The sequence below is a fragment of the Callithrix jacchus genome, chromosome 22 (assembly GCF_049354715.1).
Source record: "Callithrix jacchus isolate 240 chromosome 22, calJac240_pri, whole genome shotgun sequence".
NCBI lineage: Eukaryota > Metazoa > Chordata > Mammalia > Primates > Cebidae > Callithrix > Callithrix jacchus.
Genome location: NC_133523.1, coordinates 50,516,872 through 50,653,401, shown reverse-complemented (window position 1 = coordinate 50,653,401; position 136,530 = coordinate 50,516,872). Strand labels below are relative to the sequence as shown.

The following is a 136,530-nucleotide window of genomic DNA, read 5'->3' as shown; positions in this document are numbered from 1 at the left end:
AATGAAAATGTTAGAGGCCGGGCACAGTGGCTCATGCCTGTGATCTCAGCGCTTTAGGAATTGCTTGAACTCAGGAGTTTGAGACCAGCCTGGGCAACATAGCAAAACCCTGTCTCACAAAAAATACAAAACTTATTTGGGCATAGAGGCATGCGCCTGTAGTCTCAGCTGCTTGGGAGGCTGAGGTGACAAAGGATGGCTTGAACCCAGGAGGCAGAGGTTGCAGGGAGCCAAGATTCTGCCACTGCCCTCCAGCCTGGGCAAGAGAGCCAGACTTCGTCTCGAAAAGAAAAAAGGGCCAGATGTGGTGGCTCACACCTGTAATCCCAGCACTTTGGGAGGCCAAGGCAGGTGGATACTGAGGTCAGTTCAAGATCAGCCTGGCCAAGATGATGAAACCCCATTTCTACTAAAAATACAAAAATCAGCTGGGTGTGGTGGTGGGCACCTGTAATCCCAGATACTCGGGAGACTGAGACAGAGAATCGCTTGAATCCAAGAGGCAGAGGATGCAGTGAGCCAAGATCTCGCCACTGCAGCCTGGGTGACAGAGCGAGACTCTGTCTCAAAAAGAAATAAAAAATAAAAATGCCTAAGAATGGCTATTATTTTTTCCACGTTTATTGAGGTTTGACTAATACAAATTGAATATATTTATGATGTACAATTTGATGTTTTGAAATCTGTGTACACTATGCCATGACTACCGCAAACCAGCTCATTCATCTGTCCATCACCTCACATAGATATCTTTTGTGTGTGTGTGGTGAGAACATTTAAGGTCTACTCTCCTAAGGATATAATAATAATTTTTCTTTTTTGGAGATAATGTCTTGTTTTGTTCCCCAGGCTGGAGTGCAGTGGTACAGTCACAGCTCATTGCAGCCTCAAATTTCCAGGCTTAAGCAATATTCCCACCTTAACTTACTGAGTAGTTGGGACTACAGATGCACCTAACTACCTCACCCCACTAATTTCTGGGGGTTTTTTTGTGTGTTTTTTTATTATTATCAATTTTTTTTTTGAGATGGAGTCTTTTCTTTCGCCCAGGCTGGAGTGCAGTGGTATGATCTTGGCTCACAACCTCCACCTGCTGGGTTCAAGCAATTCTCCTGTCTCAGCCTCCCAAGTAGTGGGGACTGCAGGTGCACACCACCAGGCCTGGCTAATTTTTGTGTTTTTAGTAGAGATGGAGTTTCACCGTCTTGGTCAGGCTGGTCTTGAACTCCTGACCTCACATGATCCACCCTCTTGGCCTCCCAAAGTGCTGGAATTACAGGTGTGAGCCACTGTGCCTGGCCATGTGTGTGTTTTTAACTTATTTTTTTGAGATGGACTCTTACTCTGTCTGTCACCCAGGCTGGAGTGCACTGATGCCATTTCAGTCACTGCAACCTCTGCCTCCCAGGTTCTAGCAATTCTTGTGCTTCAGGCTCTTGAGTAGTTGGGATTACAGTTGCCCACCACCACGCCTGGCTAATTTTTATATTTTTAGTAGAATGGGATTTCACCATGTTGGTCAGGCTGGTGTCGAACTGCTGACCCCAAGTGATCTGCCCATCTCAGCCTCCCAAAGTGCTGGGATTACAGGCGTGAGCTACCACACCTTGCTTCCTAATAATATTATTTTAAATAGGGAGTGATATGGTTTGGCTGTGTCCCCACCCAAATCTCATCTTGAACTGTAGTTCCAATAATCCCCATGTGTCATGAGAGGGACCCAGTGTGAGGTCATTGAATCATGGAGGCAGTTACCCCCATGCTGCTCTTCTTTTGAGAGTGAGTGAGTTCTCACAAGATCTGATGGTTTTATAAGGAGCTTTTCCCCCTTTTGCTCAGCACTTCTCCTTCCTGGCACCATGTGAAGGACGTGTTTACTTCCCCTCCTGCCACAACTGTAAGTTTCTTGAGGCCTCCCCAGCCCTGCTGAACTATGAGTCAATTAAACCTCTGTCCTTTATAAATGACCCCAGTCTTGGGTACGTATTAGCAGAGTGAGAATGGATTAATACAGGGGGGTTCTGAAAGGACTCTAGTAAAGTGACATTTAACCAGTGACCTGAAAGGAGTAGGTAGCAAACATTCCATGCAGCTATTTGAGGACAAAGCAGTTGGAGCAGAGAGATCTGAAGTTGCTACTGGAAAGAGGTCCTGATCCTGGTCTCAAGAGAGGGTTCTTGGATCTCATTCAAGAAAAAATTCAGTGGCCGGGCCCGGTGGCTCACGCCTATAATCCCAGCACTTTGGGAGGCCGAGGCAGGTGGATCACGATGTCAAGAGATCGAGACCATCCTGGTCAACAAGGTGAAACCCTGTCTCTAATGAAAATACAAAAAATTAGCTGGGCATGGTGGCGCACGCCCATAGTCCCAGCTACTCAGGAGGCTGAGGCAGGAGAATTGCTTGAACCCAGGAGGTGGAGGTTGCGGTGAGCCGAGATCGCGCCATTGCACTCCAGCCTGGGTAACAAGAGCGAAACTCCGTCTCAAAAAAAAAAAAAAAAAGAAAGAATTCAGAGCAAGTCCCCAGTGTAAAGTGAAAGTAAGTTTATTGAGCAAATAAAGGAATAAAAGAATGGCTACTTCATAAACAGAGCAGGGAATTCCCAAAAGAGGAGGAACATGCCCATCTTAGGTGCAGTGCTCGTTTATATATAAGGCAACAAAGCAAAAAATCATAAGGGAGGTGTGCTCTACTACAAGGGCTCCTGACCTTGATTAAAGGGTCGTTAATCTTGGTTTAACTACTGTCCTCCACAACCATCTCTATTATTATTATTAAAGCAAAACTTATTTTTAAACCAAGAATGCTTTTTCGGTCTTAAGATACTGAGACATCAGGACATTTCCTGGGTCTGTTAAATCCTGAGTCTGTTTGAAAAACATTATTAACCTGTTCCCTTAACTGAAAACATCTGGTGACAAGGAATGCCTAACCTGGGAATGCAGCCCAGCAGGTGTCAGCCTCATTTTACCCAGCCCCTATTCAAGATATAATGGAAACATTATAGTGCCGTTGTCGCCAGAGTGGTAAGATGGGTGTAAAGTTCTAGGAGAACAAAAATTGAGTGTTGGGTCAAACAAAGCCATGTAGGGTCATCGAAGCCACTGTAAGAGCAAAGGCTTTACTCACGGCGCAGAAAGCACTGGAGAGTTTGGAAAGGGAGGTGACCTGGCTGGACTGGGGATTTAAACACGTCCTTCTGGCTTGTGCTTGGACAATAGACAATCGTGAGTGAGGAATGGAAGAGGGAGACCATTTAGAGAAAATTGTAAGAACTCCGGCCGGGCGCGGTGGCTCAAGCCTGTAATCCCAGCACTTTGGGAAGCCGAGGCAGGTGGATCACGAGGTCAAGAGATCGAGACCATCCTGGTCAACATGGTGAAACCCCGTCTCTACTAAAAATACAAAAATTAGCTGGGCACGGTGGCGCGCGCCTGTAATCCCAGCTACTCGGGAGGCTGAGGCAGGAGAATTGCCTGAACCCAGGAGGCGGAGGTTGCGGTGAGCCGAGATTGCGCCATTGCACTCCAGCCTGGGTGACAAGAGCGAAACTGTCTCAAAAAAAAAAAAAAAAAAAAAGAAAGAAAGAAAATTGTAAGAACTCAGGTGCGAGATGATGGTAGTGTGGCCCGTAGCTGTCACATAGGTATTGATGACAACCAATTCGAATCTGGTTGAATTTTGAGTCTAGGACAAGCTTTGCTGAAAAATTGCATATGAGGCCTCTGTAAGTCAAAAAAGACTCTAGCTGTATCAATGTTGTTAACACATGCAGTGGGGGAAAATGTTAGATTCCTGTCCCTGGAAAGCAGAACACAATTTGCTCACAGGCTCCACATGGGCATGCAGGAAAGGAGTGAAGCATGACTACTGGGTTGGCTACTGAGGAGCTAGAAGGTCTGGGCTGCCACAGCTGAGGGGTGACTCTTGAACAGATCCTGGAGCAGGGGGTCTGGGATAATGTTTGGACGAGTCTAGTCTGAAAGGCCGATTACACAAGCAGCTGGACATGCTGACACAGCTAATGGATCCCATCTGGGAAAGTGTGAGCTAGAAATAAGACCAGTGGATATATTTTGTGACTGAATGACTGTAATGATGTGCATTTGGAGCAACGGCCTCTGGGAACTCCCGAAAACAAGTAAATACTCTCAAACAGCAATCGGAAGAAACCTGGGTACGGCTCCTTTAAGAAAGAGCAAACGCCCGCCTCCGCTCGGAACCCGGAGTTGCAATTTTCCAGCGCCCCTAGCAGCGGTTTGGCCTTTACTTCCGGAAGGAGGTGGTGGCGGCCTCACTCTCTCGCCGTGCGCCTGCGGGAACTACAACATTACCCAGAATGACCTGCGTCGGGCGACGGCGACCTCCAGCCAATCAGGCCTCAGAAAGGTGGAGTTTGCGTAAGCGCAAGCGCGGTCGCGCCGGGATTTTCGTCGTCGTCGTCGTGGCGGTTGTTTTGGGGTTTGTCCGAATTGCTACCCCCCGGAGCGCTGGGTCAGCATCATTGGTGACTGATTGGGAAGGCGCGAGAGGAGTGTTTTTCGCTGCACTGAGGCGAGGCGTCGCTCCGGGTGCCCAGGCCCAGCCCAAAATAGAGACCCAATCTCTGGCCCCGCTCGGCCCGTAGAGTCCGATGGCTGCCGCCGAGCTGACGGCCCCGGCCCTGGTGAGTGCTGCGTCCTCAGGGCCTTCCCCGCCCTCCCCATCCGAGTCCTAACACCCCGAGGACACCTGCTCGCGGCTCTGCAGCCCAGGACAGAACAGGGGGACTTGCCGGAGGTGCTCCCGTTTCCGACACCTGGTGTGCTAGGGAAGGGAGAGCGCGACGGGGAAGGAGCCGCTGAGGGAGGCGCCACCGAGCCCCGGGGCACAGAGGTGATGCAGCCAGTACGAGGGCGCTCAACTCCGAGGCCAGGCACGGGGTTACAGGGAGGCCTGAGCCCGTGTAACGCCGCCGTAGATGAGTTTCTCTGAGGCCTGGCTCTTTCCACGGCTCCCTTGTCTGTAGAGGGGGGTTATGAAACCTACGCCAAGAAGGGGAGGGTTTCCCGGTCTCTCTCTGGCCTTAACTTACCCCCACAGGTTCTCTGGGTTGTGGTGGTCCTGGACTCTCAAGTGGCATTCTCCCAGTCCTTAGTTCTGAAGACTGTGGGTGAACCCCAAGCCCGGGGTAGAGTTGTTCCAATTTCTGGCAGCCAGCATGAACAGGTGTGGAAGATTGTTCCAGAAAGGTACAAGATGTGCAAATGCTTCGGTGTAATACGAAGGTAGGAACGATTATGAAGCCGCAAGTCTCCTTGCTTTCTGGTGAGTGCAGAGAACAGGAGGATAGGCGTTATCACCGCAGTGGCTGCTTGAGAAGTTGTGTGTGTTTTCAGGAGATAATAGCAAGTTTGAATCAGAAAAAATAGGTGATTTACCAAGGTCCTCACAGGCTTCATCTGTGTACACAGTGGGGCACAAACTGTGGGACTGACGGAGGAGGAAGGAAAGTCAGGGTGGCCTAGTCCTGATGAGGGTTACTGGCCCAGGATCGTGGTTAGGGAGATGTGGTTAGATTCTGGATGCATGGTTTCAAAAGGGACAACTAAATTATGTAATGTAGGTGGTAAGGGGTGAAACAGAGGATTCAGAGAAGACCCCAGAGTTGTTGGTATCATCAGCTGAAGGGAAAGAAGTTTCATCAACTAAGATGATGAACACACTGGCAATAGGAGTAATATTCACTAGGGATACCAGGTTTATTTGGGCCATGCTAAGTAAGAGTCAGATCTTTCTGACCCTACTAAATGGAGGTGTTAAGTGGGCAGATGAACACACAGGTCTTGAAATCTAGGGAGTGGTTCCAGATGTGGCTGTTGTGTGCCCCAAGTTGAGTGAGCTGTGGGTCACGTTAGGTTGGGCAAGCCCCAGGTTTTGGTTGTAAAACTGTTAGTGGGCCAAGACAGGGAGGATGATGATGGAGTAAGTAGTCATGAAGGCAGGGTATGTAAAAGACAGTGTAGTTTGGCAGGGGCCAGGGCTCCCAAATGAGGAATGGGTATGAGATGGATGCAAATGCATAGGACACTCAGGCTAGAACTTGTGCTTATTTGCTACTTTGTGGGTATCCAGGATTTTGTGATAACTTGATGGGGCCTGGGTGTTTCATTCAGGCCAGAAGATTAAGTTAGTGTCATATGGTCATTTGTGAGAGTCATTGTGTTTGAGATGGGAAACCAGTGAGGCTGGAATTTAAATGAGCTTTACGTGGATATATGACTGCCAAGGGGATGTTAAGTGCAGCACAGAAGTGGAATAGGCCCTGGTTATCCGTGATTCACCTTGGTTCTCTGTGGCTAAATCTGAGACAAGGAACCTGGCAGGGAGGCCTTCAAAGAAGTTTTTGAGGCTGTTTCCATTAGTGCAAGCCATGGGAAGTCTGGGATATTGGATCCTGTTTAAATCCACACTCTGGAAGCTGCCTACCAGGTTGTGGTGTAAAGCCAGAAATTAAGGCCCACTGTGATATGTCATCTTGACGTCTGATGAAAACACTACAGCCGCAGGTGGCCTGAGAGCAAATTCCCCTTCCCACTTTGCTCCCAAGAATAAGCTCTCTTAGCCAAATGAACCCTTCTTATTCAGGGAACCAGAATAGTTCCTGCTTATTACTTTGTAGCAGATTTCAGTACCCTACCAATTTTTTGAGTAATTCAAACAAGCCAGTCCCCTCATCTGGGGACCAGGGTAGCTCCTCCATCTTGATGCTACAAAGCTTACATTCCACAGCACCTGGTTGTTCACTCTTTTCTGGAGTACTACGTCCATATGGCTCTGTGTGGAGTGTGGTATTCTTTCACAAGCTATGAGCATTTGTCTTTAATTAATAAACTGTTGATCTCATTTGTCTAGTGTCAAGTGTCTCATGTTTGGCCACTGGTTATCCACTGTAACCATTAGGTTATCCACTCTTTCACCCAGGTAGCATGTGGGGAGGCTAGGATTTAGCCTGTGGTATGGGACAGTGGTGGTCGTGGTCATGTGGCTGTGGGAGCTGGAGACCTGTGGTATGTGCAGTGTAACGAATGATACGCACTTGGAGAGGGAGCATGGCCCCACTGCCCCGGTTGAGACTTACATAATCTTGGTCATACCAGAGGAATGCTTGTCAGGGAGGCGTAGTTGCCCTTATGCCATGTCCACAGCTTAGATACATGTATTTTTTTCCCTGCCTCTTGTTACTGGTGGCTGCAGCCAGTGACCAAGAGGCCCATAAGGAGACAACAGCACCAGTGGACTGCTTTCTCCACTGAGCTGGGGAGCTTCAAAAGAAGATGAGCATTGGGTAAATGTGTGAGGGGATGGATTATGGATCCTGAGAGAAGGAGCCATTTGTGGTTTTCATCTGTCCCCATCCTGGCAGGGTATTGTGACCTTTGAGGACGTGGCTGTGTACTTCTCCTGGAAGGAATGGAGTCTCCTTGATGAGGCTCAGAAATGCCTGTACCACGATGTGATGCTGGAGAACTTGACACTTACAACCTCCCTGGGTAAGGTCCTCACACCCACCTCTGTACCCGGAGCTAGTCTCTGCTCTTACCCTTTCCTCAGGGACAGATATGTGCTCACAAGAGGACTATGGACACAGCTTCTGTTCCTGGTTGGGTGCTGCAGTTGGTAGGGCTAACGTTTTATGTTTACCTTTTCTCCTTGAGCAGACAACACCTGCTTCCCTTTCATGTGGAAGGATTCAGAGTCAGGCTTCTTAGAGTCGGCCTTATGGATCTCACCTTGTTTGCCTCTCCCTGGCCAGATCTGAGACTCCTGGAGGCCCAGGTTCTACTTCCTTCCTCTAGCTGACACTTCCTCATGCCTACCTCTGCCAGGAATCACTGACATTGTCACTACTTATGTGGACTATGAGTGCCTCTTGCAAAACCCTCCTCTGAATTTCTCTTTGTGTTATTTTTTCCTATGGGCTATCGTGTAGAGTCTTTCTGGGCTGGTCTTGCGTGCTTGCATATTTCAGGTTCCGTGTTCTTGATCATAGGGGTCAGGTGGACAGGCCCTGTGGTTCCAAGGAAGGCTATGATATCCCCCACAGCAGGATGGACTCAGAGGGAGCCTGGCCCTGAGGACTAACACCTAAAGGAGGACATTATATCAGGGTTATGTTCAAATCATACCAGAAACATATTCTGTTTGTCTAATGTTTTGGTGCTAATGACATTTGGGGCCAAACCTCATTACTGCCTTTTCATCCCCTTTCTTGACACTTCGCCTGCTTGTCAGCTCTGCACCTTGTTACTACTCCTCTTACTTCCAGCCTGGGATTAATCCCCACATCTCTGGATTCCATGTCTCACCCATTTTTCTCAGTGCTTTATCTTCAGTGCTCTCCAGTGGTGGCCTCTACATACTGTGTTATGAGGTGTCCACGTATGTCAGCTACTATTGTGTTGGCACATTTTCTTGGGCCTGGATACATACTTGTATACAATGCACATGTTAGCTGGAAAGCAGATTTCACTGAAAATTGTCCTAGAGGAATGAGTTGTACATCCTGCCTCTTCTCCGTGTTTCTCATCCCATAGTTGTGTCTTCTAACTCATGAGGCCTCCCCAGTTCTGTGATCTTTAGAGGCCCAATTCTGCTAGGCAGCCCTGTCTTCAACTTGAACCCAACACCTTGGTCCTGAAAACAACCCCATGGACTCAGTTCCTGGGTTTGTTGAATGCACATTTGTGTATGGGCTACACCCCCTCCATTAAAGTCAGCATGCTCTTCACCAACCTTTCCTTTCTTTCAGGTGGTTGTGGAACAGAGGATGAGGAGGCACCTTATCAGCAGAGCACTTCTCCACAGCGGGGGTCACAGGTTAGGATTCCTAAGGCCCTTCCTTCTCCCCAGAAGACCAACTCCTGTGAGATATGTGGCCCAGTCTTGAGAGAGATTTTGCACTTGGTTGAGTACCAGGGAACACACCATGGTCAGAAACTGTACACAGATGGGGCATGCAGGAAACAATTACAATTTACTGCATACCTTCATCAGCACCAGAAGGAGCATGTTGGACAGAAACACTTCAGAAGCAATGTGGGCAGAGACATGTTTTTGAACAGCTGCACATTTCAAGTATCTGGGAAGCCCTTCACTTGCAAGGAAGTTGGGAAGGATTTCCTGATGAGATCAAGATTTCTCCAGCAACAGGCTACTCACACCAGAAAGAAGTCAAACAGAACCAACAGTGCAGTCGCTTTTCACAGTGTAAAAAATCATAAAAACTGGGGAGAACGTATGAAAGCTTTCAGCTACAAACATGTACTTATTCAGCACCAGGGAGACCTCAGTAGGGAAAGATGTTACATGTGCAGTGAATGTGGGAAATCTTTTAGCACAAGCTGTGGCCTCAGTGATCATTTGAGAGTTCACACAGAAAACCCTTATACATGTGAGGAATGTGGGAAATCCTATAGGCAAAGCTCTAGCCTTATTACACACCGAAGAGTTCACACTGGAGTAAGACCTCATCAATGTGATGAATGTGGAAAATTATTTAGAAGGAAGTATGACCTTATTATACATCAGAGAGTTCATACTGGAGAAAGGCCTTACAAGTGCAGTGAATGTGGGAAATCCTTTAGCCATAGCTCTAGCCTCATTACACATCAGAGAATTCATACTGGAACGAGGCCTTATGAGTGCAGTGAGTGTGGCAAATCCTTTATCCATAGTTCTAGCCTTATTACTCACCAGAGAGTTCACACTGGTAAAAGGCCTTATATGTGCAGTGAATGTGGGAAATCCTTTAGCCAAAGTTGTCATCTCATTAAACACCGGAGACTTCACATTGGAGAAGGGCCTTATGAGTGTAGTGAATGTGGGAAATTGTTTACTTACAGATCTCGTTTCTTCCAACACCAGAGAGTTCATACTGGAGTAAGATCTCATGAATGTCATGAATGTGGAAAATTATTTAGCAGGAAATTTGACCTCATTGTTCATCAGAGAGTTCACACAGGCGAAAGGCCATATGAGTGCAGTGAATGTGGAAAATCCTTTACCTGTAAATCCTATCTCATTGCACATTGGAAAGTTCACACTGGGTCAAGGCCTTATGAATGTGGGGAATGTGGGAAATCATTTACCCATAGCTCTACACTCCTTCAACACCAGAGAGTTCACACTGGAGAAAGGCCTTACGAGTGCAAGGAATGTGGGAAATTTTTTAGCCAGAGCTCCAGCCTCATTAGACATAGGAGAAATCACACCGGAGAAAAGCCTTATGAGTGCAGTGAGTGTCAGAAATCCTTTAGTAACCGCTCTAGCCTTGTTAAACACCAAAGAATTCACACTGGAGAAAGGCCTTATGAATGTGGTGAATGTGGAAAATCCTTTAGCCAGAGCTCTAACCTCAGCAATCACCAGCGAGTTCACAGTGGGGAAAGGCCTTATGAGTGTAGTGACTGTGGAAAATCTTTTACCTTCAACTCCAATCTCCTAAAACACCAGAATGTTCACAAGGGATAAAGGTTAGGTAACACACGGAGGGCCGTCAGGGACGGAGAAGCGTCCCTGCAAAATTCATAGACAAAGATTAAATAAATAAATGTATGAATTTTCAATAACCATGCTTTATATTTAGTATATGTTCTCTGAATTTTGTTTTATACAAATACATTTATATGTGTACTTTGTCTCTCTTATATACACACATAAAAATAAATGGTTTCTTTTTAAAACATTTCTTTTTTTTTTTAACTTGCTCCCCTCCTTTATTTTTTGTTTTAACAGAGTCTCACTCTGTTGCCAGGCTGGAGTGCAGTGGCGCGATCTTGGCTCGCTGCAACCTCCGCCTCCTGGTTTCAGATGATTCTCCTGCTTCAGCCTCCCACATAGCTGGGATTACAGGTACGCGCTGCCATGCCAGGCCAATTTTTTGTGTTTTTAATGGAGACAGAGTTTCACTACATTGGCCAGGCTGGTCTTGAACTCCTCACCTAGTGATCTGCACACCTCAGCCTCCCAAAGTGCTGGGATTACAGATGTTAGCCCTCACGCTGGGCCATTTCTTTGTTTTTAAATGGACAAATTCTAATTGTACATGTCCCTGGAGTAATAGCGATGTTTTGATACCTATAATGTAGAGTGATCAGGGTGATTAGTAGATCTATCATCTCAAACATTCATCATTCCTTTATGTTGGGAACATTCAATCTCAATTTCCATCGTCCTCCTAGCAGCTTGAAATGATGTATTATTAACTTTAGTTCTGTAGTGGCATAGAACACTAAAATTTATTCCTTCTGTCCAGTTGTCATTTTATATCCTTTAACAAATCTTTCTCTATCCCTGCCTACCCACTACCCTTCTCAGCCTCTAGTATTCTCTGTTCTACCTTTTACTTCTAAGAGGTCAACTTTTTTTCTTTTTCTTTGTTTTTTTGAGAAAGAGTCTTGCTCTGTCTCTCAGGTTAACTTTTTTTTTTTTCAGTGCTTCCACATATGAGTGAGAATGTGCATGTTTATGTTCCTGGCTTATTCCACTGAACTCATGTCCTGGATTTCCATCCATGTTGCCTCAGGTGACAGGATTTCATTCTGTTCTTTGAATAGTATTCCTTTGTGTGTATAAATCACATTTTCTTTATCCACTTACCTGTTGTTGGACATCTAGGTTGATTCCCTATTTTCGCTGTTGAAAATAGTGAGTAAAGGGTTGTAGATGTCTCTCCAGTGATGATTTTCTTTCCTTTGGATAAATTCCCAGTAGTGGGATTGCTGGATGATGTGGTAGTTCTATTTGTATCTTTTTGATTCATTTTGTTTTTTGAGATGGAGTCTTGCTCTGTCACCCATGCTGGAGTACAGTGGTGTGATCTCGGCTCACTGCAATCTTTGCCTCCTGGGTTCAAGCGATTCTCCTGCCTCAGCCTCTTGAGTAGCTGGGATTACAGGCACACACCTGTATTTTTGTATTTTTTGTATTTTTGTATTCTTAGTAGAGACAGCGTTTCACAATGTTGGTCAGGCTGGTCTAGGACTCCTGACCTTGTGGTCCACCTACCATGGCCTCCCAAAGTCCTGGGATTACAGGCATGAGGCACTATGTCCAACTCATGACACAGGACCTCAATACTGTTCTCTCTATTAGCTGTGTTAGTTTGCATTTGCACCAACAGTGTATGAGTTCCCTTTTCTCTGCATCCTTGCCAGCATCTATTTTTGTCTTTTTGATGATATCTGTCCTAAACAGGGAGAAGTGATACCTCATTGCAATTTTGATTTGCATTTCCCAGATCATTAGTGATGAGTGTGTTTCATATATATTTTTTATTTTTTTATTTTTAAAAATATTTTTTAGAGACTGGATCTTGCTATGTTGCCCAGGCTGAAATGCAGTGGCTCTTCACAGGTGCAGTCCCACTGCCGATCAGCATGTGAGTTTTGACCTGCTCCATTTCCGACCTGGGCAGGTTCACCCCTCCTTAGGCAACCTGGTGGTTCCCTGCTCCTGGGAGGTCACCGTATTGATGCCGAACTTACTGCAGACACCTGATCAGCATAGCGCACTACAGCTCAACACTCCTGGGCTCAAGCAATCCTCCCACCTCAGCCTCCCAAGTATCTGGGACTACAGGCACGTGCCAGCGTACCCGGCTTTGGCTGTCTTTGTGTTGTCTTTTGAAAAACACCTGTTCAAGTCGTTTGACATTTTTAAATTGGAGTTTTTGAGGGTTTCTTTGTTGTTGAAATATTTCAGTTGCTTGTATATTGTATTCTGGCTTTTTTTTTTTTTTGAGATGGAGTTGCTCTGTTGCCCAGGCTGGAGTGCAATGCATGATCTCGGCTCACTGAAACCTCTGCCTCCCAAGTTCAAGCAGTTCTCCTGCCTCAGCCTCCCAAGTAGCTGGGATTATAGGTGTGTGCCACCACACCCAGCTAAGTTTTGTATTTTTAGTAGTGATGGGTTTTTGCCATGTTGGCTAGCCTGGTCTCAAACTCCTGACCTCAAGTGATCTGCCCACCTTGGCCTCCCAAAGTGCTGGAATTACAGGTGTGACCACCACATCCAGCCTCTTCCTTGATTCTTGACATTTTCCTTACACTGTTACTGAGTAGGTTCTACATCAGAAAAAGATGTATAAACCAGGTATGGTGGCTCAGTCCTATAATGCCAGCACTTTGGGAGGCCAAAGCAGGAGGATTCCTTGAGCTCAGCAGTTTGAGAACAGCCTGGGTAACGTGGGAAAACCCCGCCTCTACAAAAATACAAAAATTAGCTGGGTGTGGTGCATGCCTGTAGTCCCAATTACTCTTGAAGGCTGAGGTGGGAGGATCACTTGAGCCTTAGAGGTCGAGACTGCAGTGAGCCTTGATTGTGCCACAGCACTTCAGCCTCAGCAACAGTGTGAGACCCTTTCTAAAAAAAGGAAAAAAAAAATAGAACGTGGCCCTAAGGAAATATCAAATTGATGTGTAAAAGAAGCTTTTCATTGTTCAAACCATATTGCTAAGTGAGAAAAGCAAAGTACAGATTTGTATAGAATCTATGACTTTTTTTTCTTATAAGATGGAAAAACTTGTATAATAATGTAATTGACCACAGGACACACAGAATAATGAGCAAAGGGAAGACACAATTCTTTTTTTTTGAGACAGAGTTTCGCTCTTGTTACCCAGGCTGGAGTGCAATGGCACGATCTCAGCTCACCGCAACCTCCGCCTCCTGGGTTCAGGCAATTCTCCTGCCTCAGCCTCCTGAGTAGCTGGGATTACAGGCACATGCCACCAGGCCCAGCTAATTTTTTGTATATTTTTTAGTAAAGACAGGGTTTCACCATGTTGACCAGGATGGTCTCGATCTCTTGACCTTGTGATCCACCCGCCTCGGCCTCCCAAAGTGCTGGGATTACAGGCTTGAGCCACCGTGCCCAGCCGGGAAGACACAATTGTATGAGGATAATACTATACTGCAAATTTCACCTTCTGTTTTTACTTATACATTAAATTATTTAGAGACAGGGTCACCGGGCACGGTGGCTCACACCTATAATTCCAGCACTTTGGGAGGCTGAGGTGGGTGGATCACGAGGTCAAGAGATCGAGACCATCCTGGTCAACATGGTGAAACCCCGTCTCTACTAAAAATACAAAAATTAGCTGGGCATGGTAGCGCGTGCCTGTAATCCCAGCTACTCGGGAGACTAAGGCAGGAGAATTGCCTGAACCCAGGAGGCGGAGGTTGCAATGAGCCGAGATCGCGCCATTGCACTCCAGCCTGGGTAACAAGAGCGAAACTCCGTCTCAAAAAAAAAGAAAAAAAGAGACAGCGTCTTATTATGCTGCACAGGCTGGCCTCAAACTCCTATGCTGGAGTGATTGTCCCTCCAAGCCTCCCAGGTAGGTGGGTGGACACAATTTCTCTCTACTTTGGTATTGTTCAGTGTCTTCAATAAAGAAAGATAATCTCATTTTAATGACACAGCCAACAAGGGGATCATTTTAATCACATGTTGTCCTTAATTCCATCTCTCTTAGACATCACTGTTAAAACTTCTGGGCAGGGTGTTATGACTCATACCTGTTATCCTAGCACTTTGGGAGTCCGAGGTGGAGTTCATGTGACATCAGGAGTTCACAACCAGCCTGGCCAAAGTGGTGAAACCCTGTCTCTACTAAAAATTCAAAAATTATCTAGGCGTGGTCGAGGATGCCTACAATCCCAGGTACTTGGGAGGCTGAGGCAGGAGAATGAATTGCTTGAACCTGGGAGGCAAAGGTTGCAGTGAGCTGAGACAATGCCATTGTACTCCAGCCTAGGCAACAAGAGCTGTGAAACTCCATCTCAAAGAAAAAAGAAAAAAAACTTCTGTTGGCTGGGAGCGATGATGACTCACCTTTAATCCCAGTACTTTGGGAGGCTAAAGTGGGCAGATCACCTGAGACCAGTAGTTTGCGGCCAGCCTAGCCAACACGGTGAAATCCTGTCTCTGCTCAAAATACAAAAATCAGCTGGGCATGGTGGCGGGCATCTGTAATCCCAGCTACTCAGGAGGCTGAGGCTGGAGAATCACTTAAACCCGGGAAGTGGAGGTTGCAGTGAGCAGAGATCGCACCACTGCACTCCATCCTGGGCAACAAGAGCAAAACTCTGTCTCAAAAAAAATAATAATTAAAATTTAAAAACTATCTGGGCATGGTGGCGTGTGCCTGTAATCCTAGCTACTTTGGGAGGCTGAGGCAGTAGAATTGCTTGAACCCAGAAGGCGGAGGATGCAGTGAGCATCCAGCATGGGTGACAGAGTGACAGAGTGGGACTTCATCTCAAAAAAAAAAAAACAAAAACTGTGAAGTTTAAAAACTTCATTATCCACTAATGTTTCAATAGAGCTATTTCTGTTACCACGTATCATTTATTAGTCATTGGTATTAAGTTTCTGTAACTTGCATTTCACCACTTTTTCTGGTGTCACATTAGTTCATGTTGAACACTCCCTGCTTTCACAAGAGAAACAAATGATAAGCACTTCCCAGGAAAGATATGAGCTCAGTCATTTAACATAATGCCCAATGTCTCCAGGTGAGAGCATCACCACCATTTCCAATACCAAGCTGAGATTTCTCTCATTGTTCTTTACCTGAGGCTGATTCCTGATTTCAAGTTCCTAAAATGGGTTGAAAATATAATAAGTTACAATGCCAAGTAAGGGATATTACATGAATAAATGTTTTGCTCAATGAGTCGGACACAATTATTGACTTAATAGGCAGGACAGTTGTTTTTCTGTGGGAAGGACAGAGATTCACCTTCGTACTCTTGCTTTAACTAGGCACATCTCTATCTTCCTTGGCATGGTCCTAGCTGGATGAGTTCCCTTTTGTCCCTTGTAGTCTGAGAAACCAACTTTAATGCCTCAGAGTGAGGCAGGAGAATAGGGCATTAGGGTAACCAAGGATGAAGGCATGAGCAAAAGAACAGCAGGCACAGCCCGTTCTAGGCAAGATTAGGTATCACACTGGCCACATCCTCACTCCTGTGATAAGATAGACGTCTCCACTTCAACCTCTGATTCATCGTGCACCAATTCTTAGGATTGGAGGCCTTTAAAGAACTCTTGGTATATTACAAAATTCTAGCTTATTAATGGCAAAAACCGCAATTGCTTTTGCACCAATCTAATAAAATCCTAAAAAAACGTGTAATCGGGCCAGGCTAGTCTCAAACTCCTGACCTCAGGTGATCCTCCTGCCTCGGCCTCCAGAAGTGCTGGAATTACAGGCGCGAGCCACCACGCGCGGCCCAAAAGTGTGATTTAATATTTTTGCAAACACTTGGGTGGTCAGTTACAAACAGGGATTCCCCAGGAATCTCAATATGGCCTCTAAGGAGGGGCGAGACCATCCTCTGCGCTAGAAGGATGCGCGCTCCTTTTTGTTTTTTGTTTTTTTCTTTTTTTTTTTGAGATGGAGTTTCGCTCTTGTTACCCAGGCTGGAGTGCAATGGCGCGATCTCGGCTCACCGCAATCTCTGCCTCCTGGGTTCAGGCAACTCTCCTGCCTCAGCCTCCCGAGTAGCCGGGATTACAGGCACGTGCCACCACGCCCAGCTAATTTTTTGTATTTTTTTTTTTTTTTAGTAGAGACGGGGTTTCACCACGTTGACCGGGATGGTCTCGATCTCTTAACCTCGTGATCCACCCGCCTCGGCCTCCCAGAGTGCTTGGATTACAGGCGTGGGCCACCGCGCCCAGCCAGGATGCGTGGTTTAATGAACCCCGGAGGTGGAATTGGGACTCCCCTGCAGAAGCGCCTGTAGGAAGCGACAGCTTTACTGCTTTGGAACCTGGGGAACTGCATTACCCAGGATGCTCTGCATTGAGTGACAGCGCGGGAGAACCAGTGAGGGCTCAGAATAAGGGTGTTTCTGTGTGCGCACGTAACGTAGAGGCGGGACTTTGGCGTCTTCTAGCAGCGGCCATTGTGGCTAACGTTGGGTGTCTGCGAGGTCTGTGAGGTGAGAGGCCCTGGAGCCGTGGGTCCGAACCGCGGTGTCTGAACCCAGCAGGTGGAGAGGAGCCCTTCTCGCTGCACTGAGGCGGATCTTAAGCCCCGTAACGGCGCCCGCCGCTCCCGGCCGTGCTTTCCCCACGCACTCGGATGGCGGCGGCCGCACTGAGGCTCCCGGCTCAGGTAATTGCGGCGCCTCACCTGCCCTAAGGTCACTTCATTGCTAACCCGAGTCCTAAAGCAGCGAGGGAGCGGCACCTGCTCTCAGGTGTGCAGGCCGGACCCGGCGTCAGGACACTCAGTCGCTCGCGGGAGAGGTCGCCGTCTCTGACCCCGTGGGATGCGCGTGGGGAGAGCGACCGGCGCGGGCAATGGCTGGAGATGGACGGAGCCGGGAGGGTGGAACCTGGGGTCCACAGGCGCCTGTAGGGAACCATCCTCCTGTGGACGGGGCCGGGAGGGTGGAACCTGGGGTCCACAGGGGCCTGTAGGGAACGATCCTCCTGTGGACGGGGCCGGGAGGGTGGAACCTGGGGTCCACAGGCGCCTGTAGGGAACGATCCTCCTGTGGACGGGGCCGGGAGGGTGGAACCTGGGGTCCACAGGGGCCTGTAGGGAACGATCCTCCTGTGGACGGAGCCGGGAGGGTGGAACCTGGGGTCCACAGGCGCCTGTAGGGAACGATCCTCCTGTGGACGGGGCCGGGAGGGTGGAACCTGGGGGTCCACAGGCGCCTGTAGGGAACAGTCCTCCTGTGGACGGGGCCGGGAGGGTGGAACCTGGGGTCCACAGGCGCCTGTAGGGAACGATCCTCCTGTGGACGGGGCCGGGAGGGTGGAACCTGGGGTCCACAGGGGCCTGTAGGGAGCAATCCTCCTGTGGACGGGGCCGGGAGGGTGGATCTGGGGTCCACAGGCGCCTGTAGGGAACGATCCTCCTGTGGACGGGGCCGGGAGGGTGGAACCTGGGGTCCACAGGCGCCTGTAGGGAACGATCCTCCTGTGGACGGGGCCGGGAGGGTGGAACCTGGGGTCCACAGGGGCCTGTAGGGAGCAATCCTCCTGTGGACGGGGCCGGGAGGGTGGATCTGGGGTCCACAGGCGCCTGTAGGGAACGATCCTCCTGTGGACGGGGCCGGGAGGGTGGATCTGGGGTCCACAGGCGCCTGTAGGGAGCAATCCTCCTGTGGACGGGGCCGGGAGGGTGGATCCGGGGTCCACAGGCGCCTGTAGGGAGCAATCCTCCTGTGGACGGGGCCGGGAGGGTGGAACCTGGGGTCCACAGGGGCCTGGAGGGAACGATCCTCCTGTGGACGGGGCCGGGAGGGTGGAACCTGGGGTCCACAGGGGCCTGTAGGGAGCGATCCTCCTGTGGACGGAGCCGGGAGGGTGGATCTGGGGTCCACAGGCGCCTGTAGGGAGCAATCCTCCTGTGGACGGGGCCGGGAGGGTGGAACCTGGGGTCCACAGGGGCCTGTAGGGAGCGATCCTCCTGTGGACGGAGCCGGGAGGGTGGAACCTGGGGTCCACAGGCGCCTGTAGGGAGCGATCCTCCTGTGGACGGGGCCGGGAGGGTGGAACCTGGGGGTCCACAGGCGCCTGTAGGGAGCAATCCTCCTGTGGATGGAGCCGGGAGGGTGGAACCTGGGGTCCACAGGCGCCTGTAGGGAACGATCCTCCTGTGGACGGAGCCGGGAGGGTGGAACCTGGGGTCCACAGGGGCCTGTAGGGAACCATCCTCCTGTGGACGGGGCCGGGAGGGTGGAACCTGGGGTCCACAGGCGCCTGTAGGGAACGATCCTCCTGTGGACGGGGCCGGGAGGGTGGAACCTGGGGTCCACAGGCGCCTGTAGGGAACGATCCTCCTGTGGACGGAGCCGGGAGGGTGGAACCTGGGGTCCACAGGGGCCTGTAGGGAACCATCGTCCTGTGGACGGGGCCGGGAGGGTGGAACCTGGGGTCCACAGGCGCCTGTAGGGAACGATCCTCCTGTGGACAGGGCCGGGAGGGTGGAACCTGGGGTCCACAGGCGCCTGTAGGGAACGATCCTCCTGTGGACGGAGCCGGGAGGGTGGAACCTGGGGTCCACAGGCGCCTGTAGGGAGCAGTCCTCCTGTGGACGGAGCCGGGAGGGTGGAACCTGGGGTCCACAGGTGCCTGTAGGGAGCGATCCTCCTGTGGACGGGGCCGGGAGGGTGGAACCTGGGGTCCACAGGGGCCTGTAGGGAGCAATCCTCCTGTGGACGGGGCCGGGAGGGTGGAACCTGGGGTCCACAGGTGCCTGTAGGGAGCGATCCTCCTGTGGACGGGGCCGGGAGGGTGGAACCTGGGGTCCACAGGGGCCTGTAGGGAGCAGTCCTCCTGAAAGAGCAGGCTGGTGGCCGTGTATTCACCGTGAAGGCCTAGAAGCCAGGGAGAGTTTCGAAAGTAGGAGGGACGTGATCCAAGTTCAGCCTTTTACGGTTTTCCAAAGGCCAAAAGAATATGGTAGGGGTCCAAAGGAGCTCCCGCCGGAGGTCGTGGCGCTTGCGAAGGCGAGGTCATGAGTTCAAGGCTAACCTGAGCAACCTCATAAGCTCAAACTGATTGGCAAAAAAAAAATGAAGAATATGGTAGAGAGGGGATGAGGACCTTGGGGTTCTGGGAGGCTGAATCCTTGTTGGTAGATCGCAAAGGTGGTAGAGATGACATTTTTCACTGAGACACGCAGGTCAGACAGCCAGCATGAGGTCACCTGGTTCCAGGGATCTGAAAACGTTCATGGAGGCCGGGCGCAGTGGCTCACGTCTGTAATCTCAGCACTTTGGGAGGCCGAGGCGGGCGGATCACCAGATCAAGAGATCGAGATCATCCTGGCCAACATGGTGAAAACCCGTCTCTACTAAAAAAATACAAAAGTTGGCTGGGTGTGGTGGCGCCAGCCTATAGTTCCAGCTACTTGGGAGGCTGAGGCAGGAGAACTGCTTGTTGAACCCGGGAGGCGGAGGTTGCAGTGAGCGGAGATTGGGCCACTGCACTCCAGCCTGGCACCTGGGGACAGAGCGAGACTCTATTGAAAAGAAAAGAAAAGAAAAGAAAGGGTTCATGGAGACCAGAGCTTATCAGATCCTCTAATGTCTGCCTTCCCCTCAGGCACTCCTGGCTGCAGAAGCCCTTAAAGAACCCACCCACTGGTGGGTGCAGTGGCTGCCTGTAATCCCAGCACTTTGGGAGGAGGAGATGGTCAACATAATGAACCCCCGTCTCTACTAAAAATACAAAAACAAACAAACAAACAAACAAACAAACAAAAAACACGGACCTGATGACAGGCGCCTGTAATCCCACCTACTCGGGAGGCTGAGGCAGGAGAATGGCTGGAACCCGGGAGGCAGAGGTTGCATGAGCCGTGATAGCGCCATTGCACATTAGCCCAGGTGACAATGTTGGATTCCGTCTCAAAAAAAAAAAAAAAAAAAACCCACAGAGGGAGGTGGAGGGTGTTCCATTTCCTTACTGGCCTTATCCCCATTCACTTGTTCTCTAGCTTGTGATGTCCTGGGACTCTAAGTGCCATTGTTTTTTCAGTCCTTTGATTTGAGAACACTGGAGAAACCCTAAACTCAGAATCCTAAGAACATGACACAGAGTGTATGGAGGTATTTCCATTTCTGTCAACCCATGTAAACATACTTTGAAGGTTAACTACCACGAGTTAGTACCAGGTCTTGAAATGCCTAGAGGTAAAAATGATCGGTTGAAAGGCAGGGGAGGGGGCGGGGAGGTGATGTTACCAAGTCCCGTTTGTTTGCAGGCATCATCTGGCTCCAAAGAAGAGAACACACTGTTTCAGGGAGGAGGAAAGAGGATCAGAGTTTAAGCTCCTGCAACAATGCAGGTGAGAGTTAATGGACCATATTAATGGTTTTTTTTTTTTTTTGAGACGGAGTTTCGCTCTTGTTTACCCAGGCTGGAGTGTAATAGCGCGATCTCGGTTCACCGCAACCTCCGCCTCCTGGGTTCAGGCAATTCTCCTGCCTCAGCCTCCCGAGTAGCTGGGATTACAGGCACGTGCCACCGTGCCCAGCTAACTTTTTGTATTTGTTGTAGAGACAGGGTTTCACCATGTTGACCAGGATGGTCTCGATCTCTTGACCTCGTGATCCACCCGCCTCCCAAAGTGCTGGGATTACAGGCGTGAGCCACCGCACCCGGCCGGACTGTATTAATGTTTAAGGAGCTGTGTCTGGATTCGACATTGACAGTTTGTAAGTGGCAACTAGATTTTCTAATGGACTGTGAGGGTGTGAAAGGGGAATCAGGTATGACTACAAGGTTTTTGGTGTTAGCAGCTGTAGTGATGGAAGCTGCATCAACTTGAGATGTGCACATAGTTGGTAGGTATAATATTCATCGGGGATATGAAAACTGATTTTGGCCTTGTTAAGATTCTGAGGTAGTTTAGCCTCCATTATGACATTGACACACTTCATATTATCATGGTAACTCTTTTGGGGGGCCAGGAAGGGACGGCTGGAGGCCAAGGACTGAGTTTCTCTCTTAGGTTCCTGGCTGATATTGCCACAGGAGAAAAAGGTAGGGTCTCATGAAGGTAGGGTATATCAGACACCATGGTTTGTCAGGGGACATAAGCTTCCAGGGGTAGAATAGATGTGAGATGTAAGCAGAAGCACAGAAATAATTGAAGGAAGATGACACTTGGGCCAAGCCTGGTACTTACTCATCACTCTGTGGACTCACCAAGATTTTGAGATAACTTTGCTGGTGCTTGGGGGTTTTCGTTCAGCCTGGTGGATATGGTCAGGTTAAATTTGTTTATCTGTGACAGACACTAGGCCTGGGATGGATGATTGATGGCCTGGGATTTTATTTTATTTTTTTCTTTTTGTTTTCACTTTTCTTAGACCATTCTTCGTAACAAGGGGCTGGGATTTAAATGACTCTTGGTGGACAGAGGAAAGTCATCATTGTAGAGGGGTCAGCAAGTGCATCACAGAAGTGGAATAGGGCTGTGGATATCCAAAGCCACAACTGGTTCTCTGGTGGTATCTCCATACCATGCAAGGAGGCCTTCATAGAATGACTTGGGACTGCATTGCTATTGGGAACCATGGGAATTCTGTGGTAATACTGGATCCTTCATGAATTTGCCAAGCATACTCTGAATTCTGTCAGCCATGTTGTAAGGCCCAAAATGAAATCCCAATGTGATGTGCCGCCTTGATGTGTGGTGATACTGTACAACCTCAAGTGGTCTGAGCACAAATCCCCTTCCCACTCTGCTCTGTTGGATAATGTGTCCTGGCCTAACAACCCTTTTCATCAAGGGATCAGACACAGTTTTTGGTTATTATACTTTGCGCTGGGTTTCAATTCCATTCCTACTCAGAATTAATAAAACAAGTCAATGGCACCCTCTTGAGAAATCAAGGGCTACCACACTCTCTTCGTCTTACAAAGTGTGAATAACACAGTCTCTGTTTCCCTCTGTTACTTGTACTGCAACCCCCATGTGCCCTCTTTGCCAGGGTATGAGTTACTTGATTTTGAAATTGCTGTCGATGGCATCTGTACAGTCTAAGATGTCAGTTGTTTCCCCAACACTATAACCTTAAGGAGAGAATCCCACTCAGAGCAGTAGAAGGGAAAGAAGGGGATTAATATACTGTAAGTTGTTGGCCAGGCTTGTGCTCATGCTGTAATTCTGGCACTTTGGGAGGCTGAGGTGGGAGTATTGCTTGAGGCCAGGAGTTTACATCAGCCCAGGCAGCATAGCAAGAACCCATCTCTTAAAATAAAGTGGTTGATGTTGCACATACATATAATCTTATCTCCTCAGAAAGCTGAAGCCTGGCAGTCACTTGAACCAAGGGATTTGAAGTTGCTAGAACCTGTCGGGTAACCAAGGGAGAACCTGACTAAAATAAACCAAAACTGGGCTGGGCGCGGTGGCTCATGCCTATAATCCCAGCAGTTTGGGAGGCCGAGGCGGGTGGATTACGAGGTCAAGAGATAGAGACCATCCTGGCCAACATGGTGAAACTCTGTCTCTACTAAAAATACAAAACTTAGCTAGGCGTGGTGGTACACGACTGTAATCCCAGCTACTCGGGTGGCTGAGGCAGGAGAATTGCTTTACAAAAAAACCAGGAGGCGAAGGTGGTAGTGAGCCAAGATTGCACCACTGCACTCTTGCCTGGCAACAGAGCAAGACTCTGTCTTAAAAAAAAAAAAAAAAAAAAAAAAAACTGGCTGGGTGTGGCAGCTCATGCCTGTAATCCCAGCACTTTGGGAGGCTGAGGCGGGCGGATCGTCTGAGGTTAGGCGTTCAAGACCAGCCTGACCAATATGGAGAAACTCTGTCTCTACTAAAATTACAAACTCAGCTGGGCATGGTGGCACATCCTGTAATCCCAGCTAATTAGGAGGCTGAGGCAGGAGAATTGCTTGAACTCAGGAGGCAGAGGTTGTAGTGAGCTGAGACTGCGCCATTGTGCTCTAGCCTGGGCAACAAGAGGGAAACTCCATCTCAAAAAAAAAAAAGCTGGACGTGGTGGCTCACGCCTGTAATCCCAGCACTTTGGCAGGCCGAGGCAGGCAGATCACAAAGTCTGGAGATTGAGACCATCCTGGCTAACATGGTGAAACCCCTTCTCTACTAAAAATATAAAAAATTAGCCAGGTGTGGTGGCATGTGCCTGTAGTCCCAGCTACTTAGGAGGCTGAGGCAGGAGAATCGCTTGAACCCAGGAGGCAGAGGTTGCAGTGAGCCAAGATTGCGCCACTACACTCCAGCCTTGATGACAGAGCGAGACTCTGTCTCAAAAAAAAAAAAAAAAACCAAAACCATAATTTGTGTTAATGTTCAAAAGAGGCTGATGGTTGGGGGATGTCACCTTGGGGTGGCCATGACATGTGCCTGTGTCGTTTAAAGAATGATGTGTAAGGCTGGGCATGGTGGCTCACGCCTATAATCCCAATACTCTGGGAGGCTGAGGCAGGTGGATCACCTGAGATCAGGAGTTTGAGACCAGCCCAGCCAATGTGGTGAAACCGCATTTCTACCAAAAATACAGAAATTAGCCAGGTATGATGGCAGGGGCTTGTAATCCCAGCTACTTGGGAGGCTGAGGCCGGAGGTTGCAGTGAGCCAAGATCACACCACTGCACTCCAGCCTCAGGAAAAAAAAAAAGGAGTATGTGTATTTAGAGAGGGAGTATGTCTGATGGACCCAGGCAACTGCACTGGGCTTTATGTGAACTTGGATATACCAGAGGTGTTGGCTTTTATGGTAAGAGCATAGATCCCTGTTTTTCCCCTGCTTCTTACTTGCTTATGGCTATACTGAGTGACCAGTGGTCCCACAAAGAGACAAAAGCACCAGTGGACCTGTTTTATCCTCTGTGCTGAGGATCTTGGGAGGAGGATGGGCAAGTGGGGGTATGTTGGAGAGGTGGATTGTAGTACCTCAGCATAGGAACTGTTTGTGGTTTCATCTGTCACCATCACAGCAGGGCACTGTGACATTTGAAGATGTGGCTGTGAACTTTTCCCGGGAGGAATGGAGTCTTCTTAGTGAGGTTCAGAGATGCCTTTACCATGATGTGATGCTGGAGAACTGGGTACTTACATCCTCCCTGGGTAAGTCCTTCACACCCTTTCCTATTTCCTGAATAAGTCTCTGCCCTTTCCCTTTCTACCGTTGGCAAGACTGACTGTCTCCTGTCAAGACCATGAGCACAGCTTTCTTCTCCACTTCTCTGGATAGGTTTTGTGGTTGGTAGGTCTGAGGTATGTGTACTGCCCTCCCTCCTTGAGGGGCTCCAATACCTTCTTTGCTGCAGACTCTCAGGGAAGAAGTCAGAGTCAAGAGTCTTGTAGTCAGTCTAATGCATTTCGCCTTGCTTGTCCCCTCGTTGTTTGGCTTTGTCCATATCTGAGACCCCTTTGTGTCCAGGTTCTACCTCCTTCCTTTAGCTGACATTGCTTTATGCCTGCTTGTAGCAGAAGTTGTCATCACTCACATTGTCACTGCCTACATAGACCAAAGGTAAGACCCTTTTTGGAAATTCTGCCTTTAGTAATTAGTTTCCTTTCCTGTGTGTTGTCATGTTTTGAGCCACTGTTGGCTCAAAAACTATCCAGCACATACTGGCAGGAGGAAGAGGATAGGGAGTCCAGTGATATGGCCTTTGTGACCAGCCAGCATTTCAATTTAATCGGGTGGAAATGGCCTTCCTGGCTCATCAATATTTGCTGCCAGAGGCTAGTTGTCCCACTTCTGCCCTGTCTTTCCCTTAGTACTTATGTCATCCGGTTTCCATGTACTTCATCATCTTGGTAGTGGGGTGGAGAGTCGTCAGTGCTACAGAAGATGCAGTTGAATCCAGGCTCAGCCTCATGTTGTCAGAGGGAGCTTGTCACTGAGGAGTGGCACCTGGTGGGAGGGCATGAAGCTGGGATTTTATTCAAATCATACCAGACACCTATTATATTTGATTAGTATTTTTGTGGACAGTAGGCACTCACTATTTCTGTCTTCTCCATTCTCGAGAGCATCAAACTTGTCAGTTGTACACCTTGTCACTTGTACTCTGATATCCATCCCCCAACGAATATTCAAGTCTCTGGACTCCACATCTCACCCATTTATTTTCTCATGTTTCCTTCTGGAGTGTTCTCCAAAAGTGGCATACACATTGTGTATTAATAAGTGTGTACACATTGTTAAACTGTTGTCTTGTAATTATTTTATTAGGCCTGGACATATCCTTCTATATAGCATTAACATGTCATGAGGTAATTTCCTGCAGAGAAGTGGTTTGCAAAGGAAAGAGTTGTATACCAGGCACCTTGGCTTACACTTGTAAACCCAGCACTTTGGGAGGCTGCTGTGGGCAGATTTCTAGAACCCAGGAGTTCAAGACCTGTTTGGGCAACATGACGAAACCCCATCTCTACAAAAAGCTAGGCATGTTGGCGTGCACCTGTGGTTCTAGCTACTGTGGTGGCTGAGGTGGGAGGATCATCTGAGCCCAGGAGGCAGAGACTGTGCCACTGCACTCCATGCTCGGTGACAGAGTGAGACCCTGGCTCTATTCTCTGTGTTGCATGTATGCTTCTGCCCTTCATATTATATAAAGGTCACAGAGGCCTCCTGCATTCTGTGACCTTTGTAGCCTAGTAATGACAGCCTCATCTTCCACATGATGCCAACATTCTGTTTCTGAAAATATTTCCGTGGAGTAAATCCTCAGTTTGTCAGGCACACTTGTGGGTGGGCTGTGCGTTCCCACCAGAGTTTACTTGAATTCTTTTCTTGCTTTCAGGTTGTTGGTGTGAATCAGAATATGAGGAGGCACCTTCTAAGCAGAACATTTCTATACAAAGAGTGTCTCCGGTCAGCACTCCTAGAGCAGGTGTGTCCCTCAAGAAGGCTCACCCCTGTGAAATGTGTGGCGCAGTCTTGGGGGACATTTCGCACTTGGCAGATCATCAGGGAACACATCACAAGCAGAAACTGCACAGGTGTGAGGCATGGGGGAATCAATTCTATGATAGTTCAAACCATCAGCACCAGAATCAGTACCTTGGAGAGAAACCCTATAGAAGCAGTGTTGAGGAAGCGCTGTTTGTGAGGAGGTGTAAGTTCCATGTTTCAGAGGAATCATCTGTCTTCAGTCAGAGTGGGAAGGACTTTTTGCCCAGCTCAGGATTACTTCAGCAGGAGGCCACTCACACTGGGGAGAAGTCAGACAGTAAAACCGAGTGTGTGGCTCCCTTTCAGAGGGAAAAAACTCATTATAGCTGTGGAGAATTCATGAAACTTTCTAGCACCAAACACAGACTTGTTCAACAGCAGAGACTTCTCCCTAGAGAAGGGTGTTACTGCTGTGAATGTGGGAAGTCCTTTAGCAAACCTGATAGCTTCAGTAATCGTCAGAGAGGTCACACTGGGAATAGACCTTACGAATGTGGAGAATGTGGGAAATCTTTTAGTCATAAGGGCAGCCTTGTTCAGCATCAGCGAGTTCACACTGGAGAAAGACCTTATGAGTGTGAAGAATGTGGGAAATGTTTTACTCAAAAGGGCAACCTCATTCAGCATCAGCGAGGTCACACTAGTGAAAGACCTTATGAGTGTGAAGAATGTGGAAAATGTTTTAGTCAAAAGGGCACCCTCACTGAACATCATCGAGTTCACACTAGAGAAAGACCTTATGAGTGTGGAGAATGTGGGAAATCTTTTAGTCGAAAGGGACACCTTAGGAACCATCAGAGAGGTCACACTGGAGAAAGACCTTATGAGTGTGGAGAATGTGGAAAATCTTTTAGTCGGAAGGGACACCTCATTCAGCATCAGCGAAGCCACAGTGGAGAAAGGCCTTACGAGTGTAGGGAGTGTAGGAAATTGTTTAGGGGCAAGTCCCACCTCATTGAACACCAGAGAGTTCACACTGGAGAAAGGCCATACGAATGTAATGAATGTGGGAAATCATTTCAGGACAGCTCTGGGTTTCGTATTCATCAGAGAGTTCACACTGGAGAAAAACCGTTTGAGTGCAGTGAATGTGGGAAGTCATTTCCTCAAAGCTGTTCCCTCCTTCGACATCGGAGAGTTCATACTGGAGAAAGGCCTTATGAGTGTGGAGAATGTGGAAAATCATTTCATCAAAGCTCTTCCCTCCTGAGACATCAGAAAACTCACACTGCCGGAAGACCCTATGAGTGTGGAGAATGCGGGAAATTCTTCTTCAGTCTCCTTGAACACAGGAGAGTTCACACTGGAGAAAGGCCTTATGAATGCAGTGAATGTGGAAAAACGTTTACTCGAAGGTCTGCGCATTTTAAACATCAGAGACTTCATACTAGAGGAAAGCCTTACGAGTGCAGCGAATGTGGGAAATCCTTTGCTGAAACCTTCAGTCTTAATGAACATAGGAGAGTTCACACTGGAGAAAGGCCTTATGAGTGCAGTGAATGTGGAAAATCATTTCATCGAAGCTCTTCTCTCCTTCGGCATCAAAGAGTTCACACTGAAAGAAGTCCTTATAAGTGAAAGAAATTTTGGAAATTCTTTAGCTAAACCTCTGCGTCTCCTTGATCAGAGTTCTTACTGAATCAAGACCTTATGAATGTGACAAATGTGGGATATTCTTTATGCAGAAGTCTTGCTTTATTACATACAGGAGAGCTTCCACTGCAGCAGTGCCTCTTGAGTACGATGAATGTAAGAAAGTGTTCAGCCGGCTGAGTGCAGTGTCTCATACCTGTAATCCCAGCACTTTGGGAGGCCGAGCAGGTGGATCACCTGAGGTCGGGAGTTTGAGACCAGCCTGACCAACATTGAGAAACCCCGTCTCTACTAAAAGTACAAAATTAGCTGGGTGAGGTGGTACATGCCTGCAATCCCAGCTATTGGGAGGCTAAGGCAGGAGAATCGCTTGAACCTGGAAGGCAGAGGTTGCAGTGAGCTGAGATTGTGCCATTGCACTCCAGCCTTGGCAAAAAGAACAAAGAAATATCCATCTCCCAAAAAAAAAAAAGATTATGTTGGAGCTGCATGGCATTTGTCACCCTGTCCTGTTCCCTTGCCAGATGTATGTGACTGCCCCCACTTATGTCTGCCACGTGGTAGGTGTTCACAGTGCGTCATTGACCGATGATGTTCTGGAAGTAAACCTGGATTGCCCTCCTCTGGCCAGAGGAATTGGTGAGTAGTCTCAGCTGTCATTCCTTTCTCATTTCTGAGGAGTGAGACCATGGATCTAAGTACTGGTCCATAGGAGTCGTCTGTCAGCTTGAAAATATGGACTGCTTTTTTCAGGGATCTTAGGGGTTTTATGTGATTCTTCAGGTATAATTTTTTTTAGCCCTTAAGTATCCAGCCAAAGAGCATTCTGCCTCCCATTGCTCTGATTTGGGCAGTGACTAAGGCCTTATTGTTTAAGCCTCCTTCAATCTTGAGAGTTGTATTTACTCTATGGGATGGTTTGGAAACAACTGTATTCTTCTGTCATAAAGGGGCAAACAGCTTTGGTTGGGATCACTAGATTTTGTGTGCCTCAGGGGACAACAGGATGACAAAACATACTGTCTCTTCACTTACGCCGTGGTTTTCATGGCTGCCCAAGGCCTCCAAAGACTCCAGAACTTAATTGTTGACTAGATAACTCCAGTAATTTCTGGGTTTATAGGTCAACCTGAGAAGGGAACAGGGTTTGTGACATCATCTGGTGCTTCTAAATTCAACATGAAATTCTTGTCTCTTTTACGCAAGGTATTGCATTCTGCTCAGTACTGCTGAGGGTGATCTGTCCCCTACGTCCTGCAGTGCAGCCATGTGCCCTGATATGCCAAGTTTCATAGGGTGGTATCCCAGGTTATGAGACCATAGCGGAATATGATAATTTATAGAATTTCTGCATTTATAGGCAGTGGAGGAGACTGCAAGAACAGAGTTGGAATACACATCTTTAAAAAGGAGATCCACAGTGATTCAGTCAGTGTATGCGGTGGACAGTCAGGTGCAGAACCTGCATAATTATGAATCTTGTGTAGCTCAGACCATTGTCAAAGGAAATCATATTAAAGGTTTTGTGGATTCCTGTACCCTTTCTCAGCTGTTCACCTCAAGGTCATTCCCACATTGGAAGGAGGAAGAGGACAGGGAGAAGGGAGATCTCTTAGTCCAGTGATCTGGTCTTTGTGACCAATCAGTGTTCCAATTTAATCAGATGAAAATTGCCTTCCCGGCTCATCAGTATATGCTACTGAAGATACTAGGTGCCCCACTTAGGGCATGAGGAGATTTTGTATAGTTGCCAAGTGTATTCGGCAAAAATAATGGGAAATCCATGTTGTTTTTTTCCTTTTAAGACAAGATGTTGCTCTGTGACCCAGGCTGGAGTACAGTGGCGAGATCAGAGTTACTGCAGCCTCTAACTCCTCAAGCAGTCCTTTTCCCTCAGCCTCCCAAAGTGCTGGGATTAAAGGCCTGAGCCGTCATGTCCAGCCCACATTTTTCTTTCGAAGCAATTCTTTAAAGCTATAATAAGGTATAAATGACATTCAGTAAACTATGCATATTTAAACTGTACCATATGGTAAGTATAGACTTTCATAGAATCCCATGAAAGTATAACTTATCCATCTCCTTCATGTTTACCTGGATCCTGTTTTATTTTTATTTTTAATTTTTAATTTTATTTCTTTATATTTTTGGAGGTGGGGTTTCACCATGTTGATTAGGCTGGTCTTGAACTCATGACCTCGTGATTCACCCACCTTGGCCTCCCAAGTTCTGGGATTACAGGCATGAGCCACCGCACCTGGCCTGTTTTTTATTTTTTCATTTTTATTTATTTATTTATTTTTCAGACGGAGTCTCACTCTGTTACCCAGGCTGGAGTACAATGGCGCGATCTTGGCTCACTGCAACCTCTGCCTCCTGGGTTCAAGCAATTCTGCCTCAGCCTCCTGAGTAGCTGGGATTACAGGTGCATGCCACCACGCCCGGCTAATTTTTATATTTTTAGTAGAGATGGGGTTTCACTATGTTGGTCAGGCTGGTCTCGAACTCCTGACCTCATTATCCACCTGCCTTGACCTCCCAAAGTGCTGGGATGACAGGTGTGAGCCACTGCACCCAGCCCATTTTTTATTTTTTAAGAGTTGGGGTCAGGGCCAGGCGTGGTGGCTCATGCCTGTAATCCAAGCACTTTGGAGGTCAAGGCAGGTGGATCACCTGAGGTTGGGAGCTCAAGACCAGCCTGACCAACATGGTGAAACCCCATCTTAACAAAGAGTTGGGGTCTCAGTTTGTCACTTGACTGGAGTGCAGCATGATCATAGCTCACTGTAACTGACATTCCTGGGCTCAAGCAATCCTCCCACTTCAGTCTCCTGAATATCTGGAACCATAGGCTTGAGCCACCATGCCTAGCTTTTATTTATTTTATTTTATTTTTTGAGACAGACTCTTACTCTGTCGCCCAGGCTGAAGTGCAGTGGCATGATCTCGGCTCACTGCAACCTCCTCCTGGGTTCAAGCGATTCTTCTGCCTCAGTCTACAGAGTGGCTGGGACCACAGGCGTGCACCACCACGTCCGGCTAATGTTTGTATTTTTACTAGAGATAGGGTTTCTTTCTTTTTTTTTTTTTTTTTTTGAGAGGGAGTTTCACTCTTGTTACCCAGGCTGGAGTGCAATGGCACAATCTCGGCTCACCGCAACCTCTGCCTCCTGGGTTCAAGCAATTCTCCCGCCTCAGCCTCCCGAGTAGCTGGGATTACAGGCACGCGCCACCATGCCCAGCTAATTTTTTGTATTTTTAGTAGAGATAGGGTTTCACCATGTTGACCAGTATGGTCTCGATCTCTTGACCTCGTGATCCACCTGCCTCAGCCTCCCAAAGTGCTGAGGTAAACGGGTATTTCTTTTAAGATAAAGTGTCTATTCATGTCTGTTGCTTCACAAAAATGAACTTTTTTTTTTTTTTTTGAGACGGAGTTTCGCTCTTGTTACCGAGGTTGGAGTGCAATGGCGCGATCTCGGCTCACCGCAACCTCCACCTCCTGGGTTCAGGCAATTCTCCTGCCTCAGCCTCCTGAGTAGCTGTGATTACAGGCACGCGCCACCATGCGCAGCTGATTTTTTGTATTTCGAGTAGAGATGGGGTTTCACCTCGTTGACCAGGATGGTCTCAATCTTTTGACCTCGTGATCCACCCACCTCGGCCTCCTGAAGTGCTGGGATTACAGGCTTGAGCCACTGCACGTGGCCCAAAAATGAACTTCTTTGTGAAAAAAAATTTTTACGTTTCATTAAGGAATAAGGAAATAGGCTGGGCATGGCAGCTCACACCTATAATGCCAGCACTTTGGGAGGCCAAGGCAGGTGGATCATGTAAGGTTGGGAATCTGAGATCAGTTTGACTAACATGGAGGAACCCCCTCTCTACTAAAAATACAAAATTAGCTGGGCGTGGTGGTGCATGCCAGTAATCCCAGCTACTGGGGAGGCTGAGACAGGAGAATCACTTGAACCTAGGAGGCAGCAGTTGCGGTGAGCCAAGATCATGTCATTGCATTCCAGCCTGGGCAACAAGAGCTAAACTCTGTCTCAAAAAAAAAAAATCTGCCAGACGTGGTGGCTTATGCCTGTAATCCCAGCACTTTGGGAGGCCAAGACAACAGGCAGATCACTTGAGGTCAGGTGTTTGAGACCAGCCTGGCCAACATGGCAAAACCCCATCTCTACTAAAAATACAAAAATCAACCAGGCGTGGTGCATGCCTGTAATTGCACCCACTTGGGAGGCTGAGGCAGGGAGAATTGCTTGAACCCAGTAGGCAGAGGTTGCACTGAGCTGAGATCACACCACTGTACCCTGGCCTGGGCAACACAGCGAGATTCCATCTCGAAAATAAAAGAAATAAGAAAGTAGTCACCAACAAATCTTAATGTTGGCCCTCATTTATTTTGTAGTAATGTGACTTTGCCGTAAGGAATACTTGTTTTTTGTTTGTTTGTTTGTTTGTTTGAGACGGAGTTTTTGCTGTCGTTACCCAGGCTGGAGTGCAATGGCTCAATCTCGGCTCACTGCAACCTCCGCCTTCTGGGTTCAAGTAATTCTCCTGCCTCAGCCTCCTGAGTAACTGGGACTACAGGCGCGCGCCACCATGCCCGCTAATTTTTGTATTTTTAGTACAGACGGGGTTTCACCTTGTTGACCAGGATGGTCTCGATCTCTTGACCTCGTGATCCACCCGCCTTGGCCTTCCAAAGTGCTGGGATTATAGGTGTGAGCTGGTTATTGATTTTGTATAGACGAATAAGTGTCCCAGGGCGACAGTATTTATAGATTCCAGAGCAGTGAAACAGTATGATATACCATGATTTTCTTTCCATTCTTCAATATCTTCATTTTTTTTTCCAGAGTTTCACTCTTGTTGCCCAGGCTGGAGTAGCAATGGTACAATCTTGGCTCTGCAACGTCTGCCACCCAGGTTCAAGAGATTCTTCTGACTCACTCTCCCAAGTAGCTGGGATTACAGGTGCATGCCAACATGTTTGGCTAAATTTTGTATTTTTAGTAGAGACGGGGTTTCACCACATTGGCCAGGCTGGTCTCAAACTCCTGACCTCGGGTGATCCACCTGCCTCGGCCTTCCAAACTTCTAGGATTACTGGCGTGAGCCACCACGCCCGGCTCTTTAACATCTTTGTACTCTGACTTTACCATTTCTTTTGTTCCAAGTTTGTATTTCCTCTGCCCACTTTGTAGAAACCATTTTATATTATCTAAGTTCTAGGATAGCCATGGGCTCCACTTAATTATTTCAGAACTTAGAGTTCAGCGTCCTCAACTCACTACCCATGGAGCATTTACCTATTTACACGCTTCACAGATACTCTTCTAGCTTCTTATGTTATTTTCAGTGGGTAACTCTATTCACCCACATTAATAGCTAATTTCCTCACTCCAAGCTGTTTTCCTTAGATAACCTTCAGTCCCCTTGCAGACACTTTGACTGCACTTTTCACTGAAATGACAGTTTCTTCCCAACAAGAAGGTGAAGTCATGGAATCTAAAATCTTATCCCAGGGCTCAGATGCCCTCTTTTCCCACCTGCAAGAATGTGGTAAGTGCAGCTGCCATCCTGGCAACAAATGGGAATTTTGTAGCCACTATTCCCAACTGAGTATCACAACCAGAAAAAAAACAATACTGCTCTGGGACGGAAACACAGAAGTTGATTAAAATAAACAGATGGAAGGATATTCTGAGGGGCCCAGAAGCAGAGTGCTACGTTTTTTTGGGGGCGGGGAGGGGGGTTTTTTTGCTTTGTTTTGTTTTAAACAGAGACACGCTCTGTCACACAGGCTGGAGTGCAGTGGTACAATCTTGGCTTACTGCAGCCTCCAATTCCAGGGCTCAAGCAGTCTTCTACCTCAGCCTCCCAACTAGCTAGGACTACAGGCACGTGTTACCACACCGGGCGAATTTTTTGTTTCTGTTTTGTTTTTGTTTTTGAGACGGAGTCTCGCTCTTTCACCCAGGCTGGAGTTGGTGGTGCCATCTTGGCTCACTTCAACCTCCACCTTCTGGGTTCAAGCGATTCTCTTGCCTCAGCCTCCCAAGTCGCTGGGACTACAGGCACGTGCCACCACGCCTGGCTAATTTTAGTATTTTTATAGTACAAATGGGGTTTTACCATATTGCCCTGGCTGGTCTCAAACTCCTGACCTTGTTATCCGCCTGCCTGGGCTTCCCAAAGTGCTGGGATTACAGGCGTAAGCCACTGCACCTGGCCAGTTTTTTGTATTTTATGTAGCGATAGGGTTTTACCACATTGTCCAGGCTAGTCTCAAATTCCTGGGCTCAAGTGATCAGCCCACCTTGGCCTCACAAAGTGCTGGGATTACAGGCATCAACCACCGTGCAGGCCCACAAGTAACTTACTGTTACTAATGTCTACTTTAAGTGAAAACTTCTCTTCGGCTTATATTTCTCTTTAGACTGCTAGGTAGACATGATCTATAAAAAAGGAGTTTTTTTCCTAATCTACCTGTTTACCCTAAATTACAGATTGTACATTAGTAGGACAAAGTGCTTGATAACTTCAGTCCAACAGTTTTCAAAATAACGAGTTGTGGCTGGACGCAGTGGCTCACACGTGTAATCCAAGCACTTTGGAGGCCAAGGCGGGTGGATCACCTGAGGTCTGGAGTTCAAGACCAGCCTGACCAACATGGTGAAACCCCGTCTTTATTAAAAAATGAATAAATAAAAATAACGAGTTGTATCACTAGTCCTTCAAAAATTGCTTTTTAGGCCAGAGGTGGTGGCTCAAGCCTGTAATCCCAGCACTTTGGGAGGCCGAGTGGATGGATCACTTAAGGTCAGGAGTTCGAGACCAGCCTAGCCAACATGGTGAAACTCCATCTGTACTAAAAATACAAAAATTAGCCGGGCACGGTGGCTCAAGCCTGTAATCCCAGCACTTTGGGAGGCCGAGGCGGGTGGATCACGAGGTCAAGAGATCGAGACCATCCTGGTCAACATGGTGAAACCCCATCTCTACTAAAAAAATTAAAAATTAGCTGGGCATGGTGGTGTGTGCCTGTAATCCCAGCTACTAGGGAGGCTGAGGCAGGAGAATTGCCTGAACCCAGGAGGCGGAGGTTGTGGTGAGCCGAGATCGCGCCATTGCACTCCAGCCTGGGTAACAAGAGTGAAACTCCATCTCAATAAATAAATAAAGTAAAAAGATAGCTGTTCTCTCTTTTTTTTTTTTTGAGACTGAGTCTCACTCTGTTGCCAGGCTGAAGTGCAGTTGCTCACTGCAACCTCTGCCTCCCAGGTTCAAGTGATTCTCCTGCCTCAGCTCCCGAGTAGCTGGGATTACAGGCGCGTACCACCATGCCCAGTGAATTTCTGTATTTTTAGTAGAGACGGGGTTTCACCATGTTGACCAGGATGCTCTCAATCTCTTGACCTTGTGATCATCCTGTGTCCTCAGCCTCCCAAAGTGCTGGGATTACAGGCGTGAGCCACCATTTCCGGCCAGTTTTTCTTTATTAAAAACATATGTTTAATTTCTTTTTTCTGTTTTTTTTTTTAAAGACCTGCTGTTTAGTGAGAAAACCAACATGCAGATGTGCATCCAAAGTATGACTATTTTTTTCATGTAGGACAAAAAACTTGATTAGAAACGTACTGGAACACATGACACAGAGTAGCAAACATATAGACAGAATCCTATAAGGATGACACTATACGGCAAGCCTCAACTATTAATTTAAGCTTTCAATTTGTTTATTTTTAATTTAACTTAATTTTTCTTGTTTATTTTTTTGACACAGAATCTGGCTCTGTCACCCAGGCTGGAGTGCAGTGGTGCAATCTCAGCTCACAGCAACCTCCACCTCCCAGGTTCAAGCAATTCTCCTGCCTCAGCCTCCCAGGTAGCTGGGACTACAGGCACGAGCCACCACGCCCGGCTAATGTTTTTTGTCTTTTTAGTAGAGATGGGGTTTCCTTGTGTTAGCCAGGATGGTCTTGGTCTCCTGACCTCATGATCCACCTGTCTCGGCCTTTTTTTTTTTTTTCCTCTATTTTCCGCCTTGGCCTGTCAAAATGCTGGGATTACATGTGTGAGCCACTGCACATGGCCAACATAATAATTCTTTTTTTTTTTTTTTTTGAGACGGAGTTTCGCTTTTGTTACCAAGGCTGGAGTGCAATGGTGCGATCTCGGCTCACCACAACCTCCGCCTCCTGGGTTCAGGCAATTCTGCCTCAGCCTCCTGAGTAGCTGGGATTACAGGCACGTGCCACCATGCCCAGCTACTTTTTTGTATTTTCAGTAGAGACGGGGTTTCACCATGTTGACCAGGATGGTATCGATCTCTTGACCTCGTGAGCCACCGCACCTGGCCTCTTTAAAGACAGAAGTCAAATTCCCAAAAGGAGTTTAATATAAGTTAGAATATCAAGGAAAGGATACTGTTATATTGGGGTTCAGGGGAGACCCCTCAGTTGCCCTGAGAGGATGTTTCTCCAGGTTCTCAGTCTGTCACTCCCCAAGAATGGGTGAGGAGACCATGGCACAGTGCACAGTAAATGCCGGACTCAAAAAAACTATTGTAGAAAGTGATTTATTTAAGTAGAGAAAGAGAAAGGAGTGACAAACAGCTAACTCTCACACTGACTGAAAACGATTCCCAGAGGGGTAAAACCAGAGAAGGAGAGAATCCAGAAAGATGGAATGCAGGAGAGGAAAGCAGCTTCCACCCTGAGTGGAAGGGAATTGAGAGAGAGATGGAGTTCAGGAGAGGGAAAGCAGCTTCCATGAGAGAGTATTTGTGGAAGGGGACCCAAACATGGGGTCCAAAGAGATGTGGAAGAAGGGGCCTTTTTTTTTTTTTTTTTTTGAGACGGAGTTTCGCTCTTGTTACCTGGACTGTAGTGCAATGGCACGATCTCAGCTCACTGCAACCTCCACCTTCTGGGTTCAAGCAATTCTCCCGCCTCAGCCTCCCGAGTAGCTGGGATTACAGGCACTCACCACCATGCCCAGCTAATTTTTGTATTTTTAGTAGAGACGGGGTTTCACCTCGTTGACCAGGATGGTCTCGATCTCTTGACCTCGTGATCCACCCGCCTCGGGCTCCCAAAGTGCTGGGATTACAGGCGTGAGCCACCGCGCCCAGCCAGAAGTGGACTTTTAACCTGGAGGAACCCCCGCGTTCTCTAAGAGGCCAATGATAGTAGTTTCTGGTTTCTTAGAATTTCCACTGGAGTGATTGACTTTTTATTTCTTCCCAAGACTGTGAAATTTAAACATAAACTGTTAAATCTCCTGGATGGAGAGAGATAGGAGCGGGGCATGGCCCTGGGAAGTCCTTGCCCTTAAAACTAGGCCTCTTGTGGACCCGGAAAGAGAACACATTCCCTCGATGCTAAGTGGGTTAAAGCGTTGCTCAATTAACTTAATGCTACAGTTGATTGTGAACACCGCAGATTGGAGACAGGTCTGTTAACTTAGAAAGTTTCTTTTGCCACCGGGCGCGGTGGCTCACGCATATAATCCCAACACTTTGGGAGGCCGAGGCGGGTGGATCACGAGGTCAAGAGATTGAGACCATCCTGGTCAACATGGTGAAACCCCGTCTGTACTAAAAATACAAAAAATTAGCTGGGCATGGTGGCGCGTGCCTGTAATCCCAGCTACTCAGGAGGCTGAGGCAGGAGAATTGCCTGAACCCAGGAGGCGGAGGTTGCGATGAGCCGAGATCACGCCATTGCACTCCAGCCTGGGAAACGAGCGAAACTCCGTCTCAAAAAAAAGAAAAAAAAAGTTTATTTTGCCGCGGTTGAGGATGCCTGCCCGTGACGCGGCCTGAGGAAGTCCCAACGACCTGTTCCTAAGCTGGTTGGGGTACAGCTTGTTGGGTTTTGTTTTTGGTTCAAGACAAGAGTCTCACTCTGTCATCCAGGCTGGAGTGCAGTGGTGTAATCTTCACTGACTGCAACCTCCGCCTCCCTGGGTTCAAGTGATTCTCCTGCCTCAACCTCCTGAGTAGCTGGGATTACAGGTGTGTGCTGGGATGAGTCTTAAAAGAGAGTCAGCAGAGAGGGCAGTGGGATAGGAGCTGGTTTTACAGGTTGGCGCAAGTGGTTAGTTAAAGGTGGTAATCTATTATAGGAAAGGAAAGGGAGTCACGGGATGCATGGTCACAAGGTTAGGGTTCGGGAATCTATCTTGGGGAGGGGAAGGGCATCGTGGGAGGCATGATCACAAAGGTAGGGTCATCTATTACAAATAGGCATGATCATAAGGGTGGGGGTTATCCATTGCAAGCAGAGGGGACGGTCAGGTAAATTACATACTTACAGGGGTGGGGGTCTTGAGAAACCCAGTGTCCAAGGGGGAAATTCCGAAAGACTGAGCAGGAACAATGGTTGGAGGTTGCAGGTTACAGGGGCACAGCAATTAGTTGAAGCGGGAACCAGTTGTTTCACTTCTTTCTGTGGCCACCTGGTTACTTGTGGTTACTTAAGACTTTCTGGCTCCTGGGGTCCAACCAGAGGTGTACGTGCAGGTCACCAAGCCTATAATGGCCAGGCTTGGACTTTGAGGCCTGACACATGCCAACACGCCCAGCTAATTTTTTTTGTATTTTTAGTAGAGATAAGGTTTCACCATGTTGGTCAGGATGGTCTCAAACTCCTGACCTGATCTGCCCGCGTTAGCTCCCCAAAGTGTTGGGATTACAGGCGTGAGCTACTGTGCCCGACTACAGCTTGGTTTTATACATTTTAGGGAGACCTGAGACATCAGTGAATATATGTAAGAAGTACATTGGTGGGCTGGGCATGGTGGCTCATGCCTGTAATCCCAGCTCTTTGGGAGGCTGAGGTGGGTGGATCACCTGAAGTCAGGAGTTTGAGACCAGCCGGACCAACATGGTAAAAGCCCATCTTTAATAAAAAAAATACAAATATTAGCCAGGCATGGTGGCGCATGCCTGTAATCCCAGCTGCTTGGGAGGCTGTAGCTGGAGAATTGGTGGAACCCAGGAGGCAGAGGATCGTGCCATTGCACTTCAGCCTGGGCAACAAGAGGGAAACTACTTCTCAAAAAAAAAAAAAAGAAATACATTGGTTCCATCTAGGAAGGCTGGGAGACAACTTGAAGCAGGGTATTCCAGATCCCTGGTAGGTGAGAGACAAATAGTTGCATTTTTTTTTTAGTTTCTGATAAGCCTTTCCAAAGGAGGCAGTAAGAGTATGCACCTGTCTCAGTGGGGAGAAGGATGACTCTGAATTGAATGGGAGGTTTGGGGAGAAAGTTTTGACATATGTGTGTGTGTGTGATGGAGTATATGTTGTTTGCTGAGGTGATGGCAAGGAACACCTGGAAGGAACACTGAGCCATCCCGACAGGAAACTGCTAGAATAAGCAAACAGTATGTACTGGTCGTGCATTAGTTAAACCAGCTCCCAAAACACAGGATATTTGACCTTGTCCTCATTGCTGACTTGCAAAGTGTTGTTTGTTTTTTTTTTGAGATGGAGTTTAGCTCTTGTTACCCAGGCTGGAGTACAATGGTGCGATCTCGGCCCACCGCAACCTCCGTCTCCTGGGTTCAGGCAATTCTCCTGCCTCAGCCTCCCGAGTAGCTGGGATTACAGGCACGCGCCACCATGCCCAGCTAATTTTTTGTATTTTTAGTAGAGACGGGGTTTCACCATGTTGACCAGGATGGTCTCGATCTCTTGACCTCATGATCCACCCGCCTCGACCTCTTAAAATGCTGGGATTACAGGCTTGAGCCACCGTGCCCGGCCCAAAGAGTGTTTTTTAGCTTATTTCTATCTCAGCAGTGAACAGGCACTATCTGCCTGTTTAGTCTATCTGTATTCTGTGAACACTGAGTATCTGTTTATTAAAAATAATCACTTGGGTCGGTGGGGAGGAGAAAAAAAACCACTTGTTCACAAAGAATAAATACGTCTGCTCTGGGCTGTCAGATGGGAAATTCAGGCAGATCCCTGACATCCCACTTTGATTTCACTTTTGCATTCTCTATTTCTGTTTCTGCATTCCTTCAGCACCACCTCGGTTGGGGTCTCTATGGCAGGGAGGCAAGTTTGTCCTGACCAGTTCCCTGCTTGACTTTCTCTTTAGCTTAGTAATTTTTGGGCCACAATATTTTCCTTTCACAAATTCTGTTAGCAGGAGAGTTATTTTCTGTAGGATTCACAGAGATTCAACTTTGTACTTCTGCTTTAGAGGGGTACCTCTCTAACTTCTGTGTCGTGCCTTAGGGACTCATGCTTCTGAGGGCGTTATAAAAATTCTAACACAATAATGTGTAGCAACCTCTGCTTCCAGTGCAGGTATTCTGCGACTGAACGACTGTTTCAAACGGTATGGTAATTTGGATTTGGAGCCTTTGGGAGAATCCTAAATAATACTTTTAGCTTGAGATCCCTATTATTTAGCTTGAGCTTCCCAAAATTTGAAATAATATTTTTCCAAATTCTTGAGTGATTAGTGACAGACACTAGTCTCCAGAAATCTCATTATGGCTTCCAAGGCGAGGTGAGACCCATCCTCTGCCCTAGAAGGACGCGCTTTTTTTTTTTTTCCTCCAGACAGAATCTTACTCTGCCACCCAGGCTGAAGTGCAGTGCTGCGATCTCGGCTCTCTGGGACGATGGACGCGCGCCACCACGCTCAGCTAAATTTTGTATTTTTACTGTACACGTTGCTTCACCATATTGGCCGTCCCGGTCTCCAACTCCTGACCTCGTGATCCACCCGCTTCCGCCTCTCAAAGTGCTGGGATTAGAAGCCTGAGCCACCGCGCCCGGCCAACGACTCGCTTTTTAAGGAGAGCCCCTGACCTGACTGGGCTTTTCCCGCACACTCGCCTCTGTGGAGCGCCCCATTTACCACCGTGAAACGTGGGGAACTACGTTACCCTGAAAGCTCTGGTTGACCCTCCGCGCGGCAGAGCCAATGAGGGCTCGGAAAGACGTATTTCCGTGTGTGACGCAACGAAAGGCCGAGACTTCCGGCGTCCTCTAGTAGCGGCCATGTTGGCTGGTGATCGGCGCCTGTTTTCCCAGGGAGGGTGCTCTGAGCGCTGGGTGGGGTCGCGGTGACTGAACTCAGAAGGTGGAGGGGAACCGTCCCCGCGGCACAGAGGCGGCTCTGCAGCCCCGGGACGGCGCCCGCTGCTCCCGGGCCGTGCCTTCCCCCGCGTGTCCGATGGCAGCGGCGGCGCCGAGGCTTCCGGCTCAGGTAATTGTGGCGCCTTCTGCACCGTCAGGTCACCTCGTCGTCACCGAGGTCCTAACGCGGCGAGGGAGCAGCGCCTGCTCAGGGGTCTGTAGCCGGCACCCGGCGCAGCCACAGTGAGGCGTTCGCAGGAGAGGTCCCCGTGTAACCGTCCAGTGCGCTCGCCTTGCCCTCTGCCTAGACGGCGGATTCATGAAGACGGGCTGATTGCAGCGGAGAAACCGTAATTCACGCAGAGCCGGCCGTGCGGGAGGCCGGAGTTTTACTATTATTTCAATCCGTCTCCCGGAGCATGCCGGGATCAGAGATTTCAAAGTTAATTTGGCGGACAGTGGCTTGGGAAGTGGGGGCGTGTCGACTGGTCAGGTTGGAGGTGGATTCACAGGGGGTCGAAGTGAGTTTTTCTTCCTGTTTTCTGTTCTGGGTGGGAGGGCAGAACTGACTGACCCAGATTACCGGTCTGGGTGGTGTCGGCTGATCCGCCCAGCGCAAGGTCTGCAGAATACCTCCAGCACCGATGTGAAGTTGTACAGTAGCGATGTCATCTTCAGGAGCAACTTGGGGCGCTTCAGACTGTTGGAGCCAGAAGCTGCACGACCCCTAAACCGTGATTTCTAATCCTGTAGCTGATTTGTTAGTCCTGCAAAAGCAGGCTGGTCCCCAGGCAGGAAGGGGGTCTTTTGAGGAAAAGGCTCTTATGATCAATTTTGTTTCAGAGTCAAACCATGAACTGAATTCCTTCCCAAAGTATATTCAGGAATGAACAAGGGCAGCTTAAATGTTAGAAGCGAGATGGAGTCTGTTAGGTCTGAGTTCTTTCACTGTCATCATTTCCTCAGTTATTTATAACTTTGCTAAGGCGGTTTCACTTGCATCTGACACCCGCGGGATGCGGTGGGGAGAGAGACAGGCACAGGGAGGGTCGCAGGCAATGGCTTGGAGACGGACAGAACTGGGAGTATGGAACCTGGGATCCACAGGCGCCTGTTGAAAACAATGTGTGAGGCGGAGCTCCTCCTGGAAGAGCAAGCAGGCTGAGGGCTGTGCATTCATTGTGAGGACGCTAGACGCCATGGAGAGTTTTGAAGAGAGGAGGGACATGATCCAAATCCAGGCTTTAAGGTTTCCCAAAGGGCATGAGGACTTTGGGGTCTTGGGAGGTTGAATCTTTTTTGTAGATGACATAGGTGGTAGAGATGACATTTTACACTGAGACAAGCAGGTCAGACAACCAGCCTGAGGGTCACCTGGCCCCGGGGACAAGAAAGGGTTCCAGGAGGCCTGAGCTTATCAAATCCTGTAACATTTTTGTAACGTCTGTCCTTCCCCTTAGGCATTCCTGGGTTCAGAAGCACTCAGGGAACCTACATTGGGAAGTGGAGGGTGTTCCATTCCCTCATTGGTCCTGACCCCTTCCACAGGTTTTCTAGCTTGTGGTGTCCTGGGACTCCTAAGTGTAATGTTTTCAGTGCTTTGATCTGAGGACCGTGTAGAACTTGTAAACCACCCGTACTAATTCCATGGCAGGTTTTATGGAGGTAGTCCGATTTCTGTCAACCAATATAAACACACTTGGAAGATGAACTCCAGAGTTGCTACCAGGTTGTGCAATGCTTAGAGATAAAGCTGATCAAAGTTAGGAGGCCATATTACCACAGTTCTATCTGGCTACAGGCTTCATTGGTTGGACCCTGGAGCACATTGTGGGTTGAGGGACGAGGAAGAAAGGTCAGAGATAAGGCTCCTGCCATAATCCATGTGAGGGTGAATGGGTCGTGGCAAATCACATGGGTCTGGATTCAAGATTCACTTTTTGTAAAGACACAGCTAGGTTTTCTTTTTTTTCCCAATCAATGGATATCTGCAAAATCTTTTTTTTTTTTTTTGAGATGGAGTTTCGCTCTTGTTACCCAGACTGGAGTGCAATTTTTTTTTTTTTTTTGAGATGGAGTTTTGCTCTTGTTACCCAGACTGGCGTGATCTTGGCTCGTCCCAACCTCCGCCTCCTGGGTTCAAGCAATTTTTCTGCCCCAGCCTCCCTAGTAGCTGGAACTTCAGGCACGTGCCACCATGCCCAGCTAATTTTTCTATTTTTAGTAGAGATGGGGTTTCACCATGTTCACCAGGATGGTCTCGATCTCTTGACCTTATGATCCACCTGCCTTGACTTCCAAAGTGCTGGGATTATAGGCGTGAGCCACCACGCCCAGCCAAATCTTTTTTTTTTTTTTTTTTTTTCCAGACAGAGTTTTGCTCTTATTACCCAGGCTGGGGTGCAGTGGCATGATCTCGACTCACTGCAACCTTCACCTTCCAGGTTCAAGCAATTATCCTGACTCAGTGGTGTTAAGGCATGAGCCACTACGGCCAGCTGCTTTTGTATTTTAAGTAGGGATAGGGTTTCTCTATGTTGGTCATGCTGGTCTCAAACTCCCGACCTCAGGTGATCCGCTCGCCTCAGCCTCCGCCTCCCTAAGCGCTGGAATTACAGACATAAGCCATCACGCCCAGCTTATGGTGGTAAATCTTTTCAGGAGCCGGGAAGGTGTGATTACATGCTGAGGAGTGGGTCTCTTACTTGCACCCCTGAGTAATGTTACTGGGCTTCCTGAACACCTAAGAGGATGTAAGGAACCATCATCGTAGGAGCTATCAGACACTAGAGGTTGGCAGGGGACACAGACATCCAAGAAGAGGATAGACAAGAGATAGATGCATGCAGAAGCACAGAGTAATTCAGGGAAGATGGTACTTGGGCCTGAATTGGTGCCAAAGTTGTAAATTTTTTTTTTTTTTTTTTTAATTAAGACGGAGGTTTCACCATTTTGGTCAGGCTGGTCTTCAACTCCCGACCTCAGGTGATCCGCCCACCTTGGCCCCCAGAGTGCTTGGATTACAGGTGTGAGCCACCACGCCCGGCCAGTTGTAACTTTACCACTGTTTGGACTCACAATCGTTTTGGGAGTGCCTGGAGAATTTCATTAAGCCTAGTGCGTATGGGCAGGGAAAAATATGCTCCTGTGTGATAGTAGGTTTGTTTTTTTCCACAAATGGAGGGGCTTTGCTTTAAATGGCATTGGGTGGACAGAGGAGGGCTGCTACAGCTGAGGTGTCAGCTGGTGCAGCACGGAAGTGGAATAGGGTCATGGATATCTGAAGCCACTCATGGTTCTGTGTGGGTATGGAGTCATTCAGGTAGACATTCACAGGATGATTTGGGCCTTCCATGCTATGGAAACCATGGAAATTCTGTATTAATATTGAATTCTGTTTGTATTTGTCAGCATACTCTGGATGCTTATTTATTCACATTTTGGTGTAAGACCAGAACTGAAGGCCCAATATGATGTGTTATTTTGACATCTTGTGATAGTGGGAAAACCTTAAAAGGTGTTAGTACAAATCTCATTTCCACTCTTCTCTCTCAGATAATTTATCCCAGCCTAGCAACCCTTTTGATCAAGGTGGTGAGGCAGGGTTCCCTGTTGTTATACTTTGTAGTGGGATTAAATTCCATCCTTACCACCAGAGTTATGGAAACAAACCATTTGCATACTCCCAAGAGAATCATGGACCATTATACCCTCTTCATCTTACAAAATAATTTTATTTGTGGGGGCTCGGTGTGGTGACCCATGCTTATAATCTCAGCATTTTGTGAGGCCAAGGCACGTGGATCACTTGAGGTGAGGAGTTCGAGAGTAGCCTGGCCAACATGGTGAAACCTCATCTCTACTAAAAAAAAAATATAAAAATTATTGCAGCTGTAGTCCTGGCAGCTACTTGGGAGGCTGAGGCAAAAGAATCACTTCAACCTGGGAGGCAGAGGCTGCAGTGAGCCAAGGTCATGCCGCTGCACTCCAGCCTGGGTGACAGAGCTAAACTATGTTTCATTTAAAAAAAAAAAAAAAAACAGGCCGGGTGCGTTGGCTCACGCCTATAATCCCAGCACTTTGGGAGGACGAGGCGGGTGGATCACGAGATCTTGCGGTGAGCCAAGATTGCGCCATTGCACTCCAGCCTGGGTAACAACAGCGAAACTCCATCTCAAAAGAAAAACAAAAACAAAAACAGAAAACAATCTTTTATTTGTGGGGATTCCAGAGATGGCTGATTGTGGGGGAAACTCAGGTGGGGGTGGCCATGAGCATGTGTCTGCAGTATAAAGAATGACGTATATGGGCCGGGCGCGGTGGCTCACGCCTATAATCCCAGGACTTTGGGAGGCTGAGGCAGGTGGATCACAAGGTCAAGAGATCGAGACCATCCTGGTCAACAAGGTGAAACACCGTCTCTACTAAAAATACAAAAAAAATTAGCTGGGCATGGTGGCGCGTGCCTGTAATCCCAGCTACTCGGGAGGCTGATGCAGGAGAATTGCTTGAACTCAGGAGGCGGAGGTTGTGATGAGCCGAGATCGCACCATGCCTCCTGAGTAACTGGGACTGCAGGCATGCACCACCACACCCAGCTAATTTTTTTGGTTTTTTTGGTAGAGACAGGGTTTCACCAGGTTGGCCAGGATAGTGTGGATCTCTTGACCTTGTGATCGGCCCGCCTTGGCCTCCCAAAGTGCTGGGATAACAGACATGAGCCACTGACCCCAGCCTCGTCTACCTACTTAATATTGCTGGTGGCTCTACCAGTTGACCATTGCACCCATGAAGAGAAAAAGGCACCAGTAGACATGGTTTCATGTCCATTATATTGCGGACCCTGGGAGGAAGATGGGCAAGGGTGGGTGTGTGGGAGAGGTGGATTGTGGTACCTCAGTATAGGGGCTGTTTGTTGTTTCATTTGTCACTATCATAGCAGGGCACTGTGACCTTTGAAGATGTGGCTGTGAACTTTTCCAAGGAGGAATGGTGTCTCCTTAGTGAGGCTCAGAGATGCTTGTACCGTGATGTGATGCTAGAGAACCTGGCACTTATATCCTCCCTGGGTAAGTTGCTCACAGTCACTTTTGTGACCTGAGCTAGTGTTTCCATTCGCTGTTTTTCATTGACAAGACTGTCTTTCTCACTTAAGGGGCCTGGGCACAGGTTCCTTCTACACTTCTCTGTGTAAGTTATGTGGCGAGTAGGACTCAGGTGTGTGTATTGCCTTTTCCTTTCCTTAAGCAGCTCCAACCCGTGCTTTGCTGTAGGCTCCCAGAGAAAGAGTCAGAGTCCGGAGTCTTACAGGCACCTTAATGTATCCACTTTGCTTGCTTTGTAGCTTTTAGGTGACTGTCCAAATCTGTGGCTCTTGTGTGCCTAGGTTCTAGTATACTTCCTTCCTATAGGTGATAATTCTTCATGCCTCCCTGTGCCAACAATTGCCTTCATTGACATTGTCACTACCAAAATAGACCATAGACCTGCTTAGGAATTCTCTTGTAATACTTAGTTTTACTGTCCTGTGGGCTGTCGGGTGCTTAGTTACCAGGAGCTAGTGTTTCCTGTTCATCTCTGCTGCCCTTCCCTTTGTGCTGACATCTTCCAGTCCCATGTATTTGGTCATCTTGGGGGTGGGATGGAGAGTCCTCAGTGTTTCACAAGATGTGTTTCAATTCAGGCTCATCACGATAGGCTCAAAGGGAGCCTGTCCCTCAAAAGTGCCATGCTGGGGGAGGGCATGACTTCGGGGGTCTATTGAAATCATACCAGAAACCATTTCTATATGCTGAGTATTTTCGTTGCGATATGAGTAGGCACACACTATCTATCTTTCTGTCCCCATTGTTGAGAGTTTCACACTTGTTAGTTCTGTACCTTTTTTTTTTTTTTTTTTTGAGATGGAGTTTCGCTCTTGTTACCCAGGCTGGAGTGCAATGGCATGATCTCGGCTCACCGCAACCTCCGCCTCCTGGGTTCAGGCAATTCTCCCGCCTCAGCCTCCCGAGTAGCTGGGATTACAGGCATGCGCCACCATGCTCAGCTAATTTTTGTATTTTTAGTAGAGACGGGGTTTCACCATGTTGACCAGGATGGTCTCGATCTCTTGACCTCGTGATCCACCTGCCTTGGCCTCCCAAAGTGCTGGGATTACAGGCTTGAGCCACTGCGCTTGGCCTAGTTCTGTACCTTTTTACTTCCACTGTGATAATCATCCCAGGACTGATACTCACATCTCTGGACTCCACGTGGCACCCATTGTTCTTGTGCTTTTATCTGCAGTTGTCTCTGATATTGGTGTATCGATTCTTATTATTGTTACTATTTTTGAAATGGAGTCTCGCTCTGTAGCCCAGGCTGGAGTGCAGTTAGCGCAATCTCAGTTTACTACAACCTCCACCTCCTCGGTCTCGGTTCAAGGAGTTCTCCTACCAGCCTCCCAGGTAGCTGGGATTACAGGCACGAGCCACCATCCCCAGCTAATTTTTATATTTGTTTTAGTAGGGACGGGGTTTCCCGACGTTGGCTAGTCTGGTCTTGAACTCCTGACCTCGTGATCTGCCTGCCTCAGCCTCCCAACGTGCTGGGATTATAGGCGTGAGCCACTGTGCCCGGCCTGGTGTATTGATTGTTATTAGGAAGTGTATGCTTATTGTTAAACCATCCATGGCCTCCCTTGCTGTGTTTACTCATGTTTTCCAGGGCTTAGACATGCACTGCTATGTAGCACTCACATGGCATCAGGAGATGAGGTCCCGTACACAACTTCTTTTTAGAGGAAAGAGCTCTAGACCCTGCCTCTACTCCCTGTGTTGCGTGTATGCTTGTGCTCTCTACCTCATGAGGCCTCCTGCATTCTCTGATCTTTATAGCCCAGTATTGCTAAGCAGCAGACCCATCTTTTTTTTTTTTTTTTTGAAATGGAGTCTCGCTCTGTTGCCCAGGCTGGAGTACAGTGTCCTGATCTCCACTCACTGCAAACTCCTTCTCCTGGGTTCAAGCGATATTTCTGCCTCAGCCTCCCGAATAGCTTTGATTCTTGGTGCCCACCACCAAGCCCAGCTAATTTTTGTATTTTTAGTAGAGATGGGGTTTTGCCATGTTGACCAGGCTGGTTTTGAACTCGTGATCCACCCACCTAGGCCTCCCAAAGTGCTAGGATTACAGGCATGAGCCACCATGTCTGGCCTTTTTTTTAAAGACGGATTTTCACTCTTGTGCCCAGACTAGAGTGCAATGGTGTGATCTTGGCTCACAGCAACCTCCGCTTCCTGGGTTCAAGTGATTCTCCTGCCTCAGCCTTCCAAGTAGCTGGGATTACAGGTTCCTGCCACCATGCCCTGCTAATTTTTGTATTTTTAGTAAAGACGGGAATTCACCATGTTGTTGGTCAGGCTGGTTTCAAACTTCTGACTTCAGGTGGTCCGCCCGCCTCAGTCTCCCAAAGTGCCGTGATTACAGGAATGAGCTACTGTGCCCAGTCAGTAGCCTAATCTTTAACCTGAAGCCAGCGTTGTATTTCTGCAAATATTTCTTTTCCTTTTTTTTTTTTTTTTTTTGAGACGGAGTTTCACTGTTGTTCCCAGACTGGAGTGCAATGATGCGATCTCGGCTCACCTCAACCTCCACCTTCTGGGTTCAAGCAATTCCCCTGCCTCAGCCTCCCGAGTAGCTGGGACTACAGGCTCTGCAAATATTTCTATAGAGTAATTCCTCAATTTGTGATTCATATTTGTGGGTGGGCAGTGCCTCCCCATCACAGGTACTTAACCTTGACCAGCATTTTCTTGCTTTCAGGTTGTTGGTGTGGATTAAAAGATGAGGCAGCACCGTCGAAACAGAGCATGATTGTACAAACAGAGTCTCAGGACAGGACTCCTAGGACTGTTTCTCCCAAGAAGGCTCACTCCTGTGACACGGGTGGCCTCATCTTGGGGGATGTTTTTCACTGTGCTGACCACCAGGAAACTCATCGCAAGCAGAAACCGAACAGGAGTAGGGCGTGTGGAAAAAACTTGGATGACACTGCAAACCTTCGTCGGCAGCAGAAGCAGCATATTAGAGAGAAATTCTGCAGGAGGAGTGTCAGAGAAGCATCGATTGTGAAGAAGTCTAAGTTGATGGTGTCACAGGAGTCATCTGTCTTCTGTGACTTTGGGAAGGACGTTCTGCCCAGTTCAGGATCATGCCAGGAAGAAGCCACTCACCCTGTAAAGAAGACAAAGAGTGAATCTAAGCATGGCTCACCCTTTCAGGAGGGAAAAACTAACTACAGGCGTGGAGAACGCACAAAAGTCTTCAGCACCAAACACTCACTCACTCCACACCAGAAACTTTTCACTAGAGATGGATGTTATGTGTGCAGTGATTGTGGGAAGTCCTTTAGCAAATATGACAGCTTCAGGAATCATCAGCGAATTCACACAGGAATAGGGCCTTATGAGTGTGGAGAATGTGGGAAATCTTTTCGTCAAAAGGGCCACCTCACTCAACATCAGCGATTTCACACTGGAGACACAGCTTATCACTGTGGGGAGTGTGGGAAATCTTTTAGTCGGAAGCGCAACCTTAGTCAACATCAGCGTGTTCACGCTGGAAAAAGGCCTTATGAGTGTGAAGAATGTGGGAAATCTTTTGTTCAAAAGGGCAACCTCATTCAGCATCAGCGAGGTCACACAGGAGAAAGGCCTTATGAGTGCAGGGAATGTGGGAAGTCATTTAGGTACAGATCCCACCTCACTGAACACCAGAGACTTCACACTGGGGAAAGACCTTACAGTTGCAGGGAGTGTGGGAAATTGTTTAACAGGAGGTGTCATCTTCTTGTTCACGAGAGAGTTCACACAGGAGAAAAGCCATATGAGTGTGACATATGTGGGAAATTATTTGGCAATAAGAACTGCCTGACTATACATCGGAGAGTTCACACTGGAGAAAGGCCATATGAATGCAGCGAATGTGGGAAATCATTTTCTTACAGTTCTGTGCTTCTTGTTCATAAAAGGGCTCACACTGGGGAAAAGCCTTTTAAGTGCAGGGAATGTGGAAAATCCTTTACTGAATGTTCCAGTCTCACTAAACACAGGAGAGTTCACACTGGAGAAAGGCCTTATGAATGCACCAAATGTGGAAAGAGATTTCATCGCAGCTCTGCTCTCCTTCAACATCAGAGAGTTCACACAGGAGAAACACCTTATGAGTGAGTGAATGTGGGAAATCCTTTGCTGAAACCTCCAGTCTCATTAAACACAGGAGAGTTCATACTGGACAAAGGCCTTAAGAGTGCTGTCAACGGGGGAGACATCAGAATGTCAGCTCTCCTTAAGAGACGTCAGGTTGAGGCGGTCTTGCTCTGTCACCAAGGCTAGAATGCAGTGGTGTGATCTCGGCTCTTTGCAACCTCTACTTCCTTGGTTCAAGGGATTCTCCTGCACCAGCCTCCTGAGTAGCTGGGATTACGGGTGCACACCACCATGCCTGGCTAATTGTTGTATTTTTAGTAGAGACAGCGTTTTACCATGTTGGCCAGGCTGATCTCTAACTCCTGACCTCAAGTGATCCACCTGCCTTGGCCTCCCAAAGTGCTGAGATTACAGGCATGAGCCTCTGCACCCAGCCTCAATTTTTCTTATATTGCTTAGAATATGACATGCTCAACCAGGCATGGCGGCCCTTGCTTGTAATTCTGATGCTTTGGGAGGACAAGGTGGATCACTCGAGGCCAGGAGTTAGAGACCAGCCTGGGCAACATAGCCAGACCTCTTCGCTACAAAAAAGAAAAAAGAGTAACATGCTGTGAAAAATTACCTGTGTATTGTTTATCTGATGCAGTGTATTTCAGTTGCTGCTTGTTTTTGTCTGTTGTAAATAAAACTACATTTGAATGTGGTTGTTCGTATAGATATGTTTCACTATGTTAACATGGTGGTGTGCAGTGCCTGAGTCACATGATAGGTCAATGTACAACTTTTTTTTTTTGGGAAACAGTGTCGCTCTGTCACCACGCTGGAGTGCAGTGCACGGTCACAGCTCACTGCAACCGACATCAGGTGATCCACTCATCCCGGCCTCCCAAAGTGCTGGGATTGCAGGCATGAGCCACTGCGCCTGGCCAGGTTTGTTTTTTAAAATGAATTTTACCTATTTTTTTAAAATGAATTTTATCTATGTCTTATTTAATTAAGAAATTGGAAAATAATGAAATAAGAGCCGGGTGCGGTCGCTCACACTTGTAATCCCAGCAATTTCGAAGGCTGAGGTGGGTGGATCACAAAGTCAAGAGATTGAGACCATCCTGGCCAACATAGTGAAACCCCGTCTCTACTAAAAAATACAAAAATTAGCTGGGCATGGTGGTGCACACCTGTAGTCCCAGCTACTCGGGAGTCTGAGGCAGGAGAATTGCTTGAACCCTGGAAGCAGAGATTGCAGTGAGCCGAGATCGTGCCACTCACTCCAGCCTGATGCCTGGAGACAGAGCGAGACTCTGCCTCAAAAAAAAAAAAGAAAGACTTATGTTGGACCTCATTCATTCTTCAGTGATACCAGTTTGCTGCAAGGAATACTTTAAAAAAAAAATTTTTTTTTTACGATGGAGTCTTACTTTCTCCCCCATACTACAGTGAAGTGGCATGATCTCAGCTTACTGCAACCTTCACCTCCCGGGTTCAAGCTTTTCTGCCTCAGCCTTTCGAGTAGCTGGGACTACAGGGGTGTACACCACTACACCTGGGTAATTTTATTTATTTATTTATTTATTTATTTATTTTAGTCGTGATGGTGTTTAACCATGTTGTCCAGGCTGGTCTCTAGCTCCTGAGCTCAAGTGATCCACCTGCTTTGGCCTCCCAAAGTGCTGGGAGTACAGGTATGAGCCACTGTGCCTGGGTGAATCCTTGTTTTTTCAGTACCGCAAGAGCTATGAGCTGGTTATCCACTTCGTGTGGAATAAGTGTCCCAAAGTGACAATATGTATACATTCCTGGCAAATAATTATTATGCCACTACAGCTTTGTTTCTATTTCATCTTTCTTTTTTTTTTTTGAGATGGAGTTTCGCCCTCGTTACTAGTCTGAAGTGCAATGGCATGATCTTGGCTCTCTGCAACCTCCACTTCCTGGGTTCAAGCAGCTCTCCTGCCTCAGCCTCCTGAGTAGCTGGGATTATAGGCATGCGCCACCCCACCTGGCTAATTCTGTATTTTTAGTAGAGATGGGTTTCTCCATGTTGGTCAGGGTGGCCTCAAACTCCCAACCTCAGGTGATCTGCCCATCTTGGCTTCCCAAAGTGCTGGTATAACAGCATGAGCCACCACGCCTGGCTTGTATTTGACATCTTTCTAAGATTACCTATTTCTTTTCTTCTAAGCTTGTATGTCTCGGAGTTCTCCGGTATGGAAAGGATACACAGTTTGTATAAAGAATTTTGTTATCCAAGTTCTAGAATAGCCATGGGCTCCAATTAATTATCTCAGAGCTCCCGTTCCTCTACTCACTACCCATTGAGATTTATGTGTACTGAAGCTTTTGTCTTCTAGCCACTATGGTATTCTCAGTGGGTAACATCATTCATCCATATTATTAACTAATTTCCTCACTCCAAGCTATTTTCCAGTGATAATCTCCAGGCCCTGTGCAGACACTCTCATTGCACTTTCTGCTGAAACAAGTGGTCCTACCCAGCAAGAAGGTGAGATTATGGAATCTAGAATCTTCTCTCAGGGTCCCATGTCCCTTTCTCCACTTGCATGAATGCTGACACTGCAGGCACGGTTTTGGCAGTAAATAATACTGTAAGTAACCACTGTTCCCAGGTTAGTGTCCCAATCAGAAGAAAATTATCTGGGACACTGACTCTGAGGGAGCTGGAGGCAGGGCGCCACCTCAGTTTCTCTGAGGGCTTCCTAGAATCTGTTGGTCTTACTCTGAATTATTCTTCCTCTCATGGCTGACCAAAGACAGGGCACCTCACAAAGTCCATGGTAAGAGCTTTATCTGTTTTTTTTTTGGTTGTTTCTGTTTTTGTTTTGAGACGGAGTTTCACTCTCTTTGTCCAGGCTCTAGTGCAATGGCGCGATCTTGGCTCACTTCAACCTCCGACTCCTGGGTTCAAGCAGTTCTGCCTCAGCCTCCCGAGTAGCTGGGATTACAGATGTCTACCACCACACCTCGAGATATATATATATATTTTTGGGGATGGAGTTTTTCTGTTGTTACCCAGGCTGGAGTGCAATGGCACGATCCCAGCTCACCGCAACCTCCGACTCCTGTGTTCAAGCAATTCTGCCTCAGCTTCCCAAGTAGCTGGGACTACAGGCGCGCACCACCATGCCCAGCTAATTTTTGTATTTTTAGTAGAGATGGGGTTTCACCTTGTTGACCAGGATGGTCTCGATCTCTTGACCTCGTGATCCACCTGCCTCGGCCTCCCAAATTGCTGGGATCATAGGCATGAGCCACCGCGCCTGGCCTATTTTTAATTTTTAGTAGAGATGGGATTTCACCATGTTGGCCAGGCTGGTCGCCCACTCCTGACTTCAGGTCATCAGCCTACCTCAGCTTCCCAAAGTGCTGGGATTACAGGCATCAGCCACCATGCCAAGCCTTTTTTTTTTTTTTCAGACAGAGTCTCACTCTGTCACCCAGGGCAGAGTGCAGCAGTGTGATCTCGGCTCACTGCACTCCACCTCTCAGGTTCAAGTGTTCTCCTGCCTCAGCCTCCCAAGTAGCTGGGATTACAGGTGGCTGCCATCACGCCCGACTAATTTTTGTGTCTTTAGAAAAGACGGGGTTCCACTACCTTGGCCAGCTTGGTCATGAACTCCTGACCTCAAGTGATCCATCCCCCTCAGCCTCCCAGAGTGATGGGATTACAGACGTGAGCCACCACACCTGGTCTTTTAAAATTTTTTGTTTGTTTGTTTGTTTTGAGTCGGAGTTTTGCTCTTGTTACCCAGACTGGAGTGCAATGGCGCGATCTCGGCTCACTGCAACCTCCACCTCCTGGGTTCAAGCAATTCTGCCTCAGCCTCCCGAGTAGCTGGGACTACAGGCGCGCACCACCATGCCCAGCTAATTTTTGCATTTTTAGTAGAGACGGGGTTTCACCACGTTTACCAGGATTGTTTTGATCTCTTGACCTCGTGATCCACCCACCTCGGCCTCCCAAAGTGCGGGGATTACAGGCATGAGGCACTGCGCCTGGCCCTACAAACCTACTTTTGCTTTGCACTGTCGACTTGCCCTGACCTCTCTTGGGGTGTGAACTGGAACTCCTTTCCGGTAACATCTTTCTGGTGAACCCTGAAGGGATGATACTGAGGAAAGCGCCCCCCTCCCCCGGGCCCAAAGATAATAGGCTGCAGCACTAATTGGCTGACTTTGGGTAAGTGGCGATGTACCTGGGTAAAGGATGGGATTGATTTAGAGGCCCAATTTAGAGGGGTTAGCATCTCAGGCTGGTCACAGTGGCTCACGCCTGTAATCCCAGGATTTTAGGAGGCTGAGATGGATGGGTCACGAGGTCAGGCGGTCAAGACCAGCCTGGCCAATATGGTGAAACCGTGTCTCTACTACTGAAAATACAAAAATTATCTGGGCATGGTGGTGGGCACCTGTAATCCTAGCTACTCGGGAGGCTGAGGCAGAGAAGTCCTTGAACCTGGGAGGCGGAGGTTGCAGTGAACCAAGATCACACCACTGCACTCCAGCCTAGGCAACAGAGGGAGACTCTGTCTCAAAAACAAACGAACAAAAGACAAACACACAAAAACCAAAAAAAATCTCTCCTAAAACAGAGAGGGTTAAAGTCTCCTCTCAATAAAAGGCAAGGTGCAGTGGCTCACACCTGTATTCCAGCACTTGGTGAGGCTGATGTGAGCAGATCCCCTGAGGTCAGGAGTTCAAGACCAGCCTGGCCAACATGATGAAACCCTGTCTCTACTAGAAATACAAAATTGCCGGGTGCGGTGGCTCATGCCTGTGATCCCAGCACTTTGGGAGGTTGAGGCAGGTGGATCACTTGAGGTCAGGAGTTCGAGACCAGCCTGACCAATATGGTGAAACTCCGTCTTTAAAAAAAAATAAAATACAAAAATTAGCCAGGTGAGGTGGTCCATGCCTGTAGTCCCAGCTACTAGGGAGACTGAGGCAAGAGAATCACTTGAACTTTAGTGGCAGAGGTTGCAGTGGGCTGAGATTATGCCACTGGACTCTAGCGTGGGCGACAGAGTGAGACTCTGTCTTAACAAAAAACAAAAGGCAAGGGTGTTTGACTGGGTTTTGTAAGGTTGGCTGAGAGAAGGAAGAATAGACCCAAAGTCAGGCAAGCAAGTTTTATTAACCTTCCAGGCTGCTCCGTAACAATCACAGGAAGCAGCCCCAAGCCTATGAAATGAGGGGTTTATATGGGGTGAGAGGGGCATCACGGAGTTTCAGGACTGAGGTAATCTATCCGCTGGTAACAGCACAGAGGTAGTTTGTCAACTTGTAACAGACTTATAATACATCATCCTGTGACTTTTGTGGGAGCAGTTTTTAAAAAAGAAACCACGATTTTTTACAAATATGTGTCAAACCGGGCTTTACAAGTATGGATAACAAACATGTTTTCCCTGTCCTCCCTCCAGCTGCCCGGATGGCAGTAATCAGGCTTTGCTTAATTATAGCACGTCTGGCAGCCTTGCTGTGGCACCTACGTAGGGTTCAGGAGTGCAGCTGCAGAGCCATCAGATTGTGGGGGAAGGCGTTGCTTGCACGGAGGGGGTTTGCTGAAGCAGCTTGTCCCTAACAGGTTTGAGGCCCAATTTAGGAAAGTTAGAATTATTCTTAAGATTTAGTACTTCGCCGGGCGCAGTGGCTCAAGCCTGTAATCCCAGCACTTTGGGACGCCGAGGTGGGTGGATCACGAGGTCAAGAGATCGAGACCATCCTGGTCAATATGGTGCAACCCCATCTCTGCTAAAAATACAAAAAATTAGCTGGGCACGGTGGCTCGTGCCTGTAATCCCAGGTACTCCATAGGCTGAGGCAGGAGAATTGCCTGAACCCAGGAGGCTGAGGTTGCGGTGAGCCGAGATCGCGCCATTGCTGCTCCAGCCTGGGTAACAAGAGCGAAACTCCGTCTCAAAAAAAAGAGCTATGAGCAATAAGATTATTTAGATATGGCCCTTGCTTTTTGCAGCTCTGCCCATTAGGCGTGATCCAGAGGCAGTAGGATAGGAACCAGGGGACTTTTCTCCTTGCTGTTTACTTTCATTTATATGCTGAAAGCAAAACAGAAAAACCCACTGTTTTTCTTTCTTGGATTTGGACAAATTGGCTCTTTTTAAAAAGTTTTCCTTTTTGAGACAGTCTTGCTCTGTCTCCCAGGCTGGAGTGCAGTGGCCCATCTTGGCTCACTGCAATCTCCACCTCCTGGGATCAAGCAATTGTCCTGCCTCAGCCTCCCGAGTAGCGGAAATTACAGGTGCATGACTAACTTTTTTCTTTTAAAGACAGAGTCTTGCTCTGTCGCCCAGACTGGAGTGCAGTCGTGCGATCTCAGCGCCCTGCAAGCTCCATCTCCCAGGTCAAATTGATTCTCCTGCCTTAGCTGGGATTACAGGCACGTGCCATCATGCCTGACTAATTTCTTCAATTTTCAGTAGAGATAGGGTTTTACTGTGTTGGCCAGGCTGGTCCTCAAACTCCCGGCCTCAAGTGATCTGCCCACCTCAGCCTCCCCAAAGTGCTGAAATTACAGGCCTGAGCCACTATGCCCAGCCATGACTAATTTTTATTTTAGTAGAGATCAGGTTTCATGGTATTGGTCAGGCTGTTGTAGAACTCCCGACCTCAGGTGATCCGCCTGCCTCAGCCTCACTCCCGACCTCAGGTGATCCGCCTGCCTCAGCCTCACTCCCGACCTCAGGTGATCCGCCTGCCTCAGCCTCACTCCCGACCTCAGGTGATCCGCCTGCCTCAGCCTCACTCCCGACCTCAGGTGATCCGCCTGCCTCAGCCTCACTCCCGACCTCAGGTGATCCGCCTGCCTCAGCCTCACTCCCGACCTCAGGTGATCCGCCTGCCTCAGCCTCACTCCCGACCTCAGGTGATCCGCCTGCCTCAGCCTCACTCCCGACCTCAGGTGATCCGCCTGCCTCAGCCTCACTCCCGACCTCAGGTGATCCGCCTGCCTCAGCCTCACTCCCGACCTCAGGTGATCTGCCTGCCTCAGCCTCACTCCCGACCTCAGGTGATCTGCCTGCCTCAGCCTCCCAAAATGCTGGGGTTACAGGCATGAGCCATCTAACTGGTAAAACATTCTTGCCAGTGCGGTGGCTCATGCCTGTAATCCCAGCACTTCGGGAGGCCGAGGAGCGTAGATTGCCTGAGCTCAGGAGTTTGAGACCAACCTGGGAAACGTGGTGAAACCCCGTCTTTCCTAAAATAAAAAGAAATTAGGGGGCCGGGTGCGGTGGCTCAAGCCTGTAATCCCAGCACTTTCGGAGGCTGAGGCGGGTGAATCACGAGGTCAAGAGATCAAGACCATCCAGGTCAACATGGTGAAACCCCGTCTCTACTAAAGATACAAAAAATTAGCTGGGCATGGTGGTGCGTGCCTGTAATCCCAGCTACTCAGGAGGCTGAGGCAGGAGAATTGCCTGAACCCAGGAGGTGGAGATAGCAGTGAGCTGAGATTGCACCATTGCACTCCAGCCTGAGTAACAAGAGTGAAACTCCGTCTCAAAGAAAAAAGGAAAAAATTTGTTACCCTTTTGCTGGCATTCCACGCTTCTGGTTTCCCTATCCCTGAGAGACCCTAGGGACCCAGCTGGCTGCGCCACAGCCCTGGGGGGCCAAGCCACAACACAAAGCTAAATTATCTTTTCCATTCTTTGCCAGAGCAAAATACGTGTGACAAAACATACACATTAGCCACACTGCTTAGTCCCCAATATCAAACTGGCAAGACTCAAACTTGCCCCCCGCCCCCCACTGGGCTCCATTGTCTTTAATCCAACCTCCAACCAGGAGTTTCAACTTGGGTCCCTGGGCGAGATGGTCACCCTGAGTAACAGAAAAGATAAAAGGAAACGAGACAGAAAAGCAGTGCCTGTGGCAGGTTGGGGAAGGTGAGGAGCTTCGAGAGGCCCGAGAAGATCCCCCCTTCCCATTGCAGCGACATGGAAGAGTTCAGGTGGCTGCTTGTGAGTAGCAAAGGGATCTTTTCCAGCCGTCCCATCAGCTCTCAACGTTCCCATTTTGGGGAGAAAAAAGCTGCCCGTGTCCCGTGCTTCTGTACAGGCGTAATCCTGTAACCCACAGCCATCAGCATGGCGGGGACTATTCCAAGGAGAATAGCAGTTCACATCCCATAGTGCCAAACCCATTCTTAGTAAAGAGGGACTTTACTGAGAGAGACCTCTAACCCCCTAAATCTTAGGAACCCTTTCTAAGTTGAGCACCTAAGGAAAGGTTGGTCAAGCATCCTTGCCTGTTATTGAAAGGAGCCTTTAGCCTTCTCTGTCTTAGGAGAGACTCTACCTCCTCTAAGTTGGATGTCTAAACCAATCACATTCTTACCTGGGTATCTGCGCCCCATTTACTCAAAGCCAGATTTTCCTCTGGGTTGGAGGTCTCTTCACTGTTGATGAAAAGAGCTGGCCGTGTGCGGTGGCTCACACCTATAATCCCAGCACTTTGGGAGGCCGAGACGGGTGGATCACAAAGTCAAGAGATCAAGACCATCCTGGTCAACATGTTGAAATCCCGTCTCTACTAAAAATACAAAAAATTAGCTGGGCATGGTGGCGCATGCCTGTAGTCCCAGCTACTCGGGAGGCTGAGGCAGGAGAATTGCTTGAACCCGGGAGGCGGAGGTTGCGGTGAGCTGAGATTGCGCCATTGCACTCCAGCCTGGGTAACAAGAGCGAAACTCCGTCTCAAAAAAAAAAAAAAAAAAAAGAAAAAAGGAAGAGAGCCTAACTCTATAGTCTATTTGAGAGGACTTATTCTGAGCCAAATATGAGTGACCATGGACTGTAACACAGCCCTGAGGAGGTCCTGAGAACATGTGCCCAAGGGGGTTGGGGCGCAGCTTGGTCTTATACATTTTACGGAGGCATGAGACACCAATCAAATACATTGAAGATGAGCTGGGCACGGTGGCTCACCGCTGTAATCCCAGCACTTTGAGTGGCTGAGGCAGACAGATCACAAGGTCAGGAGATCGAGACCATCCTGGCCAACATGATAAAACCCTGTCTCTAGTAAAGTACAAAAAATTAGGCAGGTGTGGTGGTGCGCATCTGTAGTCCCAGCTACTCGGGAGGCTGAGGCAGAGGAATCCCTTGAACCCGGGAGGTAGAGGTTGCAGTGAGCCGAGATCATGCCACTGCACTCCAGTCTCGGTGACAAAGTGAGACTCTGTCTGAAAAATACACAAAAAACAGCCGTAAAAAAGCCACAAATTAAAACAAAACCCGTCTCCAAATTTTCACGGAGACTGATTTAAGTAATTATTAATAAGACTCCAGCCTGCTGTTCATCCAATTCTGTGAATAAAACGGTTTTTCTTTTGCAGTTCCCCTGTCCTGATAAATTGGCTCTATCTGGGTAGTGGGCAAAATAAACCCGCTGGGTATACACGTTCATTTTAACAATACAATAATGGCTATTAACTTTTGCATTAATCTCTGCTTCCAGTAGAGGAATTTTGCATCTGAAGGACCGTTTGAAATGATAGGTAAATTTGGATCTGTAGAGTTTGGGAGCATCTACAGTAAATCTGAAAGATTTTCCGTGCACTGGGGTAATCAGTTATATCCAAGAATCCCAAGAAATCTCAATATGAGTTCCAAGGAAAGGCAGGATGATCCTCTGCTCAGTAGAAAGACGTGCCATCTGTTATTTATTTTTATTTAATTAATTTTTTTTGAGGGGGGAAATTCAGTTTATTTAATGTGTTTCTTCCTTTTTTTTTTTTTTTTTTTTTGGAGACCGAGTTTTGCTCTCGTTACCCAGGCTGGAGTGCAATGGCGCGATCTCGGCTCACCGCAACCTCCGCCTCCTGGGTTCAGGCAATTCTCCTGCCTCAGCCTCCTGAGTACCTGGGATTACAGGCACGCTCCACCATGCCCAGCTAATTTTTGTATTTTTAGTAGAGACGGGGTTTCACCATGTTGACCAGGGTGGTCTCGATCTGTTGACCTCGTGATCCACCCGCCTCGGCCTCCCAAAGTGCTGGGATTATAGGCGTGAGCCACCGCCCCCGGCCAGGATGTGGCTCTTAAGGATACTCCTGAGATGGAGCTGGTGTTTTCCTCCAAAGGCGCTTCTAGGAAGCGCCGTCTGTACCCTGATTGTTACCTAGAGAACTACATTACCCAGAAAACTCCGCGTCGAATGACGTGAGTGGAAGAGCCAGGAGGGCGCAGAAGAAAGGCGTTTCCTGTGTGCGCAGGACAATGGGTCCGGACTTCCGGCGCCCTCTAGTGGCGGCCATTTTGATTTGTGTTGGTTTGGTAAGTCAGTGAGAGGCTCCTGAGCGCTGGGTTGGGTCTGCGGTGACTGAACTCAGAAGGCGGAGAGCAGTTGTCTTCCGCTACACAGAGGGAAATCTGGAGCTCTGTGACGGCGCCCAGCGTGACCCGCTCCTGGGCCAGGATAGGGACCGCCGTGTCCGTGTCTCTTGGCTGGTTGCTGTCTCTTCCCGACCCTACTTCAAACCACGTGGTTCGATGGCGGCGGCCACGCTGAGGCTCTCGGCTCAGGTAATAGTGGCGCCTTCCGTGCCCTCAGAACACCTCACCCTCACCCAAAAGCAGCGAGGGAGCGGCGCCTGCTCACGTCTCTGCAGCCGGGTCGCCGGCGCCGGGACACAGGCGCTCGCGGGAGGGGCCCCATTTCTAACACCCGTGGGATAAGGTGGGGAGAGCGACAGGCACGGGGACTGGCGCGGGCAGTGGCTTGGAGGTGGACTGACCCGGAAGGATGGAATCTGGGGTAGTGAGGTCCCTGTTGGGAGCAAATTGTGAGGCAGAGCTCCTGCAAGAGCAAGCAGGCTGGGGACTGTGCACTCATCGTGAGGACACTGGAAGCCATGGGGAGTTTGGAAGAAAAGGTTATTATGAGCATTGCAAGGGTAGATAGAGATAATCAGGCCCACACATGTTTGCGTCTTTCCACAGTGTCAAGTGTTTACTGTTGTTATGTGAGTCAGCGAAAGCCATGAGCTAAATGGAGTTCCAAGGAGGCAGTTCCCTTGGTAGTCAGGGCCATGGGCACAGAGGCTCTAGACACTCCACAAGTCAGTCATTATAGCAAACCGTACACAATAATATACTCAACATATAAATCTTTCCACAACAAATAATGTTTAGCATCAAGAGGGAAAAGAGATAGGAGTAGAGGTTAAGGAACCAGTTCAGAGGAAGCCAAGAAAGCATTCTGGTCTAGGCCAGGTGGTGGGTGATGGGACGGTAGTCTTGTAAGGAAGAGTCTGAGGTGGCAGAACCTCAGGCAGCAGATGCTGATTTTTCATTATGAGTGACTGTTAGGACGGCCCTTTTGAGCTGCTGAAGGCCTAGTCTTCTTTTTTCTTTTTTTTTTTTTTGAGACAGTCTCACTCTGTCACCCGGGCTAGAGTGTAGTGGCATGATCCCTGCTCACTGCAATCTCCACCTCCCAGGTTTAAGCTATTCTTGTGCCTCAGTCTCCCGAGTAGCTGGGGTTCCAGGTGCCTCCCACGATGCTCGACTAATTTTCATATTTTTAGTAGAGACGGGCTTTCACCATGTTGACCAGGCTGGTCTCAAACTCCTGACCTCAGGCGATCCACCTGTATTGGCCTCCCAAAGTGCTGGGATTACAGGCGTGAGCCACTGTATCCGGCCAGCCTAATCTTTTTTTTTTTTTTTTTTGAGATGGAGTTTCGCTCTTGTTAACCAGGCTGGACTGCAATGGCGCGATCTCGGCTCACCGCAACCCAGCCTAATCTTTTATAGTCACAGAATGCTTTGGTTAGAACTGATAGTGGAAGAGTGTGCTTGTTTGTGACCTTACCTGGTTAGATTCAGTCTTTATTATTTTTTTTTATTTTGAGACAGAGTCTCGCTCTGTCGCCTGGGCTGGAGTGCAGTGACGTGATCTCAACTCACTGCAACCTCTGCCTCCCAGGTTCAAGTGATTCATCTGCCTCAGCCTCCCGAGTAAGTGGGACTACAGGTATGTGCCACTACGTTCAGCTAATTTTTTTGTATTTTTGGTAGAGACGGCGTTTCACCATGTTTCCCAGGCTGAACTCCCAAGATCAGGCAGTCCACCCGCCTTGGCCTCCCAAAATGCTGGGATTACAGGCGTGAGCCACTGCACCCAGCGATCTTTGTTTTCTTTACTTTTTGTTTTGTTTGTTTTTTGAGACAGAATCTTGTTTTGTTGCCCAGCTGGAGTACAATGGGACAATCTCAGCTCACTGCAACCTCCGCCTCCCGGGTTCAAGCGATTCTCCTGCCTCAGCCTCCTGAGAGCTGGGATTACAGGCGTGCGCCACTGTGCCAACATAGCCAGCTAATTTTTGTCTTTTTAGTAGAGATTGGGTTTCACCATGTTGGCCAGGCTGGTCTCCAACTCCTGACCTCAGGTGATCGTCCACGTAGGCCTCCGAAATTGCTGGAGTTAACAGGCGTGAGCCACCGTGCCCTGAGTTCTTGTTGTTGTTTGTTAAAGAAAACATCTTATCCTTGACGGCAGAAGGTCCTGTGAAATACAAACAGTCTTTTTCTAAGGTGGAGTTAGTTGTGTCAGGTGTACTCTATACAAGGGACAGGATCAAAGTCCGGATTTTAAAGGTTTTCCAAATGCAAATCAAAGGAAGAACAGCGAGGAGAGAGGTGATGAGCTTTGGGGCCCTGGGAGGTTGAATCTTTGTTGTAGATCGCATAGGTGGTAGAGATGACCTTTTACATTACTGCGGGCAGGTCGGACAACCAGTCAGGTCCCGGGACTCCAGGGCCAAGAAAGGGTGCCTGGAGGCCTGAGCTTATCAGATCCCATCAGGGACACGTGCCTGTAATGTCTGCCTCTCCTCCAGGCACTTGTATATAGAAGCATTTAAGGATCCTAGAAAAAGAAGTAAAGAATGTTCCATTCCCTCAGTGGTCCTGACCCAGACCCATATGTTCTTTAGCATGTGGTGTCGTGGGACTCTTTTTCAATATTTTCTTTCCTTTTTTTTTTTTTTTTGAGATGAGTTTCATTCTTGTTACCCAGGCTGGAGTGCAATGGAGAGATCTAGGCTCACCGCAACCTCCGCCTCCTGGGTTCATGCAATTCTCCTGCCTCAGCCTCCCAAGTAGCTGGGATTACAGGCACGCACCACCGTGCCCAGCTAATTTTTTGTATTTTTAGTAGAGACGGGGTTTCACCAAATTGACCAGGATGGTCTCGATCTCTTGACCTCGTGATCCACCCGCCTCGGCCTCCCAAAGTGCTGGGATTACAGGCTTGAGCCACCGCGCCCGGCCCTTGGATTTCTCTATGGTTTAATTCTGATAGGGTTGTATGTGTCTAGGAATTTTTCCATTTCTTTTAGCTGTTCCAAATTATTGGCATATAGTTGCTCAAAGTAGTCACTCATGATCTTTTGAGTTTCTGTGGTATCACTTGTTATGTGGCCTTTTCTCATCACTGATTTTAATTATTTGGGTCTTCTTTTTTATCACAGTTTGGCTAATAAGGTTTGTCAATTTTGTTTTTATTTTCAAAAAGCCAACTGTTTGCTTTATTGATATTTTGTATTGTTTTTTTTATTTCAATTTTATTTCTGCTCTGATTTTTACTATTTCTCCTACTACTTTTGGGTTTGTTTTGTTCTTGCTTTTCTTTTGAGACGGAGTTTCGCTCTTGTTACCCAGGCTGGAGTGCAATGGTGCAATCTCGGCTCACCGCAACCTCCGCCTCCTTGGTTCAGGCAATTCTCCTGCCTCAGCTTCCCGAGTGGCTGGGATTACAGGCACGCGCCACCATGCCTGGCTAATTTTTTGTATCTTTAGTAAAGACGGGGTTTCACCATTTCGACCAGGATGGCCTCGATCTCTTGACCTCGTGATCTACCCGCCTCGGCCTTCCAAAGTGCTGGGATTACAGGCTTGAGCCACCGCGCCCGGCCACTCTTTTTTTTTTTTTTGAGATGTAGTCTCCTTCTGTCGCTCAGGCTGGAGTACAATGGTGCAGTCTTGGCTCACTGCAACCTCCACCTCCTGGGTTCAAAGGATTCTTCTGCCTCAGCCTCCTGAGTAATCGGGACTACAGGCAAGCGCCACCATGCCCAGCTAATTTTTGTATTTTTAGTAGAGACGGGGTTTCACCATATTGGCCTTGAACTCTTGACCTCCTGATTTGCCTGTCTCGGCCTCCCAAAGTGCTGGAATTACAGGCATGAGCCACTGCACCTGGCTACTCTGGCTTTTCTAGTTCTTTAAGATGCATCATTAGGTTGTTTATTTGAAGGTTTTCTTCTTTTTGGGGGGAGATAGAGTTTCGCCCATGTTGCCCAGGGTAGAGTGCAGTGGCGTGATCTTGCTTCACTGTAACCTCTATCTCCCGGGTTCAGGCAATTCTCCTGCTTCAGCCTCCCAAGTAGCTGGGATAACAGGTGCCTTTCACCATGCCCAGCTAATTGTTGTATTTTTAGTAGAAATGGGGTTTCACTGTGTTGGCCAGGCTGGTCTTGAACTTCTGACCTTGCAATCCACCCGCCTCGGCCTCCCAAAGTGCTGGGATTACAAGTGTGAGCCACTGAGCCCGGCCTAATTTTGTATTTTTAGTAGAGACAAGGTTTCTCCATTTTGGTCAGTCTGGTCTTCAACTCCTGACTTCAGGTGAACCGCCCGCCTCAGCCTCCCAAAGTGCTGGGACTGCAGGCGTGAGCCACCTTGCCCAGCCTTAGTTTTTCTTCTTTTTTGATGTAGGCACTTACGAGTATAAACTTCTTTTTTAGTACTGCTTTAGCTGTATCCCGTAGATGTTTTCCATTGTTGTTGTTCTGAAAGACCTTTACTGGATAGTCCCTTCTAGGGTGGGGGTTGAGACACACTACCACATGCTGCAGTAAGGCATTGCACCAGCTCCCTGCTGCCTCAGCTTAGTGAACCCATGGCAAGAAACTGACTGCCCATGGGCGGCACGGTGGGGTGTTGGGTTCCAGTTAGGTCACTTCTCCAGAGGTACATAATTGAGTAGATTCTCAAGCAGATCCACATGGGCCAGCAGCCTGCAGTGGCAGCAGTAATGCTTCAGGCCCAGGGCCTCCAGGACATCTCCCTCAGTGTATCAGCCCAGGTAGGCCTCCCACTGGCTTGCTACATCTTTCCACTGGTGACCATCTACACTGGTGAAGCAGTGCACACGGGGATGATCATGGAGGTAGCACGTCCCAGACTCACCTGTATGTTTCGATTCTTTGTTTCCTTTATCATTTGTTTCAAGAAAATTTTCAGTTTCTTTCTTAATTCTTCACTGAGTCACTGGTCATTCAGGAGCATATTGTTTAATTTCCATGTTTTTTTTTTTTCTTTTGAGATGGAGTTTCGCGCTTATTACCCAGGTTGGAGTGCCATGGTGTGATCTCGGCTCACTGCAACCTCCGCCTCCTGGGTTCAGGCAATTCTCCTGCCTCAGCCTCCTGAGTAGCTGGGACCACAGGCGCGCGCCACCATGCCCAGCTAATTTTTGTATTTTTAGTAGAGACGGGGTTTCACCATGTTGACCAGGATGGTCTCGATCTCTCGCCCTCGTGATCCACCCACCTCGGCCTCCCAAAGTGCTGGGATTACAGGCTTGAGCCACCGCGCCTGGCTAATTTCCATGTATTTGTGTAGCTTCCAAAATTCCTCGTTACTGATTTCCAGTTTTGTTCCTTTGTGGTCAGAGAAGATGCTTGGTATTTTATTTTTTAAAAATGTTTTAAGACTTGTTTTGTGACCTAAGATATGGTCTGTCCTTGCGAATCATTTATGTGTTGAGGAATAGCATGTGTATGCTGTAGACCTTGGATGAAATGTTCTGTTAATGTGCATTAGGTCTGTCGGTCTATAGTGTAGATTAAGTCTGATGTTTCTTTGCTGAATTTTTTTGTCTGGAAGGTCTGTCCAGTGCTGAACACGCGGTGTCGATTTTTTTCTGTCTGGAAGGTCTGTCCAGTGCTGAACACGCGGTGTCGATTTTTTCTGTCTGGAAGGTCTGTCCAGTGCTGAACACGCGGTGTCGATTTTTTCTGTCTGCAAGGTCTGTCCAGTGCTGAACACGCGGTGTCGATTTTTTCTGTCTGGAAGGTCTGTCCAGTGCTGAACACGCGGTGTCGATTTTTTCTGTCTGCAAGGTCTGTCCAGTGCTGAACACGCGGTGTCGATTTTTTCTGTCTGCAAGGTCTGTCCAGTGCTGAACACGCGGTGTCGATTTTTTCTGTCTGCAAGGTCTGTCCAGTGCTGAACACGCGGTGTCGATTTTTTCTGTCTGGAAGGTCTGTCCAGTGCTGAACACGCGGTGTCGATTTTTTCTGTCTGGAAGGTCTGTCCAGTGCTGAACACGCGGTGTTGATTTTTTCTGTCTGGAAGGTCTGTCCAGTGCTGAACACGCGGTGTCGATTTTTTCTGTCTGGAAGGTCTGTCCAGTGCTGAACACGCGGTGTTGATTTTTTCTGTCTGGAAGGTCTGTCCAGTGCTGAACACGCGGTGTTGATTTTTTGTGTCTGGAAGGTCTGTCCAGTGCTGAACACGCGGTGTTGATTTTTTGTGTCTGGAAGGTCTGTCCAGTGCTGAACACGCGGTGTTGATTTTTTGTGTCTGGAAGGTCTGTCCAGTGCTGAACACGCGGTGTTGATTTTTTGTGTCTGGAAGGTCTGTCCAGTGCTGAACACGCGGTGTTGATTTTTTCTGTCTGGAAGGTCTGTCCAGTGCTGAACACGCGGTGTTGATTTTTTGTGTCTGGAAGGTCTGTCCAGTGCTGAACACGCGGTGTTGAGTGTCCAGCTATCACTGTATTGGGATCTGTCTCTCTCTTTAGGTCTTACAATATTTGCTTTATATGTATGGGTGCCTCATTGTTGGGTGTAGATATACAATTGTTATATTCTCTTGCTGAATTGACCCTTTTATCGTTTTATGGTGACCTTCTTTGTCTCTTTTTATAGTTTTTGTCTTGAAGTATGTTTTTTTCTGATATAAGTACAGCTACTCCTGCTGTCTTGGTTTCCAATAGCATGGTGTATTTTTTTCTATTTTTTTATTTTCATTTTGAAAAATTTTGGAACAGAGTCTGACTCTGTTGCCCAGGCTGGAGTGCAGTGGCATGCTCTTGGTTCACTGTAACGTCTGCTTCCCAGGCAAGCCATTTTTCTTCTTCTTCTTTTTTTTTTTTGGAGATGGAGCCTTGGACCATCACCCAGGCTGGAGTGCAGTGGCACCATCTTGGCATCTTGGCTCACTGCAATCTCTGCCTCCTGGGTTCAAGCAATTCTCTTGACTCATCCTCCCAAGTAGCTGGGATTACAAATGTGTGTATTAAAAATTTTTTGTATTTTTTAAAAAGATTAAAAAAAATTTTTTTTTAAATTTATTTATAAAGACGGGGATTCACCATGTTGGTCAGGCTGGTCCACCTCAGGTGATCCACCCACCTTGGCCTCTAAAGTGTTTGGATTACAGGCGTGAGCCACCACTCCCGGTCTAAAAATTTTTTTTAACTTTTATTTATTTTTACTTCTGATTATTGTATTAAAATAATTTTTTAATTGACTATTTTTATTTATGTATTTATTTTTTTAAAAGATGGGGTTTCACTGTATTGGGATCTGTCTCTCTCTTTAGGTCTTACAATATTTGCTTTATATGTATGGGTGCCTCATTGTTGGGTGTAGATATACAATTGTTATATTCTCTTGCTGAATTGACCCTTTTATATAGTTCAAGGCCAGGCTGGTCTTGAACTCCTGATGACCTCAGGTGATCCACCCACTTCAGCCTCCCAGTGTGCTAGGATTACAGGCGTGAGCCACCGCGTCCGGCCAATATTATTTTAAGTATTTTAATTTCTTTGCTAAATTTATCTGATAGAATTCTGAGTTATTTCTCTGTGTTAATCTTGAATGTCCTCAAAACAACCATCTTGAATTCTCTCTCTGAAAGGTCACATATCTCTCTCTCTGCAGGATCGGCACTGGGTGCTTTGTTTAGTTTGCTTGCTGAGGTCACCTTTTCCTGGGTGGTGTTCGTGCTTGTAGATGTTTGTCAGTGTTGGGGCATTGAAAAGTTGGGTACTTGTTGTAGTCTTCACAGTCTGCGCTCATTTGTACTTGTCCTTTTCAAAAGGCTTCCCAGGTATTTGAAGGGGCTTGGGTGTTGTGATTTGAGCTTTGTCTACTTTAGGGTGACCTAAAATAGATAAAGCTGTGGTAATACTGTGGCTCTTGCAGACTTAGAGAGCTGTACCACCTTTGTGGTCTTGGATGAGATCTGGAAGAATTCTCTGTATTAACAGGTAGAAACTTGGCTGGGCGCGGTGGCTCACACCTGTAATCCCAGCATTTTGGTGGCTGAGGTGGATGGATTACCTGTCAAGAGCTCGAGACCAATTTGGCCTACATGGTGAAACCCTGTCTCTACTTAAAATACACAAATTAGCTGGGTGTGGTGGTGGATGCCTGTAATCCCAGCTACTCAGGAGGCTGAGGCAGGAGAATTGCTTGAACCTCAGAGGTGGAGGTTGCAGTGAACCGAGATCGCACCATTGCACCCCAGCCTGGTGACAGAGCGAGACTCCATCTCAAAACAAACAAACAAAAAAAGCAGGTAGAGACTCTTGTTGGGTCTTCCCTCACTTTCTCCCAGTCTCTCTGTCAGTGCTGAACTTCCTGAAACGGGATTGAGACAGAAGTACCCCTTCAGCCACTACCACTGGGACTATGCTGGGTGAGAGCTGAAGCCAGCACAGCACTGGGTTTCACCCAAGGCTCTTGTAAGCAGCACATGGCTATTACCTGGGTTCACTGAAGGCCCTAGCCCTGTACAGTCAGCAGGTAGCAAAGCCAGACAGGCTTATATCCTTCTCCTTAGGACGGTAAGTTCCCGCAGACCTCAGGCTGGTGTAGAGATGCCATCCGTCAGTCGGGGATTGGAGTAAAAAACCTTAGAAATCTACATGGTATTCTTTTGCACTGTAGCTGAGCTGGCACCCAAACTACAAGACACAGTCCTTTTCACTCATCCCTCCCTTCCCATAGGCAGACAAGCCTCACTCTGGCCCATCACCACCATGGGCCCACAGGGAGTGCTGTCAGACTGCCACTGATGTTCCACCAAGGCCTAAGAGCTCTTTAGTCAGCTTGTGGTGAATGTTGCCTGGTCTGTGACTCACTCTTCAAGACTCCGGGCAGGTCCAGCAATGTCATCCACTAGCCAAGGCCTGGATTCTGGGACCCCAAGAGCCTTCTTGGTGCTCTGACTCTCTGTGGTTGAACTGGTACCTAAGGTACAAGACGAAGGCCGCTTTCCTTTCTTCCTCTATTATTCTCAAGCAGATAGAGTCTCTGACCATAACCACCACAGCTGACAGTGTGCTGTATTATACCTGAAGCTGGCAGGTCTCAGAATCTCGCCCAGTATCTTCGCATACTACCTGGGTACTGCTGGTATTCAGGGTCCAAGGGTTGTTTAGTCAGAAGGTGATGGGTTCTCCCATGACTGAGTTCTTTCCTTCAAGGCAGTGGGTTTCATTTTGGTCCAGGGTGTATCTAGAAATATTGTCTGTGTGGGCTTGGGATGGGGCCTCACAACCCTGTCCAATGCCCTATCCTGTGTTTGATGTGGTATTCAAAATGCAAGACAAAGTACTTTTTGTTCTTCCCTCTCTTCTCTCCAGTGGAAGGAAGGGGCTGTGTAGCTTGGGTTTGGGGGGAGGTGTGGCACAAGCACACCCTTAGCTGTTCCAGCTGGCATCTCAGTAGGTTGTGCTCCCCCAGCCCAACTGGGTCCACTGGCTCTGAGCACAGCTCAGCACGGCATGCCTAGGGGTTGCAGTTCTTGTGGCCTAGACTTGCTTTCAAGTTCACGTAGGGCTTCAGAGCCCTCCAGCCAACAGTGACAAGGCTTGCTAGACCTCAAGTTCTGACCATTGGGTGGGCGATTCCCCTCTGGTTGGGCTGGTCTGTATGCTCATTCCTTGGGTAGGTGTCAGTTGAGTTCAGCCCAGTTTTGCTTTCCGCTGTGACTGAGAAGCACTGAGTTCTGTGCAAAGTCAGACAATCACTGTGCTTTCCCTTCTCAGTAACACAGATTCTCCACACCAGGAAGCTGTTGATGGGTTATGGGGACAGGTGGCATTGGCAACTCAAGACTCTCCAGCCCTTTTTAGTGCCATTTCCAGTAATAAGAAGTTAAGCGAAGGCCCAGTGTGACTTGCCACCTGAATGCTGGTCATATTGATAGAACCACAAATGGCCTAAGTGCAAGTTTCTTTCCCATTCTACTCTCTTTCTGTATATTGTTTTTTTCTCTCGTGTGTGTGTGTGTGTGTGTGTGTGTGTTAGAAATGGGGTCTTGCCATGTTGTCCAGGCTGGTCTTGACCGCCTGGACTCAAGCAGTCCTTCCACTTCAGCCTCTGAGAGTGCTGGGATTACACGTGTGAGCCTCCATGACTGGCCACTTCGCTCTCTTAAGTAAGGTATCCTAGCCTCTGACACCTTTCCCTCAGTGGGACCAGGCAGCTTTCTGTTAGACTTTGTAGTGAATTTCAATTCCATGTCTACATCCAGAGTTACTCAAAGAAGTCAGTGGCATCCTCCCAAGGGAATCAGGCCATTATATTCTCTTCATCTTAAAAAGCTTGCATGCCGTGGCCATGGTTACTCTCTCTTATCCACAGTGCAACAACAGTGTGGCCCTTTGTGGTGAGTAGTGTCCCTTTTTATCGGGCTATTATTTGAATTTTTTTTTTTGACACAAAGTTTCACTCTTGTTGCCCAGGCTGGAGTGCAATGGCACAATCTCGGCTCACTGCAACCTCTCCCTCCTGATTTCAAGCAATTTTCCTGCCTCAGTCTCCCTAGTAGCTGGGATTACAGGCGCCTGCCAACCGCGCCCAGCTGATCTTTTGTATTTTTAGAAGAGACGGTGTTTCACTATGTTGGCCAGGCGGGTTCTCAAACTCCTGACCTCAGGCATTTCACCTGCTTCAGCCTCCCAAAGTACTGGGATTGCGGATGTGAGCCACCGCGCCCAGTTCAATATATTTGATTTGTAAATAGCTCTTGATGACATCTGTAGAGTATCAGATGTCTTGTTTTACCAGCATTATAAAGCCCTAGAGGGAGATTTCCACCCACACTAGTAGAAGAAAAAGACAGTTTTCAGTTGTTTAAAGGGCAGAGAGAGGCCAGTGGTGTGTGGAAGTCAGCGGGGTATTGACATGGATATGTGCCTGGGAAGTGTGAAGAATGACGTGCATTTACAGAGTATGTCTGATGTGTTGAAGGTGCTACACTGGGCTTTCCATGACCTCAGCCATATCAGTGGAAGTGCCTGTCAGGAGCGGGTGGATTCTTACGTCACAATCACAGCATAGATACCTATTTGTTCAACTAATTATTGTTGGTGGTACTAGTTTCTCCTATGAGTTGAGGACCTGGCGAGGAGAATGTGCAAGCGTAGATATGGGAGAGATGGACTGTGATACCTCAGTGCAGGTGCGGTTTGTAGTTTCATCTGTCAACATCATAACAGGGCACAGTGACTTTTGAAGACGTGGCTGTAAACTTTACCTGGGAGGAATGGAATCTCCTTAGTGAGGCTCAGAGATGTCTGTACCGTGATGTGATGCTGGAGAACCTGGCACTTACATCCTCCCTGGGTAAGTTGCTCACACTCACCCCTGTGACCTGAGCTAGGCTCTGTCCTTCCCCCTTTCCCCATTGGCAAGACTTTCTCATGTCCAGAGCATGGGCACAGCTTCCTACTCAGTTCTGTGGATATGTTCCCGGTTGGTAGGACTGAGGTGTGCATACTGACATGCTCCTTTCTTGGAGCAGCCCCAACACCCACTTCACTGCAAGCTCTCAGGGAGCGCATCATAGTTAGAAGCCCACCTTGTTAGTCCTGTAGCTGTTTGCATCCTTGTCTAGATTTCAGGTTACTGTGCACCCAGAGTCTACTTCCTTTCTCTAGCTGCTGTTTTCTTATGCCTGCCTGTGGCGGGAGCTGCCTTCACAGACTGCATTACTGCCTACATACACCAGAGGCTGTTCTTGCAAGGCCCTCTTTAGAAATTCTCCTTGAAATACTCAGTTTTTTTCTCCAGTGGGCTTTCATGTGCAGAGTTGTTCTGAGACAATGTTGGCTACTCCCTTGTTCTGTCTTTCCCTTAGTCTGCACATTATCCATTTCTCATGTATTTGATCATCTTTGTGGCGGGATGCACAATCCTCTATGCTCTTGAAGATGCAGCTAAATTCAGCCTCAGCATGATGGGCTCAAAAGGAATGAGTCCCTTACGAGTGGACCCCTAGGCCAGGCGCAGTGGCTCATGCCTGTAAACGCAGCACTTTGGGAGGCTGAGGTGGGTGGATCACGATGTCAGGAGTTCAAGACCAGCCTGACCAAGATGGTAAAACCCCTGTCTCTACTAAAAATAAAAAAAATTAGCCAGGCATGGTGGTGGGCACCTGTAATCCCAGCTACTTTGGAGGCTGAGGCAGGAGAATCACTTGAACTCGGGAGACACAGGTTACAGTGAGCTGAGATCTCACCACTGCACTGCAGCCTGGTTGACAGAGCAAGACTCGGTCATACACACACAAAAAGGAAGAGTGGCACTTTGAGGAGGTCATAGAGTCGGAGCTTTATTGACAGCATGCGAGAAACCTATTGTATTTTAGTAGTATTTTTGTGGCAAGGGAAGTAGGCACACATATATTCTGTCTTTTCTTCCCCATTCCCGAGAGCGTCACACTTGTCACTTGTATACCTTATCACTTCTACTCTTTCTTTTAACCTTTTGACCTTTTCGTATGTGAACTTGTACCCTAATATCCATTATCCTATTTAGTCTTCACATCCCAGTATCCCATATCCCATTTATTTTACATACGTTGCCATCTGCAGTGGTCTCCAGTATTGGCATAGAGGTTTTGTGTTAGCAAATATATAGTTTGTTAAGCTGTCCTTGACCAATAGCTGCTATGTTATGCTCATGTTTTTTTTGGCCTGCACAAATCCCTCTATATGGTACTCACATGTCATCAGGAGATCAAGTCCTGTAGATGAGTGGTTTGCAGATGCAGGAATTGTAGACCCTACCTGTACTTCCTGTGTTACATATGGTGCCCTTTACATGATGACGCCTCCTACATTCTGTGACCTTTATAGTCCAGTAATAATAAATAGCACTGTCTTTCATCTGAAGCCAACATTCTGTTCCTCCAAATATTTCCTTGGAGTAATTCCTCAGTTTGTCAGATACACTTGTGGGTGGTCTGTGCCTTCCCACTAGAGTTAACATGTACTTCACCAGCACTTTCTTGCTTCCAGGTTGTTGGTGTGGAGTGGAAGATGAGGAGGCACCTTCTAAGCAGAGTATTTATGTGCAAAAAGAGACTCAGGTCAGGACTCCTACAGCAGGTGTGTCCCCCAAGAAGGCTCACCCCTGCGAGATGTATGGTTCGATCTTGGGGGACATTTTGCACATGGCAGATGATGAGGGAACACATCCCAAGCAGAAAGAGCACAGGTGTGAGGCGTGGGGGAGTGAATCCTATGACAGTACAAACTTTCATCGGCACCAGAATCAGTACCTTGGAGGGAAACCCTATAGAAGCAGTGTTGAGGAAGCGCTGTTTGTGAGGAGGTGTAAGTTCCACGTGTCAGAGGAGTCGTCTGTCTTCAGTCAGAGTGTTAAGGACTTTTTGCCCAGCTCAGGATTACTTCAGCAAGAGGCCGTTCACACTGGGGAGAAGTTAGACAGTAAAACCGACTGTGAATCACCCTTTCACGGGGGGAAAACTTGTTACAGCCGTGGAGGATGCATGAAACATCTTAGCACCAAAAATGTTCTCGGTCAGCGTCAGACACGTCTCCCTAGAAAAGAATGTTACGTGCGCTGTGAATGTGGGAAATCCTTTAGCAAACCTGATAGCTTCAGTAATCATCAGAGAGCTCACAGTGAAAAAAACCTTCCTGAATGTAGAGAATGCGGGAAATCTTTTAGTCAAAAGAGCTGCCTCACTCAACATCAGCAATTTCACACTGGAGAAAGACCTTACGGGTGTGGAGAATGTGGGAAACATTTTAGTTCAGAAGGCCATCTTAGGAGCCATCAACGCGTTCACGCTGGAGAACGACCTTACGAATGTGGAGAATGTGGGAAATGTTTCAGTCATAAGCGCAGCCTTGTTCACCATCAGCGAGTTCACAGTGGAGAAAGAGCTTATAAGTGTGGAGAATGTGGGAAATCTTTTAGTCAGAAGGGCAACCTCGTTCTACACCAGCGAGTTCACAGTGGAGAAAGACCTTATGAGTGTGGAGAATGTGGGAAATGTTTCAGTTCGAAAGGACACCTTAGGAACCATCACCGCATTCACACTGGAGAAAGACTTTATGAGTGTGGAAAGTGTGGGAAATCTTTTAGTCATAAGGGCACCTTCATTTTACATCAGCGAGTTCACCCTAGAGAAAGACCTTATGAGTGTGGAGAATGTGGGAAATCTTTCAGTTCAAATGGGCACCTTAGGAGCCATCAGCGGGTTCACACTGGAGAAAGACCTTATGAGTGTGGAGAATGTGGGAAATCTTTTAGCCATAAGCGCAGCCTTGTTCATCATCAGCGAGTTCACACTGGAGAGAGACTTTATAAGTGTGGACAATGTGGGAAGTCTTTTAATGAAAAAGGACACCTTAGGAATCATCAGCGAGTTCACACTACAGAAAGACCTTATAAGTGTGGGGAATGTGGGAAATGTTTTAGTCACAAGGGCAACCTCATTCAACACCAGCATAGTCATACTGGAGAAAGGCCTTATGTGTGTTGGGAATGTGGAAAATTATTTAAGAAGAAGTCTCACCTCCTTGCACACCAGAGCGTTCACACTGGAGAAAAGCCATATGCATGTGAGGCTTGTCAAAAATTTTTTAGACATAAATACCAACTCATTGCACACCAGAGAGTTCACACTGGAGAAAGGCCATATGAATGCAATGAGTGTGGAAAGTCATTAACTCACAGCCCTACATTCCATGTTCATAAGCGAGTTCACACTGGTGAAAAGCCTTTTGAGTGCAGTGAATGTGGGAAATCTTTTGCTGAGAGCTCCAGTCTCAATAAACACAAGAGAGTTCACACTGGAGAAAAGCCTTATAAATGTGGGGAATTATTTAACAAGAAGTCTCACCTTGTACACCAGAGAGTTTACACTGGAGAAAAGCCATATGAGTGTGAGGATGGTCAGAAGGTTTTTAGCGATAAGGACCACCTCGTTGCACACCAAAGAGTTCACAGTGGAGAATGGCTATATAAAATGCAGTGATTGTGGGAAATCATTTATTCAGAGTTCTAAATTCTGTGTTCATAAGAGAGTTCACACTGGTCAGAAGACTTAAGAGTTCAGTGAATGTGGGAAATCTTTTGCTGAAAGCTCCACTAGTCTCACCAAACACAGAAGAGTTCATACTGAAGAAAAGCCTTATGGGTGTGAATGTGGAAAGAAATTTAGCTGAAGCTTTTCACTTTTTCACCATCAGAGTTCACAAGAGAAAGGCCTTAGTGTAGTGAATGTGGGAAATCTTTCACTGAAACTTTCAGTCTCATTAAACACAGGAGAGTTCACACTGGAGTAAGGTCTCTTGCGATTGCAGCAAATGTGGAAAAAAAGTTACTCGAAGGAAGGTCTGCTCTTCTTGGACATCCGAGAGTTCACACTAGACAAATGAAATAAATGTGGGCAATTTTGTAGCCACACCTCTCTGCTCCTTCAAGATCAGAGCATTAACACTGGATCAGGGCCTTACTAGTGTGACAAATGTGAGATATTTATGTAGAAATCTAGCTTCATAACACACAGGAGAGTTCCCACTGTAGAAATGCCTTTTGAGTGTAATGAATGCAAGAAAGCCTGCAGCCTTCTAATTGGAACCTCGAACATTGACATGAGAGAAACACCGTAGATGTATATGGAATGTTACTTCTTTTTCATTATAACATTGGGGGAGCTCCTTTGAGGGTGCCACCAGCCTAGATTGAATGTCATCTATTGAGCATCTGTAAAAGTTGCAGGCATGTGGCAGTTGCAGTGCAGTGTTCACTCTACCCAGTTACCTTACTAGATTTTGTTAGAGACAGGGTGTCACTCTTGCTCAGGATGGAGTACAGTGGTGCATTCACATTTCACTGCATCCTCCATCTCTTGGCTTAAGTGACTCTCTTGCTTCAGTCACCTGAGTAGCTGAAACCACAGGGCTGCACCACCATGCTTCACTGATTTTTTAAGTTTTGAAGAGACAGGGTCCTGCCATATTGCCCAGGCTGGTCTTAAACTCATAAGGTCAAGTGATCCTTCCACTTTGGCCTCCCAAAGTGTTGGGATTACAGGTGTGAGTTACTATGACTGACTTTTTTTTTTTTGAGATGGCATTTCGCTCTTGTTACCCAGGCTGGAGTGCAGTGGCGCAATCTCGGCTCACCGCAACCTCCGCCTCCTGGGTTCAGGCAATTCTCCTGCCTCAGCCTCCTGAGTAGCTGGGATTACAGGCGCGCACCACCATGCCCAGCTAATTTCTTTTGTATTTTTAGTGGAGACGGGGTTTCACCTTGTTGACCAGGATGGTCTCGATCTCTTGACCTCATGATCCACCCGCCTCGGCCTCCGAAAGTGCTGGGATTACAGGCTTGAGCCACCGTGCCCGGCCTCCTCCTTTTTTTTTTTTTTTTTTTTTTAAACGTGTAATTCCTGATCTAGTTACAGAAGGATTTTCTGAGTAGCTTCGGCACTTCTTTGTCATTTCTTTCTGTCTGGTAAGTTGTGCCGTGGACCTTACCCATTTTTATCCCAGAGGACTCTTACGTTGACTTGAAAAGATGGACTATGTCTTTCAGGGATCTTGTGGGTGTCACATCAATCTTGACAGATTTTCTACCCTCCAAGTCATGATCCTAAAAACAGCCTCCCTCCCATTTCTGTGGTTTATGCTATTATGAAGCCCTTATTGTTTAACCCTTCAATCTTGGGAGTTGCTATCACCGTGGGTGGTTCAGAATCAAGTAGGTCCTGTTCCCATGAAGGGATCACAGCTTTTGTTGGCATCGCTGAACTCTGTGGCTCAGAGGACAGTGTGAATGCAGAGAGGCCTCCAAAGAGGGCTTTGTGGTCTTTCTCTGTAGCATGGATACTACAGTTAGGGGGTTCATGGGTCAGCTGGGTACAGGGAACTTTTTGTGACAATTTGTGGTGTTCCTTGAACAAGACAAAACTCACTTTTATGAGGAATTTTGCATCGTACTTGTACTGCTGGGGGAAATCTGTTCCCCAGCTCTTGCAATGCAGATACATGCCCTGATACCTAGAATTCTGTAGGATAGCATCACAGGTTGTAATGCTCTAAGGGGAAATTATAATTTTATAGAATGACTGCATTTGTAGGCAATTGAGGAGACAATAATGTGATTGCAACACTTTGAGGTAGAGTCTTCCCTATCGCCCAGGCAGGTGTGCAAGGGCACAATTTCAGCTCACTGCAACTTCTGCCTTTCAGGTTCAAACAGTTATCCTGCCTCAACCTTCTGAGGAGCTGGGACTACAGGCACCCACCACCATGCCTGGCTAATTTTTGTATTTTTAGTAGAGATGGGGTTTCACCATGTTTCCCAGGCTGATCGCGAACTCCTGAGCTGAAGTGATCTGCCCACCTCAACCTCCCAAAGTGCTAGGATAACAGGCATAATGTGTGTCTTCTTTTTTTTGAGATGGACTCTCACTCTGTTGCCAGATTGGAGTGCAGTGGTGCAATCTTGGCTCACTGCAACCTCCGCCTCCTGGGTTCAAGCTATTCTGCTTCAGCCTCCTGAGTAGCTAGGATTACAGGTGCCTGCCACCACAACCGGCTAATTTTTGTATTTTTTGTAGAGATGCGGTTTCACCATGTTGGCCAGGATGGTCTCTATCTCCTGACCTCATGATTCACCCGCCCAGGCCTCCCAAAGTGCTGGGTTTATAGGTATAAGCCACCACACCTGGCCCAATGCATGTCTTTTAAAAGGGCATCCACAATGATCCAGTCACTGTGTACGTGATGAATATGTAGATATAGGAATTATCAGCACTTCCGTAATGATGAATGTTGTTTAGCTGAGGCCATTGTCAGAAGAAATAATCTAAATGTTTTGTGAATTCCTTCCTGTACCCTTTCTGGGCTGTTCACCTCAAGGTCATTCCTGCATTAGGAGGAAGACACTGGGGAAAGGGAGATCTCAGTTCAGTGATGTGGCCTTTGTGATCAGCCAGCCAGGTTAACAGGTAGAAATGGCCTTCCTGCCACATCAATATTTGTACCATGGAGGCTAGTTGTCCCACTTAGGGCATGAGAAGAGTTGGTGTAGTCAGTATAGAGTTGCCAAACCTCTTTGCCAAAAATGATGGTAAATCTATATTTTTCTTTTGAACTGCATTTTATTTTATTTTATTATTATTTTTGAGACAGAGTCTCAGTGTCGACCAGGCTGTAGTGCAGTGGCATGATCTCAGCTCACTGCAACCTCTACCTCCTAGGTTCAAGTGATTCTGCTGCCTCAGCCCTCCTGAGTAGCTGGGATTGTAGGCGTGGCACTATGTCTGCCCAATTTTTGTGTTTTTTGTAGAGACGGAGTTTTGCCACATTGGCCAGGCTAATCTTGAACTCCTGACACCAGGTGACTTGCCTAACTCAGCTTCCCAAAGTGGTGGGATTACTGGCGTGAGCCACTGTACCCAGTCTGAAGTATAGTTTAAAGCTGTGATAAGTTATAAATGACATTCAATGAGCTATGCATATTTAAGCTCTAGTATGTGATAAATCTTGAGTTTCATATAATCCTATGAAACCATTAACGTAATCACAATTATGAACTTACCACCTTTATATTCACCTGGAACCTTTTTAATAGGGTGTGTCTGCCTTCCAGACAACCAGTGGTTCCCTTTGCTGTACAACAGAGTACTTTCCACTTTCTGGAATTTTGTGTGACTGATGTAATAAAGGGTTTCCTCTTACAATTCCTGGGTGCTCTCTTGCATTTTTTTTTTTTTTTAATGACCATTGTGTGTGTATTTAATATACATCACAAGCGTTCAACCAAGGCTTATTTTAAAAGGCAAAAACAACAAAAATACGACCACAGCTCAAGACACAGAGTTCTATACAGAAATCACCGAAAGCACAGGTGATCTAAGGAAGAATTCAGAAGACAACACAAGGATAGGACAGGCAGCCTGGGTCGTGGTTCCTGGCTGGTGACCTTGTACCCGAGCGAGTTGAGGAATGTGTTACACTCTGAGATTGAATTATGAGTTCTTTATTTTAGCCAGGGACCGAGAGGTGGCTAACGCCCGAAGTTCTCTTGGCCCTGAAGAAAGAGTCTGGGGGTTTCTTATACCCCAGTTTGAAAAGGGAGGGAGGAACCTAGCTGAAAAAAGGTTTTCACAGAAGCAGAGTAAGCAAGAAGTTAAAAGATAAGCTAGCACATGAGAAATAAAACAGTACAAGGTGCAAGGGCTAGAGCCGTCATAAAAACACATACAACTTATGGGGGCTCGGGGTGCTCCACCGCACCTGCATTTCCAGGCTCTGCTGGTACCGCTTGACTCAGCCTCTTATCAGCAAATGCACTCCTGGATGTGCCTGGTGTCGTCCTGACACAGCTACATACTACAGTTAACGTACTTTTTTTTTTTTTTTTTTTTTTTTTTTGAGACAGAGTTTCTCTCTTGTTACCCAGACTGGAGTGCAATGGCGCGATCTCGGCTCACCGCAACCTCAGCCTCCTGGGTTCAGGCAATTCTCCTGCCTCAGCCTCCCGAGTAGCTGGGATTACAGGCTGCGCCACCATGCCCAGCTAATTTTTGTATTTTTAGTAGAGACGGGGTTTCACCATGTTGAACAGGATGGTCTGGATCTCTTGACCTCGTGATCCACCTGTCTCGGCCCCCCAAAGTGCTGGGATTATAGGCACGAGCCACTGTGCCCAGCCTTGCTGGTACTTTTTAAAGGTTTAGCGTTTTTCCAGAGCTTGGTAGCATGTGTGTTCAAAGGGCTATCAATGTTGGCTTCTTCCAGCAGGCGCTGGATACAGAGCATGATGGTTCTGGCACACAGAGCAGACCACTTGTCCTTCAGGATGTCCAGGTGTGTGTTACCCTGGATGTTCATATTAGGATGGTAGCAGGTTGTGAGGAACTTAACCAAGGGTGCATTGTAAGGGTGGGTAGCCACTCGGGAATTCCAGCAAGAGCTTATACCTTGGGTCTTCATATACGGTGCCAGCTGCTCCACGGCTGGTCTCTACCCATTTGATAAGGCTTTCGGGGAAGGCAGAGATTATTTTGTCACCAGATACCATGAGGGTCATCAGCTCCTGCTGCAGCCTTTTGCCTACAGGGCCCTGGGCAGTGCCCCTGCTGGGCTGAGCTCCTTTATGGGCACTGGAGATACTGGCAGAGGCTGGGTCACAGTTTTGGGAGACTATCTGGGTGGCACTGGCAGACAAGAACTAAGAAAAGGTGACTGCATCTGCGATCATCGTGTATAATTTTTATTATATATATGTATATATATATAATAAAAAATAGAGAAAGAGACGGAGTGTCTTGCTCTTGTCACCCATGCTGGAGTGCAGTGGTGTGATCTCGGCTTACTCCGACTCCTGAGTTTAAGCGATTCTCCTGAGTAGCTGGGATTACAGGCATGCACCACCACACCCAACTAATGTTTTGTATTTTTAATAGAGACGGGGTTTCTCTGTGTTGGTCAGGCTGGTCTCAAACTCCCACCCTCAGATGATTTGCCCACCTCAGCCGTCCAAAGTGCTGGGATTACAGGCGTGAGCCACCATACCTGGTTTAAAAGGAATCACTTGAACTGGGATGTTGAGGTTACGGTGAGCTGAGATCACACCACTGCACTGCAGCCTGGCTGACAGAGTGAGACTCCGTCTCAAAAAAAAAAAAACCAAAAAAACCTATATATATATATATATATGTATACATTTAAGTTCTCAATCAACTTTAAATGGCTAGTGGTCAGTTTTGAAATCACAGTGACATTCTGGCAGACAAATACATTGTGTGGCATCTCTCTTTGATATATTGGATCTTTAAAAAATTGTTTTAAAGTTTTGCCTAATATTTTGTGATTTATCTCAGTGTAATCTGTATGATTAGGAAAATTATAGGTGACTCCTTTCCTTCTTTTTTTTTTATTTAACAGACAAAGGTCTAGCTCTGTTACCCAGGCGAGAGTGCAGTGTCATGATCTCAGTTACTGCGGTCTCAGCCTCGTGTAATTTTTGTCATGATTTCCATCTTGGGTTGTCTTTTTTTTTTTGTTCTTTTTCTTTTTTTGACAGAGTCTCCTTCTGTTGCCATGCTGGAGTGCAGTGTCTTGATCTTGGCTCATTGCAACCTCAGCCTCCTGGGTTCAAGCAGTTCTCCTGCCTCAGCCTCCTGAGTAGCTGGGACTACAGGTGCGCGCCACCATACCTAGCTAATTTTTTTGTATTTTTAGTAGAGATGGGGTTTCACGATGTTGGCCAGGAAGGTCTTGATCTCCTGACCTCGTGATCTGCCTGCCTTAGCCTCCCGAAGTGCTGGGATTACAGGGTTGAGCTACCGTACCCGGCCAGGTTGTTACTTTTAATGTGTTTTATTTTTAATTTTATGTAGAAAAGTAAAACAAATTTTTGCCTTTAAATTTAATCCTTGCTTTTAATGATTTGTGCACCCCAATTTTCTTTTCTTTTCTTTCTTTTTTTCCTAGGCGGAGTTTCGCTCTTGTTACCCAGGCTGGAGTGCAATGGCGCGATCGGCTCACTGCAACCTCTTCCTCCTGGGTTCGGGCAATTCTCCTGCCTCAGCCTCCCGAGTAGCTGGGATTACAGGCACGTGCCACCATGCCCAGCTAATTTTTTGTATTTTCAGTAGAGACGGGGTTTCACCATGTTGACCGGGATGGTCTCGATCTCTTGACCTCGTGATCCACCCGCCTTGGCCTCCCAAAGTGCTGGGATTACAGGTGTGAGCCACCGCGCCCGGCCAAGTCTAGGTTTTACAAAAGTCTTCCTAGGATTGTTATTGCATGCCAGATGGGGTGGGTAATGGTGGTATCTCTTGTATAAGGTCTGACTGCGCCTTGGATGGATGGCATGGCGACCCCCATGAACAGCACATTCACCTCCAGAGGGCCTTTTGGAAATGGAAAACCTGAAGGAGCTGGAAGGAAGAACGATCAACTCCTGGGGCGCCTAAGTAACCTGAGACGTCTTTATTGTTTCTTATTCCGGCCTCAATTGACAAGGCCATTGGACTTCGCAACTGACCTTGGCCCAACCTCTTGATTCCACACCCTACGACCCCATCGCAGCTTGCAAAAAAACGCCATCTGTAGCTAGTAATTTTCCACTGTTCATCCCAAAGCTATAAAACGCAACTCTTATCCCACCCACCTTCGCTGACGCCCTTTTCGGCCTCATCCCGCCTGCATCCAGGTGAATAATGAGCTATGTTGCTCACACAAAACCTATTTGCGGGGGGCGGGGGGGTGTCTCTTTATTCAGAGCGCACGTTCTTTTTTTTTTTTATTTTGAGCACTATTTTCCGCTGTTTGTTTGTATTGATTTTTTTTTTGAGACGGAGTTTCGCTCTTGTTACCCAGGCTGGAGTGCAATGGCGCGATCTCGGCTCACCGCAACCTCCGCCTCCTGGGTTCAGGCAATTCTCCTGCCTCAGCCTCCGGAGTAGCTGGGATTACAAGCGCGCGCCACCATGCCCAGCTAATTTTTCTATTTTTAGTAGAGACGGGGTTTCACCATGTTGACCAGGATGGTCTCGATTTCCTGACCTCGTGATCCACCCGAAGGGCTGGGATTATAGGCGTGAGCCACCGCGCCGGGGCCTTGAGTGCGCGTTTTAACGTCTGTAATCCCAGTATTTTAGAAGGTTGACGTAGGAGTAGGGGCGCGTCACCATGACTGGCTCATTCTTTGTACTTTTAGTAGAGACGGGTGTTAAGATGCGCGCTTTGAATCAAGAACCCCCCCCCTCAAAACAGGCTTTGTGTGAGCAACATAGCTGTTTATTTACCTGGGTGCAGTTGGGCCGAGGCCCAAAAGAGCGTCAGGGAAGGGGGGGGGGATAGGAGTTGCTTTTATGGGTTGGGGCAGATCTTTTGGGGCGGGGGCAAGGGTGTTGCGGAGTCAGTTCAGTTACAGTGGTGGGCGGGGGCAAGGCGTAAGAGTAGTTAAGATGATAGGGTGGGGCGAAGGGCTATGCAGAGAGCGAGAACAGTTAAGATGGCAGGGTGGGGTGTGGAGTATTCACATGATCATAGTAACAGTTAAGATGGCAATGTGGGTTTAGAAGCTTAATGTCCGGGGAAAGCTCTGCTGGGCGATCAGGGATAATGGCGAACGCAGGCAGGGCTTGCGGGGGGTGATCAGCCGAGGCAGGCAGGACTTCAGACTTCCTGGGTCCAGGCTTGCACATGGAGGCCTGACAACGGGGTTTACCTGTGTTGGCCAGGGTGGTCTCGAACTCCGGCCTCAAGTGAATCGCCTCGGCCTCTCAGTGTTGGGGTTACCGGCGTGAGTCACTGCGCCTGGACGAGACAGCTTTTTAATGCGTAGAGAAGGGTTTTCAGGAGACACCATTAGCAAATACTGATTTGTTTTTATTATTTTCTTGAATCTTCTTTCACAGCACAAATGCTTAATTTTTTTTTCTTTTAAGACAGGGTCTGTAGCCCAGGCCGGAGTGCAGCGGCGCAATCATAGCTCAGTGCATCCTTGACTTCCTGGGCTCAAGCGGTCTTGCCACCTCAGCCTCCCAAAATTCGGGATTATAGACGGGTGCTCTTGAGAGCCTGGAAAGTGGAGCTGGGCTTTTCAGTGGGCGGAAGCGCCCCTGGAGTCGCTGTTTTTACCGCCTCGGAACCTGGGAAACTACATTACCCAGAAAGCTCTGCGCCAAATGACAGCCTGGCAGAGCCAGTTAGGGCTCAGATTGAAGGCGTTCAGTGTGCGCCGTCATGAAAAGGTGGGACTTCCGGCGCCCTCTAGTAGCGGCCATTTCGATTGGCGTTAGTTTTGTCTGTCGGATGAGAGGCCTGTGAAGTCGAGAGTCCTTCTTCTCTCTGCACAGACGTAACTCTGCAGCTCCTTGACGGTGCTCGCCGCTCCCAACGCAGCTTACCCCACGTGGATCCATGGCGGAGACTGCGTCGAGGTTCCCGGTTCAGGTAATTGTGGCGACTTCCGTGCGCTCGGGCACCTGCAGTCACGCAAGGCCTAGAGCAGTTAGGACGCGGCACCTGTTCGTGGCTCTCCAGCCCGGACCCGCAGTCGGAATACTGGGGCGCTCACTGAAGGGTTCCTGGTGTCAGACACCGTGGGGTGCGGTGGGGAGAGCGACAGGCACAGGGACGGGCGCGGGCAGTGCCTGGAGACGGACGGAGCCGGGAGGATGGAACCTGGGGTCCGCAGGCGCTTGTAGGGGACGGGTGTGAGGCGGAGCTCCTGGACAAACAAGCCGACTGGGGGCTGTGAGATCATTGCGAGGACCCCAGAAATTCGGAGAATTTCGAAGAGAAGGGCTGGATCAAAGTCTAGGCTTTTAAAGGTTTCCCAAAGGTCCAAGAAAGAACAGAGTAGAGAGGGAGGACGTTGGCGCCCTGGGAGACTGAATCCTTGTAGGTCACTAGGTGGTAGAGCTGACATACTGCGTTGAGACACGCAGGTCAAACTGTAGGGTCAGTCAAGAGAACGGGGAAGAGACCTAAAGTTTTATTAACCTGCCGGGCTGCCTCGTAACAGGCAGAGGAGGCAGCCCCAAGCTTACAAAACGAGGGGTTTGAATGGGGCGAGTGGGGCATAAGGGAGTTTGAGGACTGAGATAACCTGTCAGCTTGTAACAGGCACAGAGATAATTGGTTAGCTTGTGACAGACTTACAGTACATCATCCTGTGACTTTTGTGGTGGCATTTTTTAAAAAAGAGTATTTTACAGGTCTGTGTCAAACAGGAATTTGCAAGTATGTATAACAAACATTGGTTTTCCCTGCCCTCCCCCAGCCTGCCCAGATGGCTGTAATCAGGCTTTGCTTAATTGCAGCACCCAGATAGGAGTTCAGAAATGCAGCTGGAGAGCAATCAGAGTTGGGGGGCGGTCAGTTTGCCTGGAGGGGTTTTCTGAGGCACCTTGTCCCTACCACAGACAACAGTACAAGGTCACCTGGCTCCATGGACACTAGCGTTCAGGGAGGCCTGAGCTTACTAGATTATATCAGGGAACCCAGAAAAGAAAGTGGAAGGTGTTGCTGGGCACGGTGGCACACTCCTGGTAATCCCAGCAGTTTGAGGGGCAGAGGCGGGTGGGTCACCTGAGGTCAGAAGTTCGAGACCAGCCTGACCAAGGTGGAGAAACCCTGTCTCTAAAATACAAAATTAGCTGGGCATGGTGCTGCATGCCTGTAATCCCGGCTACTCAGGAGGCTGAGGCAGGAGAATTGCTTGAACCCGGGAGACGGAGGTTGCAGTGAGCTGCGATCAGGCCATTGCACTCCAGTCCAGGCAAGAAAAGCGAAACTGTCTGAAAAAAGCACAGAAAACAAAGAAAGTAGACTGTTTCATTTCCTCACTGGTCCTGACTCCTGTCCACATGTTCTTTAGCTTGTGGTTTACTAGGACTCTTTTAAATTTACTTTAATTTTTAAAACCTTTTTTGAGACAAGTTCTCTGTTGCCCAGGCTGGAGTGCAGTTGCGCGATCTCTGCCCACTGCAGCCTCAACTTCCCTGGTTTAGCCTCCGGAGTAGCTGCAACCAGAGACGTGCAGTATCATGCCCGGTTAAATTTTGTGGTGTTTTTTGTTTGTTTCTGTAGAGGCAGTGTTTCTTCATCATGTTTTCCAGGCTGGTCTCAAACTTCTGGGCTCACGCGGCCCTCCTGCCTTGGCCTGCCAAAGTGCTGAGCTTATAGGCGTGAGCCACCACACCTGGCCCTGGGGCTCTTTAAGTGGTGTTTTTTCAGACATTTGATCTGGGAATCTTGAAGAAACCTTAAAGCCAAAGTCCTGAATCCATGACACGTTGTATGGAGGTGTTCCCATTTCAGTGAACACACGTAAATACACTTGGAAGGTTAACCCTGGATTTTGTGCCCGGAGGCAAAATCCTTAGAGGTAAAACATCATGGCCGGGTGCGGTGGCTCACACCTGTAATCCCAGCACTTTGGGAGGCTGAGGAGGGTGGATCGCCTGAGGTCGGGAGTTTGAGAGCAGCCTGGCCAACATGGGGAAACCCCGTCTCTACCAAAAACACAAAAATTAGCTGGGCACGTGGTGGCAGGTGCCTGTAATCCCAGCTACTCGGGAGGCTGAGGCGGGAGAATTGATTGAACCTGGGAGGCGGAGGTTGCGGTGAGCCAGGATCGTGCCATTGCACTCCAGTCTGGGTAACAACAGCAAAACTGTCTCAAAAAAAAAAAAAAAGAAAATGTCTTTTGAGTGTAATATTTGCCACAAAGCCTTCTGCCTTCTCTCATTGGATCCTAGAACACTGACATGAGAAAAACACTATCGATTTATAGGGATTGTTACTGTTTTTTCTTTTTTTGGGGGGTACAGGGTCTTTGTCACCCAGGCTAGAGGACAGTGGTGTGATCATAGCTCACTTCAGCCTCCATGTAGCTGGATCCACAGGCACAAGCCATTGCACCTGGCTATTTTCTTGTATGAGTAGAGGCGGGTTTCACCGTGTTTCCTAGGGTGTTGTTGAACTCCTGAGCTCAAGCAATCCATACTCCTCAGCATCTGCAAGTGCTGGGATTAGAGGCTTGAGCCACTGTGTCCAGCCAGTTATGTGTTTTTCAGTGTAATATTGTAGGAGATCTTTGAGGGTGTGTGTGCCCAGATTGTCATACATTGGACATCAGCAGAAATTCCATGTATGTAGCAGCTGCACTGCATTTTTTACTCTGCCCTAGTATCTTGCTAGACTTAAGTGACTACCACTTCTCTGGCAAAAGCCATTATGCCTCAGCTACATGGTGGGTGCTCACATTGCATCATGCACCTACCTCATTGTTAAGTTTTTACATTTCTCTTTTTTCTGTAGAGTTAGAATCTTGCTGTGCTGCACAGGCTGGTCTCAAACTGCTGGACTCAAGTGATCCTCCTGCTTGGTGTCCCAAAGTGTTGGGATTATAGGATGGCCTGAGTCACTATGCTGGGGCTTTTTAATTTCTTTTTTCTTTTTTGAGACGGAGTTTCGCTCTTGTTACCCAGGCTGGAGTGCAATGGCGCGATCTCGGCTCACTGCAACCTCCGCCTCCTGGGTTCAGGCAATTCTCCTGCCTCAGCCTCCCGGGTAGCTGGGACTACAGGCTGAGCTACCATGCCCAGCTAATTTTTGTATTTTTAGTAGAGACGGGGTTTCACCATGTTGACCAGGATGGTCTCGATCTCTTGACCTCGTGATCCACCCGCCTCGGCCTCCCAAAGTGCTGGGATTACAGGCGTGAGCCACCGCGCCCAGATGATTTCTTTAATTTTTAATTCCTGATCTAGTCACAGAAATATTTGTTGAGTATCCTCAGCACTTCCTCCTTTTTCATTTTTTTCTGATAGTTACACTGTGGACCGTCCCCATTTTTGTCCCATAGGACTCTTGTGCTGACTTGAAAAGATGGACTATTTCGGCCGGCACGGTGGCTCAAGCCTGTAATCCCAGCACTTTGGGAGGTGGGGGGATCACGAGGTCAGGAGTTTGCAACGAGCCTGGCCAATGTGGTGAAATCCCATCTCTACTAAAAATACAAAAATGAGCCAGGTGTGGTGGTGTGTGCCTGTGGTCCCACCTACTTGGAGGCTGAGGCAGACACATCACTTGAACCCAGGAGGTGGAGGATGCAGTGAATTGAGATTGTGCCACTGCTCTCTAGCCTGGGTCCTGCTGCCTTCGAGGACAGCACAGGTGAACTGTGGCTGAGGAGACAATATGAATGCAGAGTACGGCTTTCTCCACTTGTGGCCTAGTTTGTGTAGCTGCCCGAGGCCTCCAAAGGAGGACTTCACGGCTTTGTGGTCTTGATCTGTAGCCTGGCTGCTACAGATAGTGGGTTCATAGGTCAGGTGGGTACTGGGCAGTTTTTTATTTTTTATTTTTTTCTTTGATAGTAGTTCTCAAGGAGAGTTTTTTTTATTTTTATCTTCTCTTTTGAGATGGAGTTTTACTCTGGTTTTCCAGGTGGGAGTGCAATGGCGTGATCTTGGCTCACCACAACCTCCTCCTGCCGGGCTCAAGTGATTCTCATAGCCACCCAACTAGCTAGGATTACAGGCACGCATGACCACGCCCAGCTAATTTTGTATTTGTAGAGAGGGTTTCTCCGTGTTGGTCAGGCTGGTCTTGAGCTCCTGATCTCAGGTGACTCAACAGGGCAGTTTTTATAACTTCTGGTGGCTTTTTCTTATTTTGGCGTCAATATTACGCTGAAACTTTGGTGGGTTTTCTTGAGCAAGACAAAATTCTCTCTCGTGAGGTCTGTTTCATTGTGCTCAGTACTGTTGAGGGAAATCTGTTCAGATCTTACCAGGCACACAGGTGCCCTGATACCCAGAATTCCATAAGGCAGCATCACATGTTGTAAGGCTATAGGGTGAAATTACAATTTTATAATTTACATAATTACTCTATTGCAATTATAGGCAGCAGAGGGGACAGCAATGAAGTTTTTGAAATGTGTATATATATATATAGAGAGAGAGACACAGTCTTGCCCTGTTGCCCAGGTTGGAGCGCAGTGGCGCCATCTCGGCTCACTGCAACCTCTATCTTCCAGGTTCAAGCAATTCTCCCACCGTAGCCACCCAGGTCGGTAGAATTACAGCCATGTGCCACCATACCCAGCCAATGTTTTGTATTTTGTAGGGATCAGTTTCACCACGTCCAGGCTGGTCTTGAATTGAGCTCGAGCTCAGGTGATCCACTCATCTCTGCCTCTCAAAGTTCTGGGATTACAGGTGTGAGCCACTGTCCTTGGCTGAAATGTTTATTTTATAATTTGTATTTATTCTTCTATTTATTTATTTATTTTTTGAGACAGACGGAGTTTTGCTCTTGTTACCCAGGCTGCAGTGCAATGGCACGATCTCGGCTCACCACAACCTCCGCCTCCCGGGTTCAAGCAATTCTCCTGCCTCAGCCTTCTGAGTAGCTGGGACTACAGGCACACGCCACCATGCCCAGCTAATTTTTGTGTTTTTAGTGGAGACGGGGTTTCACCTTGTTGACCAGGATGATCTCGATCTCTTGACCTCGTGAGCCACCGCGCCTGGCCTTTATTTTTTTGAGACGTAATTTTGCTCTTGGTGCCCAGGCTGGAATGTAATGGCCACAAGCCCCACCTCCCTGGTTTGAGTGATTCTCCTGCCTCAGCCTCCCAGTTAGCAGGGATTACAGGCATGTGCCAACACACCAGCTAATTTTTTGTATTTTTAGTAGAGACTGGGTTTCTCCACATTGGTCAAGCTGGTCTGAACTCCCGACCTGGGTGATTTACTTGCCTGGGCCTTCCAAAGTGCTGGGATTATAGGCATGAACTACCTTGGCTGGCCGAAATTTGTGTATTTTAAAGGACTGTCTGTAGTTTCCCAGTAACTATGTCTATGATGGATAAGCAGATACAGAAATTCTCAGGAATTCCATAATGGTGAATGCTGTGTAGCTAAGGTATTGTCAGAGGAAATGATCTAAAGGTTTTGTGGATTCATGTAACCTTTTGGGCTTGTCACTTTAAGGTAATTCCTGCATTAGGAGGAACAGCATAGGGGAAAAAGATCTCAGTTGAGTCATGTAGCTTTGTGACCAGCCAGCAATCTAGTTTAAGCAGGTAGAAGTGAAGTTTCTGCTTCATCAATCTTTGCTTCTATGGCGGCTAGTCTTCCCACTTAGGTCATGAGAAGAATTGGTACTCATTATAGAGTTGCCAAACTTGTTAACAAAAATAATGGCAAATCTGCATTTTTCTCTTCAGCCATTCTATAAAGTTGTAGTAAGGTATAGGCTGAGCGTCATGGCTCGTTCCTGTGATCCCAGCACTTCAGAGGCCAAGGCAGGCAGATTCCTTGAGTCCAGGGGTTGGAGACCAGCGTGGGGAATATGGCAAAAGCTTGTCCCTATGAAAAGTAGCCAGGTATGGTGACATGTGTCTCAGTCCTAGCTGCTTGGAGGGCGGAGGTGGGAGGATTGCTTGAACTTGGGAGGCATAAGCTGTAGTGAGCCAAGATGGCAATGCTGCCACCTAGCCTGGGTGACAGAGTGAGACCCTGTCTCAAAACATAACGGTGTAAATGGCATCCAATAAAGGATGCATATTTAAGTTGTAATACATATATAAGTCTTTTTGAGACAGAGTCTTGCTGTGTTACCTAGGCTGGAGTACAGTGGTGTGATCACAGCTCACTGCAACCTCCACCTGCCAAGGTCAGGCAGTTCTCCTGTCTCAGCCTCCTGAGTAGCTGGGACTACAGGTGCATGCCACCACATCTGGCTGATTTTTGTATTTTTGGTAGAGATGGTGTTTCACAATATTGGTTAGGCTGATCTCGAACTCCTGACCTCAGATAATCCACCCACCTTGGCCTCCCAAAGTGCTGGGATTACAGGTGTGAGCCACCGTGCCCGGCCTTGAATTTTCTCATAATCCCATGAAACCATCAGAGTCACAATAATGAACTTCTCTGTCACTTTTGTGTTTACCTGGAGCCTTTATAAAGATTTTTCTGTCTGCTCTCCAGACAACCATTGATTTACTTTTCTGTATAATAGAGTACTTTGCATTTTCTGGAGTTTTCTGACTGCTGTAATAAAGTGTTTCCTCTTATAATCCATGGGTGCTCTCCTGCTTCCTGCTTATTTTGATATCAGTAGAGATATACGCGTCTGTAATTGATTCTGAGGCCAGCAGGGTGGTGGCTCACCCCTGTAATCCCAGCGCTTTTGGAGGCCAAGATGGGCGGATCTCTTGTGGTCAGGAGTTTTAAGACCAGCCTGTCCAACATGGCGAAACCCTGTCTCTACTAAAAATGTAAAAATTAGCCAGTCCTGGTGGCATGTGCCTGTAATCCTAGCTACTCCGGAGGCTGAGGCAGGAGAATCACTTTAACCCGGGGGGTGGATGTTGAAGTAAGCTGAGATTGCACCATTGTACTCCAGCCTGGGCAACAGAGTGAGACTCTGTCTCAACAAAATAAACGAATAAAAACGTTTATTGTGAAGATAATCCTAGTTCCCAGTCTGAGGATATTCCTGCAGTCACTGGAAAATAATAATCACTTTCTTGTCAGTAGATGAACCTTTGCAGCCCAGATGCCTTGTTTATGTTATTCAGATGGCCTTTTTCACCTGGGCTGTAACTATGAAAGTTGTAGCCACTGATGTTTACCATAGTGACATCGGTTAAGTTGCTCTTCCTCTGAGATCGATGTCAGTGTGATAAAAGAAATCGAGTGGGCCGGGCGCGGTGGCTCAAGCCTGTAATCCCAGCACTTTGGGAGGCCGAGGCGGGTGGATCACGAGGTCAAGAGATCGAGACCATCTTGGTCAACGTGGTGAAACCCCATCTCTACTAAAAATACAAAAAATTAGCTGGGCATGGTGGCGCGTGCCTGTAATCCCAGCTACTCAGGAGGCTGAGGCAGGAGAATTGCCTGAACCCAGGAGGCGGAGGTTGCGGTGAGCCGAGATCGCGCCATTGCACTCCAGCCTGGGTAATAAGAGCGAAACTCCGTCTCAAAAAAAAAAAAAAAAAAAAAGAAATCGAGTAAACCTTAGCATGTGCATTAAGAAACATTGACGGCCGGGCGCGGTGGCTCATGCCCGGAATCCCAGCACTTTGGGAGGCTGAGGCGGGTGGATCATGAGGTCAAGAGATCGATACCATCCTGGTCAACATGGTGAAACCCTGTCTCTACTAAAAATACAAAAAAAATTAGCTGGGCATGGTGGTGCACACCTGTAATCCCAGCTACTCAGGAGGCTGAGGCAGGAGAATTGGCGGAACCCAGGAGGCGGAGGTTGTGGTGAGCCGAGATCGCGCCATTGCACTCCCGCCTGGGTAACAAGAGCGAAACCCTGTCTCAAAAAAGAAAAAAAAAGAAGGAAACGTTGACATAGTGATCCTCGTAGTGACCTAGATCAGCAATTGTTTTTTGAGCGCTGGTCTTGACCTTGCTCCTGGTGCAACAGGATCTGGATAAAACAGGGTGCTTTAAAGAAACCTGCTGAAAGCAGTAAAACCAAGATGGCAGTGAACATGGCCTCTCGCTGTCCTCATTGCTCTTTACATGCTCATTATGATGCATGAGCATGCTAAAAGACACCTCCGCCATCACCATGGCAGTTTACAAACGCTGTGGCGATGCCCAGAAGCGTCAGGTAGTTTAAAAGAGAAGGAGCCACTGGTTCTGGGAACTCCCTAGCCTTTTTCTGTAGAATTCGTGAATAACCCACCTCTTATTTAGCACAGAAATAGGGAGTTGCTGTGACTACAGCTTGCCACGGGTGCTGCTTTGCCTGTGGAGTAGCCATCTTCCCGCCCGCTGTTGCTCTGGTGCTGCTTTGCCTTCAGTTTACTCTGTTGGCTGGCTCTTGAATTACTTCTTTCATGAAGCCAAGAACCCTCCTGGATTGAACCCCAGTTTTCGGGTTTTCTAGCATCAGTTGAGCAGTTTTCTGTGGGAACCAGGGGCCAACAGCCAGCTTCACTACCTGCTTCAGGGTGTACCAGCGTCTGTCTTTTTCCCTGTCATTCCATCTTTGTTATTATTATTTATTTATTTGATACGGAGTTTTGCTCTTGTTACCCAGGCTGGAGTGCAATGGTGCGATCTTGGCTCACCGCAACCTCCGCCTCCTGGGTTCAAGTGCTTCTCCTTTCTCGGCCTCCTGAGTAGCTGGGATTATAGGCATGAGCCACTGCACCCAGCCTTCATTTTTATTTTTTGTGGGTATATAGTAGTGTATATATTTGTAGGTTACATGAGATATTTTGATGGAGGCTAGTGATTCGTAATAATTGTAAGGTTAGCCGAGAGAAAGGAGAATAGACCCAAAGTCAGGCAAGCAAGTTTAATTAACCTGCCGGGCTGCCCTGTAACGATCAGAGGAGGCAGCACCGACCTTAAAAAATGAGGGGTTTATATGGCATGAGAGGGCATAAGCGAGTGTCAGGCCTGAGGTAATCTATCAGCTTGTAATAGACGTAGAGATAGTTTGTCAGCTTGTGACAGACTTAAGTTATCCTGTGACTTACGTGGCAGCAGTTTAAAAAAAAAAAAGATAGGATTTTACAAGTATAAGTCAAACAGGAATTTATTTACAAGTATGGATAACAAACGTTAGTTTTGCCTATCCCACCCCCCAACCACTGAGCTTCCCGGATGGCTGTGATCAGGCTTGGCTTAATTGTAGCACATCTGGCGGCCTTGATGTGGCATCTGTATAGGGGTTCTGACATCCAGCTGCAGAGCAAGCAGAGTGGGGGTAAGGGGTCAGCTTGCTCGGAGGAGGTTTTCTGAGGCAGCTTGTTTCTAACATTCCAGCCTGTTAATAGGCATTAGAGGAGGGACACCGTTGTCATCTGGCTGCTTCCTGCTGGTTAGAGGCGACTTTGGGGAGAGGAGACTGTAGGGATTCTTGGAGCAGCATCATATCTTGTATTGTTCCGTGGGTGAAAGCTTTAATACGGCTCGTAAAAACTGGGGCAGGAGTCCTAAGAGGCAGCGGCCAAATGCTAGAAGGATAGAAACGAGGTCCAGCTAGTGGGAGGAGCCATGGTGCCCAACTCCAAAGATTGGCCCAGGAATCTGAGAGGCGCGCCTGATTTCGGAAGCTTTTTCATTTCACCATCGAGCGGCATCTTGTATTAGTCCCAACTGGTTAGTATAGAAACAGCATTCTTCCCCTAAAAGTACACCGTCTTCCTTTCTTGTTTTTTTTTTGAGACGGAGTTTCGCTCTTGTGACCCAGGCTGGAGTGCAATGGCGCGATCTCGGCTCACCGCAACCTCCGCCTCCTGGGTTCAGGCAATTCTCCTGCCTCAGCCTCCTGAGTAGCTGGGATTACAGGCATGGGCCACCGTGCCCAGCTAATTTTTTGTATTTTTAGTACAGACGGGGTTTTACCTTGTTGACCAGGATGGTCTCGATCTCTTGACCTCGTGAGCCACCGCGCCCGGCCCCACAGTCCTCCTTTCTCGGCAGTGAGCAGGTCAAAAACCTCGGCGGTTTTGGAGTGTAACTGCTGCTAGAGAGTGTATCTGGGATTGAAGAGTCAGAATGGATTCTGCTGTGCCTTGCAGTTTGAGAGGTGTTTGGAGAAGGCGTGGTTAGCACGGGAGGCAGACGCCCTGCTTTCCTGTTCCCGTGGTTACAGTAAATCAAAGGCTGCCGGGCTTAGCGCTGGTGGACTTGAGCTTTGATGGGAACTGGTTAGCTTCGGTTCCCTGGGGCAGTGTCTGTTTTGGGGCTTAGAAAGACTAGGATGCGGGTGCCAGTCCAATTAGTGGGGAGGCATAGGTAAGTTAAGGTCCCACACATGAAAAACACGCCATGGCTGGGCAGACAGAACTGGTTGTGTGTGTTGAAAAGGTGTGTGAGTTTAGCGCTTTCCTTTTCCCGGCGCCGAGTGTGATTATAGCTGGCCTAGAATTAGAACCAGTACAATGCCATTTTAAAATGGGAAAACTGTTTCCATTCTCCTCACAATGACTGCTAGCCACGGCTTCTGTAAACTACTAAGATTACCTTGCAAAATGCAAAGAGAGGAAAAGCTGCACACTTTCTCTTATCTGTAACTGCCAGAATTGCTGGCCTTTGTTTACCAAAGTAAGCACCCCCAGATAATTCCATCCTGGCGCCAAGTAACCTAAAATTATGTGGACCCCACACCTGTCCAAGTAATGTATAAACTAATGTTTATCTTGACCTCTGTAAACCACTTAGGTGGCAATCGGAATGACAAAAGTCCCCTGGCCCTTGGAATGCCTGGAGCCCCCTCATCCTCGTCTCAGCCTAGGAGGTGATTGACAGCTTTCATTCCCATCTCCGCTCCTCACCCCCACTCCCAAGGTGGTTTTGTGGGTATAAAAAGGTCTTGTCATTCTTCTTTCTCTGCCATGGGTTGGAAAGACGTGAGTTCTCCGTGGTCGCCGGCAATAAACCCTGCAATTTGGCATCCTTTTGTTCTGGTGTTGACTTTCTGTGCTCAGTTCAATGCAACACTAGGGTGCTAGCTGGGGCAGCCCCGGTGAGCGGCTGAAAAGGGATTAATGGGGAAAGGTGAGTGGCTCCATGTGTTCTGTTTTCCCATTGGAGAGATTCGGTTTTGTATCTACTGAGCTCCATTCAGAGTGGTTAAATGTGGGTATACGGAGGCATTCTTCAGGGGTGGGGCCTGCACTGCAAGGGGTCCTTGGGTGTATAGTCACGCAAAGGGTGTGCCTCCCGTTGCAAATCCTGATTGTTCGTTAAGTAGAGAGTTACTAATGGCTCCAGGGGTTCCTGAAAAGCGAACAGGCAGCTTGGAAGACTGGACTTTTTTTTTTTTTTTTGAGATGGACTCTTGCTCTGTCGCCAGGCTGGAGTGCAGCGGTGCAATCTCTGCTCACTGCAACGTCCGCCTTCTGGGTTCAAACGATTCTTCCACCTCAGTCTCCCGAGTAGCTGGGACCACAGGCGCACACCACCACGCCCGGCTAATTTTTGTATTTTTAGTAGAGACTGGGTTTCACCATGTTGGCCAGGGTGGTCTCGATCTCTTGACCTCGTGATCTGCGCACCTCGGCCTCCCACGGTGCTGTGATTATAGGCATGAGCCACTGAGCCACTGTGCCTGCTGACTTGAAAGTTTTGATGATTGGGGCCTGAAGCTGTAAGTTGCACTGATGGGGCAGTAGGTGCCCCCGAGGTAGGCCTGAAGACAGATTGTATTGAAAGCAAATTGGGGCTTGGAGAGTGAATCCGTGTTCATGGTCCTGTGGCCTTGTCTGGGTTTGTCGTTATTGTCTGTATATTGCGTGAGATTGGGAACACAGGAATGCAGAAGTTGTGCTGCCCATCCTGTCAAGGTGTTGTGGTTGTTTCAGGGGTGGGAGGCCTGGCTAATGACTGCAGGTGTAAGGGCTTGGAGAGGCTTTCACTTTCATATTGGGGATGATAGGTTAAATTGGTAGAAAGCCAGGTTTTTGCAGGGGCAGGAGTGGCAGTATCCGTCGTCGCTGACAGAGGCATAGCCAGCAGTCTTTTGCTAGGGTCAGCTTGGATTGGTTCTGCAGAGCCTCGGTGAAGCTGAGGTTTTGTAGAGGTAGTTATGGATGACAGGAAGCGGCGGTGTGGTGGTGCAGGCAGCCAAGGGAGTAAAAAGGTAAGCCGCGTTTCGTCTGCGGAGAAGTCACAGAGTGCGCTGGAAAAGTAGGTCATTTATCCACACTAACAGAGAGTCAAGTGTGGGAGCTTGGGTAGAACCAAGAGACGTCTTGGCAGACACAGTAGAGGAAGAGGGTGAAGTGGCAGTATAGGCAGGGAAAGGGCTTTTAAGTTTCTTTAGGGGTTTGGGGAGTATTTATGGCTTTTAAGAGGAGGGAGACAGTGGTGGGCTGTGAGGTGGAGTTTGGTGGGGCTGAGAAGAGTACTGGAGGGTGGCAGTTGGTGGGTCAGTCAGTGGGTGCTTCAGGAGCTTGTTTTAATCTAGAAAGGTGGTACCAGGAGATATGTCCTGAGAGTTCAGCTGCGGTGGGAGTTGTAAGAAGAACTTGAAAAGGACCTTCCCACTTGGGTTTAAGGCTTGCTGGGATAAGAGTGTTTAGGAAGACATGTTCTGGTAAGAGGGTTCAGTTGGTGGGGCTTTCATGGGAGGGCCTGGTCTGCTTGTTGGTGGAGGAGATGGTGGATGAGAGAAAGTGTTGGGAGGTATTCTCCTAGTTCAGAGTTAGAAAGGGTCTTATTTTGTAAGAGGAAGGGCGTCCATACATTAAGTAAAATGGGCTGAGGAAGGAGGGTGCTTTTGGGCTGGCTGTGTTATGGGCTAGGGCTATGGGCAGGACGGAGGTCCAGGGTTTCTGGATTTCAAGAGTGAGTTTGGTTAACTAAATTTTAAGGATCCCGTTACCCCTTTCAACTTTTCCTGATGACTGGGATTGGTATGGGATATGGAGGTGCCACTGGACACTGAGGGACTGAGAGACTTGATGGGTGATCTAGCATGTCTGGGAGCTTTGATTTGGCGCCTGGATAGGAGATCAAAAATGCAGCTATGGAGCAGTCAGAGTAGGGGCGGGGTCAGCTGGGGCACAGGGGGTTTTCTGAGGGGGTTTTCTTGTCCCTAATAATGCTTGACGTCTTCATCACCAGAAGCGTTTATCCTTTGTGTTATAAACAATCCAATTATACTGTATTAGTTATTTTTAAATGTATGACTAAATTATTTTGACTATAGCTACCTTGTTATGCTAGCAAATGCTAGGTCTTATTCATTTGTTCTAACTATATTTTTTACCCATCCTGTCATTATGTCTTATGGAGAATTTTCTTTCAGTTCCAGCAAAACAATGAAACTCACAAAACTAACTAATGATTCAGGCTACAGTCATTTATTTATTATTATTATTTTTTGAGACAGAGTTTCGCTCTTGTTACCCAGGCTGGAGTGCAATTGCACAATCTCGGCTCACCGCAGTCTCCACCTCCTGGGTTCAAGCAATTCTCCTGCCTCAGCCTCCCGAGTAGCTGGGATTACAGGCTGCGTCACCATGCCCAGCTAATTTTTTGTATTTTTAGTAGAGACGGGGTTTCACCATGTTGACCAGGATGGTCTCAATCTCTTGACCTCGTGATCCACCCGCCTCGGCCTCCCAAAGTGCTGGGATGATAGGCGTGAGCCACCGCGCCCGGCCCAGGCTACAGGAATTTAAACAGCAATTCATACGTAAAATTCTCAGCTCTGGGTGCACACATTGTAATTCTGAATGATTGCCGCCTAATAAGTAAACTTTCGGAGCATCTCAAATAGTATTTTTATTCTTGGGTGCAAGATGGGCTTCCTAGCATCTGATGTGATACCTATTTGATACTTTTATAAAGAATCAATAGCCTTCTTCCCTTGAGGTATGAGCAGGGCTTTCCAGCAGCCCTCAGTGTGTCACATGGTCTGCATTCTGCTTGCTCTTGGGGGATACCACCATTGTTGGGTGACAGCTCTGGGAAGTACTTTACCCAGAAGGTGCTGGTTGCAAGGCCGAGGATGAGGGCTTTCTGGGCATGCTTGTCGGGTACGGGACTACTGGGTTGGGACGAAGAAGGCAGGTTTGAGGCTCATAGGCACTGCCTCGGGTGATGCCTGCTCTACCCACAGTTGATGGCAGCAGAAACCTGGCTCAGGTAAATGCTGTGTATTACAGGCTTTGGTAGAGTGATGCAGGTAGAGGAACCAGCAGGTTCAGAGGCTTGGAGGTGCATCTGAGCCATGAACGTTTCAGAATCTGGTGACCATCATGATCACATAAGTACAGAAGTTTTAGACGAGCCTGGGCAACATGGTGAGACCCTGTCTCTCAAAAAAAAAAAGCCCTAGCAAAAGCTGAACATGAGCCAGAGTTCACCTGTATTCGTTGTCTTAGGGGTTCTGCCTTCAATCTGAGTGTCCTGGGACATATGGAGGGTTGTGAACAGAAGAGGTTCATGTCCTTGGTAGGACTTTAGAGGTTTCCAAAAGTCTCTCAGAGAACGGACTGGAATGAGGGCTGAGGCGCTGAGAAGTGGAGTCTCCATTCATGGTCACAGGTGGTGAGAAGGAATACTGAGAATTGAAATCCATGGATCAGTTAGCCAGCCCCAGGGCACCTGGGTGTATGGTTGTATAGGGATCAATGGAGGTTTTATCAGCTGGAGGTCGTCACAGTTGGCTTCTTATTCTCATGGGTTCTGAAGACTGAAAATACTCGTGGTGCCAACATGGGGAAAGAGAAAGTGTCCCAGTCTCTCACTGAACCTGACACTAACTGTATGGTGTCTGAGATTGGGGTGTCTTGCGTGTTCACTTGATGTTTTCCGAGTTCTTCGGAGTGGGGAACCTGTGGATACGCCAAGCTCAGAGTCCTGAGTGCCAACTAAGGACTGATGGAAGTGTTCTTATTTCTGGCAACCGATGGAAAGAGGTTTCCAGTTTCAGAATTCATATCAATTTGTGCAAATGCTTTGAGGTGTGACTGAGCTTGGAACTATGTACCGCAGGCATCCAATCTTTCTGATAGGAACGAAAAGCCAGGGGTGAAGATTTAGGCTTGTAATGTGGTTGCCTGCAAAGCTAGGCATCTGTGGATGGGAAAGAGGTGGTCTAACTGAGGTCTTCATAGGATCTATCTGGTTGCACAGTGGAGAACAGACTCCTGGGTTAATTAGGAGGCAGGGAGCTTGGGGGGAGTTTGCTGGCATAATTCAGATGAGTTGATGGACCGAGTGAGTGCTGTGCAGATGGGAGAAAAGGCAGCATTCTAGGTATATTTTATGTTTGGTTTGTTTGTTTTGTTTTTTGAGACAGAGTTTCACTGTTGTTACCCAGGCTGGAGTGCAATGGCTCGATCTCGGCTCACCGCAGCCTTTGCCTCCTGGGTTCAAGCAATTCTCCTGCCTCAGCCTCCCCAGTAGCTGGGACTATGGGCATGTGTCACCATGCCCAGCTAATTTTTGTATTTTTTTTTTTTTTCCCAGCCTGGGCAACAGAGCAAGACTCTGTCTCAAAAAAAATTATAATTAATGTTCATTAAAGACACAGTATTAAGAAAATGAATAGGCAAGCTACAGATTGAAAAAAAATTTCCCCATACATCTACTGACAAAGGACTCACATCTTTTTTTTTTTTGCTTTTTAAATGCCTTTAGATTTTCTTTTTTTCTTTTTTTTTTTTTTTGAAGAAAGAGAAAGAAAAAGAGGGAAAAAGAAATATTACTTCATTCCTAAAATGGGTATCAATAATGGCCAATCAATATTTTGTGTGTTTAAAGTGGATTATGTATATTTTATGTGTTTAAAATGGAGAGCTCTATTGAGTTTATTTGTTCTGGATCTGAGTTCAAGTCCTGGATAACGTTATCAATTTTCTGTCTTGTTGAATCTAAATCTCATTATGGGTCTTATGTGTCTGGGTGTTAAGATCTCTTATTATTACATTAATCCTTTTACCCTTGTATCCTTGTAGCTTTGAAATCTATTTTCTTAATTGTGAGAATTGCAACTCCTGCTTTTTATTTATTTATTTTTGCTCTCCGTTTAATTGGTAAGTTTTTTTCCAACACTTTGAGTCTTTGTATATCTTTAGATATACCGTTAGATTTTGTCTGTATCTTTTGATTGGGGGATTTAGTCGATTTAAATTTAGGATTACTGCCATTTTATATTAACTGGCTATTTTATCCTTTCGTTGATGTAAATTCTTCTTTATGTTAATGCTCTTTACTTTGTGGTGTGTTTTTAGAAAGGCTCATACTGGTTGTTCCTTTCTAGGTATAATGCTTCTTTTAGAAGTTCTTGTAAAGCAGGCCTGGTGGTAATAAAATCTCTGAGTACTTGCTTGTTCCTAAAAGATTTTATTTTTCCTTCAAATGTAAAGCTTAAATTGGCAGGATATGAAATTCTGGGCTGAAAGTTCTGTTTTTTAAGTATATTGAATATTGGCCCCCACTCTCTTCTAGCTTGTAGGGTTTCTGTTGAGAGATCTACTGTAAGCCTAATAGGCTTCCCTTTATGGGTAACCTGATCTTTCCCTCTGGCTGACCTTAATATTTTCTCCTTCGTTTCGATCCTGGTGAATCTAACGATTATGTGCCTTGGGGTTGGTCTTCTTGAGGAATATCTTTGTGGTGTTCTCTGTATTGCCTGGGGTTGAATAGTGTCCTGCTTTGTTAAATTAGGAAAATTTTCCTGGATAATATCCTGAAGAATATTTTCCAGCTTGAATTCCTTCTCTCCATCACATTCAGGTACACCAATCAAACATATATTAAGTCTTTTCACATAGTCCCATATTTCTTGGAGACTTTGCTCATTCCTTTTTATCCTTTTTTCTCTATTCTTGTCTTGTCGTTTTATTTCATTGAGTTGGTCTTCAACCTCTGATATCCTGTCTTCTGCTTGATCCATTCGGCTATTTAAGCTTGTACATATTTCACTGAGTTCTTGTGTTGTATTTTTCAACTCCATAAGTTCATTTGTATTCCTCTCTATATTGTCTATTCTTTTCATCATTTCATCGAACCTTTTTTCAAAGTTCTTAGTTTCTTTACATTGGGTTAGAACAAGTTCCTTTAACTCCCAGAAGTTTCTCCTCATCCATCTTTTAAAGCCTATTTCAGATAATGGAACACAGTCCTTTTCCATCAGGGCTTGTTCCGTTGCTGATGAGTCCTTTTCCATCAGGGCTTGTTCCATTGCTGATGGGTTCTGATTTTGGGTATACTCGGCCTTCTTAGGCTGCTTTTTTCCCTTCATTGTAGATGAACCGCCTTTCTAATTAGGTTTCTGAGTCAACGTCCGACTTATTGATTCCCAGTGCTGGGATCTGAGCAACCCACTGTGGTGGCCTAAATAGCAGCGATAAGACTGATGGTGCTCTTCTCCCCGGGAATCTCTGGTCTGGCTTCCCTCTTGAGTCCGCAACAAGCGGCTCTGACTTCCCGGAGCTCCAAACTCCGGTCAGTAGGGGAAGCAGTCCCATTTGCTCTGCATGGAGAGCTCTGCGCCGAGGCGCCAGCAAAACCGCTGCGGCGGCCACAAGAGTCGCGCTGGCGACCCGTGGGGCTCCTCCACTAGGAATCGGCTGATCCGTGAGTGACGAAAATTCGTCTAAAAATGTGGCGTCGTCTCGTTCTCTGAGCTTTCACTGGGAGCTACAATCCTGAGCTGTTAGTGATCGGCCATCTTGAATCTGTCCTAATTTTTGTATTTTTAGTAGAGACGGTGTTTCACCTTGTTGACCAGGATGGTCTTGATCTCTTGACATCGTGATCCACCCGCCTCGGCCTCCCAAAGTGCTGGGATTATAGGTGTGAGCCACCGCACCCGGCCTCTAGGTATATTTTAAACAAAGGAACAAGTAGATCTTTGCTGTTGTAGGTAAGGGAGTGACAGAGGGAAGAGTCAGTAATGATGTTGTTGTTGTTGGTTGTTTATTTTGAGACAGAGTTATGCTCTTGTTGTCCAGACTGGAGTGCGGTGGTGTGATCTCAGCTCACTGCAAACTCTGCCTCCCAGGTTCAAGCAATTCTCCTGCCTGAGCCTCCTGAGTAGCTGGGACTACAGGCACACGCCACCATGCCTGGCTAATTTTTGTATTTTTAGTAGAGACGGGGTTTCAGCATGTTGACCAGGCGGGTCTTGAACTTCTGGCTTTGTGTTCTGCCTACCTCAGCCTCCCAAAGTGCTGGGATTACAGGCGTGCGCCCCTGCACCCGGCTGACCCCAGGTTTTCATGGTCCTAGTAGCTGCAGGAATTGAAGCTCCAGTAACTGGGATGGGGAAATTGGTGGTAAGTTCCATAGGGACATCAGAAGTTTAGTTTGGGCCCTGTGAATGCTCATGTTTGAGTGAACAGTCAAGGCATTATGTGCGCAGCTGGACACATAGGAGGGAGTCATCCAAAAATGATGGTTACTGTGTGAACCAGGGTGGAACTGTGGGTCATACTGAGCAGGGAAAATGCAGACCATGGTGGTAATGCTATTAGAACATCGGAAAGAACTGGGTACAAGATGAGGAGCTTTTTTGGTTGACACTTGTTGGGGTTACAGGGCATGACAGTCACAGCTGTGGAAGGGGGCAAAGAGAAAGGTGTTGGTAGAGGGACTGACCTTCCCGGCCCTCCTAGTAACCACTGGATTTTTTTTCAGTACTATTGCATTTTCAAGACTTCTGTCTATTTAAATCTCTAATTTTATTTTCTGCTTTCCTTAGTGTTGTATAATTTCATGATTTAATCAAGATCAGATTTGAAGTTACACTGTGTTTGTTTACATTTTAATTTTTATTTTAAAAACATTTTATTGGCCAGCTGTGGTGGCTCATGCCTGTAATTTCAGCACTTTGGGAGACTGAGGCAGGTGAGTCACCTGAGGTCAGGAGTTTGAGACCAGCCCTGGCCAACATGGAGAAACCCTGTCTCTACTAAAAATACAAAATTAATGGGGCATGGGGGTACATGCCTGCAGTCCCAGCTACTCTGGAGGCAGTAAATACAGCAACTCTCTGCAGTACCCAAGATTGCAGGTGTCTTAAGCAGCAGAGCCTTTATTGTAACACAAACCAGGGTAATGGGCTGCAGGATATTTGTGACTGGTGGGCTAGAAAATTCCATCTTAAGAATGCTGTGAGATACAAAAGATCCCTGGAAAAGGTAGTCCATCTTTTCAAGTCACCAGAAGGAGTCATCAGTGCCAAAAATGGGTTCGGTCCATGGCCTAACTCATCAGAGAGAAAAAAATGAGAATGGAATGAGTGCTGAGGATACTAAAAAACCCGTCTGGTGAATGAAAGAAAAAGTTACTTCTGTATCATGATGAGGTAGGTGAATGATGAAACTGTGGACACCTGCCAAGTGGTAAAGGTGAAATGCTTTTTGCAAGAGAACTGCCAGTCACATAAATCTGGCAGGGGACAGGGGCAGGTTGAAAATGCAGTGCAGTTCCCACATACCTGGGATGTATGCAGCTATTTTATGTATGACATTCAATTTAGGTACATTGCATCCTTATAAGTGGTGTCCTCCAGTGTTATACCGAGCAAGAAAAAATATTGCCTGTACATCTGTGGTATATTCCTCATGTAAATATTCTGGTAACCAATCAGAGAGGGCTGAAGGCTTTCTCACATTCACTGCAGTAAAAGACACTTTTTCAGTGGGAGCACTCCTTATATAAAGAAGCTAGAGTTCTACCTAAAGAATATTCCCGAGACAAAGGATAATTTCCCTAATACTTAAGAGCACTTTGAAATTAATAAAAATTCAATTAAAAAAAAAAGAATATTCCCCATTTATCAGACTCAAAGGCTTTGATCCAGAATGAACTCTCTGGCCTTGAAGAAGCAAAAAGACTGTGCAAGAGAATTTCCCACATTTGCTTCACTTATGAGGCTTTATTCCAGTATGAACTGTCTGATGTTGAAGGAGCGAAGAACTGGCGAAAGGATTTTCCACAATCACTGCATTCGTCTCCCCTTTTTCCAGCATGAACTCTCCTGTGTTTAGCACGGCTACAGGTTTGAGCATAGAATTTCCCATATATACCACACCTATAAAGCTTTTCTCTAGTATGAGCTCTGATTTTGCAAGAGTGAAAAGGTTTGGTGAAATGATTTTCCACACCCTCTGCACTCATAAGGCTTTTGTCCAGTATGATATCTCTGATGAACACAATGTGCAGATTTTTTATGAAATAATTTCTTACATTCACGGCACTCATCAGGCGTTTCTCCAGTGTGAACTCTCAAGTGTTTTTTTTTTTTTTGAGATGGAATTTTGCTCTTGTTACCCAGGCTGGAGTGCAATGGCGCGATCTCGGCTCACCGCAACCTCCGTGTCCTGGGTTCAGGCAATTCTCCTGCCTCAGCCTCCTGAGTAGCTGGGACCACAGGCACGTGCCACCATGCCCAGCTGATTTTTTGTATTTTTAGTAGACACAGGGTTTTTCACCATGTTGACCAGGATGGTCTTGATCTCTTGACCTCGTGATCCACCTGCCTCGGCCTCCCAAAGTGCTGGGATTACAGGCTTGAGCCACCACGCCCGGCTACTCTCAAGTGTTTAATAAGGCTGGAGTTTTCAGCAAAGGATTTTTTACATTCACTGCACTCGTCAGGCCTTTCTCCATTGTGAACTCTCAGATATCTAATGAGGCCAGATCTTCAGCCAAAGGATTTTTCACACTGCCTACACTCATGCTTTTTTTGGTATGAACTCGCTGATGGTGAATGAGGTTGGCCCTTAAGCTAAAGGACTTTTCACATTCGCTACATTTATACGGCCTTTCTCTAGTGTGAACTCTGTGATGCTGCAGGGGTAAAGAGCTTCGGCGAAATGATTTTCCACACTCACTGCATTCATAAATAAGGCCTTTCTCCAGTGTGAACTCTCAAGTGTTTAACAAGACTGGAGTTTTCAGCAAAGGATGTTCCACATTCACTGCACGCATAAGGCCTTTGGTGTGAACTCTCCTGTGTTTAGTGAGATTAGATATATAAGGAAAGGACTTCCCACATTCGTTGCATTTATAAGGCTTTGCTCCAGAGTGAACTCTCCTGTGGTTAGTGAGACTGGACTTTTCAGCAAAGGCTCTCCCACATTCAGTACACTCATAAAGCCTTTCTCTAGTGTCAAGTGTCTGATGCTGCAGGGGTGAAGAGCTTTGGTGAAACGATTTTCCACACTCACTGCATGCATGGAGCTTTTGTTCAGTATGAAATCTCTCATGAACGTGGAGTACAGTGTTTTGGTGAAATCATTTTCCATATTTGCTGCACTCATCAGGCCTTTCTCCTGTGAACTCTCTGGTCTCTGTAAACATGTACACAAGTGCTCTGCTTAGAAGGTGCTGCCTCCTCTTTTCCTCCATGCCAATAATCTAAAAGCAAGGAAATGCTGGTGAGGTACGTGTTGACTTTGTTGAGTACTGGTGTTTCTATGAGCCTACCCACAAGAGTGTCGGACAAATTGAAAAACTAGTCTATAAAATTATTTGCTTGCATCGGGAGTTGGGTTCAGGGTGAGGTTGGGACTGCTTAGCATTATCGCAGATGTAAGATAATTTCTCCTGCACACCTGTTTGTGGAACCTCACTTGCTGATGACATGCGAGTGCTACATAGAAGAATATGTCCAGGCCCCCCCAGGATGACTAGAGCACAACATCCTTTGGTCATGTTGCAGAATATTGAGGAGACTGCAGAGACCAGTGGGTGAAACAAGGAGGATTTTATTAAGGTGGCCACCGGCTTAGCGGATCAGCATCCCAAGGCTGAGTGCCTAGCAAAGACAGGGCTTGACTTTATACATCCAGGATGACGTAGCAGCTAACAGGGTTACAGAAGCCAGAACGAAGAACAGTTATTAATTTGTGACATGTCTTGTGATGTACGTTACATTTGAAAATAGCATTTTTAGAAACACACTGCATATTCGTTGGGTGTTATCTTACCCTGTGGCCTTGTAACTGGTCTGCAAGTAAAACAGGAGTCTTGAGGTGTCTTGGAACTTTGCTGAGTAAGTGGGGAGAATAGATAAGGTGAGTTTTACAGGGAGTTAGTTAATTTCAGGCAGAGCTGGGGGTTAGGTTTTATACTGAACACAACACAGTAAACTTTATTATGCAAAAATTAAATAATAACAACTGTTGTTATTTATTATTTAACTTCCCTCTTCAATTAGGGACTGTTAAGAATGGGTAGATATGGCTGGGTGTGCTGGCTCACACCTGTAATCCCAAAATTTATGAGGCCGAGGTGGGCAGATCACAGGGTTAGGAGTTCGAGACCAACCTGGTCAACATGGTGAAACCTCGTTTCTACTAAAAATACAAAAAATTTAGCCGGGCATGTGGTGGTGGGCACATGTAGTACCAGATAGGAGGCTGAGGCAGAAGAATTGCTTCAAGTCTGGAAGCAGAGGTTGCAGTGAGCCAAGATCATGCCACTGTACTCCAGCCTGGGTTGCAGAGCGAGACTCCATTTAAAAAAAAAAAAAATGGGTAGACACTTCATAATTCAAAATATATGAGCCAGTATTGAAGACCACTGCAGACAGAGCAGGGAGAAAAATAGGTGGTGAGATGTGGAGTCCAGAGTTATTAGTTCAGGGCTGGATTTAACAGCACAAGTGACAAGGTATAGGACTGATAAACTGGCAAACGCTTAAGAATTGGGAAGACAGAAATAATGTGCTGCTTCTGTTGGCACCAAAATAATAGTCCTGTCCTCACTCATACTATTCCTAAGGACCAGACTGCCCCAAGTCCACGTTGCATTGAAGCAGGAGCGGCCGCAAAAAACAGACCTCTTGAACACCGAACCAGCAAGGAAGGGGTGTTTATTATTACAGCCCGGGAGTGAGGCTTTCTGTATTGTATAAATGGCCCAGCTCCCCTAACACAGAGAAGCTCTGCCTTTATATAGGCTTACACTCTAGATATTCCCAGAGACGTAATCTTAGGTTTCCAGCCTTAGAAATTACAGGTGAAAGGGTCTTGGGTTTACAGTTTTAGGGATTACATGTGAAAGCGTTCTGGTCTCTGGATGGAGGAGTAGGGTGGGGGTTTGATCTTGTTTCAGAACAGTGTCTTCCGGAGAGATTCCCCCATACCAAGCCTGCCATCTTGTAGGAAGGTGATTTAGGAGGCGCCAGTCGACCAATCTTTTCTTCTATTGAAATGCAGTGCGGAGGTCAAGCGGGGAGGTGATCCTAGACGACTCGGTTTCCTTCCTCAGCATCTTTGGGACAACCAAGGGATCTTCATATCACCACCAAGATGAACAACGACATGCAACCCGATACTGTAAATACTAAGGCAAGGCCGGGCGCGGTGGCTCACGCCTGTAATCCCAGCACTTTGGGAGGCCGAGGTGGGTGGATCAAGAGGTCACGAGATTGAGGCCATCCTGGCTAGCATGGTGAAACCCTGTCTCTACTAAAAATACAAAAAATTAGCTGGGCCCGGTGGCGCATGCCTGTAGTCCCAGTTACTAGGGAGGCTGAGGCAGGAGAATCACTTGAACCCGGGAGGCAGAGGTTGCAGTGAGCTGAGATCACACCACTGCACTCCAGCCTAGGCGACAGAGTGAGACACCGTCTCAAAGAAAAAAGAAGTACTAAGGCAAAAACAGGACAGATGAACAGTCAGTACTGGCTCAGAACAAGTCTGCATTTGTGCTGTAGGAAGGAGGTGGAATGCAGAATTGAAGGCAAAGATAAAAGGTTCTGTTTGAGAGAAGGGATCAGGGGGCTCTTTGCTTCTAGTAAACAAAAGGCCCTGAGCTCTTACAGCCTTTCTTATTTAGTAAGCAAAGTGAATAGGGAGGAGGGGTGATGTTGGTCAGCTACTTGATTTATCACAGGGACTGCTTCCCTTGTTCAGTAGTTTCCAGATCTTCAGGTAGATGACCTCCAGGAGCACTGGACCTGCCCTCAACACTCCTGGCAGCAGATACAGTTTGTCAATTTGCTGACATTCTGCTTTCATGAGGACAGTTTGCTCAATACTCATAAAGCCTCCTTAGGTATTTTGAGTTGGTCACACCCCACATTCTTGGGGTCACCAGCATCTCCCCCTAATGGTTATTGCTGAGTTTAAAATGAGGAAACTGAGGCCAGTATAAGAACAATCAGATGCCAATTTATTTATCTCCCGGGTGAGGTTCTGTGGTCGAGGTTCTGTGGTCCTGGGGAAAGGGGGCCAGATAAGTTGTGCTTGACTTCTCAGGGCAGGGGGTTTTATGGGGGTTAGAGGGGGGCTGGCCTAGGATGCATGGGGTGGGTTGCCATTGGGTAAGGCTCGGCGGGATTTTTCAATTTTCCTGGGTTCAGATGTGTACTTTAGTGCTGAGGTTCAAATACATAGCTTGGTGCTGAGAGTGCATAGTTTAGTGCTGAATATAGACCTGGGGGCAGAATGCAGAAGTGGGCGAGGGGAGCCCGCATGGAGGAGCCAGATGCTGAGTAATGTGTTCTGCCTGATAAACTGTTATCAGCATAGAGGGGGTGGGTGTTGTTCATCGGCTCTTAGCAAGGCTATCGGCCTTACACCCCCTTTTAGTTTTTACATTAATTAAATGAAGGCAGTTCCCGGCTGGACAGCTTTCAATTGCCAGGTGTTGGTCCACAGCATCATACAGACTACAGACAGAAAACGGAGACATAATAGCATTATTCCTATGATGATAAGAGGGACATTGAGATTACGTTTAAGATAGGTCCAAGGATTAAGGCTCTCCAAGCCCTGCTGGAATTCTGTCCAAGAGTTTTTGTTTTTGTTTTTTTTTAATTAATTAATTAATTTTTTTAATGGGGTCAGGCAGATCGTGGCTCCCAGGCATCCTGCAAAGTAGGCGGGTCACCTCGGGGGCGTCCTTTACCCGTCGTCTTACATTAGCAGTGAGGATTCCGGCGTCACCCCGAATCGTTTTCCTTACTCATAAGTTTAAGGCGTGTCCAAGCTTTTAAAGAAGTTTGATAGTCTCCAGTCTGTTTATTCAAGTCAAGAACTTTTTTGTAAATCGCTGATATCAAAAGTAACATTGGATGTAAAAGCTTCTGAGGTTCCGTGGACATTCACTTTGATTGTATTCCACATTGGGAGTGTGGTTAAAATGGCCGTGCGATTGCTGCTGCACTTGCAGGCTTGGTGCTTGTTCTTGCAGCCACAAGACAGTAGTCTTAGCACTGCCTCTTCTGTTTGTAATTCCACTTCAGTTTTATTTTGGAGCATCCATGTCTGATCAACTATACGTGTCCAATTTTCTACATATTGGGCTGTTCGAAATAGTGCTACTGAAGACACTACAACAGAAGTTACCAGTGTGATCAAGGAGACCGTAGCAAAAATTATCATGCCTAAGGCTCTACGAGCACCACAAGTTAGCCAGTAAGAATGTTCACGGAATGTAAAGCCAGCGTAGCAGCCCATGGTTCAGACAAATTATCAGGAATCCATAATCCAGGAATACGACTATGAATTATTGGGGTGGATATGTTCTGTCTTCATATAGTGCTATGATTAAGGCAATAATAAAATTGACAAGAGACTGAAGTCAGTTGGGTGATATTTACCTGGAATTGACCTTTTTTAGCTGCTAGAAAAACATAAGGATTGAGGCCGGGTGCGGTGGCTCACACCTGTAATCCCAGCACATTGGGAGGCTAAGGCGGGTGGATCACGAGGTCAAGAGATAGAGACCATCCTGGTCAACATGGTGAAACCCCATCTCTACTAAAAATACAAAAATCAGCTGGGCATGGTGGCATTCTCCTGTAGTCCCAGCTACTCGGGAGGCTGAGGCAGGAGAATTGCCTGAACCCAGGAGGCGGAGGTTGTGGTGAGCCGAGATCGCGCCATTGCACTCCAGCCTGGGTAACAAGAGTGAAACTCCGTCTCAAAAAAAAAAAAAAACATAAGGATTGAAAACACAGACCATAAACTGAGTGGTAATGTTTGTAACGAAGGTGATATTAAAGTACGTTGAACAGAATTACTATTATTGAATAGTGTTCTGACCCAAATGCTGCGTTTCATAAATGAGAGTTTAGTTGTTCTGTGTCCGGGGCAGTCACGTGTCCTGGAGCCCACGCTTCCTGATCATGATACATTTCAGGAGGAGTGTCAGTCCAGAGTACCAGCTGCACTGCTGGATGGTTGGGAACAGAACATATGTCCAGTATGTTTTTGCCTCTACATAGGGGAAACATACGGCATAGGATACCACGGCGAACATGGAGTCACGGTTTTTGCCTGACCCTGGCTCTCCAGCAGTTTCTTAGCCTCCTACGTGATTTTCTTGATCTGTCCCCGTGTTATGGGTTTGATTGTGATTGTGACTCTGGTTGGCCCTTGTTCCATCTTCGCCTTCAGATCCAGTTGGCTCATGGCTCATACTGGAGGGACTGGGCCCACAGTTGGCCACCATGGATCCTCCAGTGTCCTGTTCCATGGTCATACATACTGGGAGGGCACCCACACGGTTTGTCCACCTCCAAAAACTGCGAGCATAGCCCCTTCCCCATGTCAGCAAATCCGCTGGGCCTTTGCATTGTCCTTTTTCGGGGATTTCTGTAACGTTTTTGTATAAACTTGCCTCTTTTCCTCCAACACTTGCCAGTGTCTTTCTCCTGGAGTCTTACCACCTGTGAAGTAAACAAGGCTAAATGTAGTTTTGTTTGAGGTGGTAGTTGGTCTCCTGTTCCCCCTTTTTGTTGTCTGAGTATTCATCTTAGTGTTCGATGTGCCTGCTCAGTAATCCTTGTCTTCAGGATTGTATCGAATTCCTGTTTAGTGTTTGATTGCCCACAACTGTAAAAAGTTTTGAAAAGCATGACCTGACATAAGCGGGTCCAGTGTCAGTTTTGAATTGTTTAGGGACCCCCATATGGGCAATCGATGACAGTGTCATCAGACGTGACCAGCTGTTTCTCCTGTTGGACATACAGCATGTAACATGAGACCGATATCTACAGTTAGGTGACCATCGCTGAGCTTGCCGAAGAAGCGTGCTATATGTGTGGCATCCATCTGTGAAATTGCACTTGGAGCTAAGCCTCGCGGGTTACATCCTTCCACAGGTGGAACACCAGGGATATGTTGGCAGGTGGGGCAGGCGTGCACAGTGGCTCGGGCCTGGTTGTGAGATAGATAAAACATACAGTGAGGGCAGAGGTGTTTTCATGTAATAATGCATGGGAACCTTGGACCGTTGAAATAAAGAACCAGTTAGCTTATCTGCTTCCTCATTGCCTAGAGGTAATGGCCCAGGATATGAGGAATAGGAAAAGGAGTAGCATGAGAATGAGTAACTTGCCGATGTCTTGAGAAGTAAGTTAAGCAGCTCTGGTTCTACGGCGCTTTTCAGAGTGGCAGCCTCCATGCGACTGGCTCCATTTACAACATAGGCCGAATCAGAGACAATGTTAACAGGGGAGAAAGCTGTGAGCTGCAGAATTCTGAACGTAGAGCTGAAACTCCAGGGCTCTTGATTGATTGAGCATGTTTAGTTCCATAAATAGCTGCACGGCCTTTAGAAGAGCCATCAGTAAAATAAGTCTGTCCATCTGGAACACGCTTGTGATGAGTAATCACAGGGAGGATTGAAGGGTGAACCTTGTAAAATGGCAAAATCTTACCTGAAAGGTAATGGTTATCTGTAACTCCTACAAAATCTGTGAGGGCCATTTGCCATGCAGTCCACATTTCCCAGACCACAGCCTGCTGTTGGGGATCCCAGAGAACACCTTCATCAGGGTCATATCCTGTAAGCATTTTTGATCTACGTTTGGCTGTTGTTGTAAGTTGTGTGATTAAAGAAAGGTAAACTTGCAAGGATTTTACTGTCTGATCGGATAGAAAAAGTGACTCCATCACCATTATAATTTTGTGTGTGAACTGTCCTGAAAGTGCTATTGGAGGCCAGGCGTGGTGGCTCACGCCTGTAATCCCAGCACTTTGGGAGGCTGAGGCGGGCAGATCACGAGGTCAGGAGTTCGAGACCAGCCTCGCCAACACGGTGAAACCCCATCTCTACTAAATATACGGAAATTAGCCAGGTGTGATGGTGGGCACCTGTTATCCCAGCTACTTGGGAGGCTGAGGCAGGAGAATGGCTTGAAACCAGAAGGTGGAGATCGCAGTGGGGCTAAGATTGAGCTATTGCATTCCAGCCTGGGCAAAAGAGCGAAACTCTGCCAAGAAAAAAAAAAAAGTCCTCTTGGAGAATGGAGAGTGGGAAGCATAAACACAGGCAGAGGCTTCTGTGGGTGGAGTTGGTACGCATGTCATTCCGGAAGCATTTGTTCTATCTCCAAGCTGCAACTCAGCTTCTGCCTCCTTAGTAAGTTTCCAGGGAGAATCTAATGAAGAATCTCCTTGGAGTGTTTGATAGAGGTGTTTGAGTTGTTAAACAATACCTAGCACTGGGCTCAGCCAGTTAACATCCCCCAGTAATTGCTGAAAACCATTGAAGTTGGTCATCTGTCTCTACGAGGAGCTGCTTTTTGAGTTCCTATGTACTCATATGGGAAGGTTGTTTGCACCTTTTCCGGAGCTATTTTGAGATTCCATTTAGTCAGGGCTCGTTTTATTTCTCTGCATAGCTGGTGTAATATTTGATTTGTGGGAATGGCCAAAAGAATATCATCAATCTGACGAATGATGTAAGGGGTGGGAAACATGCTTCCCGGATCCTTTAATGCTTTTCCTACAAAATGCTGGCAAAATGTAGGACTATTGAGTATGCTTTGGGGTAAAACTTTCCACCGATACTGAGAGACAGGCTCTCTTTGACTAATAGAAGGCACAGAGAATGCAAATTGAGGCTTGCCCTTCGCATGCAATAGTATAGTATAAAAAAATCTGAGATCTATATCTATGAGAGGCCAATCTCTTGGAATGGCTGTTGGGGACAGTAAACCTTGTTGCAATGCACCCATTGGTTTAATCTGTGAATTCATAGCTCTCAAGTCATGTAGCAGTTGCCATTTTCCTGATTTTTTTTTTTTAAATCACAAATACTGAATTCCAAGGGCTGACTCTTCTATATGCCCTTCATTAAATTGTTCTTTTATTAGGCCAGACGCGGTGGCTCAGGCCTGTAATCCCAGCACTTTGGGAGGCCGAGTCGGGTGGATCACGAGGTCAAGAGATCGAGACCATCCTGGTCAACATGGTGAAACCCCGTCTCTACTAAAAATACAAAAAATTAGCTGGGCACGGTGGCGCGTGCTTGTAATCCCAGCTACTCTGGAGGCTGAGGCAGGAGAATTGCCTGAACCCAGGAGACGGAGGTTGCCATGAGCCGAGATCGCGCCATTGTACTCCAGCCTGGGTAACAAGAGTGAAACTCCGTCTCAAAGAACAAAAAAATTGTTCTCTTATTAACTGATGAAGCAGAGTCAGTTTCTCCTGTGATACGGGCCATTGATCTGATCCACCACCCATACAGGTTTATCAGTCAGGCCCTCTTAATGGCAAAGCAGTGGATGGATAAGTATCAATGACCCCTATTAGAAATTCTGAAAGCCTAGCTGTTTTCTATTTGTTAGCCCAGTTATCGATAATCGATCAGGGCTTCCCTGCAGGGACTTCCTAAGCCTTTTCCGCTCTGATAACCCATCTTTTTCCACATTTTAAATCCTAGACTATCAATTCTCTCATTCCTAAGTCTCATATCCCATGGTGTAAGTATGTCTTGGCCTCATAGATTCACAGCTATATTTCCAGCCTATGTTTGAAAAGTACACGATTGCCTATCTGGACTGAGGCAGGTAAAATCTCAGTATTCCACTGAACATGCTGAGCTGTTCCTATTCCCACTAAGGCCAGTTGTTTTTAGATATCACTGATAACATCCGCTCCCATGTCCATAAGCCCACAAAACTTCTTTCCTTTGATTTATACAGGCCGATTAGAATCTGTGGATTGGGAAGAGGTAAATTTCCCAAATCCTTGATTTCCTCCCGTCTCCCCTTTTTTGGAGAATAAGCAATAGCTGAGCAATGTATTCTTCTGGTTCAAAAACCCAGTGACCCTGTGACAATTACTTGCATTTCTCCTTGGCAGCCAGCCAGCAACTCCAGGGACAGTGGTGACGCCTTGTAAGTTAGGACGGCTTTTACCCAGGATCAGTCCCATATGTCCTCTTGGCAAAGGTCCCCAAAAGCGGGTGGGAATTCTGGTGGGTCTGTCTACACCAGCTAACTGGGAGATGTAATCCTGCACTTCCGGATGTTCCTGGGGAGAGGGAATATGTTCCTCTGAGGACCCACCCCTGCAGTGGGGTTGTGGTCTGGACGGGAAGTGCCCTCAGTGTTTGAGGGAGCTGGGTCCACCCCCTACCGCCCACTCGTGTTTCCTGACGTGGGAGTGCCGTTCTGATTAGCCCACTGGTTTCCTTCCCTACACCGAGCGCAAATTCTTGGCATTTTTTCTGTTGGCAGGGACACCGCGTTATAAGATCCCTTTTGCCATTAGTCTGAGGACACTCCTTCTTAAAATGCCCGATTTTTCCACAGTTTCAAAGACCATGAATTACTTAATTCGTGACAATTCAGAGAGAACTTACAATTTTGTTACTTGACTGACAACCTTTCTGCTAGACAGGAATTACAGAGGTAAGCAGGAGCCTGGAGACAGTTGAGCTTCCACATTCCCCCCTTTAAAAGCTTTCTTTTAAAAATAACTATTATTAGAAGGCTTTCACCTTGTTTACGGTAGACATGCTGCTAGGATAGCAGGATCGAGCCTGAGGCCTGTCACAAGGCAGTCCACTTGTTTGCCTCGGAGTCGCTTTGCCAGCGCATCTGCTCTCAGCGTCACTTGTCTTTGTGGCAGCAGACCGGCTCTTTGACTTCACGTTTCTCAGCCTTTGTTGGCCTCCCATTCCCATCTTTCAGGGACTCTTCCCCATCATTGACTAACCAGCCATCCACCTGGGGGGCACAATCTTTGGCCTTTAGAGAAGCACGAGTCAGAAGTCAGACTTAGAATCTCTCATGTTCACAAGTGATGTTTAAGGCCTGGGCCTCTCTTCTCTACACTCATACATCTGCATTTTACAAGCCACGTAGAGGGTAAAGAGGGGAGGCCTGGGAAAGAAAAATACCTTATAGAAGACCTATGTTAGTTTCATAATTTTCTACCTTTTCATGAGATGAGCTTTCTTGTGTGGGTAATGGCTGATACTTAGTGCCATTACTTGGGAGGGTGTGTCTTGGCAACACCGCCTCTACAGTGGACTGTATGCTGCTATACAGGAGCGGCAATAAGCAAGGCGGTAATAGACAGACGCCTAATACAAGGACTACACTCTGCATGAGAGTCGTGAATCTGCCAAAAGACGAAAGCCATCCACTAAAAAGAGAGCCTGGGGTCCAGCCTTTCCAGGTTTGGACTAGAACAGGGGCTAACATTCTCATGTTGGCAGTGATTTCTATAACTGCCTGTCTGTTGTCATCAATTGCTAAACAACAGTCAGTTAAATTTTCCACACTCTTCCCTCTGAATCCCGCAGATAATCTAATGCCAGTCTGTTTTGATAAGTTTCATTTCTCATCTGTGTAGATTGTACAGCTAACAAATCTAAAGCTTTAAACGTTTCATTAGTTATAATTTCTAATACTGCTTGTACTCCAATGAAATGATTAATCATGTAGATGGGAATACGATATAACCATGATTCATCTTGTGCCCAGGTGGCTGCCATAATAATTATTCTCTCTGGAGACCAATCTGTATCTTTCCAATCTGCCGTGTATCTTTCTTTTTTTTTGAAGTTTGCTCATTTGTTCCTATCTTTTGTGTTTTTTTTTAGAGACAGGGTTTCACCATGTTGGCCAGGCTGGTCTCGAACTCCTGACCTCAAGCAATCCACCCGCCTTGGCCTCCCGAAGTGCTGGGATTACAGGTGTGAGGCACCGCGCCCGGCCATTTGTTCCTATCTTTAGACTTATCGTAAATAGGATGGATATCCTAATGTTTCTCCCTGTTTTAAGGGTAACAGGAAGAATGAGGGTTTAATGATACCTAATACACACGCTCTTATCCATTTTTCTGGCAACTGCCTGTAGGCTGGCTGACCACAGATCCGGTAGAGTCCTGCAGGCGCTTGCCGTGTGTCTGGTGCATCTATTGATGCTAAGAGTGGTTTAAAGAAGGGAACCTAGAAAATGCGTTAAAAACGAGATGGCCGGCCGCGGTGGATCACGAGATCAAGAGATCAAGACCATCCTGGTCAACATGGTGAAACCCCGTCTCTACTAAAAATACAACAATTAGCTGGGCACGGTGGCGAGTGCCTGTAATCCCAGCTACTCAGGAGGCTGAGACAGGAGAATTGCCTGAACCCAGGAGGCGGAGGTTGCGGTGAGCCGAGATTGTGCCATTGCACTCCAGCCTGGGTAACGAGCGAAACTCCGTCTCAAAAAAAAAAAAAAAAGAGACGGCCTTGAGCTATTTTTACCTTTTCTGTTTTCTCTCCGCCATAAAGTTTTTCCTATAGCTTCATGATAGTACTGTTGCCCTTACTTAACAGGCTAATTTACCTACAGGGTGTGTATAGGGGGTACCCTGGCCAGCTACGCAGTATCTTCCTTTGATCGGGGTTGTTAAGAGCCAAGTATCGGAGCCAGTAGGCATTAATTATGGAGCATCTGTGGTGGAGAGAATTAATGTGTAGTTGTCATGGGGAAGCAATTATTTTACCTCGCATGGCCACCGATTCTCCATGTCAGTTCCTCTGCATATATAACATGAGGAAACTCCTCTATTTCCTGCTGCATTCTCAGCTAACTGTTCAAACAGATTTTAGTGGCAGGGATTACCTGGTTAATATCTTCACTCAAAGATTTGAAAATCCTAAATCGTTGCTGAAGTTTGTGAGCTCAAGTCCTTTTGATAATACTAAAAATACGATTCTATCAGTAGCTTGCACCCTGGAATATTTAATGCCTAATTTCTGTGGCTGTATCGCTGTATCCAGTTAGGACCTCAAATTTGTTATTTCAAATCAGAGTTCACCTGATTGAGCAAGAGGCACTGAGGTCCTAACTGGATAATCAGGTGAACTCTGATTTGAAATAACAGATTCAGTGAGGCGACAGGAACTTCCTGGTACCATCTGTTGAGGCTTCTGGAGAAGTTTCTGTCCTGAGGATGTGGAGTATCACTCATCCAGTAAGGGCTGTGACTGGATACAGTCAGCTTTCTTCTGGGATCAGGAATGTAACAACCGCAAGAGGCACATGCTGACGTGACTGCATGCCAAGGGTTGTGTTATTATTTTTACAGAGTGTTCTTGTTAGCTGGCAGGCATCTGAATACAGATATTACAGATACAGGCGGCCTTTGTCAGAGGAAGGTACTCTGGTTGAATTGTAAAGAGATCCTTTTCCAGACCTATCACGGAGCTTGAACCAAGTCCCAGGTAGAAGTTTGGGGTCACAGCAAATGTAGGGCTGATCATCACCAAGATCACAGATTGAGTAGTTTGGTTACATATACAGGTTCCTAGGGGGGTTATATAAAAAGGTGGTAACTTGTGTGTCTCCTACCCGTGTAGTACGGGTGCATATAGGACATCCGTCCTAAGCTTCCTCCCTTTCTAAGATTGCCGCAAGCTAACACGATGAAAATGAAAGGCGACGTCTTACACCAAGACCTGGGCAGGAGTGCTTTCTCCTGGAAGCAAGCTTTGCAGCAGTCACAACATAGTCACAAGATGGTTAATACTGCTACAGTAACAGTACATTTATTTATCTGGCGGAGATTCCTCAAGCTTCAGCTAGTGCGTTGACTAGTCAGCTTCCGGTTGTGTGACTAGAGCAGGGCTTGATGATTCTTCATTATCAGTTGTGTCTGAGGTCAGGCTGGTGTGGGTTTGGTCTCTGTTTGCCTCTCGTCTTAAGCTTCGTCTGGCGGGTTGACCCGGGTCTGGCTGGCTGGTCCACGTGTCCTGGGCAGCAGCTCTCTTGAACCAGCTGTGATGGATCCAGGGAACTTCAGCAACCTTAACTGCAGTGGGGGTAGATGAGATGGCAACAGAGGGCCCGTCTCATATGGGTCCTAATGTGGTTGGGGTGGGTGGACTGGGCTGGATGTACTGGCAAGCTTTCTTGGATGCAACTCTGCTGCTTAAGGCCTGCATTTGTCTTCTCCATGTTAGTGCTCCTGTTTCCTAGTTCTCCTTTAATTGTGGTAATGAGCGGGGAGGCCTTCCAAACAGAACTTTGTAGGGTGAGTGTCCTGTTTTTTTTCTGGGTGCATCTGATTTGAAGGAGAACCATGGGTAGATCCTGATCTCACTTTAGGTGGGTAATTGCTTTATTGCTTGGTTCATCCTTTCAGCTTTTCCTGAACTCTTGGGACAGTATGCAGCTTCCATCTTGTTTTTAATAACTGGGATAGGTGTCGACAACTTCAGCTACACATACCGGGCCATTATCTGACCCGATAGTCAAAGGCACCTCAAACTTGTGAATAATGTGTGCTAGTAACACCCAGTTACTCCTCAGGCCTTTTCAGGTGGGGACAACCGTCACCCAGTCGGAATAGGTGCAGACAAAGACCAATAAATATTTAAGACCTCTTACACAGGTAACTCAGTAAAATCGACCATCAGGTTCTCACGGGGGGTGAATTCCTGGGGGCCGGACTGGTCCTTATCTAGGGTTGTCTTGTGCACAGTTAAGCACTTTTCATGGACAGTACTGTTAATAGCTGTAAGCTGTTGTGAGGTTGACTAAAAGGGTGGGGAGGCCGACCCGGGGTCAGGTTTAGCAAGTTTATTTCAACCTGCCAGGCTGGCTGCCTCATCACAGGCAGTGAAGGCAGCAGCCTGGCTTACAGACTGTAGGGGTTATATAGGGGCTTTGCAGGTAGCCAGGTGCTGTTCTAAGAAAAACCGTATCTTGGTTCTTAGGGGCTAACATTCTGCTTAATTGGGTCAACGTCCTGGGTTTGAGAGCCGGGTACGACCACATCCTGGAACCTAGGTGCCCTGTTTACAGGGCGTGAGCTCAGCTTAGGAGAATGGCAAGGGGGGGTCTATGGGCTTGCTTTGCTGTGACCCTAGCATTCCAGCCTCTTGAGATAGATATATATATATATCTATATGGGGCACCATTTTAGCTGCTTCATGCTGAGTAGGGACGCTGGTTGGGGTGAGACTGGCTTGCAAGTTGGTAGTCCTGGAACACCATCATGTCCTGTAATGTGGATTCTGCAAAAAACTGGTTGAAAAGGCGTAAGAGGCAAGGGCCAAAGATGAAGAGGAGGAGGAGAGTTATAGCAGGGCTGAGGAGGGGAGGCAGCCAGGGGGCCCAGGAGCTGAGAGACCAACTGGGCCAGCCGGGCCACACAGTAGAATGTTTTTTAAATTTTTTGGGTTTGGTCTTTGAGCCTTTTGATAGTATTTTATACTAATCTAGATTACTGAGGTTAAAAACAGCATTATTTATTTAAAAAGAGGCACAGACTTTTTTTTTCCCCCAGCAGTGAGCTGGTCTAGGCCTCTGAGGTTTTTGTAAAGAGTCTAGTTGGTTTTGAAGGTTAGTGATAGACTTTGCTATGGTTTGTTTTTACTGACTGGAAATTTTGGGAAAGCAACTAGAAATATGGTAACAAGGTTTTGAGACTTCGTGCTTCTAAACTGACATTAGTGGTGACTTTAAGGGGCTGAACTATATATTTTTGGGGGGCGAGGGGGGGCATGTAGTATAGTAGGACAGGGAGTTTTCCGGTTTGGAGGACAAGGTGAATGTGGGAGGTAGATTAGGGTGCAAGCACCTGTCTAGTTGGTAGGGAGACAGAAATGGGTTATGGATCTCAGAGGAAGGAGACGCCTGTGGTGTTAATGTAAACGGACAAGTGATTGAGAATAGGTGTTGGTGTGTGTAGATTCCTTATTTGGAGGGAATTGGTCCAGCTTTAGCAACCCAGTGCGAGAAGGAGAGAGAGAGACCCCCTTGAGAACTGTCTCACGAAGGGGTTTCCATGTTTGAGAGGCAGGAGAGGAGGTAATGTGGAGGGGCTGCGGAAAAGGGCCGTTAGCTTAGGGGAGAGTGAGGGGTGGGAGATGTTTGAGCAGCACCACAGACGGAGGGAGGGATGGTGCGTGCGTGTGTGTGTGTGTGTGTTGGAGGAGGCAGCATATATGGGGTCTTGGCCAAGTTTTGGGTGTAAAGTTATGGAACTTTCGGAGTTTTGCGTGGTTGTAATTAGCAGTATATGTGAAGAGAAGTTACCAAGAAGAGGGTGAAGGTTCTGTGTACAAAGGCAGGGCCGCTCTGGATGGTGTGTGAAAAGGAACAGGAAGATGGTCCTAGGGCTGAGAAACTGCCACAGCTGCGTGGGCAGCAGAGGAGCAGGAAAAACAGGAATGCATACACTTTCCTTGAGACGTGTGTGTGCGCGCGTGCGTGCTCGGGGGAGAGGAGAGGACTTTGAATATTTGATATGTTATGAGGAGAGAGACTTCTTAGCTGATGTGTAGGGAGAGGAGGAGAGTGGAGGGCTCCTTGAGAGGAAGTGACAGCAGACAAGACAGTTGGGTTTTTTTACTGTGTAAACAGGTGTGGGGTGGGGCTAGAAGGGTGAAGGAGAAAGGTACAGGGGTGTGCATTGATAAGAGATGTTAGAAATTCCAGTTCCCTTGGAAGGAGGCTCCTTGTTTTAACAGTGAAGGTTTTCTGGTGGCAGAATACTGGGTTTGAATTGTGGGGGTGATGAGGGGGAGAGGGACAGGGGCAGAGGAAACAGACTTCTTGCCTTGTCGGCCTTTCTGGTCCTGTTTGGTGTCCTTGGCAGTGTGTAACTCCTGCTGGGAGGTGTGCAGCTTGGAGGAGTTGGTAAGTAATTAGCGATGGGGTTCCTGCCTGGAATGGGAGTAGAACAGCGAGGCATGTAAGGAAAGACTGTGAGAAAACAGTATTAAATAGGGAATACATAAGGGGTCTGGGGGCGCGTGGGCGTGAGATGAGTTCGTCAGCCTCCTCCACAACTGAGAGCTGAGAGGGATCAGTTGGTCCTGGGAATTCAGGCAAAGCAGAGTAGGTAGCCTGGGTCTTATTAAAGGTGAGATTTACAGCGTCCAAACATCCAATTTTGCTTGTTAAAAAAAAAAGATTGGCTTACCTGCTCCTGACAGTTAGTCTGGGCTCCAATACGGTGATGGTGGGTGGGGCCAGAGGTCCCGGGCCGGCGATCTTCCAACAGTGGGTGTGCAAGCGATTCCTCACCTTTTGTCTTGGTGAAGGGGCTGCCGGTTGGAGGTTCAGGCTTTTCTGTCTGCCTGTTGAGAGGACAGTCAGCTTCCAGTGGCCTGTGTGCTAGCGGATGGGGCAAGGGCTTTTTGGCACCCATGGATTGGGACATGCCTGTGCCTAATGAAACAAGCCCTTGGATCTTTTGTGCCCCTGGGTGCCACAGCCAGGCTGTTTAGGTTTAGCCTTGTCTATTTATTGAAGACCACGTTAAGGAGGTCTTGTGGGGTTTGAGGGCCAAAGTGTGTGCTGGATGTCTGGAGCAGACTGGGAAACAAAATGGGTGTCCAGGTTCATCTGTTGCCCGTTATTATCAAAAACCCAGCCGGTGTTCGCCGATCAAGGGCGCCCTCTGGCGGCCAACCTATGCCAAAACCAGGCCATTCTATTTCGGAGAGGTCAGCTTTACCGTAGCCTTTCTTTAGCATGCACTCTGAGGGAGTGGGCTTTAATTCCCTGGATTCTCTTCCTCCCATTTCCTTCCTCATGGCGCACACTTTCACTTTGGACCGATTAGACTGTCTCCCTTGTGGGAGTGTTTCAGACACCACAGGACATTGGACAGTTCATTACTTCCCCCACAATACCTAGACTGTGGGGGTACCTCCTTCAGTCATACGCAGTAGCCCCTAAGGATGTTCACCCCAGTCCCAGTTAGCCCCACACTTCACTGGTAATGTAAAGTCCACTCTTAACTGACCTGCAGCACCCGCACACCTCTGCCACCCCAGGACTCCTCATTGGACAAAACCGAGCCTCCCTTGCGTCCCAGGTATGTTCTCATCCACGGACACACTCCCAGTTGGGGTAGCTGCTCTTGCTGCCCCACCAGCAAGTCCTACCCTGCTGCACTCACCGCTGTATTGGCTCAGACTCACTCACACTGGTGGCTGCTGCTTTATGCCAGCGCCAGGGTTGAATCTCAACCTGGATTGGTGAAGTCCTTTCCTCACGGCCCCAGCCACCTTTTGGGTCAGGCTAATAGACAACCTTTGAGGAGTGACTGGTCCCCCACCTGCCTGGTACGGCAGGATTTCTGTCTGTCCTCTACCATAGCCTCTCCATTCTGTAGGGCCCTCTTTTCTTACCGTGATTCTTGGCGTGCACCGTGTGGAAAGCTGGCTTACGGTACCTGTCGGGCCGGTAGAAGTGGTGCCTTGGGCTGTGGGAGAGCCGAGCCCTTGTCTCAGGAAAGCTCTCTGGTCTGCACTTCTAGGAACTGGGTCTCCCCCCACCCTGGGGTCCAAGCCCCACAGGAATTACAGAGGCATGGGGAGGGTGTCGTGATTAAGCTTTCAGCTGCAACGTGTTAGCTATGCCTGGTGAGGTTAAGTTCCTCAGCCCATGTATAACCTCTAAATGACCTTTAGTTAATGGTAACTGTTACCTGTGTAATGCATGTTATTTTGAACTTTATTATTACTTATTTTCTTTCCACATATTAACCACACTAGCTTTTAATAGCTTAAATTCTACTGGAGTGCGTTTATAAACAAGTTGTTGTGGATTGTTTGGCCCTTAGGGTAATGGGAAAAGCACAAGGTCTAAGGGTTCCCCGACTACAGCTGCAGCGGGCAGAATTTTTTGTACTGGCGTCTCTGTCTGCAGTGCAGACCAGCTCTCCTCCCCCTCCCCTGTTTCTCACCTTCAGTGGGCGCTGTTGGTGAACCAGAAGGCTCTTTCAATTTTGGGGAGTCAGAGCATGGCTCCTGCTGTTCACTTGAATAAGAAAGGGATAACGGCAGGATGACAGTATGCACCAAATTCTAAGGAAAAGAAAACAGAGGGATCTACTTTAAGACCTTTTGATGAGCCCATTTCAAACCTTTCCTACCTGGTCCCAGTTTTCCACATCGAGGTGCCTGTTTGTGGAAACCATGAGTTATGTGTCATGACTTCCTACAGAAGCTTAGTGTTAGGTCGGGCGTGGTGGCTCACGCCTGTAATCCAAGCACTTTGGAGGCCAAGGCGGGTGGATCACCTGAGGTTGGGAGTTCAAGACCAGCCTGACCAACATGGTGAAACCCCGTCTTAAAAAAAAAAAAAAAAAAAAAGAAGCAGCTTAGTGCTTCAGAACTGACCTGAGCGCCAGATTCTGTAAGTAAAACGTTAAGCAACTGCACATCATTTTGCTCCTCAGTAGAGAAATCTGCCCCATGCTACCCTGATTCAGAAACTTCCCCCTCCAGTACCTCTTTAGCACTGCCGGCACATCGGGGTTCCACAACCTCTGCTCCAGCAGACCTTCATTCGGGTCCCTGTGCAGGGGCCACTTGTGGTAATCTCGAGAATGAAGGAAGACCAACGAGGAATTGAAGCTAAAAAAAAAAAAAGATTGTTTGAAAGAATGGGTCAGGGGGTTCTTTGCTTCTAGTGAACAAAGTCCCTGAGCTTTTACAGCCCTTCGTGTTTATTAAGTGAATAGGGAGGAGGGCGTGATTGTCGGTCAGCTGCTTGATTTTCCACAGGGACTGCTTCCCTTGTTCAGCTGCTTCCAGATATTCAGGTAGATGACCTCGAGGAGCACAGGACCTGGGGCGTCACTGCCCTCATCGCTCCTGCTGCTTCCATGAGAACAGTTTGCTGTTACTCATCCAGCCTCCAGAGGTTTTTGGTCACACCCCACATTCTCGGGGTCACCAGCACAGATGATATCACAGGAAACTAAGTATTACAATTTATTTTTAGAGCTGAGGCTCTGTTACGTTCTCCAGGTTGACCTCAACTCCTGGGCTCCAAGTAGCCTCTGAATATCTGGGATGACAGGTGAGTGTCATTGCGCCTGGTGAAATACTACAAAACAAAATCTGAAGTAGTTTGGCAGGAATAGGCTGTGGTTCATGTATGCCATCACGGCTTGTAAAAAATGTGAGCTAAAGGAAATAGAACCAGACAGACAGGCAGAGGACACCAAGGTGGGATGCGTGAGGGTGACTTTAGGACCCCTGACCCTGACTCTTTCCTGAGAGTCTGCAGCAAAGCAGGTTGGGGCTCCTCAAGGAAAGGAGCACTGGAGAACGAATCTGTACCCATCCTGATGTGAGAAAGACCTTTTTTTTTTTTTTGAGACTGACTCTCGCTCTGTCACCTAGGCTGGAGTGCAGTGGTGTGATCTCGGCTTTCTCCGCCTCCTGGGTTCAAGCGATTCTCCTGCCTCAGCCTCCTGAGTAGCTGGGATTACAGGCACATTCCACCATGTCCAGCTAATTTTTGTACTTTTAGTAGGGACGGGATTTCACCATGTTGGTCAGGCTGGTCTTAAACTCCTGATCTCGTGATCCACTCACCTCAGCGTCCCAAAGTACTGGGATTATAAGCATGAACCACTGCACCTGGCCACGAGAAAGACATTCTTACCAAGAGGGATAAAGATGAGGGGGAGAGACTTAACTCGCATCACACGTAAGTATGAGTACCTCACTCAGGCAGGATGTTAGTGTCAGGGTCTCCAGCATCACATCACCGTACAGGCATCTCTGAGCCTCATTAAGAAGATTCCATTCCTCCAGGGAAAACTTTACAGCCACATCTTCAGGGGTCACACTGCTCTGTTATGATGGGGATACAGGAAACCACAAATGGCCCCCATGCTGAAGACCCACAACTCACTTCCCCAACATATCTACCTTTGCCCATCTTCTACCTCTCAGGTTCTCTAACTCAGAGGAGAAACTTTGTCACTAGTGCCACTGTGTCCTCATGGGACCATTGATCATATCACATAGCCATCAGCAACAAGAGGCAGGTGAAGGATCAGGTATCTATGCTGTGGTCCTGAAATAAGGGGTTCTATCCCCTCCTTTCTAGCAATTCCCCTGGTACAGCAAAGGTCACACGAATCCCAACGCAGTGCCTTAGGCGCTTCCGACATAACGTACACACCCTTCACGTCTTTGAACACCACAAACGTGCCAGTTGCCGCTGGAGCCGCTGCCACCACCACCAGAGGCCTCTCTCTGGCCTTGCCAGAAGTTAGTGTTTTAATTCCCCTTCCTAATTCTGGTGAGGATAGCAGTTTAACCCTGGGGTTACGGTGACGGCCACACACACGACACCTGACGCTGAAAGTCAGCATCATCCACAGTAGTCTTGGTTAATTAAAAAGGAATCCGAAACTATCACAAAATCCCAGTGGTTCCTAACAGCAGTGCTAGGCCCAAATCCACAGGCAAAAGGAACCGTTAGTATTTTGGGATATTCATGGCCTCATTTTACTTCTATGCTGCATTTGCTACCCTCAGAAATTATGAGTTACTTCTGTCCACCTAACCACATCCAAAGCCCAGACCCACTGTTCCTCAATCTTGGGCCTACTGACTCACAAGATGACCTTATTTGCCTCCATGAAACACCCCAGAACACACCAAAGTCATCTCAATATTTTGGTGTGGCCACAGAGTGGCAACTTAGGATAAGCTGCAGCCTGAGTGTCATCTTCTCTCAGCTATTCCTATGCCTCTGGAGGCATCTCATGTCTACTCATGTCTGGGAAGCCTATGTTACCTGCCAGACTAGGCCGTCAGAAATACCCTCCCCTTCGTCACCATTTACCTCCCTCACTAATTAAGTCCAATACCATCACCAGATACCCGAGCAGGAAACCCAAGCTCCATTTCCTATCTCTCTAGTAATGTCACCACCATAATCTGAAGGTTGCCCCTTGCAAATGTGACCCATGACTCACTCATCTTGGTCCACACAGTAGCTACCACATATTGGACACCTCCAATATCACCCGCTCCCCAGATATTTGCATCTATGTGTCCTGCTGCCCACTTGATAACTCCACTAACTACTATCTAATACATTTCAGAATCTTAACATGATTGTGATACTGTGAAATACATATATGGTCATCTCCTTTCCTGGCACAGAATTCCTAAAATTCAAATTCATGACACTTTCAAATGTATAAGTGACTTTGCATCGTCATGGGTAACCCCCAGATAACTTCAGGATGGGTACTTGTCAGGGAAAAAGACTCCATTGGGATTCGAGGTCTGGAAACTTCAGCCCCGCACCCCAATCTCCAGAAGGGGAGAGGGGCCCAAGGTTACGCTGACCAGCACTGGCAAATAATTTAACCAACCAAGACTATGTAATAAAGCCTCCATAAAAGCCCAAAAAGAGGGGGTTTGGGGAGCTCCACACACGGAAGTTCCTGTGTTCCTGGAGGAGATCACAGAAGCTTCCCCCGTGTATCTTTTCATCTGTAACCTTCGTAATAAATTAATCTTCTTTAAAATAAACTGAAAAATTAAAGTGTCTCAGTTTGGTGACTGGCTCTGGCAAGTTAATGGAAGCTGATTTATAGCGAGTCAGTCAAAAGCACAGGTAAGAAACATCCTGGGGTTTGGAACTGGCATCAAAAGGAGGTGGGCGGCAGTCCCATGGGACCGAGACTTACCCTCTGGGATGTGATGTCCACCGTAGAAAATACTCGGTATTTGAGGAAAAGCGTCCACACATCTGGGCACGAAGTACTCTGTGCTGACTGCTGTTGGGGGGAAGAGCAGAGCAAAAGCAATTTGTCTTTTCCCCCTCAGAATGGCCAAAATGAACCTCCTGATACCTCAGTGAATATTACACCTGATATCAACTGGCTCGTCTCAGGACCAAAAACCACTCAAGCTGTCTAAAAATCCGAGTTGCTCCTTTAAAAACCACACAACCAGAACCTAGCCACATTGCCTAAGCCACAGCTCCAGTTCCCTCATCCTCTCCTGCCGTTTATCTTCCTCCTCCCTCCCCTCAGCCCCACAGTCTGTTGTCCACGCTATAACCAGACAGAGCCTGTTGAGACACTGGTGACATCACCTCACCCCCTTCAGTTTGTTTTTTTTTGACACGGATTCTCACTCTGTTGCTCAGGCTGGAGTGCAGAGTGGCACAATCTCGGCTCATTGCAGCCCCCGTCTCCCAGGTTCAAGCGAGTGTTCCACCTCAGCCTGTGAGTAGCTGAGACTCCAGGCACCTGCCACCACGCCCAGCTGATTTTTGTATTTTTAGCCACCTTCTCCATTCCCTCATCCCTCCAGATAAAACCCATTACATTGTAATAGACCTGAAACATGCCTTTTTTGCCATTCCTCTTCACCTGACTCCCAAGATCGCTTTGCTTCCACTTGGACTCACCCTGAAACCGTCCAGTCACAACAGCTTACTAGGACAGCCCTCCCCAAGGCTTTAGAGGCAGCACGCATTTCTTTGGGCAAGCTGCAGCTCAAGGCCTCACCTTCCTGGACCTCTCCCCTAGCTGCTGCTCCAGTACATGGATGACCTCTTCTGGAGCCCCTCCCTGGAGGACTCAGACTCACACTATTACCCTTCTAAACCTCCTTCTGGTAGAGGATATAGGGTTTCCCCTCCAAAGCACTGCTCTCCACTCCAACAGTGACGTACTTAGGAGCCCAGCTCTCCCCCGGGACCCAAGCCATGACCCCAGCACAGGCAGCACTGACAGAAGGCTGCCCCCACCTACCTCTAAGGGTGAAATCCTCTTTCCTAGGACTAGCAGGCTTCTTCAGAATATGGATTCCCAATTTTGCCCTCCTAGCCCTCCCCCTCTATGAAGCGGCTAAAGCCCTTTCAGTCAGCCCCTAAATCCTTCACACAACATAATCCCCAGCTTCCACAAACCTAAAGCTCCTCCTCTTTCTTTGCCCGACATGTGTCCGCCCTTCGTTCTCTACACAGCCAAAGACCGTGGAATAGCCCTTGGTGTCCTTGGCCAGCAATAAAGGAAATCCTCCTTCCTTCGCTCCCATAGTTCACCTCGCTACATAACTAGAGAGCACCGCCCGAGGGTGGCCCGCCTGCCCCAGAGCGCTAGCAGGAGCTGCCACCCTTCCCTTAGAAAACAAAAAACAAGATGGGCGCGGTGACTCAAGCCTGTCATCCCAGCACTTTGGGAGGCCGAGGCGGGTGGATCACGAGGTCAAGAGATCGAGACCATCCTGGTCAACATGGTGAAACCCCGTCTCTACTAAAAATACAAAAAATTAGCTGGGCATGGTGGCGCGTGCCTGTAATCCCAGCTACTCAGGAGGCTGAGGCAGGAGAATTGCCTGAACCCAGGAGGCGGAGGTTGCGGTGAGCCAAGATCGCACCATTGCACTCCAGCCTGGGTAACAAGAGCGAAACTCCGTCTCAAAAAAAAAAGAAAAGAAAAGAAAAAACATTCAGTCAAGACAGCACAGTCCACAGCCCACGAAATTACAAGATCTCTCCGCCCGAGCACAGAGCACACTTTCTCCTTGTATCCGACTACTCCATGCCCTCTTTCTTGAAAACCGAGTTGCACCTCTCCAGGTGTGCTCCCCTCAATCCTGCACCTCTCCTTCCATTATATCCCTCCTCTGCCACACACACCTGCACTGAAATCCTCCATCTCCCACAGCCTCATTTCCCTGAACCTGTCCCCGATCCTGACGTCCAGTTATTTACAGATGGCTCCTCTTCCAAATGATTTGACGCCCATAAAATCGCTGGGTACGCAGTCGTCTCCCTTGACCCAGTAACTGAAGCTAAACTCCTACCCCCAGGGACCTCCTCCCAAAAGACAGAACTTAGAGCTCTCACCAGGGCCCTAACCCTCTTTAAAGGCAAATGAGTCAACGTTTTTACTGACTCCAAATATGCCCATCACATTCTCCATTCTTATGCCACCATCTGGCAAGAGAGGATTGGGCTGGGTCTGATGTGGGTTAGGGCTGTGGGCAGAAGGGAGGTCCAGGGCTTCTGGACTTCAGGAGTGAGTGACCTTGTGATTCACCCGCCTCCTCCTCCCAAAGTGCTGGGATGACAGGCTTGAGCCACTGCGCCCGTCTTGTTTTTTGTTTTCTAAGGGTAGGGTGGCAGTTCCTGCTAGTGCTCTGGGAGCGAAGGAAGGAGGATTTCCTTTATTGCTGCCCGTAGCCCTAACCCACATCAGGCCCAGTTATTTACCAGCTGCTCCCAGCTGCATACCTCCCGGCTAAAGCAGGGGCTGGAAACTGTCCAGGACACCAACCAGGGTCAGAAGAGATCTCCAGAGGAAAGAGAGGTCGACGGGGCAGCAAAAGAAGCCTCCCTTTTTTCTGCCCCTGCCCCTCTCTTCCTCATTACCCCCACTATCCAAACCCAGTATTCCCCCACTGAAAAAGCGTCACTGCTACAACAAAGGGCCTCCTTCCAAGGGAACTGGATAGTCAAAGATCAAAAACTCATCCTCCCCAAGCAAAAACCAAAGAAACTGTAACATCTCTTCACCGGTCCTCCCGTACCTACTTCTTTACCCTTATTTCTCTTCCCCTCACGGAAAGACATAACCTCAAATTGTTGTATGTGCTCTGTCACTTCCTCCCAAGGAGTCCTCTGCTCTCCTCCCACCCCTACACATCAGCCAAGAGGAACACTCCCAGGGGAAGACTGGCAACAGACGTTACCCACGTCCCTACTGTTAAGAAAACTTTCTTCTCACTGTTACCGACACCTCCGGCGGGTGGGAGTCTTTCCCGTCTCCTCAGAAACAGCTGCAGCAGTTTCCCAAATTCTTTTAACAGCCTCCCCTGCTCCATACTCAGACAGTGGCCCTAGCTTCATCTCCCAAATCCCCCAAGTCTCTCAGTGCCTTGGCGTCCAGTGGCACCTCCATATCCCATGCCAACCCCAGTCATCAGAAAAAGTTGAAAGGTCTAATGGGATCCTTAAAACTCAGTTAACTAAACTCACTCTTGAAGTCCAGAAGCCCTGGACCTCCCTTCTGCCCATAGCCCTAACCCACATCAGACCTAGCCCAAAAGCACCCTCCTTCCTCAGCCCATGTGAGTTAATGGACGCCCTTTCTCTTACAAAACAGGTCCCCTTCTAACTCTCAGCTGGGAGAATACCTCCCAACACTTTCCCTCATCTGCTGTCTCCTCTGTGAACAAGGAGACCAGGCCCTCCCAAAGCCCTAGGATGGCATCACCAACTGGACTCTCCTACCAGGAGAACATGTCTTCCTAGAAACTCTTAACACGGACATGGTGGCTCACGCCTGTAATCCCAGCACTTCGGGAGGCTGAGGCGGGAGGATCGCTTGAGCCCAGAAGTTCAAGAGCAGCCTGGGCAATGCAGTGAGACTCATCCCTTAAAGAAAAAAGAAATGAAAAAGGTCCGGGCGTGGTGGCTCACGCCTGTAATCCCAGCACTTTGGGAGGCTGAGGTGGGCGGATCACGAGATCAAGACTATCCTGGTCAACATGGTGAAACCGTGTCTCTACTAAAAATACAAAATTAGCCGGGCACGGTGGCGCGTACCTGTAGTCCCAGCTACTCAGGAGGCTGACGCAGGAGAACTGCTTGAAACCAGGAGGCGGAGGTTGCGGTGAGCCAAGATCGTGCCACTGCACTCCAGCCTGGCGCCTGGTGGCAGAGCAAGACTCTGTCTCAAAAAACAAAACAAAAAACAACGTCTTAACACAGCAAGACTTAAACCAAAGTAGGAAGGTCTCTTTCAAGTTCTTTTCACAACCCTTACCGCAGCCAAACTCTGAGGACATACCTCTCGGTACCATCTTTCCAGATTAAAAAGAGCTCCCCAAAGACCCACTGACCCACCAATTGCCATCCTCCACCAATTCTCCAGCACCCTCCTTAGTCCAACCAAACTCCACCTTAACTCCGTCCCTAAAGACCCATGAGGAGGTAACTCCTTCATATGTCACCTCTGCCTGCCCCTGCTCCAGGTGCAAGTTCCTCACGATGAGGAACAGCCTCTCCCCATAGCATACAAAACAGTAGAAGTCCTCTCCTCTCTCCCTATTCCCACACATAGAAAGTTCGTTTTTTTTATTTTGAGACGGAGTTTCTCTCTTGTTACCCAGACTGGAGTGCAATGGCGCGATCTCGGTTCACCGCAACCTCCGCCTCCTGGGTTCAGGCAATTCTTCTGCCTCAGCCTCCCAAGCAGCTCAGACTACAGGCACGCGCCACCATGCCCAGCTAATTTTTGTATTTTTAGTGGAGACGGGGTTTCACCATGTTGTCCAGAATGGTCTCGATCTCTTGACCTTGTGATCCACCCGCCTCATCCTCCCAAAGTGCGGGGATTACAGGCGTGAGCCACCGTGCCTGGCCCACATAGAAAGTTCTTGAGTCACCTATTCATTGCTCATTTTCAAGGAGATTTTGGCTACCCATGGGACGCTATCAGCCACGTCATAGACCCTCTAGAAGAGGCCACCTCCCCATACAGTCCCTACCAACTCCTTCCTCCAGATAACAGACTTGGATGCTTCCTCAATTTCCTAACGCTTTTAATAGTCACGCTGCCTCTGCTCCCTCAGAGTCCCTTCTCACTTCTTTTTTTTTTTTTTTGAGACGGAGTTTCTCTGTTTGTTACCCAGGCTGGAGTGCAATGGCGCGACCTCGGCTCACCGCAACCTCTACCTCCTGGGTTCAGGCAATTCTCCTGCCTCAGCCTCCCGAGTAGCTGGGATTACAGGCATGCGCCACCATGCCCAGCTAATTTTTGTATTTTTAGTAGAGACGGGGTTTCACCATGTTGACCAGGATGGTCTCGATCTCTTGACCTCGTCATCCACCCGCCTCGGCCTCCCAAAGTGCTGGCTGGGATTACAGGCTTGAGCCACTGCGCCCGGCCGCCCTTCTCACTTCTGTAAGGCTTAAAGGATCTCTCAGTCTCACTCACTCCTTGTTATTGTGCTCCACCTCTACCCTTGCTTCCTGTTGCTGGACCTGTTTTTCCCTTTCCTCTGCTGCCTACACTAAGCCATCCCAATTTCTCAGCCCTGGGACCACATTCCCATTCGCTTTTCACATACTGTCCAGAAAGGCTCTGCTTTTGTAGGCAGAGCCCTCAGCCTCACTGGGAACTATCCCTCTTCCCTCGCTAACAGAGCTAGCAAACTTCTCTCCACATATACTGCCAAGGACAGTGAGGCAAAACTCGCTCATCCTGCCATCTGAGGGCCCAAACGCTCCACACCAAAAACTTAGCCAGGTCCCCTTGTGTGCCGCCTCTTCCAACAAACACATACACATAGGCACCATCCCTCCCTCTGCCTGTGGCTCAGCTCAAACCATCTCCCGTCCCTCTCCCCGTACCTCACTCCAAGTAGATTATTCAGTTTCCCCTGAAGCTAACAGCCTCTTTACCCAGTCCCTCCGCATTACCTCCCCTCCTGCCTTTCACACATGGACACCCCTTCCCCAGACAGGAGTTGTCAGCGGGGTCTGGGTAGCTGAAGCTGAACCAGATGAGGAACCTACATACTCCAACACCTATTCGCAGTACACTTGTCTGTTTGCATTCACACCACAGGCATCTGCTTCCTGTGCGGATCCACAACCTACTTCTGCCTCCTACGCACTGGACAGGTACCTGCACCCTAGTCTGCCTTACCCCCAACATTAACCTGGTCCTCCAAACCAAGAACTCCCTGTCCCTGCCACATTACACACTACATGGAAAAGAGCAATACAGTTCATTCCCTTATTAGTAGCCCTTGGAGTCACAACGAGTGTCGAGTTTGGAGCAGGAAGCTTAGGAACCTCATCATCATATTTCCAGCCACTCTTGAGGCTTCCAGTCGTCACTAGAAGAAACAGCAGACTATCACACACCTCGAAAACCAAGTGCACTTTTCAGCAGCACTCGCCCCACAAAACCGCAGAGGTGTGGACTTCTTCACTGCTGAGGAAGGAGGTCTGTGCCTCTTTTTAGATGAACAATGAATTTGGGTTACTATGAGACACTGTCAAAAAGTCAAAGAAAGAGCACAAAAACTTAAAGACGTCAGTTCGCCTGGCCCCAGTGGTTCCATTAACTCCTGGACACCCTGGCTACTGCACCTCCTAGGTGTAGGGTCGATAGCCTCGCTGGGAGCCGAATGGACAACACCCACCCCCCTCCATGTCTGATCACAGCGTTGTCAGTCCGAACACATTACTCAGCATCTGGCTTCTCCATGCGGGCTCCCCTCACCCACTTCTGCATTCTGCTTCCAGACCTATATTCAGCACTAGACTATGCACTCTCAGCACGCAACTATTCATTTGAACCTGCCAAAATTTAAAAAAAAAAAAATCCCACCAAACCTTACCCAATGGCAGCTTGCCCCATACGTCCTTGGCCAGCCCACCCCCCCCATTAAGTCCCACCTCCCTACCTATAGCGGCTCGCCGTGTCAGAGCCCTGTCTCCCTACAACGAATTAAATTGCCTATGCTTTGTTTTCCCAATAGCCAATCAATCGCCTCTAACCCCTATAAAACCCCCTGCCCTGAGAAGTTAAGCGCGACTTGTCCGGCCCCTTTCCCCAGGACCACAGAACCTCGTCCGGGAGTTAAATAAATTAGCATTTAATCGTTCTTATACTGGCCTCACTTTCCTCATTTTAAACTCGGTAATAACCCTTACACTAGGTCCTGCCTAACTCTTTCTTCTTTTAGCATTTGGTCCCTGCCTCTTACAACTCCTCGCCCAGTTTTTACGAGACCGTATTAAAGCTTTCACCCATGGAACAATACAAGATACGATGCTGCTCCAAGAATACCGTCAGATCCAGGAACCACAATCCCTGCAAATCTAGCCTCCACCGCCCCCCCCCCCCCCACACACACACGCCGTCCCTCCCCTATTACCTATCAAGGGGCTGGAATGTTAGCCTCTCAATAGGTAATTAAGACAACCTAGCCGGGCGCGGTGGCTCAAGCCTGTAATCCCAGCACTCTGGGAGGCCGAGGCGGGTGGATCACGAGGTCGGCAGATGGAGACCATCCTGGTCAACATGGTGAAACCCCGTCTCTACTAAAAATACAAAAAATTAGCTGGGCATGGTGGCGCGTGCCTGTAATCCCAGCTACTCGGGAGGCTGAGGCAGGAGAATTGCCTGAACCCGGGAGGCGGAGGTTGCGGTGAGCCGAGATCGCGCCATTGCACTCCAGCCTGGGTAACAAGAGCGAAACTCCGTCTCCAAAAAAAAAAAAGACAACCTGCCCCAGAAGACCTCCTCCGAGCAAGCTGACCCCTTACGCCCACTGATCTCTCTGCAGCTGCATTTCTTTTTTCTTTTTATTTTTTTTGAGACGGATTTTCGCTCTGCTCTTGTTACCCAGGCTGGAGTGCAATGGCGCGAGCTCGGCTCACCGCAACCTCCGCCTCCCGGGTTCAGGCAATTCTCCTGCCTCAGCCTCCCGAGTAGCTGGGATTACAGGCACGCGCCACCACGCCCAGCTAATTTTTTGTATTTTTTAGTAGAGACGGGGTTTCACCATGTTGACCAGGATGGTCTCGATCTCTTGACCTCGCGATCCACCCGCCTCGGCCTCCCAAAGTGCTGAGATTGCAGGCTCGAGCCGCCGCGCCCCGGCCCGCAGCTGCATTTCTTAACGCCTATTTAGGCGCCGCATCAAGGCTGCCGGACGCGCTGCAATTAAGCAAAGCGTGATCACAGCCACCCGGGCAGCTCGGGGGAGGGCGGACAAAAACACACGTCGTTATCCAAACTTGTACATCCCGGTTTCACACGCACCTGTAAAATCTAACTGCCGCCGCACAAGTCACAGACGATGTGAGTCTGTCACACGCTGACAAACCATCTCTGCGCCTGTTACCAGCGGAGAGGTTTCCTCCCACCCCATGTCCACGCCCCATTGTGTAAGCTCGGGGCGGCCTCCCGGGGTCGTTACGGGGCAGCCCGGCAGGTTAATAAAACCCGCTTGCGTCGGTGCCTCTCGGTCCCTGACGGGGGCCTGGGTTGCAGGGTGGCGAAGAGGTGCCCCTCACGACCCGGAGTCTCAGGGTCTGTGTGGGGAAGGCAGGTGAGGCCCGGAGGTGGCTCACCTGAGCTGTAGTCGCCATGACTCTGCGTGAACGGGGACCCGGGCTCGGCGGCCCCTCTCCTTCTCCTGTCCCAGGTCACGACCAGCGGCCTCGCAGAGCCTCATATCCACCTTGTGCGAAGGGCACAACCAGTTCTCTCGGGCTCTCCCTGACACAGCAGTCCCAACCCAACGTAGCTGGCTGGACCTGCCAAGTTAAAATGGGCGCGCGGGGAGGTCGCCGCAAGTCCCGCTTGACGTTACGTGACCCCGTAAAGGCGCGGTTTCTCTGAGGCGTCACTGCGTCAGCCTCACTTCCATTCCACAGAGAGGATTCTGGGTAATGTAGTTCCCGGAGATCACACACACACACACACAGACACACACACACACACACAGACACACACACACACACACACACACACACACACCACCCCCACCCCCACCCCGCCCGCACTTAAGGTCGCCCCCAACCAGAGTTTGACAGAAAGGACCGAGACTGCACCACTGCACTTCAGCTTTGGTGACAGAGTGAGACTCCATCTCAAAAGAAAAAAGGAAGAAAAAAAACCCGTAGACCAAGTAGAGCTTAGTAAAAAGTTACTAGTTTTAGAGTAAGTGATTCAAACGAGAAACTATATACGAGAACAGATTTATATAAATCATGAAAAAACGTCTCAGGGAATATATTGATTTATATATCACACTAAAATGGAACAAAGC

General features: G+C 47.8%; 5 protein-coding genes, 1 long non-coding RNA gene, 1 other non-coding gene and 2 pseudogenes across 39 annotated transcripts; 5 read left to right on the top strand and 4 right to left on the bottom strand.

The window, feature by feature from the left end:
- The first annotated feature begins 4,426 nt into the window (after nucleotides 1-4,426).
- On the top strand, nucleotides 4,427-10,727 carry ZNF256 (zinc finger protein 256). 2 transcript variants are annotated; one of them, XM_035286722.3, is made up of 3 exons: nucleotides 4,427-4,669; nucleotides 7,409-7,535; nucleotides 8,795-10,727. In XM_035286722.3, exons 1-3 carry the CDS (start codon nucleotides 4,637-4,639, stop codon nucleotides 10,513-10,515), a joined length of 1,881 nt encoding a protein of 626 aa, XP_035142613.3. In that variant the 5' UTR covers nucleotides 4,427-4,636; the 3' UTR covers nucleotides 10,516-10,727. The 2 variants fall into 2 exon arrangements, with proteins under 2 accessions (XP_035142613.3, XP_035142616.3); XM_035286725.3 differs by lacking the exon at nucleotides 7,409-7,535 and having other exon boundaries at nucleotides 4,529-4,669.
- Nucleotides 10,728-16,947: 6,220 nt separating this feature from the next.
- On the top strand, nucleotides 16,948-28,707 carry ZNF418 (zinc finger protein 418). Of its 12 annotated transcripts, XM_078360978.1 has the most exons (6): nucleotides 16,948-17,177; nucleotides 20,126-20,409; nucleotides 20,787-20,870; nucleotides 21,083-21,240; nucleotides 24,506-24,635; nucleotides 26,324-28,707. In XM_078360978.1, the coding sequence occupies exons 5-6, from the start codon at nucleotides 24,602-24,604 to the stop codon at nucleotides 28,051-28,053; spliced, it is 1,764 nt and encodes a 587-aa protein (XP_078217104.1). In that variant the 5' UTR covers nucleotides 16,948-17,177; nucleotides 20,126-20,409; nucleotides 20,787-20,870; nucleotides 21,083-21,240; nucleotides 24,506-24,601; the 3' UTR covers nucleotides 28,054-28,707. The 12 variants fall into 12 exon arrangements, with proteins under 12 accessions (XP_078217104.1, XP_078217103.1, XP_078217102.1 ...); XM_078360977.1 differs by lacking the exon at nucleotides 20,126-20,409 and having other exon boundaries at nucleotides 21,089-21,240; XM_078360976.1 differs by lacking the exon at nucleotides 20,126-20,409.
- On the top strand, nucleotides 26,325-51,077 carry ZNF417 (zinc finger protein 417). 13 transcript variants are annotated; one of them, XM_078360991.1, is made up of 4 exons: nucleotides 26,325-26,413; nucleotides 28,593-28,707; nucleotides 46,126-46,255; nucleotides 48,987-51,077. In XM_078360991.1, the coding sequence occupies exons 3-4, from the start codon at nucleotides 46,222-46,224 to the stop codon at nucleotides 50,390-50,392; spliced, it is 1,440 nt and encodes a 479-aa protein (XP_078217117.1). In that variant the 5' UTR covers nucleotides 26,325-26,413; nucleotides 28,593-28,707; nucleotides 46,126-46,221; the 3' UTR covers nucleotides 50,393-51,077. The 13 variants fall into 13 exon arrangements, with proteins under 13 accessions (XP_078217117.1, XP_078217121.1, XP_078217114.1 ...); XM_078360996.1 differs by lacking the exons at nucleotides 26,325-26,413; nucleotides 28,593-28,707 and adding exons at nucleotides 41,092-41,316; nucleotides 48,752-48,895; XM_078360993.1 differs by lacking the exons at nucleotides 26,325-26,413; nucleotides 28,593-28,707 and adding exons at nucleotides 41,092-41,707; nucleotides 48,752-48,895 and having other exon boundaries at nucleotides 46,129-46,255.
- Nucleotides 51,078-60,662: 9,585 nt separating this feature from the next.
- On the top strand, nucleotides 60,663-79,455 carry ZNF814 (zinc finger protein 814). 2 transcript variants are annotated; one of them, XM_035286709.3, is made up of 3 exons: nucleotides 60,663-60,942; nucleotides 71,945-72,071; nucleotides 73,748-79,455. In XM_035286709.3, exons 1-3 carry the CDS (start codon nucleotides 60,910-60,912, stop codon nucleotides 75,736-75,738), a joined length of 2,151 nt encoding a protein of 716 aa, XP_035142600.3. In that variant the 5' UTR covers nucleotides 60,663-60,909; the 3' UTR covers nucleotides 75,739-79,455. The 2 variants fall into 2 exon arrangements, with proteins under 2 accessions (XP_035142600.3, XP_035142601.3); XM_035286710.3 differs by lacking the exon at nucleotides 71,945-72,071.
- An 871-nt stretch (nucleotides 79,456-80,326) lies between these two features.
- On the bottom strand, nucleotides 80,327-82,600 carry LOC100397500 (ubiquitin-conjugating enzyme E2 C pseudogene; annotated as a pseudogene).
- A 208-nt stretch (nucleotides 82,601-82,808) lies between these two features.
- On the top strand, nucleotides 82,809-84,393 carry LOC144580877 (uncharacterized). The gene is made up of 2 exons (XR_013531159.1): nucleotides 82,809-82,940; nucleotides 84,181-84,393. It is a non-coding gene; the product is annotated as an uncharacterized LOC144580877 (long non-coding RNA).
- Nucleotides 84,394-105,140: 20,747 nt separating this feature from the next.
- LOC118150118 (uncharacterized) lies at nucleotides 105,141-122,487 on the bottom strand (annotated as a pseudogene).
- On the bottom strand, nucleotides 109,551-109,688 carry LOC118150393 (U12 minor spliceosomal RNA). Its single transcript, XR_004738499.3, has one exon. It is a non-coding gene; the product is annotated as a U12 minor spliceosomal RNA (small nuclear RNA).
- LOC103790127 (zinc finger protein 587B) lies at nucleotides 119,507-136,063 on the bottom strand. Of its 8 annotated transcripts, none has more exons than XM_078361012.1 (8): nucleotides 135,830-136,063; nucleotides 127,407-127,496; nucleotides 125,416-125,547; nucleotides 125,287-125,331; nucleotides 124,192-124,317; nucleotides 123,645-123,765; nucleotides 121,872-123,161; nucleotides 119,507-121,612 (listed from the first exon to the last, which is right to left on the bottom strand). In XM_078361012.1, exons 1-5 carry the CDS (start codon nucleotides 135,845-135,847, stop codon nucleotides 124,246-124,248), a joined length of 357 nt encoding a protein of 118 aa, XP_078217138.1. In that variant the 5' UTR covers nucleotides 135,848-136,063; the 3' UTR covers nucleotides 119,507-121,612; nucleotides 121,872-123,161; nucleotides 123,645-123,765; nucleotides 124,192-124,245. The 8 variants fall into 8 exon arrangements, with proteins under 8 accessions (XP_078217138.1, XP_078217140.1, XP_078217139.1 ...); XM_078361014.1 differs by lacking the exon at nucleotides 125,287-125,331 and having other exon boundaries at nucleotides 121,872-122,028; nucleotides 123,088-123,161; XM_078361013.1 differs by having other exon boundaries at nucleotides 127,407-127,493.
- Between the last annotated feature and the right edge of the window lie 467 nt (nucleotides 136,064-136,530).

Bases quoted from the DNA above. Each gene is read 5' to 3' on its own strand.
- ZNF256 (XM_035286722.3), top strand. From the start codon at position 4,637: ATGGCTGCCGCCGAGCTGACGGCCCCGGCCCTG. The intron at 4,670-7,408 runs GTGAGTGCTGCG...CCATCCTGGCAG, and splicing joins AGCTGACGGCCCCGGCCCTG to GGTATTGTGACCTTTGAGGA. The intron at 7,536-8,794 runs GTAAGGTCCTCA...CCTTTCTTTCAG, and splicing joins GACACTTACAACCTCCCTGG to GTGGTTGTGGAACAGAGGAT.
- ZNF418 (XM_078360981.1), top strand. From the start codon at position 22,052: ATGCAAGGAGGCCTTCATAGAATGACTTGGGACTGCATTGCTATTGGG. The intron at 22,118-24,505 runs GTAATACTGGAT...TCACCATCACAG, and splicing joins GGAACCATGGGAATTCTGTG to CAGGGCACTGTGACATTTGA. The intron at 24,636-26,323 runs GTAAGTCCTTCA...TCTTGCTTTCAG, and splicing joins GGTACTTACATCCTCCCTGG to GTTGTTGGTGTGAATCAGAA.
- ZNF417 (XM_078360985.1), top strand. From the start codon at position 41,606: ATGCCGGGATCAGAGATTTCAAAGTTAATTTGGCGGACAGTGGCTTGG. The intron at 41,708-46,125 runs GTGAGTTTTTCT...TCACTATCATAG, and splicing joins TGGATTCACAGGGGGTCGAA to CAGGGCACTGTGACCTTTGA. The intron at 46,256-48,986 runs GTAAGTTGCTCA...TCTTGCTTTCAG, and splicing joins GGCACTTATATCCTCCCTGG to GTTGTTGGTGTGGATTAAAA.
- ZNF814 (XM_035286709.3), top strand. From the start codon at position 60,910: ATGGCGGCGGCCACGCTGAGGCTCTCGGCTCAG. The intron at 60,943-71,944 runs GTAATAGTGGCG...ACATCATAACAG, and splicing joins CGCTGAGGCTCTCGGCTCAG to GGCACAGTGACTTTTGAAGA. The intron at 72,072-73,747 runs GTAAGTTGCTCA...TCTTGCTTCCAG, and splicing joins GGCACTTACATCCTCCCTGG to GTTGTTGGTGTGGAGTGGAA.
- LOC103790127 (XM_078361009.1), bottom strand. From the start codon at position 135,933: ATGAGGCTCTGCGAGGCCGCTGGTCGTGACCTGGGACAGGAGAAGGAG. The intron at 127,497-135,829 runs GTGAGCCACCTC...TCCCCCCAACAG, and splicing joins TCATGGCGACTACAGCTCAG to CAGTCAGCACAGAGTACTTC. The intron at 124,318-127,406 runs GTAAGTCTCGGT...TTTTTTTTTTAG, and splicing joins TGGACATCACATCCCAGAGG to CTTCAATTCCTCGTTGGTCT.